The sequence below is a fragment of the Scleropages formosus genome, chromosome 6 (genome assembly GCF_900964775.1).
Source record: "Scleropages formosus chromosome 6, fSclFor1.1, whole genome shotgun sequence".
NCBI classification, from domain to species: Eukaryota; Metazoa; Chordata; class Actinopteri; order Osteoglossiformes; family Osteoglossidae; genus Scleropages; species Scleropages formosus.
Window position 1 is genome coordinate 5,069,850 of NC_041811.1, and position 144,179 is coordinate 5,214,028.

Consider the following 144,179-nt stretch of genomic DNA (forward strand, 5'->3'; position numbering starts at 1 on the left):
TAGTTACAGCAATGGCACCTTTATATATGGCACATGGCTACATCTGCCTGTGAATGTAATGAAATGTCATCTGCTCGATAGAGGGACTCGAGGAAGCAAGGTTGTGCAACAATGTTGACAAGTCTGAGACAAGTCTGTTGCTTGAACGGACAAGCCTTAACTTTTCACAACAGTGCCAAGGTGGGAGGAGGCCTTGAACATAACTGAATGAAAAGCAAAACTGAAATAATGTATGGGGGTCAAGGTTCCTACCTCGATTTCATTTATTTGCTTGACAAAGGTGTGACTCATAGACTTGTATTGTCTCTTGCAGGCAGGAGGATCATTTCTGAAAGTCAATGTCTTGTGTGACAGGGACATCATTTAGGTCTGTATATTTGATACTTTCACTCATCACACATCCAGTATCTGTGTTTTGCCACCCAGACAAGTCAGATTTCAAGCAAGTGTGCTCAAACTTTTGATGTGTAGTGTAAAAGTGAGTATCTGTATCTCTGTATCTGTCTGCATTCCACAAAACAAGTTTCAAGACGTGTATCGGATCAGCTAAGGCCATGTCTGCTGGCTGCGTATCATTACTTTTGCTCGTATGTAGTCCCACACTGCTGAGACCTACTTCATGGACCCCATTTCCCCCAAGAGCCATTAATAAGTAATGCTCTTCCTTTCAGCCCAATCCTGCAGGTTATCTGATGCAGATGGTTTATGGAGTTGATTCCCCAGTGCTTTCAGCCCTGGCTATTTCTGCAGTGTTTACTGCACTGGGTAGAAAAAGTGATTTGAAGATGCTCTGTCCACGGTGGTTAGTCTAGTGCCAGGCAAAAAGCTCAAGCTCGCTTCTTCAAAGGGGCATTTGAAAAGATACGGTATTCAATAAAGTAATATGTGACAGGCCAACAGGTGACGTAGTGATCAAGGGAGTGCTTAAAAGTAGGATTCTGAAATCTATAATGGTTTTAAAAGAAGACAATAATAATTAATAAAACATTACAGACATTTAATAGCATGTTGAAGAGGTCTGTGCAATACTGTTGGATGCTATGCATATATTCTACTAAAGGATATACATGTCATTCAAGGTACACAAGGAATAATTATATTTGGTGCATCAACCGCTATGCCATCTGCTGCCTTGTTTTTAATAATGCTGATCTAAAGTGGACTACTGTTTAAGGTATTTAGATATCACAAAGTAAACTTTTACAACTGCATTTACAAGAATACAGTTCCTGTGTTTATCTTAAATATAATAATAATAATAATAATAATAATAATAATAATAATAATAATAATATGTAATCACTTTTCATTTTTATCTTTTTAACTTTGAGCTACATTAAAATGAAATATAATTTAAAATGAGTAAAAATAAAAATACATTGCCTCCATACACCACTCATTTTTTAATACTTCATTGCAGGAATATGTGAACTGTTTACTGTCTTGCTATTGATGACCAAATATTTAGGAACACCAGACACAAACTGTAAACACTGAATAAGCAAACTGAATACAGATGGTCTCACATTCATATTCTGTTTGACTACTCTAAACTACTAAGGGTATAGAGCAATGCTATCAGCTTTGAGGGTAAACACAGCTGATGCTTACTTTCATCAGAAATGTTTGATTCTACCAGCCAACTTAACACCATTGTGAAGTTCACAGATGATACGACAATCATTGTTTTGATTACAAGCAATAATGAGACTGTATACAAGGACGAGGTATGAAACCTGACAGCCCGGTGCTCCGCCAACAACCTCATTCTTAACATCACGAAGGCAAAAGAGATTGCAGTGGACTTCAGGAAGAAAAGGAGAACTGACCTTAGTCCTGTGCTCATAAATGGCGAAGCTGTGGAGAGAGTCCCCAGTTTTAAATTCTTTGGGGTGAACATTACAGAGGACTTCTCTTCGGCCACACAAACCTCTACTGTCACTGAAAAGGCAGAACAACTCCTCTGTTTCTTGAGAAGACAGAGGAGAGTGAGAGTGCCCCAGGATCTTCTTGTGAATTTTTATCAATGTAGAGTGGAGAGTGTACTGATATACTGCATTACAGCATGGTGGTGCGCTAACTGCACAAAAGAAGACCAGAGGGCTCTGCAATGGGTCATCAGGATGGCTCAAAACATCATCGGCACACAGCTACCTGCAGTCAAAGACATTTATCTCTCCAGATGTCAGAGCAGGGCCTCCAGAATTATCAGGGACTTCTCTCACCCTGCACACCACCTCTTGAAACTGTTCCCCTCTGGAAGGTAATACAGAACAATTCACTCACACACCATAAGGATGAAAAACAGCTTCTTTCCTAGAGCTATGAAACAGCTGAATGCCTGATTTTTTACCCGCTGAAAACACACATAAATCATGCAACTATACACACACTTTATTGTCTCTTTTTTATTTGTAAGTCTTTTATTGTCTGGCCTACTGTTTTACTGGTCTACTCTTATTTTGTTTAAATTGTTTAATTTTCTATTTTTATTTTTTTTATTATTATTATTTTACAGAGGGGGCGCGGTGGTGCAGTGGGTTGGACTGCGGTCCTGCTCTCCGGTGGGTCTGGGGTAGTCGAGTCCGGCTTGGGGTGCCTTGCGGCGGACTGGCGTCCCGTCCTGGGTGTGTCCCCTCCCTCTCTGGCCTTACGCCCTGTGTTACCGGGTAGGCTCCGGTTCCCCGTGACCCCGTGTGGGACAGGCGGTTCTGAAAATGTGTGTGTTATTATTTTATGTGGTTGTCCTAAGAACTCAGAAAATACCACTATAATTTTGTTGTATTGCACAGCAGTACACACACACACACACACACACACACTTTCAGAACCGCTTGTCCCACACGGGGTCACAGGGAACCGGAGCCAACCCGGTAACACAGGCCGTAAGGCCGGAGGGGAAGGGGACACACCCAGGACAGGACGCCAGTCCACCACAAGGCACCCCAAGCGGGACTCAAACCCCAGACCCACTGGAGAGTAGGACTGAGGTCCAACCCACTGCGCCACCGCACGCACAGCAGTACAATGACAATAAAGTCTTTGATTCAACCAACCAATGTACAGATGGAGAGACAAACAAACAAACAGGAAGATGTTTGTATCTCAACCACTTCTAACATGAGGAGCCAGTGTACCCTATGTTTCAGAGAAGAAAAACAGAGCAGCTGAAGTTCAGTGAGTTGTAGATGTGTAGTACTTCTTCACATGGATTCCATGTGTGATACAGGAACTACAGCTGAAGTCAAACTTCAGGAGTTTTTATTTGGAAGTTCATGCTTGCTGCTAATGGAGCTTTTTCAAATAGGTATGAAGATGAAGTCCTGGAGGGGTTTTTCAACTTCAGCCAGAGTGATCATCTCCTCAATTCTTTCTTGTGAAGAGGAACTATTTTAGAAGGCCTGTTTGTTTTTTATTTTACAAAAAAACAAGGACCTGAAGAAGATCTCAGTGCTCAGAGTCGCCCTGAGGGCCTCCTGATGATGTAGCTCGGTCTTCATTAGATGTGATGGTGGGCATGACGGCCATGATTCATATTTATCTTCTGAGTGAAATGCACTGTGGTTATTTGTGCATGTCAAATGCTATACTTTTCAAGAGGGGAATCAAAGTAACATAATCATGTGTTTTAATAACACTTATTAAGCATTTGGGTACTGAAGACACCAGCTGGCTAAGTTTGGCAAACAGAATTTCCCCCCTTCATCCATTATGCAGGTCTTCAGCTGTGCAATTTTGTCTTTATTAACATTGTCTTTACTGTCCCAAATTTTTTAGAATGGGCACTATACAGTATATCTCATATAATTTCCTGACTCATCCATTATAAAAGAAAGAAACGGTGCTAAAACGGTATAAGCTGTTGCCTTACAATCTTTAGGTCATGGTTTGTTTTCTGCTCCTGCTATAGTACCCTTGATCAAGGTCCTTAGCCTGAAATGATACAGTAAGAATTGCCCAGCTACATGCAGTTCATTTAGATAGTATTCAGACCGCTTCACTTTTTTCCCATTCTTTTATGTTGCAGTCTTTATGTTGCAGCTAAAATTATTTACATAAATTTTTCCTTTATCAATCTACACTCAAAATTCCATAATGACAGTGAAAACAGGATTTTTGAAATTTTTGCTAAGTTATTAAAAATAAAACAACTGAAACATCACATTGGCATAAGTATTCTGAGCCACTGCTATGACATTTGAAAGGTAGCTTAGGTGCATCTGTCATGGTTTCGCTCCAAAGCAGGACGGACTCAAGCGCAGAGTTTTTCTGTAGTTGTTTATTAAAGCCATTCATCGTAATCCAAAAGAGAAGTCGAGGGACAGGCGAAGGTCGGGCAATCGGTGAACAGAGTACAAGGGACAAGGCAAGAAGCATGGTCGGAATATACATAAGCAATGGTCGAGGTAGGAAGGAGTAACAGGTAACACAATCACTAAGGAAAGAGAGGTTGCTGAACAAGGTTCCTCAGTCAGGTCTCCGTGGCATTCCTTTTTATCCCTGTTCCCATTAGGGAACAGCAGATGTCGCCGATGCGCTGGTTGATGGAGGCGTGACAGTACCCTCCCCCCGACGGGCTGCTCTGGACGCCCTCGGTGGGCGCCTCGTGGGGCAAGGGGCAGGACGGTCTTGGTGAAAGGATGTGATGAGGTCATGATCCAGAATGTCAGATGCGCCTACCCAGGGATTGGTATCCCTCCCAATCAACCAGGTACTGCAATTTGCCTTGCTGCCGGCACGAGTCCAGCAGGGCCCGGACCGTGTAAGTCCGGTCACCATCAATTGGTAACAGGGGGACCGAGCTGCGTCCACCGGAGGCTAGTGGAGGGACACTCCCACCGGCTTCAGGAGGGACACGTGGAAGGTCGGGTGAACCCTGAGGTCTGGAGGTAGCTGCAAATGATAGGTTACTGGGGTCACTCGGCGCAGTACCTTGAATGGGCCTATGTAGCGGGGCCAGAGCTTCTTTGAAGGGGTTTTTCATTCTAAGGTCCCGTGTGGAGAGCCATACCCGTTGCCCCGGCAAGAAGGAAAGAGTGCGCTGATGTCAATCTGCCTGATGTTTTTGCCGCTTGGTACAGTGGAGCAGGTGGTCCCTCACCGTACGCCAGGCTCTGTTACTCTCCTGGTGCCAGGACTCCACTGCCGGGAAAGGACTCTGTGGCGACTCCCTAGGAAACAGGGCAGGTTGATACCCCAAGACACACTGGGATGGCAAGATACCGGTGGACGAGTGGGAAGCTAAGTTGTGGGCGTATTCAGCCCATGACAAATAGCAAGACCATTGGTGGGGTTGTTGGGAACAGTAGGCTCGGAGGTACCTCACGATGTCTTGTTGAAGGCGCTCAACCTGCCAGTTGGCCTGTGGGTGGTAACCCAAAGTCAAGCTTACCGATACCCCGAGCTTCTTCCAAAAGGCCTTCCAGACTCAGGAGGTGAATTGCGGTCCTCTGTCTGAGACAATGTCTTCCAGAATTCCATATAGTCGGAAGACCTGATAAAATAAGATCTCCGCCACTTCCAGGGCGGTAGGTAATTTAGGGAGACGGACCAGGTGACAAACTCGAGAGAAACTGTCAATCATGGTCAGCACCACAGTCTTACCCTCTGAGGTGGGCAGGTCCACTAGGAAGTCAAGGGCGACATGGGTCCAGGGTCGAGTGGGTATGGGTAGTGGTTCCAACATACCCGCAGACTTTTCGGGCAGGGTCCGGGTCTGAGCACACGTGACACAGGCCTGTGCAAAGTTGCGGGCATCATCTGGCTGGGAAGGCCACCAGAACTGTCCCTGCAGGAGAGAAAAAGCGCGCCGAATACCTGGATGTCCTGCCTCAAGGGCTTTGTGAGCCCGCTTCATTCCGGCGGTATGAAGCTGGATGGGCACATACTCCTTCCTGGCTGGTTTCCCTGGGGGTTCAGGTTCTTGGGCCTGGGCATCTCGGATGTCCTGGAGCAGCTGCTACCTGATAGGGCCCACGATACATCCTCGGGGCAGAATTCTCTCAGGAGTAGTCGGCACTGGTTCAGGGTCATGGATACGGGATAGGGCGTCGGCTTTAGTATTCTTGGAACCTGGCCTGTAGGACACTGTGAAATTAAAACGAATGAAAAACAGCACCCATCGGGCCTGGTGGGAGTTCAGGCATTTGGCCTTCTCCAGATATTCTAAATTAATATGGTCAGTGAGTACAAGGAATGGGTGTACAGCCCCCTCCAGCCAATGTCGCCATTCTTCAAGCGCAAGTTTGATGGCTAAGAGTTCCCGGTTCCCAATGTCATACTTGCGCTCCATAAGCGTTATCTTTCTGGAGAAGAAGGCACAAGGGTACATCTTTGGAGGAGTGTCTTGCCTCTGGGACAGGACAGCACCTACGCTGACAGAGGAGGCGTCTACCTCCACCACGAATGGTAAGGAGGGGTCAGGGTGCTTCAGCACTGGGGCTGAGGTAAACCGGGTATTCAGCTCTTGAAAGGCCCTCTCCGCCTCCTCACCCCAGGGAAGCCGACACTCCTTTACAGGCCGTGAGAGCGGTGAGGGGAGCAGCCACAGTGCTGAAACCACGGATGAAGCGATGGTAAAAGTTAGAGAAGCCAAGGAAGCGCTGGAGAGCTCTTACTGTTGTGGGTCTAGGCCACGATGTCACAGCACTGACTTTGCCTGGGTCCATAGACATCCCATGCCGGCTCAGGATGTACCCCAGGAAGGAAATCTGTCGTTCATGGAATAGACACTTCTCCCCTTTCATGAACAGTCGGTGCTCTAAGAGACATTCTAAAACTGTGTGTACCTGGTGAACGTGGTCTTCTTGGGTCCAGGAGTAGACCAGAATGTCATCCAGATACATAATCACACAATGGTTGATGAAATCTCCCAGCACGTGGTTCAGGAAGGCTTGGAAGACCGAGGGGGCGTTTACCGGGCCAAATGGCATGACCCGGTATTCATAGTGGCCTAGGGTGGTGGAAAAAGCAATCTTTCATTCATCCCCCTCGCAGATCCGGATCAGGTTGTACGTGCTGCAGAGATCAAGCTTGATAAACCATGAAGACCCATGGATGCTTTCTAAAGTCGCAGTGATCAAGGGCAACGGGTGTGGATATCTTACAGTGATCGCATTTAAACCCCAATAGTCAATGCAAGGACGTAAGCCACTGTCTTCCTTACCAATAAAAAGAAACCTGCTGATGCAGGAGAGGTGGAGGGCTGGATGAGACCTGAAGCGAGGGCCTCAGTGATGTATTCCTGCATGACCCTCTGCTCCGGTAATGACAAGGGATACACACCGCCCCGGGGTGGTGTGGTGCCTGGCAAGAGGTCAATCACGCAGTCCCATGGTCGGTGAGGCGGTAGCTCAGCTGCTCCGGCCTTACTGAAGACCTCCTTCAGGTCTTTGTATTATAGGAGGATCTCTGGCAGGGGGAGTCCCTCGACCCCCTCTACGGAAGTTACTCAGCAAGGGGGAGTCAGGTACAAGGCACGACGCTTTTCTTCCCAGGCTACCAGTTCATTTGTGCTCCATCCGAAAATGGGGTTGTGTTGTGTCAACCAGGGATATTCTAGGATGATAGGAGTGTCTGATGCGCGTATTAGGAAGAAGGTGAGTACTTCTTGATGACACGCGCTCGTCTCATCTGAGTGTCAACTACCCCGGAACTGAGGGGTTGGCCGTCGAGGGCCTTGACTCTTAGGGTGACCTCACATGTTTTATGTGGAACATGGTGCACTCTCGCAAAGCCCCAATCCATGAAACAACCGGCGACTCCGGAATCTATCAGTGCATTGGTCTGAACCCGGTGATCCTCCCAGATGATGCAAACTGGACAGCGTACCTGACCCCTGTGATTCCCGGGCCTCACCTGTTGCTCCCAGGGTTTCCTTGGGGTGGTCTTACAGGACAAGAAGAGCGGAGGTGATCCGGAGAGCCACAATAGATGCACAGGTGCTGCTCCTGACGGTGCCTCCGGCTCTTACCCAACTGCATGGGCTGTGGATCTTCCTCCAGCCGAGGAGCAGGATGGACAACCAGTTCCTCCTGCAACCCTCGGTTCTGGCTGAGATTGTCGATCGCGATGGCCGTCTCCACTAAGCGATCGAAGGTCCAGTCCTCTCCTTGATATGTGAGCTCAGCCTGGATCCGTGGGTGAAGCCCGTTACTAAAACAAGTAAAAAGGGTTGCCAAGTTCCACCCGCTCCTCTCTGCGAGGGTACGGAACTCAAGGGCGTATTCAGCCACGGTCCGGCTCCCCTGGCTCAGATGCAGGAGACAGTCAGCGGCTGAGCGTCCAGCATGTGGGTGATCAAACACGGCCACAAATTTGTCCCAAAAGACAGCGTAGGTGGTCTTTTGGCGTGTTCGCCAGCTGGCAGCCGCCCATGCACGCGCTGGACCCACCAACAAGGACACGACGAGTGCGATTTTAGCATCCTCAGTCTGGTACATGCGGGGAGAGCAAGCAAACACCAATTCACACTGCATTAAGAATTCTTGACACTGATCCAGGGAGCCATCATACCTCTCCAGTAGGGCGATGATGGTGTCCGGTTCTGACCTCCCCGGATGCGCAGGTGGGGTGTGCCCCTGCATGACCACAGGCGCTGCCTCTGTGGTGGGCTGGAGAATCCCCACTGTTTGAAGGGCTTGATGTAATCGGAAAACTGTGCTCTTCAGCCTCTCCTGTGATTGGGCCTGCAAACGGAGAGGCGGGATCTGGGTAGCGGGTGAGGTCCGCATCTGGCGATATTCCGCTGAGTCCGGATAGGAGGCGAAACCTTCTGTCACGGTTTCATTCCAAAGGAGGACTCACTCAAACGCAGAGTTCTTCTGTAGTTGTTTATTAAAGCCGATAATCATAATCCAAAAGAGAACAAGGTTCCGCAGTCAGGTCTCCGTGGCGTTCCTTTTTATCCCTGTTCCCATGAGGGAACAGCAGGTGTCGCCGATGCGCTGGTTGATGGAGACGTGACAGCATCCTTTTTCTACTGATCATTTTTGAGATGTTTCTACACCTTGTTTGGAGTCCACCAGTAGTAAATTCAATTGATTTTACATTTATTTAGCAGACGCTTTTTCCAAAGTGACTTCCAATAAACTCTATGTAGTGTTATCAGCCCACACACCTTACAATACACATTTAGCTTGTGAACATGTCATGAAGTGTGAATATTTACACGTTACATGAACTTAAGAAATCATGGGCAAAATGAATTCGGAAGAGGTGAGTTTTAAGACCCTTTTTAAACGTGGACAGAGATTCAGCAGTTATTAGTGAGAGGGGAGAAGAGCCAGAACCAAGAACCTTCGTGCTTTACCTTTTGCGTGTGGGACTATCAAGTGGCTAGATGTGGAGAAACATAACAGTCTGGGTCAGGTGTAGTGGATGTTCAAGTCTTGTAGATAGCTAGTAGCAGTTCCATTGATATTTTTGTAGGCCATAGCCAGGGTTTTAAACTTGATCCAGGTAAGTATAGGACGCAAATGCAGAGAAAGGGGACATGTATCTTTGTTGGAGATGTATCGATGACAAAGCCATGTATGGGAATACTTCAGCAAGTCAAACACAGCTTGTGCAGCAGCATTTTGTATCAGCTGTAGATATTTGATGGCACTAGCTGGAAGACAAGACAGGAGAGAGCTAGTCCAGGTGGGATATCACTGCCTTCAAAACTGCCCACATTTCACCTTTGGTAAATAAACCCTCCCTCAGTCCTGACTCATTCCAAAACTACAGGCAAGTTTTTCTCCTCTCTTTCCTGTCAAAGACTCTAGAACGGACAAACTAACTAACTCTAAAATGAACCCTAACCCTAACGCTAAACCTGCAATCAGCTATCTAAATTACTCACGCAGAACCATCTTGTCAACGGATATCAGTATGAATTCAAAGTTAGTTACTCCACTGAACTTGCGATCCTGACAATGTCTGATGCTCTTCAGTCAGCTACAGCAACCTCCCTCTCCTTGGTCATCATCCTCCTCGACCTGTCTGCAGCATTTGACACTGTCAACCACTGGATTCTGCTCTCCTCTCTTGATCAACTTGGCATCAAAGGAACAGCACTAAAATGGTTTGAGTTCTGCTTTTCAGACAGATCCTATTAAGTGGTCTGGCAGATCTCCCGTTCTTCACCTCAGCGCCCTGTACTCTTCTCAGTCTACACCTCTTCTCTTGGCACTGCCATCGCCTCCAATGGATTCAAATATAACTGCTATGCCGATGATACCCAGGCACCACTCATCACCTGTGTAATACCATTTCAATGGTAAAGCATGATGGTGTGAGGTTATTAGCAGCAGGGACTGGGAGATTAGTTAGGGTCAAGGAAAAGCTGAATAGAAGAAAGTACAATGATATCCTTAATGAAAACCTGCTCCAGAGTGCTCTGGACCTCAGATTAGGCTAAAGGTTCACCTTCCAATAGGACAATGACCCTAAGAACAAAGTAAGGACAAAGTAGGATTGGCTGACCACTGACAGTCCTCATCCAACCTGACAGAGCTGGAAAGGATCTGCAGTGAAGAATGCCAGAAAATCCGCAAATCCAGGTGTGCAAAGCTTGTGTTATATCCAAGAAAACTCTAGGGTGTAATCATTGCCAAAGGTGCTTCAGCTAAGTACTGTCATGACCCATAGGGATAATACCCCTAGCGATGACAGGAGGTGCCACTTGGTTCCATTAGTCCAGACCAATACACCTGTTCACAAAAGGGTAATCAGTCACCTATAAAAGGAGCAAACTACTGAGACAAGATTGTGGATTCTTAGTCAGCATTCAAGTGTGATTTCCTTGCGGACCTTAGTTACTCACCTGTTTCCCAAGACTTGTTCCAGTCTCGAGTGTCCGTTCTGCCTACTGCACACCTTTGTCCTCCTGTCCAGGTCCAGCGTACCAGTCCGGCATTTTGTTACATCTCCATATTCAATTCCCACTCGCAGATCCAGGTTTCACGTTTCACTTTTGTGAGAATTCACTGTGTGTCTTTGTCACGTGTTCATCGTTTCACCACTACGTTGTACTCTCCAGTTTGTACTGCGCAGTTATAAATACAGTGTAATACATACTAATGCACATAATGTCATTATACATTATGGCCCTGTCAGGACCTTACAGCAATACGTCTCTGTCAGTGTCATGAAGGGATGCCACAAGCACTAAGTAAAGGATCTGAATACTTATGTCAATGTGATATTTTGGAGTTTTATTTACATTTACATTTACATTTATTCATTTAGCAGACGCTTTTGTCCAAAGTGACGTACATCTCAACAAAAGTACAATTTATGCATTACATTGAGAGAAGGAAACATAGGTGCAGACGTGAAAGTCTCAAGCAAACTTAATTTGTTCCCTACCACTTGCTACACAGAGGCATTTAAAAAAAAAAAAAAACTTCCGAAAAATTGTAAAAATCCTGTTGTCACTTTGTCATCATGGGGTATTGCGGGGGGGGTCAATGAATTTAAATGATTTTAGCATAAGTCTGAAACACAAAATGTGGAAAAAAGTGAAGGGATCTGAACACTTTCTGAATGCACTGTAAATGGTAAATCATCCTATTTAACATACTGCAGCATGGTAAGCTCACACACACACACACACACACACACACACACACACACAATGTCTACAACTGTCTTGTCCCAAGCAGGGTGACAGTAAAAAGGAGCCTAAACAGCAACACAGGGAGCAGGGCTGGAGGGGGAGGGGACACACCCAGAACACGGCAGGATGCCAGTCCGTTGCAAAGCACCCCAAGTAGGACTCAAACCCCAGACCTGCCAGAGAGCAGGCCCCACCACTCCCACTGTGCCACCAATCTGTAATAAATAGTAAGATGCTATAGTACGTTAGGGTGTAAAGGCAATAAATTAGGCAACTATAGACGTTTGCTCATGTTTTCCTCCTTTCCACTGCTCATGATACCCTGAGACTGCATTTATTAATTTATCAGATGTTTTTCTCCAAAGCAACATACATCTCACTAAAAAATACAAAGAGTGCATTACAATGAGACTCAGAACAAAAGATGGTCCTCCTTACACCATCCTACTTCCAGATCACCATCTTCCAGAAATGAAAAGAGCCTTTTTACATCATTTAAAAACATCCTTTCCATTTAGTCAAAGTTGCTCTCTTTGTGAATAAAAGTCCAGTTCTGATTTGGAAAACTCTTCCTTCACACCTGAAATTTTGTATTTAAATTCTACTAAACCCTGTTTCACTTCAGTGTGTTTCATGTCTGCACCAGCTGTGTCCATGTGCCTTTATTCCCTGTGAAAGTCAATTCACGTTTTTTTGCTGGGCTGTTTATTTGTTATTAAATCTGGATTTTTGAAAGCAAGCTGTTAATGAAACTAACATCTGATTGATGGTAAAGACAATGGAAGAGAATGGCTTGCAATTAAAAGTAAATACAATGACATGATGAAAAGGAAAATGATTTCTTTTATTTAGTTTTTAGTTTTTAATTTTTCTTTTCATTTATTAAACAAAACAGTTATTATTTATTATTTTTATTTATTAGACAAAGTGTTAAAATTTATCAGATCAATATGCAGCTGGGTGGCATGGTGGCACAGTGAGTAGTGCTGCTGTCTCACAGCCCATGGGTGGTATGAGAGAATGTGGGTTTGATCCCTGCTCAGTCTGTGTGGAGTTTGCATGTTCTCCCTGTGTCTGTGTGGGGTTTCTCCAGGTGCTCTGGTTTCCTCCCACAGTCCAAAGACATGCTGTTCAAGTTCCACCATAGTGTGTTACAGAGAAAGTGTGTTTCACTGATGTATGGATGAGTAAGTAATGTCTCTAGCGGTGTAAGTCACCTTCGTGAATAAGATGTGTGGGCTCGTAACACTACATAGTATCCATTTGTAAGTCGCCTTGGAGAAAAGCATCTACTAAGTAAATAAATGTAAACACTGAGAATCTTAATTCAATTTATTTTTATAGAGCTCTCTTCTCACACAGTGACACAGAACACTTTAACATAGGCATAAGGCAAGAGAAACAGATACAAACAAAGAAGACAGTCGACTAATGGCTACCATATTGTAACAGCGCTGAGGGGAGTAAATGTGTAAATAGTTGGCATTAGTGTTTATGTGTGTGTACATAGTTGTGCGTTGTTTCTGATTGGTTGTCGTCCTATTTATGTTCAGTGTTTGAGAGTGGGATTCTGGGGAGTCCCAGGGGGAACCCCTTAACCGTAGGGTGCAGCAGGGGGGCTGGGAGTGACCCAGGGGGATTCTGTAGTGTTCTGTGTCTTGTACTGTCTGAAGTGTCTTTGTTAAGGCTATTACTGGGGGCATGTATGCTTTCAATAAAGAGCATGTTTCTAGTAGCTCCATGGGGGGGATGCTACAATATTAAAGTATTTTTGTAGAGCTGTAAGTATGCTTACTGGCCACTGGGGAAAGGAACAAAAACTCCCAACTGAAGATTGAGGGAGAAAAAAAATCTCTGGGGGTCCATGGGGCTCACTCTTCTTGGACATTCTAGATAAGTAACAATTGTAAGCCAGTCTAAAAAGTAATAATGATTTTTAAAACCTGTAGGCTTCCGTGGTTGGTGTCAAGCACTCCATTCCACATCCAACCTTTGCAAGATGTCGCAGCTCCCTGATGATGCTTCCAACAGGAGAAGGGAAACGTTAGAACCAATGTCCCACGCAACGCGGTTTAATCCAGAAGTACAAAACTCTGAGTCAGTTAATAATGATATTGTTGCTGAATGGTGTCTTGGATCCCCAGCTCAGCCCGGAAAATCTCGTTCATCATGGCAGTTGGTCATCATCCTTAGTCAGCATGGGATTTGTCTGTCACCACTGGCCATCCTCCTCAGGTCTTATGTAGCAAGGTAGTGCTCAACAAGAAGAAAGAACAGAGTTAGTAATTTGTTACTTAAGTTAATTTATTATGAATTTTTATGAAGGTGATAAAAAACAACCAAGGCAAGTGGAATTACATTTCGAGGTGGAATGCTTGAGTGAACATGTAAGTCTTTAGTCAGGATTTGAAAACAGGAACAGACGGGGCATTTCTGACAGTAACTGGTAGACTATTCCACAGTTTAGGTGCTCTATAACAAAGGTAAGCTAGAGCAATGCCATGTACTGCCTTATAGGTCAAAAGTAGGATTTTATAGTCAACTCTAAATGTGACCGAGAGCCAATGTAATGATTTAAGTACCAGTGTTATATGGTCAAACTTCCTACTTCTAGTGAGAGTTCTTGCAGCAGCATTTTGCACCAACTGTAGCCTGGATACAGTCTGGTATGGACAACCCGACAATAAAGCTTTACAATAATCCAGCCTGCTTCAAACAAAAGCATGAACCAGTTTCTCAGAATCCCGCCTACATAGGAATTGCCACAATTTAGCTTTGTTTCTTAACTGAAGGAAGCACGTCTTAGTCAAAGCATTTACATGAGATACAAATGACAGCTCTCCATCCAGCAGGACACTCAAATCGTTGACACAATCTATACACATAAAGCTAATACCATTTGTTGTAAAGATTGACGTGATCATGTCGAGAGTTTTGGCATCACCATCCACCACAAATACCTCTGTTTTACTGGCATTTAGAGATAAAAAATTTTTACTCATCCGTAATTTCATACTGGTAAAACAATTAGCTAACTACACCACATGTGTTGGGTCATTAGGCTTAAACGATACATATAGCTTGTGTCATCGGCATACGAATGGAAATTCGCATTGTGTTTGCGAATAATGTCACTCAATGGTAACATATAGAGTGAGAACAGTAATGGCCCCAACATAGAGCCCTGTGGCACACCATACCGAACTTTAGTTGAGATGGAGGGGGTGCAGTCACTTATTTATGAGAGTACTGCATTCCTTCGGTGTTTTGACATATAATCCGAAATATATCTTTCTGTGTATTATCTTTATCACATGTATTGTATTAAGACATTGGTAACATATATAGTATAGATGGTTCCTACTATACATATTCCAGCTACACAGTTTTGCAGATTATTTGAGACTAAATCTTACTATAAGACTTTTTGATCCACAGGCATGTGACGTACACCACAGAGGGATGCATTTTGAATCAAAAGTTATAGAAAACAAAAGTAATTGTTTTTTTTTTTTTAATGAATTTTAATTATAGTTGGGAGATGTGCTCATTTCTAGCAATTAATTCCATTTATACAGCAGAGTAATTTATACTCTATCAGTTCAGGGCCAATACCTTGAGCCACAGTATGTTAAAATCAGGTTAAAAAAATTAGATTAGATTTATCTAAGGGGGAGGATGGTGGCACAGTGGATGTGGCTGGGTCCTGCTCTCTGGCGGGTGTGGTGTTCAAGTCTGGCTTGGGATGCCCTGTGACAGACTGGAATCCCATCCTGGGTGTGTTCCCTCCCCCTCCAGCCTTACACCCCGTGTTGCCGGGTTAGGCTCCGGCTCCGGTTCCCTGCAACCCTGTATGAGACAAGTGGTTCTGAAAGTGTGTGTGTGTGTGTGTGTGTGTGTGTGTGTGTGTGTGTGTGTGTGTGTGTGTTACAGCAGGTTTGGCTGGTGTCTGCTGCATGACAGGTCTGGTGTTCAAGCTCTGCTTAGAGTGCCTTGCGACAGACTGGCATCCTGGGTGTGTCCCTGTGCTCTGTGTTGCTGGGTAGGCTCTGACTTGCCGCAACCCTGCTCAGGAGAAGCAGCTGTTGCCACTGGTTGGTTAATTATGGTTTATTATTGTCACAGACTGAGCTGTGACAGGCAAGTTGGTTCCAAGGAATCAGCAAGATGCCGGCAAAGTACCATCAATGTAACACTGAACCTTGTTGCTGTTGCCTGTCACATGCATTTTATCTTGTATTGTTATATTGTTTGTTCTGGTTTTGTATTCCATTTAACACTGTTTGTTTGAACTAGATTGGGTGCCGGGAAAGGCCTACCGGTATCTGTCTGGTTGTCATTAACTAATATTTCTTTTATAAAGATATGGCAGGTATATGTACTGTTGTGGAGAGTGAATGTATTTATTGTTTTTAGAAGAACATTTCTGTAGACTTTTTCCTTATCATGTAGCTGTCTGGTGTTCTGTTGTGTTTGGTGCCTTGTGTTGTAAACCCGATGGAGTCAACTATTTGGGGTATATCTAGGGGGGAGTCCTTGGGCACAACCAACTAGGCAGGGGTGTTTTTACTGTGTAGTGTGAAATGTTTTTATAAGATATATGTAGGGATTTTTATAGTAAAAAATGTTTAGTATTGTTTGTATGTTTTAGTATTTATTTTAGATGTAATTTTTGGGGGAAATGTATTTTGAAATAAATTGAGGCTGTTATGGTATAATCAGAGGGCGGAGCTATTGCTATATAGGTTTGTATTAGGGCAGGCTAGTGAGGGAGATTGATACAAACTTATGTAGTTACTCTCGTGCAGTGAATAGGAGAGTTATGCATTAATGTTGATATAAGGGGTTAAGCCCATGGCTCATAGGCCTCATGTTCTTTATAACTTTATGTTTGTTTTGTACTTGGTTGAGGGTTTATGTGTTTTGAAGAATACTTTTTAGTAAAGGGAAATAAACCTTTTGGTCCACTATTTCAATTCTCCACTGCTGCTTCCATCCGTCGTCCATACCCTCACAATTATCATAAAAGGTGTTCTTTAAGAGAAAATTATATATGAAGTAGCAGACATGATTCCCATCCAAATGCCATTACTATGCTCCTGATACCATAGTATGCACACGCATCTACAAAATTTACTTTTATTATTATTATTATTATTTTAATTTTTCTAGAGCGCTCTTCTCACGCAGTGACACAGAGCACTTTAACACAGGCATAAAACAAGAAAAAAAGATACAAACAAAGAAGACGGTCAACTAATGGATACCATAATGAAGAACTTATTATAGCGCTATAAGCAAACCTAGTGGCCATGGAGGAAAGGAACAAAAACTTCCAATTGAAAGTCAAGGGAGAAAAACCTCTGGGGGTCCACGGGCCAGTGGTAGCCCACCCCTCCTGGGCATTCTAGAAAATAACAATTTTTAAGCCAGTGTTTAACAAGTAGGGGGTGCGGTGGCGCAGTGGGTTGGACCACAGTCCTGCTCTCCGGTGGGTCTGGGGTTCGAGTCCCGCTTGGGGTGCCTTGCGACGGACTGGCGTCCCGTCCTGGGTGTGTCCCCTCCCCCTCCGGCCTTACGCCCTGAGTTGCCGGGTTAGGCTCCGGTTCCCCGTGACCCCGTATGGGACAAGCGGTTCTGAAAATGTGTGTGTGTGTGTGTGTGTGTTTAACAAGTAATTATAATGTTGGTGAATGGCATCCTGGATCCTCGACATGGAACGTCTCGATCGTCAAGGCAGATGGACATCATCCTCTGTCAGCATGGGATTCGTCTGTCACCACTAGCTGGCCTCCTCAGGTCTTATGTAGTAAGGTAGTGCTCAACGAGAAGATAGGACAGAGTTAGTAATTTGTTACTTAAGTAAATTTAAAATGCGTTTTTGTAAAGGTGATAAAATAAATAACCAAGGCAGGTTGAATTACATTACAAGGTGGAATGCCTGAGTGAACACATAAGTCTTAAGTCGGGATTTGAAAACAGAAATAGACGGGGCATTTCTGACAGTAACTGGTAGACTATTCCACAGTTTAGGTGCTCTATAACTAAAGGCGCGACCTCCTGCTGAGGTCTTATTGATCACAGGTACTTTAAGGTAACCTGCATCTAATCAACGGAGATATCGTCCTGGGATATAAAGACTAATGATCTCACAAAGGTAAGCCAGAGCAATGCCATGTTTTGCCCTATAGGTCAAAAGAAGGATTTTATAATCAACTCTATAAGAGACCGGGAGCCAATGCAAGGATTTAAGTACCGGTGTTATATGGTCATACTTCCTAGTTCTAGTGACAATTCTCGCAGCAGCATTTTGTACCAACTGTAGCCTGGATACAGTCTGGTATGGACAACCCGACAATAAAGCATTACAGTAATACAGCCTGCTGGAATCAAAAGCATGAACCAGTTTCTTAGAATCCCGTGTACAAAGGAATCGCCACATTTTAGCTATGCTTCTTAATTGAAGGAAGCACGACTTAGTCAAAGCATTTACATGAGATACAAATGACAGCTTTCCATCCAGCAGGACACTCAAATCCTTGACACAATCGGTACGCTTGAAGCTAATACCATTTTTTGTAAAGATTGACGTGATTGTGTCGAGAGTTTTAGCATCACCACCCACCACAAGTACCTCTGTTTTACTGGCATTTAGCGATAAAAAATTATTACTCATCCATAATTTTATACTGGTAAAGCAATTAGTTAACGGCACCACATGTGATGGATCATCAGGCTTGAACGATACATAAAGCTGTGTGTCATCAGCATACGAATGGAAATTAACATTGTGCTTGCGAATAATATCACCCAGTGGTAACATATAAAGTGAGAAAAGTAATGGACCCAACACGGATCCCTGCGGCACACCGTACTGAACCATATTAGAGATGGACGGGGTGCTGTCATCGGATTTCAATACAAATTGTTTACGGTTTGCTAAATACGATTCAAACCACGTCAGAACAGTACCTCTTAGTCCAATCACGTTTCCAAGTCTACTCAGTAAGATCCTACGGTCAACAGTATCAAATGCAGCATTCAAGTCAAGTAACATAACAATAGAGATCTGACCAGCATCAGAAGAAATGAGAATATCATTAACAGAACGTGTAAGTGCCGTTTCAGTGCTGTGACCAGTGCGGAAACCAGACTGAAATTTTTCAAATATATTATGGTGATTAAGATATTTTACAATTTGGGGCGCTACGATTTTTTTCTAGAATTTTGGATAAAAATGGCAAATTGGAGATCGGTCTATAATTACATGGGTTATTACAGTCCAGATCCGATTTCTTTAGTAGGGGTCTAATAACGGCGATTTTAAGGGCTTTTGGAACACAGCCATTTAGTAACGACATATTAATAATATTAACAATAGGTTCTGCAAGCACGGAAACTGCAGCTTTCAGTAATTTAGTGGGGATTGGGTCTAAAGGAGAGGTAGTACTTTTCATAGAGCGAATTTGCATGGTAATTTCTTCTACAGTTATTACGTCGAAGTTACTGAGATAGTGCGGACAACTAATATCATCGTCAGAAGCGCTTATGTTTGCTAAAACCGAACTAGAAGGCACTATGGATTTGTGGATATTCACTAATTTATTTTTGAAAAACGACATAAATTCATCATTAGTAATGAATCTTACTTAAAGTAAGATGCAAAAATTAGAATAAGTAAAAAGTTATGAAAGACAATACTTATTAGGTACAATAATGATACAGCTAGATGAATAAATAATTCTTGTAAGAAGGGCATGATAAATCTGAACTTAGCAAATTAGTAGTTTTAATGAAATGTTACTGTTACGCCCCCAGGAACAAGCCGAGTGACCACACCTGCAGCTCGTTGACACGATCAGGTATAAAGGGAGCCCCGTAACAGCACAGGGGTGTTCTTGCAAATGCCTCCCTTTGTGGACTTGCAGTTTCAGTGTTTACGCCTTTCCCTTAGTCCCTGCTTCGTTCTCTGATTCTCCTGGCTCCTGAGATTAGCTTCACCCTCGTATCGACATATGCGTCTCGAAAGACCTTTACTCATCCCTGACCATCACTTTTGTCTGACCCAGCGAACTCTGTCTGAAATAAAGCTGACCCGCACTTGGGTCCATTCCCTTACCTCCTGTCTCCAGTGCTCTTGCCTGACAGATTCATCCTACGTTGTCCTCCTCCACCAAGGTTTGCTTTGTTTAGTAGTACCACAAAATGTGTATTTTAACCCATTTTTTTGTATATTTTTAATCTAAGGGCAGCCAGAATAAAAAGATGAAAGGCTGAATATATCTTTTCAAGCCTTTAATTGTCACATCAGCTCATATTAATGATTAAATAAGTCATCAGTTTTTTTGGGAAAAATGTCCTTGCTATATCTTGTGTTGTAATCTATAAGTTACATTTTTAATGCATCTAAGTGTCATACAGTGGGAAAAGTCCATACAAGGTTAAAATGATCACTGTATTAGCTTGATTCATGGGTGGCATAGTGGCACAGTGGCACAGTGAGTAGTGCTGCTGTCTCACAGTGCCTGCGTAGTGCAAGAGAACATGGGTTCAATCCCTACTCAGTCTGTGTGGAGTTTGCATGTTGTGCCTGTGTGGGTTTCTTCTTGCTGTTCAAGCTCCCCCATAGTGTGTGAGTGTCACAAAGTGAGTCTGGTCCACTGACGCATGGATGTGTAATCCCTCTAGTAGTGTAGTCACCTTAGTGAATAAGGTGTGTGGGCTCGTAACACTATGTAGTATCTGTTGAAAGTCACTTTAGACAAAAGTGTCTGCTAAGTGAATAAATGCAAATCTAATCTAGAAACTACACAACAGCATGCTAGAAAAAACCTGTAACTTTGCTCATTTTCAGAAAATGTGCTTTATATTTCTTGCTGCTCTGTGGGAGGGTCCTCAGTGTTTACTGATACAGCTAGATGAATGTGCACTGATGATGTCACCTCGACTGGCGATGAAACATTTGCAATCTAAATGCCAAGCTCGGTGAACTGCTGAACACTTCAATCAACAACCCGAGCTACGAAGACCACCAATCTTCTCGATAATTTCCAACAACCGTAACTGCTATGCTACCTGCTGCCATATCAACTTTTTACAACCACTAAGCTTTGTATTCAGTACAAACAAGTATCTTAGTCTGAAATTCACTGTTGTGTCACATCTGGTGAACTAAAATGGATTCTGCATTTTGTGTATTCTCTTGTAATGAGAATGTCCTGGGTTCAAATATTGAATATTTGGTAAAGGGCTATGATTAAACTCTCTTTACAGTGTGACCTGTTCCTGTAGGTCAAGAAGTTGTTATAGCTGTTCTCTTAAAACTGAAGGAACTCAGCTGAATTCCTACCTGGTGCTGCAATAACCATCAAGGTCCTTAGCCTGATTTTTTGCTCTAAAAATTATCCGGCTATATAAATGGGTAAATCAAGGTAGCTTAGTGTACAAATCAAACATTACAAGTCACCTTGGAGAAAAATATAAGATAAATAATGGTTAGTAATAATAGCATATGGATGCTTGTGAATTTTTAAAATTTTCTACAGATAGGTTCCAGTTCTGATATCGAGATTCAGAACAAACACAGGAAAGGTGAATAATTCTGACCACACATCACTGTGCAAGATGACCCCTGACCTTTCAAACTCTGGAGCATATATTGAATGTATTCCAAGCGGCGGACTAAAACTGTATGGTCCTGCTCCTTTTTCACGTCTTGTTCAGCTGAGTGTACTGCAACGCCTTTGAGGATTCGATCGAACTTTCATATTTCAGTACAACATAGATTCTCACCCCATGGTTTTCATGAGTTATGACAATTTATCGGCTAACAATGCTAATTCATTCCATTAAGTCACATCTTACTGTGAGGGGATCAAATGAGGATGATTTTTATGTAAACAATTACAGTTGGCTTGTGGATAAAAGATATGACTCCAAAAATTAAAAATTTAGCAACACAAATTACATTTTTTATCCATGAGACTGTATTTTATAATATTCGTGCAGGGGAGTGAATAATTTTGGGACTACTAATGTCACAATGAGAGACAAAAAGAAAGAGAAACCTCCTTAAACACTGCAAGACTATTAATATTACAAAAGCAGTTTATATAACTGATTTTTTTACATTTTCAATTTTTTTTTAATTCTAGAAGTTAATATTGAATCTGTAATTTCATTTTTGAGTTAGGTTTATCATCATCAATGCTGTGATTAGTGGAGGCAGCCATGTGACAGGAAATCCAAGAATATATGGAAGGCAAATAGCCTTGGCATGCTTTGGAGAGTAAAGGAAATAGTAAACATATCTGTTCTGGATGTAAAATTAGTGTGTTCATTGAAAAAAAGGTGGTTGTATTGAATAATAAGCCCACTGTATGAAAAAATGGTACATATTTTCATACACAGTTGAAGCAGTTTTCATGTATGGGACCCCATTATAATGAAGGAAGTCTGTTCTTAAACCCTCAGCTGAATTTTTTGAACAACTGAGAAGGTGCTCCTGCTGCGTGGCTAAAATGAGTTTTCCTTAACCATATGGTTATGTTACCTCAGGAGTAGAGCTATTTCTATGTGTGGTAACACTGTGTACCTACATGTATACTGCATTTAATAACACATTCTCAATGCTGTTGCCACTCTGTGAAAGACTATGAACTTGATCAAAGTGTATTTGTTTAGTTGAAATGACAGTTGCAGCCAAGGTTAATGATTAGTCCCAGGCTGCACATGGCGAATTTAAACCAGAGACATAAAAACTGTTGTTATTGGTCACGGTTGCACATTATTGTCCACCACTTTCTCGCTTCAGAGAGGGATGTGCCATCTGGTACCTCTGTGTGTTTGAGTCACACACCCATTATTCCAAAGTAACATTGCTTCCTTGACACTGGACAGTTCAGGACTAACTTGTGAGTGAATTCACCCCCTCCCTGCTAGTATGTCATCGTACATGAAGTGCTGCCATGAACCACCTGCTGGAGAAAAAACACGGCACATTAGGGAACTCTTACATTTGTTGCTTTACTTGGCTTTTTGGTGAGAAACAATAAGCCTCCTTTTTCTAGAAAAACAAAGTAATTTATTCTTTTTGTCATTTTTAGATTTTGTACACTATGCAACTTTAACTTGGATTTTGTAATAAAGTCAACTAAGCAGTGACTCATCTGTTTATACAGGTGGGTAATTTTTATGTATCACTTCAAGGGTATCTACCTTCATCAAATGTACAATATCAGGAGTGGGATTCAAAACTGTACACTTAGACTCCTAAGTGAAAGCTCTACTACACCACCTAATGCCCATTTTACAATTGTCAATTTCTCAGGTGCAACTAGAGGTTAAAGGTAAAAGACACCTTGTCATCTTGATGAATAAGGTGTGTGGGCTGATAAAACTACATAGAGTTCATTGGAAGTTGCTTTGGAGAAAAGTGTCTGCTAAATAAATAAATGTAAATGTAAATGTACAGAGAGGGTGTGGTGGTGCAGTGGGTTGGACCAGGTCCTGCTCTCCAGTGGGTCTGGGGTTTGAGTCCCGCTTAGGGTGCCTTGCGATGGACTGGCGTCCCGTCCCCCCTCCGGCCTTATGCCCTGTGTTGCCGGGTTAGGCTCCGGTTCCCCGTGACCCCGTATGGGACAAGCGGTTCAGAAAGTGTGTGTGTGTAAATGTAAAAAACTAAAGCTCCATTTGGTCTAGAGTAGCCATTAACCATTAGATCACCTGGTGGCAACTGTGAAATTCTTAAAAAAACGGGGGTTCAAAATGTCTCAGCTTTCGTTGGCAGAAGGGCTCAGTGTTGACTGGTCTTTTTCACAGAGGCAAAGATCCACACACACACACACACACACACACACACACACACACACACACACACACACACACACACACACACACACACACACAGAACCGCTTGTCCCTTACGGGGTCACGGGGAACCGGAGCCTACCCGGCAACACAGGGCGTAAGGCCGGAGGGGGAAGGGGACACACCCAGGACGGGACACCAGTCCGTCACAAGGCACCCCAAGCGGGACTCGAACCCCAGACCCACCGGAGAGTAGGACTGCGGTCCAACCCACTGCGCCACCGCACCCCTGGCAAAGATCCAGTAACCCTTTATTTTTAAAGCTTTTTTTCTGGTCAGCCACATCAGCTCTCTCCCTCTCTCCATCTTGAGGCGGCAGTTAGGGTCCACTGGCAGTCAGATGTAATGAATTACCTCGGGTCTTAATGTATAATTCAGGAGACTCAGAAGTTAATTGAGTGTTTAATACCCATTTAGAAGCTACTAGGATTACGAACTCAGTGGACTGACAGTTGTCCTAATTGTTGTGCGATACTGAACACATCTTATATCCATCTTTAAAAGACCACAACCCCAGAGGAATTTATTATTATTTGGTCACAATAATTTGATTTTTATTCTCCATTTCTCAGCCATCTTGCATGACTGTCAAAGTTACATTAATTTCATTAATTACAGAATGTTTTTTTATGTTCCTTCTAGAGGGAGAATGCTGACATCACTATGAGATCTAAGCATTATTCACATGGTATTCTCTCTCTCTTGTTTGACTGGCAGACAGTTCTTTCCAGTTATGACTTAATACACTACACTATTATTTTAAATGCAGGATGGCTCTGCTGTGTGAGACCTACCACCCCTGTGTTTATTGCTTCAGTAGTTGTTTGCTTTTCTTTCTGCATAGAGGCCTGTTCAAGTTACTGTGTGTTTACATGGTTTTTCCAACCTGGTGCATGTCCACACTGTGTTGCATAGTATCATATCTCCAGATGTTCACTCTTAGACTTGCATGCAGAGCTTTCTTGTCATATTGTTCTGCATTATGGTGGAAAAAAATAACAATGAAAAATAAAAAAATAAATAAATAAAAAAGAGGATTTCTTCAGCAAATGATCACCAATGTGGTGTCCTGCTGGCAAACTTAGACGTGCCAGCTGCCATCTGATCCTTATCAATCTTACTGCATTAACTATGAGCTGAAAAAAGCAGCCATTGAGAAAAGCAACCGTCTGAGAAACAGACGTGAAACAGATGCGGAATTCATCGCAAGACATTGTAATGAAGAAGCCAAAAAACAGATGGGACAAAAGCCATTTGTAATTTTTTCATATGCTGTGACATAGAAACAATGCATATATGAGTTTGCACAAGCAGGGCCAAACTGAACTGGTATTGATTTCAATAAGGACAGTGTGACCACATGCAATAAAAGCACCATGACGTAGAATGACAATGTTGACAAACTGCCAAGAACTGCGTATACACATACAGAGTTATGGAGCACCACGAAGAATGTGTAGAACAGTTCCAGGAAGACAGTGCCCCAGTCCCTCCAAATTGACTGACCATCAGACTAGAGAGATGTGATTGTAAAGGTGACAGTGAAGAGGTGGACCATAGCTTCTGGCAATGATACCATCGCTTTGGGGAGCTCAGTCAAAGGCCCCTTTCGCTTCAAAAATCAAAATGGAAAGAAAAAGGCTAAATTCCATCATCTTGTGCACTGGAGTCATCTTCCATCCCCCATCACATCAATCTGTGGACCCAGCAGAGGATGAGTGGGGACAGATAATCTCACTACAGCAGGGCTTCCTACAGGGCTCACTACAGCAGCACCACTTCACTTTTGCTGAAATGTCCTTCAGAAGAGCCTGACGTGCCATTTTGCACCACAGACTGATCTTAACTGTGACAAACACTTTTTGCCAAGTGTTAGTGCTAATGTTTCTCACATGTTATAATAAAGCACAACAGATTTCCCAAATTATGGAGACAATATTACCGGGTGCAGATGCCATGGGGATAACCGAAGGACAATGTGTGTTCCTGGATTACATTCAGTAGGAAGACTAAAAGGTGGGGCTTATCACAGTGAGAATAAACCAAGCCTTGTACTTCTCTGATGGGCCAAACCAGTCTTACTCCTGTTTGCAGTGCCTCTGAGAAAAAGGCCCTCAGGCTGAGAGAGGATGTGTATTGACTGTTTGTCTACTAAAAGAGTACAAAGGGCCAGAAAGAGAGCAGAGGATGAAATGAGGGCTGGAGGGAATACATTAATCTTCATCTTGCTACATATCAAATCGAGAGTTACCCTGGGGGCTGTATGGTCTCAAGAAACAATGATATGGGTGTGGAATTGACAGGAATTAGAGAATTATACCAACCCCAACTCTGAACAGCCCCACATCAGCAAGATTCTGACTCGTCCTTTTCAATCTTTACTGTGACAGGTCTTTCTGACACATTCTGATGCCTCACATGCGTTTGGGTTTTTCATCCCCTCCCCCCACACCATGGTTACTGACCATATGTTTACTCTGGCTGAGTTCTAATGACTGGCCTCAATCCAGGAAGTATTAGCAATGCACTTTGAAATATGGCACTGAGAGTATGTTGAAGTGCAATCCATCCAGTGGAGGAAGGTCTGTGGCTGAGATGGTACAAGGTGGGAAGAGATTCGACATCTGTGCGGACACTGAATTTTCAGTTTACTCTGCTCCACACACCTCCACTGCAGGTGAAATACTGAGACGTGTGATTTCTTGGACCCCGAATCAATTTCCACTGCTATCCGCATTACCGCTGCATTGCTAAACACTATCTACTAGTATGTCTTTATACCTGGAAAGCATAGCTTGAATATACATACAGTATGTTTTCTTTGAATGGATGTGATAAGTGTCTGAATTCTTTCAGTGGACTGGATCAAAAATTCACAGCAGAAAGGAGTGAAAACTGTATATCAGAGCATGGCGTTCGACAGAACCATGAATGTTCCATTATAATTTCATGTTTGGCATCTGAATGTAACAGGCTTGTCCTATAAGGTAACACAGAATCCTGCCCAACACTGCAGAGTAAGCGGGGCTTTTCAAAAGACAGAGCTTATTTTACAAACATAAGGTTTCTTTAAAAAAATCTGCTCCAGGCCTTGTTGAGGCTTCTGTCCGGGAAATGAAGTCCTTATTGATTTTTGCGGATGTCCTGTCGCATTCTGTGTGTCCGTGCAATGTTTGTTTTGTTTCAGGATGATGTCTTGAGACCCCAAGGAGTTAACGCTGGCCCATATGTGTAGAGGACTGTCAAGGATTTTGAGTAGGTGTTGGAGTATAGTGTAGCGTGTGGCTTTTAAACTGCAGTTCTTACATGGTTTAACTTCAGTGATGCAAGACATTTTACAGAAAAGTGTGTGCTGAATTAACATATGTATATGAAAATATACAGTTTGACTGATGCACAAGTACCCCACAAACCTCATCTGAACTACAACTGGATGGATTGCAGAAATTGTGAGCAGGTGAAACTGGGTATGGCAGGTCCTTCCAAATGATTCATGAGTAAATTGCCACATAGCCTATATCAAGGTCATAGGGTTGAATCCTTGCTTTGCAACACTGGCCATTGCTGGTAAAGAGGCCCATAGAACATAAAATGGGGAGATGTGAAGAGTGAGGTTCCACAGCAACACCAGTTGCCAAATGGATGCATATAGGACTGTGGTTGGAGCGTTCTTCTTCAGATGCTGGACCATCTGCTGTGACATAAAAGCACGCACACGCACACACTTTCAGAACCGCTTGTCCCATACGGGGTCACAGGGAACCGGAGCCTACCCGGTAAGACAGGGCATAAGGCCGGAGGGGGAAGGGACACACCCAGGACAGGACATCAGTCCGTCGCAAAGCACCCCAAGCGGGACTCAAACCTCAGATCCCCCGGAGAGCAGGGCTGTGGTCCAACCCACTCCGCCACCGCACCCCCTTGACACAAAAGCTTTCCAGAAAAATGTTCAACTCCTGTGGGTCAGGTGTAAACCTTAATTTCAACTTTTGATGTAACAGGTGTTAAAATATAATGTACGAAACTTTGGACTATGGCATCTGAAAAACCGATGATGATGATGATGATGATGATGAGAAAATTTTGATGTCTTTGTCACTCAGGCAGATGTTAGCAACAGAGATGACTCATGATGACACATTAGATGTTCCTCTGGTTTCTGCCATTGAGATGAAACAAGCCTGGTTGGAGGGGATAATCTTCAGGGCCCAGGCAAGCTGTTAACAGAGAGCAAGGCAGCAGCCAATCCAATGCTCATGATCAATAGCGGTACACAACGATACTACCATGACACAGTGGTGCTGAGCTATATGCATAAAAAAAGATTCTCATATTTTATCTACAGTTTTACTGCATAAGAATAGTAAATAGTTCTGATTCAGATTTATCAGTTGATCTATATTTGCCAGAGATTGGCCTGACTGACGAGTGGTACTTCCCTTGCTGTGGTGGTGCACATGGGGAGAGAACATGGAGCTGCCTGCTGAATTGGACAGGACAGTGTATACTTCAAGCATTTAATTAAAATAGATGTTCAGTAGCTGATCAGGGCCTGTTGTTATCCTTTTGAAGCAAGAATTGGGGTGCTTGCTCCCCTTTTATGCCTGACACAAAGACATTTTCTGCACAAATAAAAACTTTTTTTCTTGATGAACTACTGTAAACTGTTCACTAGAACCTACTGCAGTATCAGTGGAGGGAATTGGCATTATCATTAGACCTCAAGCAGAGCTGGGACATTTCAGTGCTCAAAGTGTCCTTTCAACAAACGCTAAACCCTGCAAATGCCAGTGGTCTCCAACAGCACCGATGAAGATAAAGGCAATACTGTCGTCACAATCAAATTAGAGTTGATTCTTATTCGTTATTTCATTCCACAGTTGTATTGCACATTATTGTTTGAGAGCTTTTCTGAAAAAATGAAAATTTTCAGTGCAGCCTAATAAATTAAGAGCAACTAAGAGCTTCTTCAAACCAACCTTGGAGGTGTGTGTGTCGAACTATACTGAAGATTAGAAATGAAAGTCAAAGAAAACAGCCTTATGTATACCCTTTCTTCAAAGCAACTTCAACATTATAATTCAACTGATTTGTACAGCTTGAAGAGATCAACCACCAGCCTCCAAAGAATAACTGTACTTTGTCTCCTTAGATTTGAACAAGTAACCTCATTGACCTCAGTCCACTTTTTTTTAACTGATGTGCTACAGTCTGCCAGACACACACAGAGCTTGCAAGAAATCAGTTTTTATAGACAAGTGTAGACAGCGGACAACTGTTGCCTCCTGGGGTCAATGATTAACAATAATTATCTGGCAGTCAAGAGACATGCCAAAGGCCAGGACTTGGCAGAGCTGTAATGAAATGTCTGGAAAAGGTCCTTAAATATACAATAGTGTCCACAAGAACAAAGACTAGAACTGTTCAATCAATAGTATTTTCAATAACACTATATGGATATGAGAGCTGGACACTGAGGAAGTAAAATAAAAAGAACATTGAACTACTTTGAACTGTGAGGCTGACGGACCCTTTAAGAACAAACATGGACAGCTAGAAACACAAACATGAGTTTCAGATCAGATCAACCTTGAACTCTCACTGGAGGCACATGATGAGACTGAGATGTCATACTGGAAATGCCATGAGAAGATTCGACTCTCAAAAAAACAGTAATGTTGAGAAAAGTGAAAAATGAAAAGAAGAGGATAACCAGCAACCAGAGAGATTAACTATATCACAGTAACAAAGGACACACACCTTTCACCTGCTCAATGGCACACAGCAACAAGCTGTAGGTCCAGTTAAGGATGGACCATTCATCTTGCTGCTGAGTCCTTGAGTCAATGCAAAAACAATAGCAGCAGATAGGTCAGACATACAAGATCTCACAGGGCTATGACTCCAGTACTTTGGATACACGGTCATTAATGTCTTGTAGTTGCTTGAATGTCCATAATTTGTAGTTAAAAACCTGAATTTTACCATCTTGTGTTGACTCCTACATTATGCATCAGGGATGCATTCCTGTTCAGAAAGTTAAAGTCATCAAACCAAATCTGATTTTACTGTGCTCTGGGGTATTGGTGGTTATACCCATCCTGAATGTTCCACAAACTCTACTTCAAAGATGATTAGATCTCCCAAGTGTAATTTCCTAACAACCTTCATAAACAGTGATTTAGGAATAATTATCTCTAATTAACAGGGCTGGATTATTCTGGATGAAAAATAAACATGTTGCAGGGTCTATACCTGTGAGCAATTATGTGGCAGAAGGCTGGTGACTGGTTGCAGTGGGACTCTCGGGGGAACTAGAAGCAGTGCAAGTCACTCAATGGAAAACAAAGGCTCTCTCTTGTTCCTTTAAGAGCCAAGGCTGCTGACAGGATGTTTTTATGTGTGTAAGATGTTCGGGTGGAAACAGACACACACACACACACACACACACACACACACACACACACACGCACAGAGCAATGAGGATGAAGATGCTGCTAGGCAGATGCAAATGTCCTTTAACTTGTCATTCCAGTTCTTCTCTACTAACTGGCTGAGGAGGTGTTACATAATAATGTTTCTCTATCTGTCTTTCTTCCTGGCCCTACAGGCAGATCAGCGGTTAAGGAGTTGTGAGGAAAAGGTTGCTGATTCCCAGGGGTGATGTGGCTCCTGAGACCTTTAGCAAACATCTCCACCTAGCACGCTTTGGTGAATATTCATGTGCATGGCTAGGGCAAAAACTGTACACCTGGACAGTCTGTATGGTGAAGTGTTAAACCACACAGGTGAGGTTTATCTGAATTTTAGGGCTCATTCACACTTTATGCTTTACTGAGTGTGCCATGTTTAAAAGGTCAAGAGAGTCATATATATCCAGCCTTCAAATAAAGGACAAATACAGTAATATTAATTTAACCTAAGCTCTGTCTGATAATGTTCCTAGTACTAAGTAGCACAGGTGATAAGGGGAATAGTGATTCATCAACAAAGTCTAGGGAAGAGTGTTAACTATAAGCAGTGAATAGTTTTTAATTAATAGTTTTTACCTGACCTTGACAATGAACATTTAACTAACAATTACTAGAGATGAGTGTTTAGCCTGCTATGGCTGTGAGAAAGGCTTAAATAAATGAATGAAGACTATTGAAGAAAAGTATACATCTAACCATGACTAGAGAATATAAGCTGAGTACTCATGGCTCTGCTCCACCACTCTTATGTCATCTCTTGAGGGGAGCTGTTTATGAAAACCACATTATCTCCTATTTCCTGCATGTATATTTTTTTGGCAGAATGTTGCATTATTTAATCACTATGTTTTTATGAAAAACAAAGACACAAATACCAGCTAGTACCAGTTACCCAGAACTTCACCTCTGCCACTCTCATAGTGCACAGAGTTCAGAAGTTAGAGCTCACAAAAAGGCTCAGCCCAAACTAGGGCAAGTGTATTGATATAACTTCAAAAGACGATTAATTGGGCAGCAGCTGGCATAGAGGTTAAAGCCACATCCTTCCACTTGAAGAAGCTGGAATTGGAATACTACCTTATGCTTTCTTACCTTTGAGAAAGGGACTTACCCTGAACTGATAAAGTAAAAAAAATCACCCAGATGAATAAAGGGTAAATCATTGTATGCTTAACAGTATATCTTGCTTAGTAGAAATGAAAAGTAGGGTAACCTACGTAAACCACTCAATGTCTAGTAGGTCTTAATACTTCACAGTATTTATGCCACAGTATTTATGGGACACCACTGTCTTCTGCACGTGTTGGCATTCTGCTATTTTTAATCATGCTTTGCAATATATGTTTTATTTACTTGTGTTCTTGTGAACTTGTGTTCTTCCCTTCATCCTCAATAAAAGTATCTCTTAAACGAATGAATCATAACGAAATCTGTGCCTCTACCTTATTTATTCAGTGTTATTTAATTACACAAAAGATTAGGAAGCAGTTGAGTAAAAGGTCAGACACCGAATTCCAGCTAGCTCGCTAGTAAGGCTGCTAGCTCAACCTTAAAGCCAAACATTGTAAAACAATAACTTGAAAAAACAACAGCTTCAGTCATTTTTTTGTCAAAGAATTGGAATGTTAATATAATAGACTTCTGCTCAAGTACATTTCTTGAGAAACTTCCAAAACCCCATCAGCGTTTTTTTTTTTTGGTTTGTTTTTTTTTTTTAAATTTTCCTGCCCATCAGTCGCTTGCTGTGAATGTCAGGGGTCGTTACATAAGAAAAAAGAGAACGAGAGGAGGAACAAGTAAGGCCACGCAATAGATTGCACACTACAGAACACATAGATAATTTACTTTCTCAGCAAATGGAGCTCAGCTCGCCTGTCCCTGGAGCTTTCTGTGATTTTTTTTCTCCTTTTTTTTAAACATATTCCAAGTCTCTGTAGACGAAAAACTAAAAAAAAAAAAAGAAAAAAAGATACATAATAACAGCCAAAGAGGAGAATTACTGGCACTGTTACCCTCCATTGCTGATTGATGAAAGTGACTCACATTCGTACCTTCATATTCTTTTTTTGAGCAAACTTTAGCCCCACCTCAGAGCTTTCTTCTGCTTAACGTGTTATATATTTATATTTTGAGCAAAGATTTTGTATATGTACACTGGATAAGGATTATCGTCATCTGCTCTCATTGACAGAATAGTATGCTATGAAGTTGGAAAGCAGCTGACTTCCTTTCCCAAACTGGAACTTTCTGGTTAATTTCTCACTCTTAATTTTTAAATTTGTCACTGCAGTCCTGGAACTGAAGGTCTGCAAGATAATACTTGGGATTTCATTCTACACTATGAAGCAAGAATAAAGATTTGTGCATGAAGCTCTTCCAAAATCACTTTACTCAGAGAATAAATCTTTTTAAAAAAGCATTAATCACTGGATGAACAGAATAGTCTTTGTTGAATTTCTAAAAAAGAAAAACAAAAAATATAAGCCAAGAAAAAATTTTGACTGAAAAGTAATAGTGTGTCATCTGGCAAAGTGTGGACTGGATCCATATGGAAAATGGACAGAGAACATGAAATCACTGAAGCCCTGCAGTGATTGGCTGGGAGGAGTGAGGAGGATGGGTCCTTTGGCCCTCCTCAGTACAGAGGGGTTTTTTATTGTGTGTGTTAGGCATTGCAATTTGAGAGAGAGGGAACACTGATCCCTGTCAGAAGGTGAAATTAAAGGCCGTAGCAGGCGATTACTAAGGAGACCAATCTCAGTGTCATTGGCACCATTATCCATTTGCATTTCAACTTTGGAACCTGGGAGCTGCTGAATTGCCTGTCTTTCCAGTGTTCTTCTCAGCTGTTGGAAGAGAGGTTGAGAACGAAACTTCTCCTCCTGTGTGGCATCCCTGTTTGTGGTTTGTGACACTAGATAAAGAAAGTTGTAGAGTGACAGCAGAGGTACGGAAGGGCTTCAATGGGAGCGCAATTTCTATGTCCTGCCCCCGATTACCAAGTCCATCAACAGCATACCGGTACAGTCACCTCAGAGAGCCAGTCTGACCATCAAGCAGGACAGAACGGTCATCCAAGGGTGGGTGCAAGTCTGATCCCCACTTGAATGATCGTCCCCAACATCCTGAGAGGTACCCGAACTTTCCGTGATGAGATCCAGTGGAGTCTGTGGAAAAGAGACAAGGCAGATTTTCACCTACAGTGAAGATTTAACAACAACCAACAGACAGATAAAGAGGATGATGGATGCCCACTTTGGACAAATGGCTCTTAGTCACCTAAATTATTGTATTTGAAACCTATTAACCACCAAGTGCTTGCCACTCGCAGTATGTGAAGGTTGTTTTATGTGAAATACTGTGCTTAGGGAGCAGTCACATCATGCAAACTTCAAACTCTTAAAAGACAGAAGTGCTAGGAAAAAGGAGAGGACAACCAGCAACAAGATGAATTGCCTAAATCTAAAAGACAGTGGACACACCCCTTTCAACAGTATGCACATAAATGAAGGACAGAACATAATGGAGGAACTTGATCCACGTGGTTACCAAAATTAACATTGATTCAATGACTCAGCAGTAAAATGAATGGTCCATCATGAACTGGACCAACAGCATTGAAAGGTCATAATAAATTTAATGAACTAATAAGCAAACTGTGATTTTGCAAACTGTGACAAATGCTCGCCATCCATTTTGGCAAACCACGATAAATCCTGGAGGATGACATCATCGTGATTTTAGCCACTCGCTAACGTGCTTTGGCACGACTTTGCTAATTCTTTCAGGATTAGTAAGTAAACTTCTCGATCAGCTGTAGGTTCATATTCTTAAAAATATTACCTAATCTACTTAGAATTTTAAATACCAACAAAGAATAATAGATTTAAGAGATCTTTTGTTGTTATAGCTTTGGTAATCATCTGGTTGTGTGTGAGAGTGTCAGAAAAAAAGAGAGGAGAGAACTAAGAAATAGTTGCCATGAAGAACATAGAACGTGGAGGAGGCTGGACCCAAGTGCAGGATCGCTTATTTAGAACTGTGGTGGTGCAGTGGTGCAGTGGGTTGGACTGGATCCTGTTCTCCGGTGGGTCTGGGGTTTGAGTCCTGCTTGGGGTGCCTTGTGACAGCCTGGCGTCCTGTCCTGGGTGTGTCCCCTCCCCCTCCAGCCTTATGCCCCGTGTTGCTGGGTTAGGCTCCGGCTCCCCGCGACCCCATATGGGACATGCGGTTCAGACTGTGTGTGTGTGTGTGTGTGTGTGTGTGTGTGTGTCTGTGTGTATTTTGTCTGACTTGTTTAGCAAACGCTTTTCTTCTAAACGACTTCCAGTGAACACTATGCAGTAGTATCACCCCTTACCTTATTCACCCAAGGCGACTTACAACGCTGAATATTACTTACAACGTTTTTCTTCTAAATTTAATATTAAACTTTTAAAGCTAAACATTGACACATTCTACAAAGTGGAATTTTTTTCCACAACCTTGACTACTTGAAGCTTAACAGCAGTGGACCTCTGAATGATATCCACCTATGCTTGTGATTCTGAGAATGCCATCTGAGTTGTATCAGAGCAACAGACTGGGACCAATGTCTTACAAAGATAAATGGTATGCCTTGTCAACAGACCAGTGTTATTCAGTGACGTCAAGGTAGAATTTTTGGTTGAATCCCCCTTCAGACGCCCTTCCTGTGTAAAGCTCACCTGGTGTGAGTCGGAGGATCTTTCATACGTACGGTTTGGGAGTCACTGCAACATCAGTATTGCGCTGGGATCATCTACAAATGGAACTCTTTCTTGAAGGTATGCTCATCTCAGTCTTACCATGGTTTTGATGTAAGAGACTTTGCAACATGAGGCCAGGAAACGGCCCCTGTTGGAGGCTTGGCACTCAGATACATTTAAAGTGCAACACATCCCTTTGTGCAAGTGCTCTACTCCTTGCCAAGGCTAAGTCACCATTTCATCACAGACAGCAGTAGCTTAAAGGCTCCAGTGGGTGAATCAATGTCATTCAGTCAAGATAGTCTTGTGGAATTTGAATGGTGCTTTTTATATCTGAAAAACAGAGTGCTTTTGTGTCTTTCAGGCTTTTCTAATGCAACAAATTGAATCCAGATTTTTTTTCACACCCCATTTATATTCATGAAGTGGCAGATGCCTTCAGAGAGGTTAGGATCTATTCCTGCTGTCTTTGATTACAGGATGAGCCTACACTACAATTCTGATCAGCAGTTAAAAGTAGGATATTTAACTGCTGTGAATGTATGAAATATTTTCCCGGCATATTATTTTTTAAATTAAATGTCACTTCACTAAATAAACACTTGAAATTAGAATGATTAAATGAGGTGCACTCTAATCATTTAGATTTATTTATTAAAATTTCTAAAAAGCGACTAAGCATGTCATTTATTTGTTTGATCCGCCTTTTATTTAGGTATTTATTCTTCTATCTGTCTATATACTGTGGTATTTCATGCTCATATTTGTCCCTTCCAAGGCGTGCAAGGGAGCTCATAATTTTTTCATTAAAAATTATGCCAGTAAAACTCATGTAGGAGAGAAAAGATCAAACACGCTTTTCACAAGTTGCACTGAATTAAAGCAACATGTTCAGATCTATTTTATGGATGCCACAATGTGACATCCATAATTGTAGGCAAATGCAGAAAGAGTATAATTCAAAAACCACCTCCAATCAAGTTAATGACTTCACCAAAGAGTTCCAATAGGGAAAAACCAGCAATTTCTTCTTCCCCCATGATGAGTTTCTCAGTTGAGGTATACCATGATGTATGGACTCCTCTCAATATTAGGTGCTTCTTCCAGTGTTTGAGGTAGACTTTTCCCTGCTGAGTCAATGAAAATGAGCTAATGAGGTCAAAGTCATGAGCCAATGAGGCACAAAATTTTCAGCAATGTATGATAACGTCTTCTTAATTTTGAATTTTTTTTGTTATTTTATTACAGTTATGAGAAATGCCTTCCTTTTTTAAAAATTTTTCAAAACTCATTCCTTTCTAACTCTCTTCTTCCACGATCTTGTAAGTGCCGATTAATGTGTACGTGTTTGTTATGCTTAACAATTTGAATAATTTGTTTAATAATACTCCTCCGTGAACCGCCACCTTATCGTGGTGGAGGGGTTTGAGTGCCTGAATGAGTCCAGGAGCTATGTTGTCTGGGGCTACATGCCCCTGGTAGGGTCTCCCATGGCAGACAGGTCCTGGATGACAGACGAGACAAAGCGCGGTTCAAAAACCCCTTATGACGAAAAAATCAAGGCGTCCGTTTACCCCGCCCGGTATGGGGTCACCGGGGCCCCACCCTGGAGCCAGGCCTGGGGGGGGGGCTCGCATGCGAGCGCCTGGTGGCCAGGTCTATGCCCACGGGGCCTGGCCGGGCTCAGCCCGAAGCCACAACGTGGAGCCGCTCTTCGGTGGGCTCACCACCTGCCGGAGAAACCGTAAGGGGCCGGTGCGTTGTGATTTGGGCGGTGGTCGGGGCCGAGTGCCCGGCCGACCCAAACCTCGGGCGCCAACTCTGGTTTTTGGGACTTGGAATGTCACCTCACTGGCGGGGAAGGAGCCTGAGCTGGTGCGGGAAGTTGAGAGATACCGTCTAGATATAGTCGGGCTCACTTCCACTCACAGCTTGGGTTCTGGAACCACTCTACTCGATTGAGGGTGGACTCTCCACTATTCTGGCGTTGCCCAAGGTGAGAGGCGGCGGGCTGGTGTGGGCTTATTAATAGCCCCCCAGTTCAGCCGCCATGTGTTGGAGTCTACCCCGGTGAATGAGAGGGTCATCTCCCTACGCCTTCGGGTCAGGGAACGGTCTCTCACTGTCGTTTGTGCTTATGCGCCTAGCGGCAGTGTAGAGTACCCGGCCTTTTTAGAGTCCCTGGGGGGCGTGCTGGAAAGCGCTCCCACTGGGGACTCTGTCGTTCTACTGGGGGACTTTAACGCCCACGTGGGCAGCGACGGTGATACCTGGAGGGGCGTGATTGGGAGGAACGGCCTCCCTGATCTGAACCCGAGCGGTGAGTTGTTATTGGATTTCTGTGCTAGTCGCGGTTTATCCATAACGAACACCATGTTCAGGCATAAGGGTGTCCACCAGTGCACTTGGCACCAGGACACCCTAGGTCGGAGGTCGATGATCGACTTTGTAGTCGTTTCTTCTGACCTTCGGCCATATGTCTTGGACACTCGGGTGAAGAGAGGGGCTGAGCTGTCAACTGATCACCACCTGGTGGTGAGTTGGATTCGATGGCGGGGGAAAAAGCTGGACAGACCTGGCAGGCCCAAACGCATAGTGAGGGTCTGTTGGGAACGTTTGGCGGAGGCCCCTGTCAGAGAGGTCTTCAACTCCCACCTCCGACAGAGCTTCAACCAGGTCCCGAGGGAGGTGGGGGACATTGAGTCTGAATGGACTATGTTCCGCTCCTCCATTGTCGGTGCGGCTGTTCGGAGCTGCGGCCATAAGGTCTCCGGTGCCTGTCGCGACGGCAATCCCCGAACACGGTGGTGGACACCGGAAGTAAGGGATGCCGTCAAGCTGAAGAAGGAGTTCTATCAGGCCTGGCTGGCTCATGGGACTCCTGAAGCAGCTGACGGGTACCGACGGGCCAAACGGAGCGCGGCTCTGGCAGTCGCCGCGGCAAAAACTCGGGCTTGGGAGGAGTTCGGTGAGGCCATGGAGGAAGACTTTCGGTCGGCCTCAAAGAGATTCTGGCAAACCGTCCGGCGACTCAGAGGGGGGAAGCGGTGTTCCACGAGCACTGTTTACAGTGGAAGTGGTGCGCTGCTGACCTCAGCTGAGGATGTTCTCGGGCGGTGGAAGGAGTACTTTGAGGATCTCCTCAATCCCTCCGACACGCCTTCCGTAGAGGAAGCTGAGGCTGGGGACTCGGAGGGGGACTCGTCCATTACCCTGGCTGAAGTTGCTGAGGTAGTCAAAAAACTCCTCGGTGGCAAGGCTCCGGGGGTGGATGAGATCCGCCCCGAGTTTCTCAAGTCTCTGGATGTTGTGGGGCTGTCCTGGCTGACACGCCTCTGCAGCATCGCGTGGAGTTCGGGAACGGTGCCTCTGGACTGGCAGACCGGGGTGGTGGTCCCTCTTTTTAAGAAGGGGGACCGGAGATTGTGTTCCAACTACAGGGGGATCACACTCCTTAGCCTCCCTGGGAAAGTCTATGCCAGGGTACTGGAAAGGAGAATCCGACCGATAGTCGAACCTCGGATTCAGGAGGAGCAATGCGGTTTTCGCCCTGGCCGTGGAACACTGGACCAGCTCTATACCCTCACTAGGGTGTTGGAGGGTTCGTGGGAGTTTGCCCAACCAGTCCATATGTGTTTTGTGGACCTGGAGAAGGCATTCGACCGTGTCCCTCGTGGCATCCTGTGGGGGGTGCTTCGGGATTATGGGGTTCGGGGCTCGTTGCTACGGGCTGTTCGTTCCCTGTATGACCGGAGCAGGAGCTTGGTTCGCATTGCCGGCAGTAAGTCAGACCTGTTCCCGGTGCATGTTGGACTCCGCCAGGGCTGCCCTTTGTCACCGATTCTGTTCATTATTTTTATGGACAGAATTTCTAGGCGCAGTCAGGGAACGGAGGGTGTCTGTTTTGGTGGCCGCGAGATCTCGTCTCTGCTTTTTGCGGACGATGTGGTCCTGTTGGCTTCATCAAGTCAAGACTTGCAGCGTGCACTGGGGAGGTTTGCAGCCGAGTGCGAAGCGGCGGGGATGAGAATCAGCACCTCCAAATCCGAGGCCATGGTTCTCAGTCGGAAAAAGGTGGATTGCTCCCTCCGGGTTAGGGGGGAGTTGCTCCCTCAAGTGGAGGAGTTTAAGTATCTTGGGGTCTTGTTCACGAGTGAGGGAAAAATGGAGCGGCAGGTCGACAGACGGATCGGTGCGGCGTCCGCAGTAATGCGGTCATTGTACCGGTCTGTTGTGGTGAAGAGGGAGCTGAGTCGTAAGGCGAAGCTCTCAATTTACCGGTCGATCTACGTTCCTACCCTCACCTATGGTCATGAACTCTGGATCATGACCGAAAGAATGAGATCGCGGATACAAGCGGCAGAAATGAGTTTCCTCCGCAGAGTGGCTGGGCGCACCCTTAGGGATAGGGTGAGGAGCTCAGTCACCCGGGAGGAGCTCGGAGTAGAGCCGCTGCTCCTCCGCACCGAGAGGAGCCAGTTGAGGTGGCTCGGGCATCTGTTCCGGATGCCTCCTGGACGCCTCCCTGGGGAGGTGCTCCGGGCTTGTCCCACTGGGAGGAGGCCTCGGGGCAGACCCAGGACACGTTGGAGAGACTATGTCTCCCGGCTGGCCTGGGAACGCCTTGGGGTTCCCCCAGAAGAACTGGAGGAGGTGTGCGGGGAGAGGGAGGTCTGGAGTACTCTGCTCGGACTGCTGCCCCCGCGACCCGGCCCCGGATAAAAGCGGAGGAAGATGGATGGATGGATGGATGTTTAATAATACCTTGCGATGGACTGGCGTCCCATCCTGGGTGTGTCCCCTCCCCCTCCGGCCTTACGCCCTGTGTTGCCAGGTAGGCTCCGGTTCCCCACGACCCCATATGGGACAAGCGGTTCTGAAAATGTGTGTGTGTGTGTGTTTAATAATAGTCGTACGTTGCTGTACGTCGCTTTGGACAAAAGCGTCTGCTAAATGAATAAATGTAAATGTAAATGTAATAGAAAAAGCTGTATGCAGTTACTCATTTAATGTATACAGGTTTGTGTTGTGGTATGTCACAAATGGAGTGAACTCAAGAATCATGTGCCTGGATCCAAATCCCCTCTTCTGTTTATGTAATGTACTTTTAGTATTCTTCTCTGACATGTAGGTTGCTTTGGAAAAAGCATCTGCAAAATAAATAAATGCTAATGTAAATGTAGTACATTTGTCTTTCGTATGTTCATATGTACTTACTGCAAAGTGCAAATAACATTTCAGACTTAATTTAGTCTTTGTTAATTTCCTTCTTTATTACATTTATTTACTGAGCAGACACTTTTCTCCAAAGCAACTTCCAACGAACACAATGTAGTGATATTATTCCACAACTTATTCATATTGATTTAATATGCTAGATACACTACTACAATGAATCACTCATCCATAAACCAGTGAAACACAGTTTCTGTCACTCACACACACACACACACACACACACACACACACTTCAGGTCACTTTTTTGGCGTCACCAATCCACCTGGACGGCATGTCTTTGGACAGAAACCGGAGCAGCTGCAAGTGTCATTTTATCATGCCATTATTACTTGTAAACTTAGAACTCTTATTTAACATAGAATGCCCAGGAGTGGTGGGCAGCCAGTAGTACTTGGAACCCCAGAGGTTTTTTTCTCTCTTGACTTTCAATTGGAAGTTTTTGTTCCTTTCCTCCATGGCCACTAGGTTTGCTTATAGCTCTATAAAAGCATTGAATTACGATAGTCTGTAGTGAACTGTCTTCTTTGTTTCTTTGTTCTGATGTTTTTTTTTTGTCCCCTTATGCCTGTGTTAAAGTACTCTGTGTCACTGCGTGAGAAGAGCACTCTATAAAAAAAATAAATTGAATTGAGTTGAATTGAATTTAATTGAACTGAATTGAATGTTGCGCTCGGGGATCCACCTAGCAGATTCAAATGCTGGTGCATGTTGGCTCAATTGGGCAGCTAAGAGAATAGTCAGGGACAGTCAAGGGTCTATCGATTGTCAGACGTCGTTCAGAGGAGTAGACAAGAACCAGAGTCAAGGTCATGGAGCAGAGAGTTGAAGAGCTAGGAAAGCAAAACCGAGGGAGCACAGGACAGGAAAGGAGAGGGGAACAATAACGGAAACAAGGAAGGAGGCTATCAGGTGAATTCTACAAGTTGCTTCTTCTCAAAATTAGGTTCCGCACCCAGGAGTGCGCAAGCTGCCCTTTTATCCCCTGCCTCCTTGAGTGGTTGCTGGTGAGGTTGTTAGGCACATCGTTTTGGGTGTGGCAGTACCCCATCTCTGATGAGTGGCACCTGCCGATCCACGCTGGGTCGGAGGACGTCCCCGAGGATGATCTGGGTGGTCCCTGTGAAAGTTGGCAATGAGCACAGGGTCCAGAATATCATGTGTTGACACCAGGCATTGCTCCTCTGGCCCATAGCCCTCCCAATCCACCAGGTACTGGATAACCCCGCGCTGTCACCACAAATCCAGCAGGGTCCGAATAGTATAAGCGGGTCTCCCGTCCACCTGCACCGGAGGGGGCTGAGTGGTGGTGTTGGAGGCTTGAAGGGTGGATGTAGCACAGGGCTTGAGCAGAGAGACGTGGAACATAGGGTTAACAGGCAGTCTTGGGGACAGCAGGAGTTTGTATGTGACTAGAGTTACCTGGTGGAGGACTTCGAAAGGGCCAATGTAGCGGGGACTGAGCTTTTTGGACGGAAGGCACAGCTTCAGGTCCTGGGTTGACAATTAGAACCACTCCCCGGGCATGAAGGACAAGGTGCACCAGTGTTGATCCGCCTGCCTTTTGTACCGCTGGGTGCTCTGCTGGAGATAGTCTCTGACAGTCTGCCAGGCGTTCCCAGATTCCTGGTACCATGCGTCAATGGCCAGTACGTCGTTGGACCTGGAGTGCCATGGAAACAGGGTGGGCTGGTAACCTAACATGCACTAAAAGGGAGGACATACCTGTGGAGGTGCGGGTTAGGGCATCGTGAGCGTATTTCACCCAGGGAAGATACCATGCCCACTGGTGCTGGTTCTGGGAGCAGTAGCTGCAACATACTGGCCAATGTCCGGCTGGAGCTGCTCCACCTGGCCATTGGCTTGGGGTGGTACCGGGAGGTAAGGCTAACCAACATCCCCAGTTTGTCCCAGAAGGCTTTCCACACTCGGGATGTGAACTGCAGGCCCCAGTCCAAAATGACCTCCTTAGCTAGGCAAAACAATCGGAACACCTGTTGGAATAGTGCTTCGGCCATCTCCAGGGCCGTGGGTAGTCTTGGAAGGGGTATCAAATGGCAAGTTTTGGAGAATAAGTCAATTAAAGTGAGAATGGTGGTCTTATCTTTGGATGGAGGAAGGTCAACTAGGAAGCCCATGTGGGACCATGGACGAGAGGGCACTGGTAGTGGTTCCAGTAACCCGGCGGGTTTCTGGGTCGGGTCTTGCTTTGGGAGCACATTGTACAGGCTGCTACATACTCTTGCACGTCCTCTCACATTGAGGGCCACCAGAACCACCTCTGTAGGAGGGAGAGTGTCCGGAGCAGGAGAGTCATGTGCCCACTGTAGGAGAGAGATCCTCATCCCCACTGGTACATAATCTTTGCCTTCAGGTTTGTCGGCGGGGCCTGGTTCAGCTGCTTGTGGGGCTTGTAGGTCCTGGAAGAGCTGCCATCAGACCAGGGCCACCGCACAGTTCTTGGGCAGGATCGACTCAGTGCTTTCGAGGGATGGGTCTGGGTCATGTAGGAATCTGCTTTCATGTTCTTGGAATCGAGCCTGTAGGACACTGTAAACTAAAACTGGGTGAAGAATGGAGCCCATCATGCCCAGCAGGGGTTGAGTCGTTGGGCCGACTGGAGATATTCCAGGTTACGATGGTTGGTCAAAACAAGGAAGGGATGCGTGGCCCCTTCAAGCCAATGTTGCCACTACTCCAGGGACAGTTTGATAACCAGCAACTTCCAGTTGCTTATATTGTAATTTCTCTGGGCCAGTGACAGTTTGCACGAGAAGTAGGAACAGGGGTGGAGCTTCGGAGGATCACCCTGTCTCTAAGACATTACCACTCCAACTCCCATGACAGAGGCATCTACTTCCACAACAAAGGGCAGAGTGGGGTCCAGGTGATGCAGCATGGGCGCTGAGGTGAACCTGTCCTTCAGCTCCTGGAAGGCATGCTGGGCTTTACCAGTCCAGGCCAGACAGGGTCCCTTACCTGCCGTGAGAGCTGTGAGATGAGCAGTAATGCAGTTAAACCTCCAGATGAACCTCCGATAAAAGTCGGTGAATTCCAGAAAGCTCCAGCACAGCCCATTCCTTCTTGGGGTCCATGGCCACTCCCTCTTTACTTACGATGTACTCTAGGAAGGACACCTAGGGCTGGTGAAATAGACACTTCTCCTTTTTGACATAAATGTGGTGCTGTAGAAGCCGTTGTAAAACAGTCCATATATGTCGCACATGTAGTTCCCAGGTCTTAGAGAAGATCAGAATATTGTCAAGACACACTAACTAGGTCCCCTAGGATGTGGGGTTCACAAAGGCCTGGATCCGGATTAGGCTATATGCACTCCGGAGGTCAAGTTTAGTGAATAACTTGTACCTGTTCTAAGGCAGATGTGATTAGAGGCAGAGGGTGAGGGTATCTGACCGTGATAGTGTTTAAACTCCGTTAGTCAATGCAGGGGTGTAGGCCCGCATCCTTTTTTCCTATGAAAACAAACCCTGCCAAGACCAGGGATGTAGATGGTCATATGACACCTGCGTTCAGTGCCTCAGTGATGTAATCCCTCATGGATTCTGTTTAGGAACAGACAGGGGATATACCTAGCCATGGGGCAGTAAAGTGCCAGGCAGAAGATCTATGGTGCAGTCCCATGGTCAGTGATGGGGGAAGGCCGCCACTCAGGTTGTACTGAACACCTTAGCGAGTTCCCAGTACTCGGGAGAATCGCCACCGTAAATCCCCCTATCGGGCTTTCTACCGAGGTGGCCCTGCAGGGAAGGAGCAGGCACGATTGCACGCATCGCTCACCCCCAGACATTGCTGTACTCCAGAATGGCTGGCTGTTTTATGGACATGGGTGCCGAGGCCGAAGACCATGTGCGGGATTCAGTTTGGTGAGGTACACTAACCTTGTCTTCCTGATGGACCTCACATGGTGGTTAAATAGGACAAGAAGCACACAAGTGACCCGGAGCACCACAATAAAGGCACAGCTTGTCCTGCAGGTGGCACATTCTCTCATCGGGAGTCAGCTGAGCTTGACCAATTTGGATACCCTCTTTCAACGTCTGAAACTGGTGCGGGCAGCCACGGCTGAGGGGTCCGTTCCCAGGCCAGGGTGTCAATGGTGATGGCAGTTTCAATAAAGTGGTCCAAGGTCCAGTCCTCTCCATAATATGTGAGCTTTGTTTGGATTCGGGGTTGGAGCCTGTTCCGGAAACTGGCCAGAAGGGAGGCAGAGTTCCAGCCGCTCTGCTCAGTCAGCGTCCAGAATTCCAGCAAGTATTCAGCCACCAAGCAGTTACCCTGCTGAATGCACATGAGGCGTTCAGTGGTGGAACTGGTGGAAAACACAAGCTCGCACTGCATGAGGAATCCTTGACAATTATCCAGTGACTTGTTGTACCTTTCGGGTGTTACCAGTCGAGGGTCTCCAGGCAAATTGCTGGGCAGAGGTGTCGGAACGAGGTCTGTACTTGGTTCCGATGTGACGGGGACATCGGCTGCCTGAAGAACTCCACTAGCCCAGAGCACAGTTACCTGTCCCTGTACGGTGTCCTCTATCCACTGCAGGGATTGTTGATGGGACCCAAGCACGGCATAGTGAAGCCGGTCAAGCACTGCTAAGTCCGCATTAGAGGCAGAACCTTCTGTCATGTTGTGCTCTGGGATCCAGCTGGCAGACTCAAACACTGGTGCGTGTTGGCTCAGTGGGGCAGGCAAGAGAACAGTTGAGGACAAGCAAGGGTTGATCGATCGTCGTATGTTGTTCCGAGGTGTAGACAAGAACCAGAGTCGAGATCACGGAGCCAAGAGTCAAAGAGCCGAGAAACCAAAACCGAGGGAGCACAGGACAGTAAAAGAGAGGGCATCAGTACGGGAAACAGGGAAGGAGGTGAGTTCTATGAGTTGTTTCTTCTCAAAATTAGGTTCTACACCCAGGAGCACCCAAGCTGCCGTTTTATCCCCTGCCTCCTTGAGTGGTCGTAGGCGCGGTTGTTAGACGCATGGTTGTGGGGGTGACAAGAAGAAATCCATGCAGAAATGGGGAGAACATGTAAACTGCACACAGACTGGGGGAAAAGAATGCAGGGACCAAACCCACATCCTCTTGAACCCTCCAGTCACTTTGAGACAGTGATGCTACTTGCTGTTCGTCTGTGCCGTGGCAGACGTTTAATTTCATATCATCCCAATATTTTGATTACTATTTCTTTAGACTGTTTTAAAGTGTTTGGAGAGTGTTTATGGAAATATTTTGATATGTCTGTAAATTCCTGGAATGTATAATTTTTTCCCTATTTAAAATCAAGGAAAGGATTTCCTGGTTTACAGACTGTTGTGGGAATTAATTAGATCCGTATAATGAGGATATCTATATTTCTCTTCTTCAGTGGATCCATGTTCATGATGTACCTAGTGAACATCTAGTGACTTTTTGCAACCACTTGGCTGTACTCGGTGCATAAGATGTTGACTAGGTATTGTTAATGCAATTCAGAAGATGCACACAAACATAAACAGACTCCTTCCACTGACATGATGGATGGAGGAGACCATAAGGAGCTGTTTCCTTGCCTCACTTTCTAAAGCAAGCAGCACAACTGCCTATTTGAGCAGTTGTGCTGCTTGCTTTAGAAAGTGAGGCAAGGAAACAGCTTCTTATGGTTTCCTTTTCCAACAAATCATGAAGAGTAGAGTTATAAAGGCACTCATGTGGAGATAGGCCATCTCCCTTGTTGAGCAGTCACCTAAATAAGAGCTTTGTGACTGACATCAGCCTCTGAGTAAACATATGTGTCACTAACTCCTGTACTAGATGCCCAGTAGAAAGTATGTGCCCCTCAAAGGGGAGTTAAGAAACCTTCACTTTCAACCTCCAATTGTTTTGCTCAACCTTTTGATGTGGACGATGAAAGCCCACTACATACCGCCATGTCTGGAGGTCAGTAACCCAGCACTGAATGTTAATTCAACAGTGTGATACTTTGCTGTCTGCAACCCTGGATGCCCCACTCTTTTTGTTGCCCCCACTATCCCCTACTGAAAGAAGCATAGTAAATATGGCACTGTACTGTATGTTGCATTACACCGCTGTCGTGAATATATTTCTATCATGGTGCTGAGTGCCAGGTTTCTCAGATCACTGATGAACATTCTGCTTTGAGTGCATGGGAGCGTTCTCTCCGGGTGCCAAAACAGCGTCACTGTCATGCTGCACCTTTTCCACACCATCAGGCTGAAGGAAGCCTGGTGCGAACATGAAAGGACACCTGTCTGCTCTTTCTCTCTGAATCTGCAGCTGCTCCATGCAGCCATTCCTGCAGACTTGCTCCCCACCCCCATACTAGGCCCCATCCCCCAGGGGTGTTACAGCAGGAGTTGCCATTCAGGTAACAGGCGCAGGTTTAACAATTAATCCTGCCTCCTCTGCTTGGCTTCTGCAGAATTCTTAACAGAGGAAGTATGGATCTCTGTTCTGTATTTATATTCTGGTAACACAAGAAAATGAGAAATAACCCAAAAGTGAGGTGCAGATGATCTGAACCTACCTACTTCCAAGAAAAGGGGCATTTGCACATTTATGCACAGTTATCTGTCCTATTCTATTTTTAGTGCTTTAAAAGCTGTAAATAGTTTCCCACCCCAGAGTAAACCCTGCTACTACATATGTCTGCATCCATTGAGGTGATCAAAACATCTGAGGGCTACATGCTGCAGGTTTTAGTATGTATTTCAATTGAGGGCATGGTTACAACTCTAAAGCCACAGGAGGAGGTGTTTTATTTGGAGCCTGGCTTTGTTGGGACAATGGAACTCAAGGGGGTATTAAATGAGCACACCCTATGGCCTTCAGGCAGAGGACATGCCCACTCCAAAGCTGGAGTACCTCAAGGCTGGCGCAGTCTGAGAAAAGACAGCCATTGGCATCAGGTCCAAAGAGGGCAGGGGTTGATGCAGAGATGATTGTTGGTCCAATGAAAGTCCTTGGTGAAGGAGTGGCTGGCAGAGGCACGGGGACCAGGCTGGGATCAGAGCCATACTCAAAGGCTTGAATGGCATTTCCTACATTGAGAAGAAAAACAGATACAACTGTGGATTTTGTTGTGACAGCAAACCTGACAATGAGGTGATGGGAACTACAAAGTTTTGTTTTCTTGTAAGGGTTAGTGTCGTTTGTCTATATTGGTGTAGGTAAATACAAGCTTCTCACTGACAAAGGCATAATATTAAAACACTTTTCTCTACAGTTCAGCAGTAATATCTATGGTTCACCAAAGTTCAGCTGATTAAATTCCTTGTAAAAAATATATATTTTATGCAAATATATATTTCATTTAATACATTCTTTACAAAGCGATATAAACCTGAGTAAGAATGTCACAGCAATAAAGGAGTCTAGAGAGAAACAAAAATTGAGAGATAAATGTTGAGATTGTGGGAAAACACTGAAAGAGATTCCTTGAGTGGCCGTCTGGAGGCCATACCCATTTCCAAGCTCATAGCCCCACCCACAGCCACACCAAGTGACAGCACTGCCATTCCCTAGGCAGTGCACACTTACTTAAGCAGGTGTTTTCCCGGAAGTCTCTAAGAAAGGCCATGCATTCCTCTTCCTGATTGCCACTGCCCCGACACGTGCACCACGGTGAGATGGTGAAGTTGGTGTGACTCGCATCCACATAGTTAGGTGTCATGTCAGTCCCTGCAGGATACCAGTACACAGAGAATGGAAGAGCAGTTAGTGAGTGCATCAAGGCTCTGTTTCAGAGAACCATACATTTCTACCAGATATGTCAAACAGAAGGCACTACAGCAGTCTCACTGTGTGGGTCTGCTTACCAATGACGCCGACATACGAAGCCAAACATGCCTGGTGGTTATCATTGGGGCAGCTGGTGATAGAATGGACAGTCATTTCACAGTTCATGTGGAAATCTGCCAGCCTTGACCTGTTTAGGGAGAAAACATATGACTGTGCAGTGACTGCAGTTTGAAAGACATGGTCTTGGCAAGTCAAAAGTATAGAGTTCACTGCCACATGGCTTATCATTATACCATTACTGACCACCATAGACCTGATTATTTTCTTCAAGGCTGCTGAAAATACAAGGTTTACTGCAATACTTATAATGATTTATCCATTTATGCAGCGGGGTAATTTTCATTGTACCACTTCAGGGTAATCACCTTAATGAAGGGTACTAGTGGGGTAAAGCCCACATCCTTCTACAAAGTGATGCAGCAAATGACTAAATTACCTTCTGTCAAACAAAACCATAAAAAGCATGTTACCCTTCATAGTGGGTTATATATGATTTCATGCCTTCATTAACATTTTAATAAAACCTTTTCAGTCATAAAAATATTTAGCAGAACTTTAGTCAGTCAATATGTGTGAATTTTACATGGTCTGTGGTTAAAAATTACAACAGACCATTCAACTGGAACATCACAGAAACCATTACATTTAGCAGATGCTTTTTTTCAAAGCAACTTCCAATGAACTCTATTTAGTGTTACTAGCCCACATACCTTATTCACCAAAGTGACTTACACTACATACAATGGATCACTCATCCATATAGCAGTGGAACACAATATTTCTGTCATTCACACACTATGGGTGGACCTAAACAGCGTGTCTTTGGACTGCAGGAGGAAACCCACACACACACGTGGAGAATATGCAAACTCTGTCACACAGAGTGAGCAAGGACCAAACCCATGTCTTCTCACACCACCCAGGGTACTGTGAGACAGCAGTACTATTCACTGTGCCACCTGTGCTGTTTTAAATATTTAGTTTAATTTAAAAGAAATTAAATATTTAACCATTTTCTCAAAGAGCTTTTCAGAAGAACTTCCAATAAAGGAAATGGGTGTAAAATAGAGAGGTTTGTAGTATGAAAGGAAGATATTGTTTATAGACTTGTGACTCAGTCAAAGCAGACGCTCAACTGAGTCACCATTCCCCTGTCTGTCCACTCGTCTTATCGAGCTGCAAGTATGCCTTCGGTTAATTAAATGGTGAAGCACAGTGTACTTAATTAACCAAATTAATCATGTTACGTGTTGTGAAGTGAGGAGCAAGAGAGCGCAAAAATGCAACCTGGAGTGGAAGTAAATAAGGGCTGAAAATGTTCTGTGAGCCTATTCACGTGAGACAGTTAATTTGCTGTGTTAAACGGAGCTAGATGAAGGGGCAAGTCGACCCACTCGGAGGCACCTCCCAGAGCAATAGGAATGCAAATACACACTGTTTCCTATCATACACTCTTACCCATTACACACAGTGTCAAAAACTGAATCCCATTTCACACAGTCTTTTCTATTATGCAGACTCTTACCTGTTATACACACCATTTCCTGTTACAGACTGTTTCTCTTTATATATCTTCAGCTGCCAGGTGCCTTACTCTTCCAGCTCTGCTGAACTTTATCACTGTTTTTGTAACTGTCCTGCTCATATCTCTTGTTCAGCACTCTGCACTGCTCTACTGAGAAGAGTGCTCTGTAAAAATAAACTCAATTGAACTGAAATGAATATGCACCATTTCCCGTTAAACAGACTGTTTCCTGTTATACAGAGTGTTCCCCATGATAAAGACTTTTTCTCACAGAGCTCACAGATTTCTGCTATATGCACTATTTGCCATAACAAATCAAGTTCTGCTTTGTTAAAAACAGTCTGGGCAGTTCCACAGTGTGCTCTCATCTGTCTTCAGGGTTTATTCATTCATCATGGGTCCTGGGGCAAGAGACTAAGTTTCATCATTCATTGGGATTATTCAGCTTGGTTTATCCATCAGAATTCATTTGTTTTCCTTCCTGAGAGAAGAGATTAAGTTGTTCTGTTCATCTGAAGTCATTTAAGTTCTTCAAGCAGGTGGCTAACTCATTTCATTGATTCATCTGGGATCATTCATGAGGACCATCTTTCTTGATACATTTATTAAGACCAACATTCTTATTTTGTTCATTAAGACCATCTTTTTTGGTTCATTCATTTAGGTTCATTCATTAAGACCAGCCTTCTGGGTTCTTTGCATTCTTTTATTGGGACCATTTTGCTGGGTTATTTTTTCTTGGTTCCTCAAGCTAGAGACTAATTCCCTTTGTTCATCTGCAGTCATTCATCTGGGTCGATTTCTCAGACAATTGACTTACTTTTTTTTCCATGTTTTATACAATACTGTTTATGAAATGGCATCTGAGATTCCCATGTTAATGCCTATTAGAGTATGATAAAAATTTGTGGCAGTGTGTAGAGACGCTACACAGAAATCATAGCATTTTTGTTAAAGTATGGGTGGCCAGGTTCAGACTACTCTGGAAATCAGAATGAATGTCAGAAATGGTCCACTTTGCAGTCCCTGCAGTTTGATTATGACCCATTATTGCTATGTTTCCTTTGTTGCGAACTGCTGAGTTTGACCTGGATGGCAAAGTGCATGTCACTCATAACGGCTCTTAGCAGTCCCACTTCAGAGTGCTGGTCTCGAGGAGAGGCTGAGTTTATAGACATTTACATTTATTTAGCAGATGCTTTTCTCCAAGTGACTTTCAATGAACTCTGTGTAGCGTTATCAGCCCACACACCTTATTCACCAAGGTGACTTACACTGCTAGACACACTACTTACAATGGGTCACTCATCTATAGATCAGTGGAACACACTCTCTCTCTCACTCACACACTGTGGTGGAACCTGAACAGCATGTCTTTGGACTGCAAGAGAAAAATGGAGCAGCTGGAGAAACCCCAGATAGACACAGGGAGAACATACAAACTTCGCACAGACTAAGCAGGGATCAAACCCATGTCCTCTTGCACCACCCAGGTGTTGTGAGACAGCACCGCTATTCACCATGCCACCCTAGACATAGAATTCAATGCCTGTGAATGCCTTATGCTCCATTTTCAATGTGACTGTTTCTGAGTGTATCTATATTTAATGCCTTTTGTTAAATAGTGACCTGTGAAGCCTGATTAAATAGGTAATTCAGCACACAGATGTACACCAAAGGGTAAATCAGGGGCAGTAGGTGGCATAGTGGTTCAAGTCTTTGAACTCAAAGGACCTGGTTTTGAATCCCACCTCTTGTTGCAGTATCCTTGATCAACGTTCTTACCCTGAAGCGATACAGTAGGAATTACCCTGCTGTATAAATGGGAAATTATTGTGACTTAGAGAGAAGCATGATAGGTGAATAAATGTAAATTATGAGCTTTGCCCAATGAGCAGCATGTGCTATATTGGTTATAGCATTATAATAGGAAAATTCTGGGTTTCAATCCATATTCCTGCTATAGTATCCTTATTCAAAGTATTTTTCCAGAACTGATACTTCAGGAATACTCTGCTCTATAAATGGTAAATCCCTACAAATTTAATCATCTAACACTGTTATGCATGTAGCCCCCACGCAGTTTGTTCCCATGTGTGGTTGGATGTTTGGGGTGGAAAATGGTTATATAAATATGCAGGGGGTTATGGTTTTGTAACGTGATATTTTTTGTTGTTCCTGTATTGTGCGTTTTCTTTGGTGTTTGTTGGTGGGAGAGGTGTCATTTAGGGACTGCCCAATCAGTGCTGATGGGGAAAGTGCTTGCGACCTTGTGGGGCAGGATGTTCCGGGAGAGAAGGGGAAGAAGACGGAGTAGGAAGAGAGTTGGAACACCGCGTGGGGAGAAAGGGGAGTTTTTTGAGACCGGGCGAGGAGAACGAGCCGGTTTGGGTTCGTTCTCGCTCGGGTGTTTGGGGAGAAAAAAACGGCGTGAGCAAGACAACCAGCCGGCGTGCAGTCAGTTAGGTTTGAGGAGTTTAATGGAAAGAGGGGGAACGGCGCACGTGTGGGAGACACCGCGTTGCACCAAGTTTTTTTTTTTCGGAGTTGTGGGGCAGTGGAAGTGTTAGGGTTTGGCCAGCACGACTGGACCCGGAGAGAGTGTCGCCAGGACTCGCCATCATTGCTCCACCCTCGCTGAAGAGAGGGTGGATGTGAGGACAGGTCGCTGTCGGTTTCCTGCACCGCATGAAAACCGTGAGTAACGGTGGGAATTTCCCTCGGTGGTGGACAAGGAGCTCCAGACTAAAGCGCACCAACGAGATGACGGTACCAGAGACTGAGTCACAAAAAAAAAAAAAAGAGAAAAAAACCCGGGCACAAAAAAAGTGTTTGTTTTCTTTGTTGGTGTGAATAATGCTTACTCGTGTGGGGGTGCGGTGGCGCAGTGAGTTGGACCACAGTCCTGCTCTCTGGTGGGTCTGGGGTTCGAGTCCCGCTTGGGGTGCCTTGCGACGGACTGGCGTCCCGTCCTGGGTGTGTCCCCTCCCCCTCCGGCCTTGCGCCCTGTGTTACCGGGTAGGACGCTAACTGGGCCTCTCCTCACCCTAGCGAGAGTCATACCCCGCAACTGGGGAAGCAACAGTACATGCATCCCAAGGTTGTGTTGTAGACACCACCGATTCACCTCCCATGCTAGTAATATTAAAAAACCATCAGAATTGAGTGGGTGGGCTACATGCATTTTGGACAAGGGTTTAAAATAAATAAAGATTAACCATAACAAAGGAACTCAGGACACAGTGATTGTGAGGATGAGAGTTATCATTCTGGAGGCTGGCAATACACTATTTTTCTATATTGCACTTATAGAGTGGTTAAGGTAACGGTCATGTCTGTAGGCTACTCTTTGTTTGAGTGCGGGTGACCTGCACTCCATTCCCTTTGATGAAGAAGCTGGCCAGTTCCATTTACATTTATTCATTTAGCGGACGCTTTTCTCAAAAGTGACGTACATCTCATAGAAAATACAATTTGTGCATTACCTTAGGAGAAACAGACATAGCTGCAGATTTCTGACTCTTAAGTGCAGTTAGTTTTTTTGGCCATATGCACCGATGTTCATCAAACAAGTAGCTGCATAAAACTTTACCAGAATTTTGCCAATTCCTAATCACCTTCTTAGTATTTTTTTTTGAGATACATACAAACATTTACATCACATTTACAGAAGTATCTGCCCTGGTGCATTCACTTTCAACAGAATCAACATGGCAGGGAAGTGGAAGTCTGTAGTCAGATCTGTTCCATATTTATTGGCTGCGCTAACGCTGCCCACGGGTCTTGCAGAAAGGGTCCTGGGGTTGGTTCATCACTAGAATGGTTATGTGGTGACAACTCAAGGGGAGGAACAGGAAGAAGTGTCTGGTGAAGCAGCTGATGTGGTAGGAGAAGTGGGTAAGAAGAGATGTGACACATGAATATGAAAATGAGCCAAATCTTGTTTGAAAGGGAGTAGATGCCTCTAACCGCTAATATGACGACAGCCATGAGAGAAAGCGAGGCACTGTGGGGGATGCTCATCGGCGGCTGTGTAATGGTGCTGGTCCTTGGTTCAGTGAGTAGATTTTACCAAGTCTGACACGGCTGCTTCACTCTTGGCTTGGCCACTGTCCTGGCTGGGCTGGGATCCCACATGGATACACTTTAGCAACCCAGTGAAGATTGTCTTGTTGGTCTTGGTGTGGTTCCAAAAAAACAAAAAACACTTCCTTGACACTTTTTCTCCAAAATGCCTTATAGCAATGTACCTATTTATATACCCAGGCAATGTTTACTGTGCAAATTTAAGGTAAGTACAGCAGGTGGGACCTAAACCTATGACTTCTGGATCTAAAGACAGCAGCACTCACTACAAAGCCAGTTGCTGCTCCCCCATAATGCATCTGTTCTCCCTGTTCCTTCCTCTCCTGCAACCTATGCACATGTCTTGCAGAATTCTCTGTATTAATTAAATGATTTGTAAATCACCCTTACTGCACCCCCACCTCTTCCCACCCCAAACCGAACCCCCAGGGAGCTCTTATTTAGCATACAGTTATCTAATTAAAAACTCACCTGAAAAGTAAAACACTGCACCAAAACTCTGCACATTTTTTACTAATCAAGTCATGGTAACTTGTCCTTTGGATGTAAGGTATCAGCATGAAATGTCAGACCACAAGATCTTATCATTTTTCCACTACAACAAGATGGGCAACAGGATGGTTATGGAATTACAACATTACAGTAAAGGTGAGGTGTTTCAATCTCTTTTTGTTGTACCTTTGAGGACACTTTCTGCTAGATGTTACATCAGCACAGATCCAGTTTTTGAAATTTGTAAAAAATATTGTGAAGGCTGAAACCACTAAAAAAAAAAAAAAAAAAAAGATTTCCTGGGTAAGGCCAGATGGATATAAGCCAGAGGGGTTTCACTGTGGTTGACACGGCACCTGTCTGGAAGTGTCTGTTTATCGCATGGGCTTGGACCCTGATGCACCAAAATGTAAACGGGTTCACGAAGTGTAACATCTGCTACTAACTCGGATGGGTTCCATTAAGGTTTCACCATCTGTGCAGAGGAGCTGCCAGTAATGTAATAATCACAGCATCATGGTCATATTAACACTGTCTGATATTCACCTTTACGGTCATTGCCATCCAAAGGAACTTACTCTCAAACCTGTCTATAGCTGGATATTTACTGTAGCATACAGCTGCACACAACATGTGGTGTAGGGGTTAGGCCCACTGGCTTTTAATTGAAGAACCTAGGTTTGAATCTCCTACTGCAGTACTCTTGATCAATGTGGGTAAATCAGGGAAAGCATCTTAGGGCACAAACCTGTCCTTGTCAGCTAAAATAATAATATTTCTTTGGAGCAGCTCAGACTTGAGTCCTTTTCTCAAGCTAGTCAGATCTGAGCCACTGGCTGATGGTTCCAAATTCAAATCCATACCAACATTATTCTGTTGAATTCCTGTCATAAATTTCAAGTTGAGCTGAGATAGATGCTTTGGATAGACAAGTCTTCAAGTAAATAAGACAAGTGCAGAAGCATCTACTGGAGAATTGAAGGACCGCAGCGCATGAGAGCAGTTTATACTCTGACAGGACAGCTTTCCGGAAGGTATCTGGTTCTGTTTGAACCCTTCAGCTACAAAGGCAAGTCCCCTGCCTATCCAGCTAAGTTTAGTTCTTTCAGAAATTCCTCTACCACCTGCTTACCTCCAGCAGGAAAAAACAAACTACTGGTTCACAGATAAGATCAGACAGCCAAGTCAAATTACTTTATGTCTTTATTAATATAACATTCAAGCACTTGACACAGCAAACATCACTGCCACCCCACAGCGACTGAGCTATTTGGGTGTAGGTTTGAAACCTGCTCTGTCTTTGTGGCGTTTACATATTGTTAGTGTGTTTGCTCTAGTTTCCTCCCACAGTCTAAAATCATGTAGCTTGGATAGATTGGTGATGCTAAATCACCGGTAAGAAGGTGGGGGGTGCAGCGGGGTTGGCTGGGTCCTGCTCTCTGGTGGGTCTGGGGTTCAAGTCCCGCTTGGAGTGCCTTGTGATGGACTGGCATCCTGCCCTGGGTGTGTCCCCAACCCCCCCAAGCCTTGCACCCTGTGTTGCCGGGTTAGGCTCCAGCTTGCCGCAACCCCGCTTGGGACAAGTGATTTCAGTTAATGTGTGTGTGTATGTGTGAGTGAGTGAGTGAGTGAGTGAGTTTATGCACATGTGGCTACCCTGAAACGGATTGGTGTTCCATCCAAGGTATACTTCCCTCAACCTTGCACCAAGTATAAGGCCAGGACAAGCAGTTAACAAAAATAGATGGATGGATGCATTACTGAAGCAGCTCTGGTACCCTGACATTTACACATTAATTTTACAAATGCTTTTTTTCCAAAGAGACTTACCATAATAATTAACTAATATTTAATGGACACCTTTATTCAGTGTGACTTACAATGTTAGTTACACTACAGTAAACACTCATTTACCTACCTACACAGCAGAGCAATGTAACACACAGACACAGAAACACATACACAATAAGGGCAAATTAGAATCCACCGGAGACACATGTCTTTAGACTGGGAGTGGAAACTTTACTACATTACTGTATTTAGCAGACATTTTCTGCAAAGTGACTTCCAATGAACTCTATGTAGTGTTATCATCCCACACACCTTATTCACCAAGGTGACTTACTCTGCTAGATACACTACTTACAATGGGTCACTCATCCATACATCAGTGGAACACACTCTCTCTGTCACTTGCACACTATGGGTGAACCCAAATGAATACATGTGAAACCCAGATGAATACTAGGAGAACATAAAAAGTCCACACTGAGACTAAATGGGGATGAAACCCACATCCAACCACACACCACAGGTGTTGTGAGAAACCAATACTATTTACTATACCACTATGCTGCCCTTAAAGCTCAATGCTGTAAAAAAAAAAGTCTGTTCCTAAGGCATGAACCTACAACCTGCAACTCCTTGATGCTTTCTGTCTGCCAAGCTGGGCTGTTTTCAAAAGGGAAGAAATGACAAGAGAGTCCTGAATAGGAATTTTGAAAACAAGAGCTGTGGTGGTTGAGCGACATCATGCTCTCCCTCCTGACAGATGCTCCAGTCTTTCAAGAACACACACAGGTCTTAAATCGTCCCGGCTGGTGTGGCGCTTCATCTTCAGAACGAGACAGCCACCGGACTGACAGTGTGTTTATGCTCAATGAAACAGCAGCTGGTGACTTTGATAGAAAAAGCAATGCTAAAGACGAAACGAGATGAGCTGAGCCGGTGGCGGATTAGATTTCAAAGAAGATGCTGTGTTAAGCGAAATGCAACGTTTGTGGAAGCGGCCTGCGGGCCAACGTTTCTGCTTCTGAATCTTCTTATATCCATATCCTTATAACATCCCAATCCTTATAACCATTGATTTCATCATGGGGGGACATGTTGGCTAATTATCGCAAGAGGGATTTTCCATGCTGTTTATAGGAGTAACCCCTGTAGTGTTTGTCTTTGCTCTTACACATAAAAAGACATGAAATCACATCTTGAGTGAACTGCCAGCTCCTCACAGAACAAACCTGTTGCACAGCATGCATAACTGAAGAACACAGGTGCTCCGAGGCCTCACTTAACCTGGAGCTAAGACATCCCACGGTGTCGGCTTGGTTGCTGCATACTTTACCCATAGATGTGGGAGTCTAGCCTTGTTTAGAGTTAAAAAAATGATGCAGCCTCAGCACAATGCCTCTCTGATGTGGTGGGCTGGAAAGGGCCTTGAAAGGGGGGTGCATCTAGGCAACAGCCCTTACAAAGATGTATCTTCTCGTACTGCTGCACTGAAATGAAGCACTGAACCTCTCGTTTGCCACAGCACAGAGACAAGGCCAAGAGAAATCTCGGAACTTGCAGGAATACAGCATCGTAATTTAGCATTTTACACTCCGGTTCTGCCAAATGTATTAGCTTCTCCCATGTCCCATGAGCTTCCTGGCTCTGATCCTAATGGAGATGCCTATAGGTTCATAAGCCGTAACTGCCCCTACTGTGTGGGGTGGAGGTGGAGCTCAAGAAAGCCAAGCCTTCACTAATGTCACAACCTGTCATTGATAACCCATAGCTAACCCAAGATAACCCAGAATTAATTAATGAACCCACGGTGCTTCACACATCCACAGTTATGGCTGGACAGTATTAAAACATTCACACAATTAGCATAGTGCAGCTTAATGTATTTACACATCAAATCTAAGTTCAATGGGGCAACAAACACATCTTGCAAGAATTCAGTGATTCACACACCTTTACTACCTCCAGTTAAATTTCTTTGAGATTTACCAGGTCTTAATGCAGTCTTAGCACCCCAAACCCTAAACTAATTTGGTTTTGTTTATTTACGCTTAATGAACTCCTGCAATTGGAACATCATTGTCACGCCCTTATCTGCCAGTCCCTCAGTGACACCTGCGGTTGATCAAAGGGAGCCAGCATACAAAAAGGGCAACTTGGAAGCTCATCAGTGTGGAACCTCACAAAGAGACACCACAGCACTTTGTTCTTGTTTGCTTCCATGTTCCTCTTATTATTGCATCCCTGGTTATCGACTCTTCGCATTGTCTTGTTCATGATGATTCTTGTTATACTCCTCTGGACAACGTTCACTCCTCAACTGATCTTCACCTGTTCTTTGACCACTCTTTTGACTGACCTGCATTAAAAGCCTTACAAGCACTGCACTTGAGTCTGTTGCTCAAATGCCACCGGTCACTGTGACAGAAGGTTTTGCCTTCATCGTGGGCTCAGCGGAGCTTGGCTGCTTGTGCAATGCAGTAGCAGCGCAAGGCACGCTACTGGGAGACTACAAGCAGTCCCTTACACAGATTGAAGGGACGCTCAGTGAACTGGTTTTGGCATTCCAGTCCTTTGGGCTCCTCTGGTCTACAAAGGAGAACCCCCTGAGGACAACGTGCTCTCTGGCACTCCGAGTGTCCCACTACCGGACACAAGCATCACCATCCCCAAGAGGTGCGACAGATTGCCAGATCATTGCCAGGGGTTCCTTATGCAGCGTGAACTGGTGTTTTCCTGCTCTCCCCAAATGTATCGGACAGACGAAGCCAAAATTGTGCACCCGGTTGCCCTTCTCACCGGACCGGCGCATCGCTGGATGACAGCGGGCTGGTGCAGCCGCGTTAAGTCCACTTACGGTGACTTCAATAAGAAATTCGAAGCTGTCTTTAATCACCCCCTGTTGGTGCGTGCTGCCAGCAACTGCCTGTTGTGTATTCAGCAGGGTAATCATACCGTGGCCAAGTATGCATTGGAGTTTTGGACACTGGTTGAACAAAAGGGATGGAATGCCACACCTCTCCTGGCCTGCTTCTGCAACAGGCTCCAGCCCCAGCTCCAGAACAACCTGGTGTATCGTGGTGAGGAGTGGACTGTTGACCACTTTGTGGACATGGTAATAGCCGTGGACAACCTCCCCCATGAGCGTTCCTCGAGGCACTGGACAGCTTCCCCAGCCTCCCAGGAGGAGCTGGAGCTGATGCAGATTGGACAGGGCTGGTTGGGCCCTGAGGAGAGATGACGCCACCTGCAAGACCACTTCTGCCTTCACTGCAGCGCCCCGGGTCACTTCTGCTCTGCCTGCCCAGTGCATCCCGGCCGAGAAAGTCCCTCAAGATCCCAGGTTAGTCCCTTGTGCTGTCCAGGGCAGCTAACAGTACCACTGCTCATAGCCTGGAGGGGGAACCGAGTGCAAACCCCTGGTATGGTAGACTCGGGGGTAGCTGGGTGTTTTATGGACACCGCGTTCGCCCAGGTGAATGGTATTCCTGAGTAGCATTGTGACATAACGTTATGGGTAAGCACAGTGAACGAGCAGCCCTTGGGCTCAGGTGTCGTAGACTCGTGTACTGAAGCCATCCATTTAACGGTCGGAGCATGCCACCATGAGGATATGGTATTTTTTCTCATTCGAGCCCAGGAAACTCCAGTAGTTCTAGGTTGATCCTGGTTGGTACACTGTGACCCAGTGTTACGTAGGAGGGAGTTGGTGTCATGGGGAAACCAGTGTGTGCGTTCATGCTTACACCTTCTGTGCCGGGCCACCTCGGTAAAGGGGGTGATTGGAGAGGTTTTCAGCAAGACCTGAGCAGCAGAGCTTCCTTGTCATCGGCTATGGGATTGTCAATCGACCTCTTACCTGGGACCCCTCCTCCCAGAGGGTGCGTGTACCCTTTGCCCTGCTGGAACAGAAAGTGATGTGGGATTACATCACGAAGACTCTGCAGGTAGGGATTATCAGGCCATCCACATCACCAGCCTCTGCGGGTTTCTTTTTCACAGGTAAGAAGGACAAGGGCTTGCATCTGTGCATCAATTATTGGGGGTTGAACGTTATCACCGCCCGGCACCCACACCCGTTGCCATTGATCACTGCATCCTTAGAAAGAATCCATGGGGCAACGGTATTCATCAAACTGGATTTGACCAACTACTCTGATCTACAACCTCATTTGCATCCGCCAGGGGGACGAATGAAAGACCGCCCCCACCTCAGTCCATCCTAGGGTCTGGTGGACTCTCTCCCTCTTGCAGTGGCGCTTCTGGTGGTTCTCCATGCTGCATAATGTTAGAGATTATATTGAAGATTGTGTCACAAGCTTCTAGGCAAGGATCCTGATGTTGAAGCCCTCGGAACTGCTGGAACCACTGCCTATACCCTCCCGTCCTTGATCCCATGTGGCAGTGGATTTCCTGGTCAACCTCCCCATGTTAGACAGTAAGACCATAATACTCACCTTGGTGGACCGCTTCTCCAAGGCTCGCTGCCTGATTCCACTCCCCAAGCTGCCAACCACCTTGAAGATGGCCAAGGTCCTTTTCCACCAGGTGTTCCAGCTGTACGGCTTACCCGAGGACATCGTCTCGGACCGGGGCCCTCAGTTCACATCGAGGCTGTGGAGGGCCTTCTGGGCCAGGGTAGGGGTCAAGGTAAGCCTCACATCAGGCTACCACCCTCACGCTAATGGCCAAGCCGAGTTCCTGAAGTAGGACATCTCCCAGTACCTGTGCTCCTACTGCGCCCAGAAGCAGCATCAGTGGGCCCGGTACCTGCCTTGGGCTGAATATATGCTCTGTCCCATACTGCCACCTTGTTTCTGTGGCAGACCTCTCCTAGCTCGGTTCCGGCGGTGAACAACTGGCACCAGGAGAGCGATGAGATGTGGCAGTTGGTCTGCGACCACCTTAGAGTGACCATAGCCCAGTACAAACAGCAGGCGGACCAACATTGGTGGACCCTAGCGTTTGTGCTCGGGCAACATGTCTGGCTCTCCACCTGGGACCTTCGGTTACACCTGCCCTCAAAGAAACTCACCCCCCGGTACATTGGCCCATACAAGGTACACTGCCGAGTGACCCTGTCACCAACAAGTTCCAGCTGCCTCCGGGAATGCAGGTGCACCCCACCTTCCATGTGTCCCTCCTCAAACCGTGCAGGACCACTCCCCTTCAGCCATCCACCAAGAGTGCTCCCCCGCCCTCCGGTGCAGGCCGATGAGGAGCCAGCCTACATAGTGCAGGCCTTGCTGAACTCTTGATGCCGGAGAAGGGCGCTGCAGTACCTGGTCGACTGGGAGGGCTACGGCCTGGAAGAACAGTCCTGGGTGAGCGCTCGTAACATTCTAGACCCTGATCTGATTGCCGCCTTTCATAGGGACAGGCCGGAACCTCACCCCTGGGGACACCCTCCTTCCTGGTGTAGCGTGGCTGGAGCCGCTTGTGAGAGGGGGGGTCCTGTCACACCCTCATCTGCCAGTCTCTCAGAGACAGCTGCTGCTGATCAAGGAAATCCAGCATAAAAGGGCATGCCGAAAGCTTGTCAGTGTGGAACCTCACAAAGAGACACCGCAGCGCATAGTTCCTGTTTGCTTCCTTGGTCCCCTTGTTATTGCTTCTCTGGTTATCAACTCTTTGCCTTGCCTTGTTGGTGACAGTTCTTGTTATACTCCTCTGGACAATGTTAGCACCTCGACTGACCTTCGCCTGTTCTTTGACCACTCTGTTGCCTGACCCACATTAAAAGCCTTAAGAGCACTGAGTCTGTTGCTCAAATTCTGCTGGTCACCATGACAAACATGAATTCATACTTATTCATGCTCAATTTTGATTAGTTGTTTAATTCCTGGAAATCATGCACACATACCATACATGACAGACCACAAAGGTGAAATCCAAAAATCAGGAGTCATTCTGAAGTGCTAGAGCTTTGTGGAAAAAAAAATTAAAAATTATAAAATTGGCAGTGCAGGTAACGTGAAAGTGTTTACAATTAAGACAGGAAGTTTGATATACCTGGATGTCAATTTAATGGTTTATTTAACTTTTTCCTTGAATTAAAACGGAAAGATTCCCTGAAGGTTTTAAATATGTTTGTTTGTGTTTGCGTTATAACAATTATAAAATTTCCTCCTCAGTTCATTAACTCATTACATTTATTTTTTTTTTTTTGGCTGATTTGGCTGAATGTGCACAGAAATCGCTTACCTGCAGAGGGGATCAGATCGACAGGTCCTGCGTAGTTCCAGGCAGTTGGGCTTCCCACGCTCCTCGTACGAGCATGCGGGCACGATGGTCTGCCGTCTGCGCTCAGCGCACGCTTGATCACGGCACGGGCAGAAGAGCAGGCGGTAGCTGTGCTCCGATGGCACGCGGTCAAGGAACTGGCGCAGTGCCTTGTGGCAGCGCTTGCGGTTGCAGGGCTCAGCACCTATTGGCAGACGTCCAGTCCCACTCCCTGTCCCGCCACCAAACACGCCTTTCGAGCACACAGAGATGTAGAGTGAACGCATCTTCTTGCAGGTGTCGTTCAGGTTGCAGGCCTTGGCTGCATCCAGACAGGGGTTGCATGGCTTCGATGAGTCTGCACACGGGTTGCTTTTCACAGCAGCTGAATCCATTCCTACCATGAGGGGGCAATAGAGATCACACAGTGTTCAAGAACTATTTACATATATATTTATGCAGGATACATAATTTCATGTACAGTTAACCTTTGACTAAAGCCCCCCATTTATTGGGGTCATGCAACTTACCACTCATTCTAATGTATTGTATTTTTGATTTTTTTAAAAATCATTTTGATATGATAGGAAGCTTAGTAAGGAAAACAGGCACAGAGAGAAAAATTACCGCTAATCTTAATGAGAGGGCTGAGGCTGGTGCAAAGAATATTATAAATTCTTCCAATTCCGTGTTTCCAAAATTATTATTTTTTTTTAAAGTTAGAATGTCATAAATTAGAGCATAAATGGTGTTCAACTAAGCTGCACGTTTATAAAGTAGCCTGGTCCGATTGTCTGAAAAATACAGAAAAGCACTTTTTAATGCCAGATCCAAATACTATGCAAAGTTAATTCAAAATCCTTTAAAATATTTAAATTTGCTAATTATTTGGCCAGTTAATCACCACCTTTTTCTTTCTTTCTTTCTTTCTTTCTTTCTCCCTCACCTATGGTCATGAACTCTGGATCATGACCGAAAGAATGAGATCGCGGATACAAGCGGCAGAAATGAGTTTCCTCCGCAGAGTGGCTGGGCGCACCCTTAGGGATAGGGTGAGGAGCTCAGTCACCCGGGAGGAGCTCGGAGTAGAGCCGCTGCTCCTCCGCATCGAGAGGAGCCAGTTGAGGTGGCTCGGGCATCTGTTCCGGATGCCTCCTGGACGCCTCCCTGGGGAGGTGTTCCGGGCATGTCCCACTGGGAGGAGGCCTCGGGGCAGACCCAGGACACATTGGAGAGACTATGTCTCCCGGCTGGCCTGGGAACGCCTTGGGGTTCCCCCAGAGGAACTGGAGGAGGTGTGCGGGGAGAGGGAAGTCTGGAGGACTCTGCTCGGACTGCTGCCCCCGCGACCCGGCCCCGGATAAAGCGGAGGAAGATGGATGGATGGATGTCTCCTTAGACTCCTATTCAGTACTGACTGATCACAAATTCATCCCATGTGTAACATTTATCAACTTATTACTGACCAAAAAATACACCAGGCACGAGCTGTAAACACTGTGAAAGTGAGATCAACTAAGGCAGTTTCAGACTCCAATTCTGTTTAGATGCACTTGACTGGTAGGCACCGGTCACATTTCAGAGAAATTTTAGAAAATAATATTATTTAGAATATATAGTGTAACTTATTATTAGTATTATTAATATAATTATTAGTATTAGTAATACATAGTATTAACTTATTAGTGTAACATATTATTTAGAAAATATAGTGTGTGAGTGACACAAAGAGAGTGTGTTCCACTGATGTATGGATGACTGACCCAGTCTAAGTAGTGTATCTAGCACTGTAAGTCACCTTGGTAAATAAGGTGTGTGGGCTAGTAACAGTACATAGTATCCATTGTAAGTGGCTTTGGAGAAAAGCATCTGCTAAGTGAATAAATGTAAATGTAAAACAAATAAATCAAGAAAATCACTGAAAATGAAAGAAAACCGAAATGCTTGCTTTTCCGAAAATTTTTGACTTTAGTGTTTATAAAAAAAGGAGCCACTGTAGGATCTTCAGTATCTCCTGCAATAATACACACGAGCGCAAGTGCTTAGGCTTAATATGTAACTTTCTATGTAATTAATTTACGTGCTAAATGTGTTTAAAAGCTTATAAAACTGACTGAAATCAAGTGTGATAGGGCACAGACAGAGAGAAAGATGGGGTCTTTAAAAACAGGAACAAGGCTGGGTGGCTAGTATGTCGGCTTAATGTTTTGGAAACATCAACACTGGGTGTTTCAAATGTGCATTAAACCATTAACACCAACAGGAGGTTTACACACTGGTGGGAAATTCCATGCATTACAGAACGCTGAGACTCCTGTCAAAAAAAAATGTTTGCATGTTTATAAGTTTTCTTGTATGCAAACTTGAAGGTGTTTTTTTGTTGGATCACTGCATCCTTCCCTGTACCTGTATGACTCACAAACTGGATTGTGCAGAAGTAAATCCAAACAGCACTATTTCAGGAGCAAAGTGCCTTGGGATGCAGCTGGATGGACACAGCGCAGGAAGGTGCCATAACACTGTTGTTACTGTGGCACCTGTGTTCTTCACATAGGCTTATCTTAGCTGACCTTGGCCCGTACTGCTGCATTCCTAGCCTGGGAATTCTAGGGAAGCTCCAAGAGTTAATTTAAACTGCAGGCAGCTCAAGACAGATGGTGTGAAGTGATATGGGGAGTGCTCCTGAACCAAGGAAGAATTAGATTTTAGGCTAGGAGGTGGTGTAATTACAGATGCCGGAGCTGGTGCGCCACTGAATGACTGATGTATAGTTGTGCATACCTGCTGTGCGTTGAGTTTCAACTATCTGCCTTTAAACTGAACCAATTTAAGCAATTCGTTGGAACTCAACTCTCAGGCTAAACATAATTTTGCACTTATTTCCACAATGTAGGAGAAAGAAATACCGGGGTAAAGTTAGCTGCACTTCAAGACACTTCTTCCACCAGCTACCTATGGTCTTTCAGTCTGGTGATTCTGCAGTCAGTTTTTTGACTGTGGTGTCAGCTGAGTTACTTTGAACAGAGTCTGATGACTTTGATGTCAGTCTGATCAGTCTGGGGACAGACTGGTTGCTTAGGATACAGTAGAGTCACTCTGAGGTAAATCTTGTCACTCTGGGAACAATAGGTCAGCTACTAGCACAGTGGTTAGATTCCACTTCCATCTGCAATACCCTTGAGCAAGGTACTTCCCCTAAATTCCTCCAGTAAAACTATCCAGCTGTAGAATTGTATAAGTAGCTGTAAGAAGCTTAACATTGTAAGCCACTTTAGAGAAATGCGGCAGCTAAATAAATAAATGCAAATATGGTGACTACAGTGTCAGTCTTGTGGAGTAGAATATAAATGCATGGATAGTACAGATAACAGTCTGCTATCTAGGAACTTAGTGAAGTCACTCTGTCAATCTGTTAGTCCTTGTATCAGTCCGATGACTCCAATATCTGTCTAGTGACTCTGGGGACAGTCTGGTCACTATATGATGAATTTTGTCAGGTTTCTCTGAAATTTGTTTTGCTTCATAGCAGCTATATCCTTCAGGACATTGACATATTACACACACACATTTTTGGAACCGCTTGTCCCATACGGGGTCATGGGGAACCAGAGCCTACCCGGCAACACAGGGCGTAAGGCCGGAGGGGGAGGGGACACACCCAGGATGGGACGCCAGTCCGCCGCAAGGCACCCTAAGCAGGGCTCGAACCCCAGACCCACTGGAGAGTAGGACCTGGTCCAACCCACTGCGCCACCACACCCCCCGACATATTACAGAACAGGGTAACACAAAAGGATGTTAGAAAAACAAAAAAGAATAAATAAGAAGAAGACATGAGACAATTAAAAAAAATGATGAGTAAAAGAATAAATAAGTAGCCAAATAAACTTAAAATCATAAGAACACTAAGGACAGCACGTTGTCACTCGGATGTCAATCTGGTCACTCTGGGGACAGTCTAATTACTGTCTTAGACTGGTGACTGATGTCAGTGTGGTGACTCTGAGTACAGTCTAGTAGTTCTGGGTACAGCCTGGTGACTCTGATGTCACTCTGAACAGTATGGTGACTCTAGTGTCTGGCTGGAGACTCCAGTGTTAGTCAGTTGTTTCTGGGAGAATCTGGCAACTGTACTGTTAGCATGGTGACTCTGGGACCAGTACCTTGACTCTGGGGACAGTAGGGTCCTGGAGAGGCACAGTATTGACAGGTTTTCTTTGACTCCTTAAGCTCCTCTACTTCAGTACCCAAAAAGCACATCGGGGTAGTGGAGTAGTCACAGATTTTGGTTCATGATGAGTTGGTTTTTACTTTTTTTTGTTTCGATTCAGTGTTTTTTCTACCTCTTCTAGTTAATCCTTTCAGTTCCTCTCCCTTCTGCTGCATCCAATATAACCAATGCAAACTTATTTTACTGTATAACAGTAACAACCTTGAAATATGTCCCCGCCCTAACAGAAACAATCTCATTTTTCCTTTTTTCTGGAGAAAAAGAAATTTTTGTAGACATGCTGCCATGATGCATTTAACTTAATATGGATAAGTAAGGCAATTTGTGCTGAATTATGTGGACGTGCTAATGTATAAGCCATACAGCCTCGTTTGACATGCTCAGTAGGCCAGACAGAGTCGTAAATTTCATTGCAGAGCAGAAATGTTCTTGCAGGATTGAGGAGGCCTCAGAAATGATGCACTGTAGCCAGTGAAAATATGAGCACCATTTACTTATTTAAAAAAAAAAAAATCTTTTCTAGTAAATGTGGAAATTCTTTCAGCCCTTCAGTATGGTTAAATTAAATGTGCACTTATAACTAATTTAAACAAGGATCTGCCTTTGCCTTCACTTTAAAATACCATAAGACAATGTAAGGAATAAATGTGCCGAATAGAGGAGGACCACAGGTTGCCAGCTGTTTTCAGTACTACAATGAAGCACTGCGATCAGGGCTGATTTACTGCAGTATGTATGTTGGGATTCAATTCTGCAATAAGCCCATAGATTTACTGCCGCTGTTCAGTTTTACAGCAGCACTGAAAGTCGAGTTCAAATGGGTCTGTGTGACAGCCTTCATGTATTAGGAGATACCTCAATGTGTGAATTTTGCTTCCGTGGGATTCAAATGTAAAATATATTGGTTACTAATTTGTGGCATTAACTAATACACTAATACCTTTGTCTGAGGTAACCTATAATGTTAAGTTTGGACACTAACCTAATTAAATTTTTACCCATTTAAATAGTACAGTAATTTTACTGTATCAATTCAAGGTAAATGCCTTAATGCAGCAGCAAGGATTTGAGACCCGATCCATATAAGGCGACAGCATTAACCAGTACAGAACTTGATAGATATATACAACACCTGAAAAAGACATACTTTGAGCATGCAGACAATGCTGAATATGTATACTTGTTTTAGCCAAAATAACCCCGCCTGTATTTCCCACAACATTAAGGGTTCAAGCCAGGAGATATCATCAGAGAATGGAGAATGAGGAGAATGTCTCCTGTAATGAGAATGAACGAGTCAAACTTTTGATCTAATCTAGCTGGCATATGCTAATGATGATGTCTTCAGTTCCATGCCCAATGGTACAGAGTCAGGTGCTTCTTTTGTATCGAAACAACTCATTACCACACACTGTTACACCACAGAGAAAAGCTGCAAGAGAAGAAGGCAGCCCTCCCAGGTGGAAAGAGGGATTCTGTCAGTAGGTGCATGCAGTAGCCAATTACCTCCACAGCCCTGCTCCTGTATGAGACACAGGAGTTCTCTTAGCAAACTCAATCCTTTCCCTCAGCTCCACCACAGACTCGGCACATCTGATGGGTGTCCCTCTGGGGTTCATCGGACTGACTGAAGTCAAGAGCATGGAGTGTGCTTTCGTGATGCTGAAAGGCTACCCACTTTTTCACATGGTAGCCACAACTTGCCTCACTTGGCCCTCGCTGCACTGCATTTGAAAAGATTGCACAGACATCAACGATTCCCCTGCAATGGCACATTTCAAATTACACAGACATCCTGTGAAATAGGAGGGTTGCAGGAGACACACAATAGAGTGCACTCCTGTCTTGTTTTTAGGTGGGGAATTGTGGTCAAAGCTATGCGGCAGTGATGGTTGCACTGCAGTCACAAAGTGGGACTAATTGCAGCTCATTGGTCACCCTGCCAACATGTGGCCTGCAGGTGTTCAAACATCTCCATTCCACCTTCACAGGAAAGGAAAATGGCAGCCTACACCCACTGACTTAGCTCGGCTTCATCAAAAAGCAGAAGTTGAAAACTAAAAATGGCAAATAAAATACATTCATTGCATTGTGTTTTATACAGTAGATAGTTTCCAATGAGGGGGGGCACGGTGGCGCAGTGGGTTGGACCGGGTCCTGCTCTCCAGTGGGTCTGGGGTTCGAGTCCCACTTGGGGTGCCTTGCGGCGGACTGGCGTCCCATCCTGGGTGTGTCCCCTCCTCCTCCAGCCTTACGCCCTGTGTTGCTGGGTAGGCTCCGGTTCCCTGCAACCCCATATGGGACAAACGGTTCTGACGGTGTGTGTGTGTGTGTGTGTGTGTGTGTGTGTGTGTGTGTGTGTGTGTGGTTTCCAATGAGTGTTGCCGGGTAGGCTCTGGTTCCCCACAACCCCGTATGGGACAAACGGTTCTGACGGTGTGTGTGTGTGTGTGTGTGTGTGGTTTCCAATGAGTGTTGTCGGGTAGGCTCCGGTTCCCCGTGACCCCGTATGGGACAAGCAGTTCTGAAAATGTGTGTGTGTGTGTGTGTGTGTGTGTGTGGTTTCCAATGAGTGTTGCCGGGTAGGCTCTGGTTCCCCACAACCCCGTATGGGACAAACGGTTCTGACGGTGTGTGTGTGTGTGTGTGTGTGGTTTCCAATGAGTGTTGTCGGGTAGGCTCCGGTTCCCCGTGACCCCGTATGGGACAAGCAGTTCTGAAAATGTGTGTGTGTGTGTGTGTGTGTGTGTGTGGTTTCCAATGACAAAATTATCTGGATTTTAGATATAGACACAAAAAAGATAGATGATAAAGAATGGGGAATAAAATTTTAATTTATAGGTAAAATCAATTATTTTAATATTAAATTTATACATTTAGCTGATGCTTTTTTCCAAAGTGACTTACAAATAATTACTCATTCAGACACCTGGGTCATTTTACTGGAGCAATTTAGGGTAAGTACTTCAGTCCTCCTTGAACCGCCACCTTAACATGGTGGAGGGGTTTGAGTGCCTGAATGATTTCAGGAGCTAGGTTGCCTTTCTGAACTGCTTGTCCAATACAGGGTCATGGGGAACCGGAGCCTAACCCAGCAACTCAGGGCGTAAGGCTGGAGGGGGAGGGGACACACCCAGGACAGGACGCCAGTCTGTCGCAAGGCACCCCAAGCAGGACTCGAACCCCAGACCCACCGGAGAGCAGGACCCGGTCCAACCCACTGCACTACTGCACCCCCCTAGTATAAAACACTTAAGAAATAATAGCATAATAATACAAATAAATAAATAAATAAATAAATCATAAAGTCACCGCAAAACACCCCTATGAAAAATGGAAACAAAAAAACATTTACCCTGCCCGGAATAGGGTCACCAGGACCTACCCCTGGAGCCAGGCCTGAGGGTAGTGTTCCTAGGCGAGCGCCTGGTGGTCGGGCAGCCCACGTAACCCGGCCGGGCTCAGCCCAAAAAGGCATTGTGAGGGGGCCATGTGTGCCCACCACCTGAAAAGTCCATCATGGGGGTCGGGTGCAATGTGTACTAGGCAGCGGGAAGGGGCGGGGTGGTGCATGGCGTCGCAGCCCCTCGCGACAGAAAATGGCTCTTGGTATGTGGAATGTTACCTCACTGGGGGGGAAGGAGCCGGAACTGGTGCGGGAGGTTGAGAAATACCAAGTAGATATAGTTGGGCTCACCTCCACTCACAGTGTTGGCTCTGGAACCAAACTTCTAGATAGGCGGTGGTCCCTCTCCTACTCAGGAGTTGCATAGGGTGAGAGGCGCCGGGCGGGTGTGGGGATACTCACAAGCCCCCGGCTGGCTGCCATACAGTTGGAGTTTGCCCCTGTGGACAAGAGGGTCGCTTCAATGCGACTTAGGGTCGCAGAGAGGAAAACTTTTACTGTTGTGTGTGCTTATGCATCAAACAGCAGTTCAGAGTATTCAGCCTTCTTGGAGAGGGTGGGTGGGGTTCTGGACAGGGCTCCACCTACAGACTCCATAGTCCTGCTGGGGGACTTCAACGCTCATGTCAGCAATGACTGGGAAATCTGGCAGGGGGGTGATAGGAAACAACGGCCTGCCCAATCTAAACCAGAATGGTGAAATGTTATTGGACTTCTGTGCTAGCCACGGTTTGTCCATAACAAACACCATGTTCAAACACAAGGATGCTCATAAGTGTACTTGGTACCAGAGCTCCTTGGGCCACAGGTCAAGTTGTTTCATCTGACTTGAGGCCACATGTTCTGGGCACTCGGGTGAAGAGGGGTGCTGAGCTGTTAACCGATCACCATCTGGTGGTAAGTTGGATCAAATGGCGGGGAAAACTGATGGACAGACCCAGTAGGCCCAGACGTTTAACGAGGGTGTGCTGGGAACAACTGTCGGAGGACCTTGTCCAGAATGATTTTAACTTTCACCTCCGGGAGAGCTTCTCCCATGTCCCGGAGGAGGTAGGGGTCATGGAGTCTGAATGGACCCTGTTCAAAACCTCCATTGTGAAGGCAGAGAGGCACAGCTGTGGCTAAAAGCTTGTTGGTGCCAGCCAGGGCGGCAACCAGAGAACCCGCTGGTGGACACCGGTGGTGAGGGAAGCCATTAAGCTGAAGAAGGAGGCCTTTAGGGCCTGGTTGGCTCTGGGGACTCCTGACTCAGCAAACAGGTACCGGCAGGTGAAAAAGGCAGCAGCGGCTGCGGTTGCAGAAGCAAAATCCAGGGCATGGGAGGAGTCTGGAGACGCTATGGAAAACAACTATCGGTCGGCTTCAAAGAGGTTTTGGAGAACCATCCGGCAGCTCAGAAGGTATCGGAGGAGCTTTGCTCAGACTGTATTCAGCAGGAGTGGAGAAACTCTGATGAGGACATTGTCGGGAGGTGGAAGGAGCACTTTGAAGAACTCTCAAACCCATATGATATGCCTCCCTTACAGGATTCAGGGCCTGAGGCTTTCGGGCTGTCAGAGTCCATTTCCCTGGTGGAAGTCAGTGAGGTAGTTGGTAAGCTCCACAGTGGCAAAACACCAGGTGTGGATGTGATCTGCCCGGAACTGCTTAAGGCCCTGGATGTTGCAAGGCTGTCATGGTTGACACGCCTCTGCCATGTTGCATGGACCTCGAGGACAGTGCCTTTGGATTGCCAAACTGGGGTGGTGGTCCCTATTTTCAAGAAAGGGGACCAGAGAGTGTGTACCAGCTATTGGGGGATCACACTTCTCAGCCTCCCTGGGAAAGTCTATGCCGTGGTGCTGGAGAAGAGGCTCCAGCCAATAGTTGAACCTCAGATTGAAGAGGAACTATGCGGATTCCACCCTGGCCATGGAACAGTGGACCAGCTTTTTACCCTCTCACAGATAATTGAAGGGGCATGGGAGTTTGCTAATCCAGCCTACATGTGTTTTGTGGACTTGGAGAAGGCCTATGAGCATGTTCCCTGGGAAATTCTGTGGGAGGTGCTTAGGGAGTATGGGGTACCGGGGCCACTACTGCGGGCCATTCGGTCTCTGTACATACAGAGTGAAAGCTGTGTCTGCATACTCGGCATTAAGTCAAGCCTGTTCAATGTGGGTGTTGGACTCTGCCAAGGTTGTGCCTTGTCTCAACTCCTGTTTGTGGTTTTCATAGACAGGATATCAAAGCACAGTTGAGGCCAGGAGAGCATTCTGTGTGGGAGCTGGAAGGTGACGTCTCTGCTCTTTGCAGATGATGTTGTCCTTTTGGCACCGTCACAGGGTTGCCTCCAACACGCACTGAAATAGTTTGCAGTCGAGTGTGAAGCGGCTGGGATGAGGATCAGCACCTCAAAGTCTGAGTCCATGGTTCTCTCACGGAAAAGGATGGCATGCCCCCTCCAGGTAAGGGGAGAGAATTTGCCCCAGGTAGAGGAGTTCAAGTATCTTGGGGTCTTGTTCATGAGTGAGGGGAGAAGGGAGAGTGAGATCGGCCGCAGACTGGGAGCAGCGGCAGCAGTAATGCGGTCGCTGTACTGGACTGTAGTGGTGAAGGGGGAGCTGAGCCATAAGGCGAAGCTCTCCATTTACTGGTCGATCTACATCCCTACCCTCACCTATGGTCATGAACTTTGGATAATGACCGAAAGAATAAGATCTCGGATACAAGCGGCCGAAATCAGTTTTCTCTGCAGCGTGTTGGGACTCACTCTCCGTGACAGGGTGAGGAGTTCGGACATCCGGGAGGAACTCAGAGTAGAGCCACTACTCCTCCACATTGAGAGGAGCCATTTGAGGTGGTTCGGGCATCTGATAAGGATGCCTCCTGGGCACCTCCCTTTGGAGGTATACCGGGCACAGGTAACTGGGACGAGGCCCCAAGGTCGGCCCAGGACCCACCGGAGGGATTATATCTCACAGTTGGCCTGGGAATGGCTGGGGATCCCCCAGGTTGAGCTGGAGGACATTGTAGGGGACAGGGGCGGCTGGGCCTCTCTGCTCTCCCTGCTGCCACCGTGACCCTATTAGGACAAGCGGGATGGAAGATGGATAAAGTCACTGTGACCTTACTTAGGTGGTTATTCAGATTAGATCTATGGATAATGATAAAATAAAAAAAAGTAGAATACAGTACACACACACACACACATTTTCAGAACCACTTGTCCCATACAGGGTCACGGGGAACTGGAGCCTACCCGGTAACACAGGGCGCAAGGCCGGAGGGGGAGGGGACACACCCAGGACGGGACACCAGTCCGTCGCAAGGCACCCCAAGCAGGACTCGAACCCCAGACCCACCGGAGAGCAGGACTGTGGTTCAACCCACTGCGCCACCGCACCCCCTAGAATACAGTATACAATATTTATTTAAGTTGCCCAGAAATATTTTAACTACCTGTCTGAACCATGCTATAAGTAGGATTGGGCCGGAGAGGAATAAACGGTATTAATTTTCTAGACATGTTATAGAGAAACTGCTGATACCAGGACAGCTGACTAAGGTATGGGTAAGCCTGTATATGAAAAGAGCACCCTGCTGTTTAAATGACTGTAAGTATTTATACTGTAAGGTAATAGTGTAAGTCACACACACACATTTTCTGAACCGCTTGTCCCATACGGGGTCGCGGAGCCTACCCAGCAACACAGGACGTAATGCCGGAGGGGACACACCCAGGACGGGACGTCAGTCCGCCGCAAGGCACCCCAAGCGGGACTCGAACCCCAGACCCACCAGAGAGCAGGACCCGGTCCAACCCGCTGTGCCATCGCGCCCCCTCTTAGTGTAAGTCACTTTGGAGAAAAGTATCAGGTAAATGAAAACGGTGAATGTAAAATGAATGTAAACAACTTTATACTTCAATGATTAAAAACAGACTGAAAACGAAACTTATTTTGAATTCTGAAGTTCGTTACGGAAACAAATATTTTATTTCCTGTGTAGACTGACAGTTTGATGATGTTACCTACAAAGCTGCAAGGTTTCAAAGACGTGCAGTGATGCGCCACACGATGTTTACATATATGAGGTGGCACATCTTTAATTTTCTAATAAAACTTTTTCTAAGTTTACAGTTTTTCTTCCAATTTTAGTAAATTTAAAAAAAATAATCTTGTATCCCTATTTCAGTATCCCTGGCTCTCTTTTCACTGAGTAAATGGTAGGCTTTAATATACCTGATGATATAGCATGGCTGTGTCATTCCATACTCAGGAGATGGACACAGCAGACTTAGATGCAGGTACTTTATTTAAGAGGAAATCCAAAAGAATCATCGGGGTTCACTCGATTCACAATTATTGTCCAAAGGGGCATTCAAGAATCACAGTTGAAGAACAGGAGGGAAGAGTAAGGGAAAGACGCAGGTGAGTATAGCATAGGGTGCGAGGCACTGGTTGTGGTTGCTCATAGGAGGTTCCGCGATCTGCTCCAGTCTGGTTATTTCCTTTATATTCATGTGCCTTTATTTCCCACAGGCGCTCTCATTGGAAGCACAAATGATTAGTATGAGATGGACCTACTTTGGACCCACCATGAGAAAATTTGGAGGAAAAAGAAGAAGAGCATGAGCAGTGATTAGATGGATGGTCTTAAACACAGTAGTAATCTGTACACCACATTCAACACTATGGGCATAAGTTGAGTGAAGAACCTCAATCCTTTCCCGCAGGACCTCTATATTCTCTTTACTCTGTATGTATTTTAATGTTATCATTAACTAGTCTTTATGTTTTGTAAAATACTGAAATGTCAATTTTTACTCAACAAAGTATTGTAAGTCATATTGTTTAATCCTGTGTCAAAGAGCAAATAATTAGGAATACATTTCTTTTACCATGATAAAACTATACAACATATCTGTTTCGGTACATAGAGCCCATAATTGCATTGTTAGCAGCTCCTACCATAACAGTCCCCACTTGACTACAGACATAAATGCCGACGCTTAAAGGCCATCATCCAACCACAGTCGTAAAAAAGAACCCATAAAGGCCATATTTCAACTGCAGACATAAACACTGACCCTTAAAAGCCAGAATTTAATCACAGACATAATCACAGACCCTTATATAGTTTGATACAGACATAATCACGGACCCTTAAAGGCCATCATCCAACCACAGATGTAAAAAAACAACCCTTAAAGGCCATAATTCAACCTTAGACATAAATACTGACCGTTAAAAGACATAATTCAACCATAAACATTAACCCCAACCTTAAAAGCTATAATTCAGTCACAGACATAATCAGACCCTTAAAGACAATAATTCAACAATAGACGTAAAAACTGTCACTTAAAGGCCATAATTCAACCATAAGCAGTGGCTAGGTGACGATGGTTGTTATAAGTTGTGTAGTGGTGTTGTAATCTAGAGACACATTTTGTCTGGTTGTAAGGTTAGTTTGGTGTAGGTGCACTATACTGGCCAACAAAACCAAGTGCTTAGCTTGTTCAGCGTGGGTTTTTGTTGTGGTGAACTCATTGCCCATTGGTGGTATAAGGGAGAAAGTAACATGAAAGTTGGTGGCTTATGTGGGCAAAGAGTTCCAGATGCTACAAGCTACTGTGGTTACTATGTTGCGAGTGGATCATATACTTTATAGGGTTAACAGTGTTCAAGTATGTGGATTTGGTGGAGGAGGCAAGGGACCGATCACATGAGACCAGTAGAGGTAGGTATTAGGGGGTTTGTAGCTAAATCAGCTATATCAGTTATGGTGGAATTCGGTGTTACGATGCTCGCTATAGTTAGCACTAAAAGAGCTGTCTGAGGCTGCTAAGAAGGCTAATTAGTGGTTATGGTTGAGAAGCAAGCAGGGTAGTTGGGGATGCAAGTCGGAGGGTAGTTAGTAATGTTTTGGTAAGGAAGGTAGGAGGTGGCTTGCAGTGGTGGGCAGCTTTGTGGTAGTACATATATATTTTTCTATATTGTGATGGTTTGAGTTATGGTAATGGTTTGTGCAACTAGTGCATCTGCTATGGGTGGAGGGCATCTGATGAGTGGGATGAAGGTGGGTCTGGGATGATAGATTTCACCGTTGAACCTGAGGTTTTGTGGGCCTAACTCTATGAAACACCAACAAAAAGAGGTGTCCACTTGTTAACCTCAAAAAAATACCCATATTGGCACCCTATGAGTCCATGTGGTCACTGGGGAGAAGATTAAGCTACTTAGTCCTGAGTCGTAGAGATGTATGACGACATTGTCTGATGTTTTCTCTAGGGCTAGTGATGAGATTGGGGGAACTGAGGGTAGTATAAGCCATTGATAAAAGCACACTGAATGTATATTATTCTGTATATGCTGTGGTGACACCGCACCACATCCACACCGCACCGAAATCAACAGCACCTGAAGACGATCAAGCGCCTGATTACGATTAGAACACTCAGCTTTAAAAGACCCTCCTCAGCTCCTTTACACTGGCAGAATCTCAATGAGACAACTGTCATTCTTAGCGTTCATGTCGCGATCTCCTTTGGTCCTAGTTCCTGTTCTTCGTTCACCAGTTACTGACCATTCGCCTCGTCTCCTGACTACATCCACCGATCTTCGCTCCCACTCTGACCACAAATCAATCAACTCTTTGCCCGGCTCCGACACCGAGAACTCGCCTGACCTCAAGGTTTCTGACAAACAATCCTGTATTTGGGTCCAGCCGTTCCCACGTCCTAGGTTCCATGTGACATGCTGAATGTCCATTGGCCTAAACACAAACCCTTAAAGGTTATAATTGCACCACAGACTTAATCACTGACTCTTAAAGGGCATCATGCAGCCACAGATGTAAACACCAACCTGCCTTAAAGGCCATAAGTCATCCATGGAAACAGAAATCTGATTGTATTTGCTAAGCCATCAACCTCAGCACATGGATGTATGGCTGGGGTAGCACATACCCCTGGAGGGTGGGGGAAGTCATTTGTTTCTCAAGTAAAGGGAATGTAGATACCACTCTCTAAAGCAGCTCTAATTGAGTTTTCCCAGAGGGCACTCAGGACAATGTCTAAACTAATTGGAACCAATTAAACTCGGAGATAAACTCTTTCTTTCCCCTAATAGCTGAATAGCACAGTGACGACCACATTGCATTCATCAAAACTTTGAATCATACAATGTACAGTTCCTGAAGTAAAACTTATGTTCAACAAAGCCTATAGTGCTCCTCATTTATACAGCTGAATATCTTACCTGGAATAGCTCAGATTGAGCTGTGTGTGAGAGCTGGGCCCTTTCCAGGACTTAAATTGAAAACCATTAGGAACCACAGCTCTTTCTTTCTACTGCAGATTTCATATGTTAAAATTATTTGCATCAGCATGGATTGACAGACCAACAACACACACTGTCTGAAATCACTTGTCCCAAGTGGAGTCCCAGCAAACTGAAGCCTAAGCCAGCAACACAGGGCCGGGGGGGGGGGCACACACCCTGGACAGGACACCAGTCTGCCACAAGGCACCCTAAGCAGGACTTGAGCCCCACACCTATCAAAGAGCAGGACCTGACCAAACCCTCTGCACCACTGTACAATCCCCCCCCCCCCACTGATAAACCACCCAGTTGACATAATTTAAAAGAAATAATTTATCTGATGATGCTATCCAGAAATTAAGGCATTTTTCAACACTGGATCAACACAGGAGGCAAATGTTTGAACTGACATAAAACCACACTGAAAAGTCTTTGTTGGGAGGTGAGACGCAAGTTTTCATCTCAGTCAAATCTTCATCAGAGCTGAAGCTATTGTTTCAAACTGAAGTAATGTTTAAAGAACCCCATTGCGCACCTTGCATTCAGCAACCCAGCTATCACATTAAGGTCACAGCGAAATAATAAGATTGCTAATTACCTCATAGCTGGAATTAATGAGTCTCCCTGAACAAGACATTTAGATCATAGGATTTGCTGATTTCTTCACAGCAAGCTGTTTCTGCTTCATGGGTCTATACTAAGCATGGGTGAGGGCATGGTGATGCCCTACATGTGAAAAGAATGGGCAGGGCTGATGGAACGTGGAGATCGTTGAAGGCAGTGAACCACTGGCCCACACGTGCGAACAAAGCAGTGCACATTTCAATCCAGACTTAGGCCAGCTATGTTATGATAATTATAAAATATATTTTGTAAGACTCAGTCTGAATTGGTTTTAATACTAAATAATAATCGGCTCCACGTTATATATAATGCATTCAAACATTCTGTGACATATAAGACCTAATAAGATTTTTCATCTAAAGAGAATCGAGGGACCTGCAACCTTAATATCTTCAGCGAAGTATTTATCAGGTCTGTTTTGTGAAATCACCCCATTCACCATCTTGTTTAGGGAAAAGAAAAATATTATTACATATGATTATAGAAACATAAGGTACTGTATCTCTAGGAAAATCAGTGAGCACATATGTAGCATTGGCATAGGCTTTGAACCACCACACTCCTGCACTGGACAAGCAATTACTGAAAAGGGATGGATGGATGGATGGATGGATGGATGGATGGATGGATGGATGGATGGATGGATGGATGGATGGATGGATGGAGCGTTACATAATGGTGTATAACGCCAACCTAGACTTAGGTTGAAGTGAAAGGAAGCTGATCTTACTGCATTCAGAACGGGTGCATTTAAACAGGTCCTGAATAAGGTACAGATTCAAAGGCAAATGAAGAGGGGACACATTAGGCTTGCTTCATTACATGGATAGACACTCCTTTCCTTTTGTTTTACTTGTGTTTTTTATAAGGTCTTGGTGTCAAAAATCTGAGCAGGTCTGATTCCAGGATAGTGATATGACTGTAGATCTCTAATAACAAAAGTCTGATTTTTGGCCAGATACAAATGACCTCAGGGAACCAGAACGATCAGTTGGCCCGGAAATAGCTCATCTGACACAGGGGTTGCAGACCCGGAGCCCGGGAGGGTGATTGCTGCTGCTCTGTAGAGAGCCACTTCAACGTGTCATGCTGGAATTGCAAAACCTTCCATGGATCAGTGCATCTTTTAATGAAATGTAATGACGTGCTGAGCTCAATGATTGATAAAGTCTTGAGGTGCAGGATTATCAAAAAAAAGTTCTGGAAGAACTCACAGAAAACACATCTGAGTTCTGCAACTGAGGTCACAAACACATATTGGCACCAATCTATCATTATATTAGAGTTTGTCTTAGAATTTTAACGTTATATACTAAGCTACTAAGATACTAAGTATCCTGGTGAAAGGTACTGCAGGGTGGGATTCAGCTCTGGGTCTTATGATCACAAGGCAATGATTATAATTCAATTAATTTTTATAGAGCGCTCTTCTCATACAGTGACACAACCCGCATAACCGTTACACCACCTGTTGTGCCCAGGCACATGTCCTTTTACTGCAACTTCCCTTCAGCACAATGATGCATGTCAGCTTCCAGACATGAACAGAGCCAGTAACTCTGCGAGGACATGGTCTGGTTGACACCTTATCTGGGCAAAATAATTCATACTTTACCTTTCCTTTGGGGTTTGACAGTATACATGTATGCGGTGTCTCATTAGAAGGCCATTCAGTGAGCACTGTTCTGTTCCATATTGTATCGTATTTGACCAGTGTATGATGTGATGAAGAAGGTATACATATTGAAGACTTCAATGCACACTGAAATTCATGCATCATGTATTGAAACCCATGAGCATTTCATTGTCGACAGTTATCAATGTGACTGATAAAATGTAAACGATGTCTTTGTATAAAACTGCTTCTCTCACAAAAAGATTCAAATATTTAACAGTCTAGACTGCAATAGTCCATTACATGTAGTGGTGTGGAAGGAGGATCTGTAATTCATGGACATGAATGATGAGATTTATGTTAACCAGAGGAAGAGGCTGCAGAACAGACTGCAAAGTCCTTTCATTGTAGCACTGTTTGTTAAATTGGGCCACAAAATCATCCCTTGGTTGACACTCATAAAGAGAAACGCAAACTGGTACATGGAGGTAAGGAAAATAGCTTCTTGCAAGAAAACGCTGGATAGCTCTTGTTCCACCAAATCAGTGTGGAGGAACTGATACTCCATCACCTGAACATGTGTTCCTCGAACAGTCATGTCGATCAACATTTCTGAAATTTTATTTATTCCCCCATTTTTTTTTTTACATTAAGAGGCAAGAGGAAAAAAAGAAATCAAACATCTTAAATATGTCAGCAAAACATTCCTTTGAGTTGTCCATCTCCACTGTGGTCTGCAGCTTTTCAGCAGTTCTCTCCAGCATTTGTCAGCACAACATGAATCTGACAGAATTTGCATGTTTACTGTACTTATTAATTTTTAATCTGCAGCGAGGCTGCCAGGTTGGTCTCTGAACTCACCAAAAAAAATGTCATGCAAAACAAGCCTTCAGCTAATTCCCATAGTCCACTGCTGTTCAGTAATTACTTCCCCCTAAGATCTCCTTGTTGGCCCTGGGTCAAAAGTGTGATGACTGAAATCCTCTGTAGGAGTTTTCTGTGCCCTGGCTGTGCCTGCATTCTCCACTCCGCAGCTCCTGGTGGGCAGTTGCATGTAGCTGCTAAGAATGATCACCAGTTTTTCATCACGTATCAGTCTTACCACCTGCACTGTGCTTTACCAAATAGCATGTTAAAGTCTTTTTGTCTGTAGGAAATTGGTGGCACTTCTCTGGGCAGCAAATATATATTGCCTGTGTCTAAGGCCATTTAGATTGGGAAATGGCGAGAAAAAACTTGACTCAAATCATGGAAAGTATGTAGGAATGGACAGGTCCTTATGTTTATACTGTGACTGTCCACCTAGTATGACACAAACACATAAAACCGACAGCAACACCCCTGAAGTGCAAAAAAGCCCAGCTTTGCTCCCTGTGAATGCTGCTTGACACTTTAATTTAATGCTATCCATAAAAACAGGGGTGTATTTCTTAGCACTGATTGCAAGCCAAGCTGTATAAAAACAACAGAAAACCTGAGAAACCTGTGAAACCTGAGAAAAGAAATATGCACTGTTATTGTTGTACAGGAAAACCTCACTACCTAAATGTTTTATAAATGAATGTGTGGATAATAATAATAAAAACCAATGTGTAAAATAGTCATGATTTCACTTTTTTTCCCAGTGAATCAGTATTCTTGTACACATTCACTGCAGCGTGATGCATTTATAGCTACTGTGAAAAAACAGTTGTTCACAACCCTTTTTCATTCATTTATTCTTTAGCTGATGCTTCTCACCATAGCAACTTAATTTCATAATTTTATTTTAACTTAATTTCATATAGCTAGATAATTTTTACTGGAGCAATTTAAGGAAGGTACCTTGTTCGCTGGTACTATAGCAGAAGGTAGGAATGGAACCTGGGTCCTTCAGGTCCAAGGGCTGCAGTGCTCCGCAACACCTGCTGCTGCCATTCTTTGCATTCATATAGCTACAATTTTTGAGTGAGTTGAACTCTTCTCTTTAGGATTATGGGTAAACAGGATAGTTTTTGCATTGGCTATAGCTGCTGCAGCCCTGGGACACAAAACTGAAATGCAAAGTGTTTCTCCTAGATGAAACAAAGATGGCCCATTGGCTCCAAGCAGCTTCTGGTGGAGTACCATCACAGTGCGTCAACTTGTCCCCCAGCTACAAACTCCACGCAAAATATAAGTGACTGAAATTTTGAGTGACTACGGAACATCAACTGGCATGCAACAACTGCCACAAGGAAGCTGCCAGCAGCAGTACACTTCATCATTTAATGTGCCATGCCCTCAAACCCCCCTACTGAGGAAACCTCCACCCCCAGGGTCACCTCATAAATTCATTTATAAAACATTTGTAGAGCAAGGAACATAGCGAAAGGAGGACTCCTCCAACGGTGGGAGCTAATTTGAGAAGACACTTTTTGACTTTGAGGAGAAGTGGTATCCTGTGATGTGGATAGTTGTGCAGTTTGATCTGCTGCCATACACAGAGCTGCTTGCTCATCGCTGCAGGAATGTGTCAATGATTATGCCAGTGCCATACACAATAAAGATCAGCATTTCTATGTCACAACAAGAACACCTACAATTCAGAGAACACTACTGCCCTCATATATTGCAATGTGCTTGAAAGACTGTATGACTTCTGACTGTGTAAAAGCATGATTTGTGTTCTGAAGTCTACAGTTGAGTTCATGTTTTGTAACAGCTCTGCAGTCCGAAGAGATTCAAATATACTTTCCACTTGAAGTGTCTGTAACGATTGGCTGTTAAAGTGAGCACTCTGCCAAAGGGCTGAATTAATAGTCTGAAATCAGCATTGATGCTGCATTGCTCTAGTGCTGTTTATGAAACTACCAGATCCTCAACAACTAGAAGTACCCCTCTAGCAAGGAGTTAAAATTTAATTTTCAAATGCAACAAAACAGGATAGAAAACAAAGGTACAGAGTTTCAGGATGTGCCTGTGTCTGCTTGTTTGTGCGTGAATATGTATATGAGTATGCATCTGTATGTATTTGTGTGCATAGCTATGTGGGTGTATGTCTATGTGGGTTTCTATCTGTGTTTAATAGAGGATAATTCTAAAACTGATACTGATTCCCATGCTGCACTGAGACAGTTTTAATGTGAGTATAAGAATGTGTGGATAACCTAATCATTTTGTAATAAATACTTTTTAACTTTTTTGTACGGTGTATTTCATTGAACAGGATGATAATATTTTCACTTCTATATCTAGTTTCAGGGGCGCAGTGGTGCAGTGGGTTGGACCAGGTCCTGCTATGCGGTGGGTCTAGGGTTCGAGTCCTCCTTGGGGTGCCTTGTGATGGACTGGTGTCCCCTCCAGCCTTTTGCCCTGTGTTGCTGGGTTAGGCTCCAGCTCCCAGCAACCCCGTATGGGACAAGCGGTTTTAGATGGTGTGTGTGTATGTGTATATCTGTATAGTTTTTGTATACTGTTTAGAACTATTGAATGGAGAAATTATCAAGCAGTAACTTGGGGTAGGAGGGGGGGCGCAGTGGCGCAGTGGGTTGGACCGCAGTCCTGCTCTCCGGTGGGGCTGCGGTTCGAGTCCCGCTTGGGGTGCCTTGCGGTGGACTGGCGTCCCGTCCTGGGTGTGTCCCCTCCCCCTCCAGCCTTACGCCCTGAGTTGCCGGGTTGGGCTCCGGTTCCCCGTGACCCCGTATGGGACAAGCGGTTCTGAAAATGTGTGTGTGTGTGTGTGTGTGTGTAACTTGGGGTATCAGTAGTATGAGCTTCTTTCATGGGCTGTGAACTGGTGAAAAGGGGTTTTTAATTGTAGAAGGAAATACAAAGTCAAACTGCTCCTCTTACCTGAGATGATAGAAGCCAGTCGGAAGTCATCCGAAACACGAAACGTCATGGGTTCATAGGGAGATGTTTCGTAAAACTGCTCGCCTGCAGATGCATGAAAAACAAGCAATATCAAATGTGAGGAAAAACAGAAACTGACCTCATCCACAACAGCTGGCTGAGGCTGGAAAGCAAAAAAACATGTAGATAAGGAGAAAATCACAAGATCACAAAGAGGCCAGCAGACTAGAGGGGAAAGGATGTTTTAACAAGGAATAGTTATGAACATGGCAAAATAATTATGTAAAAAAGTGAAAAAAAAGCAACACCCAGACCCAAACTGACATAACTGATACTACAATTTCATAAAACCTCAAATGTATGCAGTGTAATCATAGCATAAACAACAACTCTTTATTCCACATACTGAGGCTTCAGATTTTGCCAAACGCTGAAAAAATTCTGAATCACCCAACACTGGTTTTCAGAAAAATCCCATTGTTTTGCATTGTCATACAGTGACCAGTTTGTGACATCTGGATATTGACGATCTGCTGTTTTAACCCAAAGGAACCTGTAAACAAAGCTAGTGCAGGAAACATCTGTTTCTAATAGCTGTGATTTATGTATTTATTTACTCAGCTGATGCTCTTGCTTGAAGCAAGTTGCACAACTTCTATCAATTTATGCAACCCTGTTGTTTACTGAAGAAGTTTTGGTGCATCATACAAAGCCAAATTGCATAACAGGTAATGACAGGGGACATGGAAACAAATGGAAGGGCAATGTCTCCACATGTAGAGCCCCCACAGCTGAGAATCCAGCTGTATACAACATCTGTCAGTTTTGCTTAAATGTAGTAAATGTCCTCTTGCAGTAATAGCAAGACATCATGAAGTGTTCAGCCCCTTAGGAGAAGAATAAACCACTTCCACCTTCAGTTGATTGCACACTTGCAGTGATGAAATGCTCCCTTGAGGGATGATGGTAAGCTGGGCTGCAAGAAGAAATTTTCAGCACTAGTCTGCTTGGGAAGGTGATATTTACTTTTGATTGCAACCAGACAGAAGATCAACCGGAGCCTTAGCAACGATAAACTAGAAGTAGCTGAGGGTTGTGACAGTGAGGAGGTCCAAACCATCACATCAGGTCAGGAGAACAAGTTGAAAGGTTGATGTATGGAAAAAGTAAAGTTCTGCCCAGTTCTGACAAACAGAGTCTGGACATAGAGAACTTCATCCCTATGACAGGGTGCGGACACATCTCAGCTTTAGATCAGATGCTTTATGGAACGGAATTGCTCAGTGTCACTGGTCTCTACTTGTTCAAAAATACCAAGGGTTGGTCAGATCTGTCCTAACATGTCACAGTGTCTCAGATCTTCACAGCAGGGCTTGACGATCACTGAATGTTGAGTGTTGAAGAACATGTCAGTCATACATGACATTTGTAATCAGTCCGCTGATATCAATCGTTAAAGTTTGTCATTGGAGCGGATCTGAGCCCTCGCTCTGGTCTTAAAAAAAGGAAAAGAAAAATCTTAATAGACCTCAATGTATTGGAGCACAAGATGGTCATTTTATTTGACAGTGTGGAAGGGTCACAAAATGGCCTTGTGGTTAAAAAGGGCTAAATAAATGCTGCTTAACAACAAAAATTTGCCTTAAGAGATTTAGTAAACACAACTAAACTGAGTGATTATCAAAGTCAAGTAAGCAGTTAAAGTTGTTGTCAAAGAAGTACTTGATGTATGAGCAATGGAACTCCAAAGAACAATGTGAACACTGCAACTATTCATCAGCTTCCAGCTGCTGAAGCAGAAGTGTTCATTTCAAGCGGGAGATCGGATGCATTCAGCAGTTTTAATGCATGTTTCTGAGCTGTCGGTTTGAGTAAGCAATTGAGTCGAGGTCGCTGCCAGGCATGAATGCAGGTGCGCAGCTCTGAGGAGAAGGTGTGGGAGCTAAGTGATTAAAGTCACTGGTTAGCTTGTCTGAGGGTGCAAAGACCTTTTCAGCTGTACTTCACTACGACTGATAGAGTCACCTCAACATGTTTCAAGACTTACTCTGTGACAGAGAAGAGAGGGCATATCTGCAGTTTGGCAGAACTGTACAAAAAACTGAGTCCCAATATAGAAGAAGAAGACAAACACCAGACAGGAGGACAAAATAAAACCTCCACACGGACTGAGCAGGGTCTGAACTTATGCCAGTTAATTTGCCTTTCAGATTCACAACATGGGAAATGTATATTAGACAACAGTAAGTAGAGGGATGCAGTTTACTTTTTACTAAGCCTTTGACAACAAAAACAACGTCTTTTCCATTTTTGTGATTTTTGTTTTAAATATAACCCCTTGAATCTGGGGGGGGCGGGAGTGCAGCAGGTTTGCCCGGGTCCTGCTCTCTGGTGTGTCTGGGGCTCGAGTCCTGTTTGGGGTGCCTTGCAACGGACTGGTGTCCCATCCTGGGTGTATCCCTCCCCCTCCAGCCTCCTGGGACAAGCGGCATCAGCTAGTGTGTGTGTGTGTTTGTGTGTGTGTGTGTGTGTGTGTGTGTGTGTGAATCTAATCCTGTAATTTGTGCACTATATCAGTTCATTTGGACAATGAAAAAATCATGAATATCGTCCTGGTCTGCAATAACAAGGTTGAAACTACATATATTATCCTTGAGTGCTGAAGAGTAAAGGATAATGATGAAAAAACTGGCAATCATAAGCGATCACACAAGTTTCTCTTATCTGGGCCAAACATACAGTATTTTCCAGCTTTTTATGTTTTCTTTTCACCTTCTTTCTGTACCAGGGATCTTCTGGTTTCCCATCTCATTCTTTGCCCGTGTGCCTGTACAGTGATGCTTTCTGACAAGCGGGCACTGTCTGTCAGCCAACCATACCCATGAATAAGTCATTACTGTCCTCTGTGTGCCTAGACCAAAGGGTCTGCCCCAGGACTTGGCATCTTATTGTCCCAAACTCTGTGCCAGGTCATCTGAAAAGCTGACACCAACTCACATTGGTTCATTGTACAGAAATTAAACAGCTTGTCCCACCCTTTCTAAATCTGCTTAATTACCTCAGTAATAATGTTTTAGTCTGCTCTCTTAATTAATCTCAAGGACTGCTGTGTCTCAAAGGGGCATTGCATTAGTAGTTTTGTCAGATGCTTGTCCAGGTTTTGCACCCATACATACTGTTCGTTGTGATCAGAAGAAACATCTTTCCTTACTTTTCTTTATCGTCTCACCATCACTGCTTTCCACCGTCATTTGCAAAATTGCCTGTCATAAAATCATGAAGCATTTGTATGGGCTTTAGGACAGCTTCTGCTGGAGAACCACTGGGGAAGTCATAGCCACAATCTCCAAAGCTTTGAATTTATATGTTTAATTTCCATTAGCGACCCATCACTCAGCGGTGTCTCCTTTTTAATTAAGATGCTGCAAGGCTGGGGGATTAGATTTTAAAAATGCACAGTTTTTTCCCCTTCTATCAATTAAGGACAGTGTAATGTGCCAGCTTGGGTGTGGTGTACCATGGGAAATATGGATATTTGACAAACACGTGAGTGGTGGGCATAGATGTGCTTTGCTGCACTGACTGGCTGGATTGTTCAGACTGTCATTGGACCTACCAGTGTGGACTCCCAGGGTGATACCAGTGATCATAACCTCATTTTCAGCTAATAACCCACTAGTGGTACCCCTATGGACCTTGCGTAGGCCTCTGAATCTCGCCTCTCTGCCCCCCTCCCATGACTGTGGGCTGGCTAAGTGCCACCGCAGGGTTTGTTTTATATCAACACCGTCTATTTGGTGTGTCGCTGATTGAGAGCCCTGAACAGTGCTGTACTGAAATGCGGGCATACAAGGCAATGCATCAATAATGCATCAAATCAGTGGTGTGAGGCAGTGAGCCGGTTGAGCACGCCAGATTAGAGAGGGATAAATCAGGCAATGATCCCTGTTAACCCAGAAGAAGAGACAAGCTGTCTCGACTTGTAGGACCTCCTGATGCCAGGACTGGCGTAGAGAACACATAGAGGAAACAAAGATTGCTGAACATTGTCAGTCACTCACTTTAATAAAAACTGAAACTCAAAAATGTGTCTTGCTAACTGTAAGCAATAAGAAGTACCTTATAATATTTATTAAGCATTCAAATCTGTTACCTAACAGAAGCTGCTTCTTTTCATTGTTTCATTATACACTAAGCAATATATGACATGGCATAAAATCTTCTCTGCACAAATAATGCTGATTGACTCCGAGATGCACTATGACTTATGTAACTGAAATATGTTTTTTTTTTTTTTAAATTTGGTGAGGTTGAGGTTGGAGCTGTCACCATACAATGAGAAAGCCCCCACTCATGTTACAGTCCCCTCTATTAAGATATCTCCCCTCAGGTAAGATACGTACCATGAATTGATTCAGTAAAAAAAAAAAAAAAAAAATTATCTTTGCTGTATTAACTGGTAATTAATGATATGTAGCATAGGCTGGCACAGTGGGGCAGGGGTAGCATCTGAGCTCCTGCACTGTAGAGTTCAAAGGTGGCTCAGCCTATGTTGTTTGCATGTACCGTTTGTGTGAATTTCCACAGTTCAATAACGTGTCCAGAAGAAAACAGCAAACCATTTCCCTACCCTCCCTTATTGTGAATACTACACTTGAGTGACCACCCTGAGTCAAATTTGGCTCAACAGTACATACCCTTGCTTAGAATACAAACCTCATAGCATAAGCTGCTTTGAATAAACAGATAATGATGATAAATAATTATGTACAGCTGGGTACTATACCTCTACTCCAAGCTAAACTCTTCCTACCCTGTTAATTAGCATGCCCATTCCTTAATAAATGAAACCATTTTAATGCTGATCATTTTGAAAAGACTAAGTTTGACGGCACGGTGGTTTCTGTGTCTTGTCACATCAGCAGCTGGGTCCTTCCCGTCCATCCAGGGCCCATTGACACGTCTATATATTTTAAGCATGACATCTGCATTTCCTCGCTACCTTGCTCTGTCCTGTGTTTCACTGCTGTATAAATCAAATTGAAATCTCTGCCCCTCATCGTATCCCTTTTCCAACCTAATTGGGATGCTGGAGGAATCGAGAGGAAGGAATGTGCTACATAATTAATCACCGTCTTCTCTCGGCGCTTGCTAATTTCTCCTTGGATGTTGCACACCCTCCACCAAAGGAAGGAGGCAGGGTTTCTATCTGGACCACTTGCAAGTGCAACATAATGAGCCACTGTGGGTAGTGGGTCTTTAGGGATTCAAATTAAGATCAGAAGGCTGTGGGTTTAAATCCTTTGAGGTGCAGTGTACAAATGCATGGTATAAATATCCAGCCTTATAAATTTCTAAGCAACGCCTGCTGTCATGAACACATGGATTTTCTTCCTCGAAAATGGATAAATTATTGAATAATCCAGAGGTGTAAAACTCTGGAAGATTCTTTAAGGCCATAGGACATGCTGGTTTTCATTCTAATGAATCACTTAATTGCTTAAACGAATTCAGACACGGCAGGTGAAATGTGAATTATGTATTGTCAAGAACATGTAGAAAAGAAGACATGGGTGACGGAAATTGGTGAGAAGTCTGCAGGCTTGGCATTACGCTTACATTTATTCATTTAGCAAACACACACACACACACATTTTCAGAACCGCTTGTCCCATACGGGGTCACGGAGCCTACCCGGCAACACAGGGCGTAAGGCCAGAGGGGGAGGGGACACACCCAGGACGGGACGCCAGTCCGTCGCAAGGCACCCCAAGCGGGACTCGAACCCCAGACCCACCGGAGAGCAGGACTGTGGTCCAACCCACTGCGCCACCGCACCCCCTCATTTAGCAAACACTTTTCTCCAAAGTGATGTACATCTAATAGAAAATGCAGCTTGTGCATTACATTAGGGGAAAGAGAGCCATAGTTGCAAATGTATAGTATAGTCACTTTGTTTCTTTCCACCATATGCACCAATGTTCACCACATGAGTAGCTGCATAAAACTATCAGAATATTGACAATTCCTGATCACCTTCCTAGTATTTATTTTTTTAAGATACATAGAAAGATTTACATTACATTACAAGAGTAGCTGTGTAAAAATTTATTCAGGGATGATCTTAAAATTATAACACAAACATTTATATCTTACATGAATTTAAAAGATAATGGGGGAAGTGAGTCTGGAAGAGGTGAGTTTTGAGACCCTTTTAAATGTGGACAGAGATTTAGCAGTTCTGAGTGAGAGGGGGAGGTTGTTCCACCACAATGGAGCCAGAAGCAAGAGTCTCTGTGCGTAGAACCACCAAGGAGGCAGAAGAACATGAGCAAAGTGGTCTAGTTGCAGTGCAGCGGTTGATCAAGTCTTGTAAATAGCTAGGAGCAGTTCTATTGATGCATTTGTAGACCATAACAAGGGTCTTATATTTGATTCAGGCAGCTATAGGAAGCCAATCCAGAAAAACGAGTAGAGAAGATACAAGGGAACACTTCAGCAAGTTAAACACAACACAAGCAACAGCGTACTGTATCAGTTGCAGAGGTTTGATGGCAGTAGCAGGAAGGCCAGAGGAGAGTAACACCAGTACTGAAATCGTTGCATTGGCTCCCGGTCACATTTACAATTTATTATAAAATCCTACTTTTGACCTATAAGGCAGTACATAGCATTGCCCCAGCTTACCTTTGTGGGATCTCTGATTCTTATATCCCAGGACGATATCTTTGTTCATTGGATGCAGGTTACCTTAAAGCACCTGTGATCAATAAGACCTCAGTAGGAGATCGTGCCTTTAGTTATAAAGCACCTAAACTGTGGAATACTGTACCAGTTACTGTCAGAATGCCCCATCTGTCTCTGTCCCTGTCTTCAAATCCAGACTGAAGACTTACATGTTTACTCAGGCGTTCCACCTCAAAATGTAATTCTACTTGGCTGTGTTTGTTTTTCCCCACCTCTATACCAATACAAACTAAATTTACTTGTTTAAGTTACAAATTACTAACTATTTCCAACCCTGACAAGGCTGGTTGGCAGTCACAGATGCACCCCCATGCCAACTGAAGATGATGACCAACTGCTATGATGGACGAGACGTACCATGCTGAGCTGGGAATTCAAGATGCCATACATCAGCAATATCATTATTACTTGTAAACTGGCTTAGAATTGTCACTTAATCTAGAATGCCCAGGAGCAGTGGGCAGTCACAGGCCCTTGGACCCTCTCCCTTGATTTTCAGTTGGGAGCTTTTGTTCTTTTCCTCCATGGCCAGTAGGCATACTTATAGCTCTATAAAAGCATTATATTATGATAGTTGGTAGTCAACTGTCTATGTTTCTTTATCTGATGTGTTTGGTTTTTCTAGCGTTAAGCCTGTGTTAAAGCACTCTGTGTCACTGCATGAGAAGAGCACTCTATAAAAATAAATTGAATTGAATTGAGAGAGTTGCAATGGGGGGTGTAACATGCCGAGGCGGCCGGGGAAGGGGGTCGGAGACAGGGACAAGGGAGCCACAGCTGGGACTAATTACTACCACTATTTCTTCCCCTGGACTCAACAATGAAGGAGAGCACGAGCAAGGAAACCCCGATCCCAACCTCGAGCCCGTGCACAACGCCGACGAGACCAAGTCGAATCCCCTTTCCCCTCCTGCCTCCTCACTGACAATGGTGTAAATAAAATACGCCAACAGGTAAGCACTGCACCTACTGTCTAGCTTTGTCTGTTGCAGGGTGCACAGTGGTGCAGTGGATTTGACTGGGTCCTGCTCTCTGGTGGGTCTGGGGTTCAAGTCCCGCTTGGGGTGCCTTGTAATGAACTGGTGTCCCATCCTGGGTATGTCCCCTCTCCCTTCAGCCTTATCCCCTGTGTTGCTGGGTTAGGCTCTGGCTCCCTGTGACCCCTGCATGGGACAAGCAATTCCAGACAATTTATGTGAGTTGCAATAGTCCAGATGGGATGTCACCATGGCCTAGACAAGTAGTTGCACAGAGTCTGCTGCGAGGTAAGGATGGGTCATATGGATGTTTTGCAGGATGTGCCTGTAGATCCAGGTTGTGGCTTTGATGTGCTGAGAGAAAGAGAGACTTGAGTCAATCATCACTCCCAGACTCTTAGCTGAGGAGGTAGGCAAAATGAGTGAGTTGTCCAGTTTGATCAAGAGATCATGATAGGAAGACAGGCTAGCTGGGAGGTGTAGAATCTCTGTTTTGGACAGATGTAGGTCATGATCAGACATTCATGCAGAGATGTCCAACAGGCAGGCAGTGATGCACACGGAAATGTCTAATGCTCCAGGTGGAAAGGAAAGGAAGAGCTGGGTATCATCATCGTAGCAGTGGTATTTGAATCCATAGGAGGTGATGATAGGGCTGAGGGAGGAGATGTAGACTGAGAAAAGCAGAGGACCCAGTACCAAGCCCTGTGGGGCACCAATTGAGAAAGGCAAAGGAGAAGAACGGGAGCCCTGCCAGACCACTTGATAGGATCTGTCAGATAGGTAGAACTCAAACCATCTTAGTGGCGTTCCTTTGATCCCAAGCTGACTAAGAGAGGAGAGTAGAATCTGGTGGTTGACAGTGTTGAATGCTGCGGACAGGTCAAGGAGGATGAGGACCGAGGAGAGGGAGGCTGCTCTAGCTCGAGCATCAGACACGGCCAGGAGCGCTGTCTCCGTGGAGTGACCAACTTTGAATCCCGACGGGTATCCATCGTGGAGATGGTTCTGGGTGAGGAATTCAGGTAGTTAATCACGGGCTGCCCGTTCTAGAGTTTTAGACAGATAGGAGAGGAGTGAAACTGGCCTGTAGTTCTGGACTGAGTTAGGATCCAGAGAGTGTTTCTTTCCCAGAGGTGAAATGAGAGCAGTTTGAAGACAGATGGGGAGGAGCCAGAGGAAAGCGAAGAGTTGATGATCTTCGAAATGAAGGTGGAGAGTTGCAGGGAGATGGTCTGTAGGAGTGATGATGGGATTGGATCTAGCGAGCAGGTGGTGGTTCTGTGTGATATCAGGAGGTCGGAGATTTCAGATTCTAAGAGTGGCTTGAATTTGGAGAGCGTGACTTTGCAGGGAAGTCCAACACGAACAGAGCAGTGTGATGCTGAGAACTTGTCCATGATTGAATTGACTTTGTCTCAGCAAAGCAAAGTCATCAGCAGTGAGAGAAGGAGAAGGAGGAGGTGGCGGTAGACACAGTAGGGATGAGAAGGTGGCAAAGAGTCTGTGCGGTTCTTTTAGTTGCAGGCTATTTTTTGTTGTGGAAGAAGGTTTTTTCAGCTGAGGAGACAGCAGAGTGAAAAGTAGACAAGAGTTGTTTGTAGATGTCTAGGTCTGTGCGAGTCTGATTTTCGCTATCATCATTCTGCAGCCCAGAGTTTAGTTCTGTTGGTTTCTAATGTATCAGTAAGCCATGGGATGGAACTGGGGCGTGCTGGTCTGGAAGTTAGAGGACAGAGAGGGTCAAGAGAGGAAGATAGGGCAGACAGGAAAATGTTACCATTGTCTGCTGATAAGAATTGTGCAGCAGATGGGAGAGCAGGCGAGAGAGATTTTAAATTACGGCGGAAGGTGAGAATGGGTGTAGAAAAAGGAGAGGGATTAGTGGTGAGGCATGGGTGGAAGGAGATGCAGAAATGATTGGAGACATGCAGCGGAGTAACAGAGAGGACAGAACAGCCACAGTTATGGGAGAAGAGAAGGCCACCTTTGTGATTAGCAGAGGACTGGGACAGGGAGAAGTCAAAGGACTCCTTTGACCTCTCCTTGTCCCAGTCCTCTGCTAAATGTCACCTGCATTAATGTCCTTGACATGCAAGTTTATGTCACCCAGGAGAACCAACGGAGCGTTGACCCCTGGGAGATAATGAGAAGATGTCGAGGTCATCCAGGCAGCAGCCGAGAGGGCCAGGGGAGTGGTACAGAACAACCACAACAACAGTGATTGGGGCAGTGATAGAAACAACATGCAATTCAAAGGAAGACAGGTCATGCAGGTGGAAAGGGAGAACAGAAAATTCCCACTGGGAAAAGATGAGCAGGTCAGTGCCTCTACCTCTGCCCGAGGAACGAGGGGTGTGGGAGAAAGAGTAGTTAATGGAGTGGGCTGTGGGTGTGGCTGTGTTGTCTGGGGTGATCCAGGTTTCACTTAGGGCCAGGAGGTCCAGTGAGAGGTGAGAGGCACAGGCTGGTATGAAGTCAGCCTTTCTCACAGCAGACTAGTAGTTCCAGAGTCCCATGGAGAGGCTAAAGAAGGATAGAGGGTTTGACAGACGAGGATAAACTAAGTAATTCTAGCAGCGGAAGCGTCTGAGTCTCTAATAGTGGTGGTTGTGTTGCACAGTTCGGTTGCCATAGACACCTTTGATGTTCAACATGTTTGACGCATGATCCCTCGCAGAATACAATGGCAGAATTCAAGGAGTGGCAGAGGCCTCCCTCAGTGGACTGCTGTAGGTAGACTCCCTTGTCTTTGCACCCCAAGTCGTCACACCAAGAGGCTGGTGCTATGGGTCACCAGTTGCTATTTAAATCAGGCTAATTCAACTCAGCTGAGAGTCCTAATTGAAACTACTCCAACAATGGTAACCAAAACAAACAGATGTAATTAACTGATTCAACTTTGTCTCACCCACTCTACAATATGGGATACACTATTTTTAGTTTTGTGTGCACCCTAACAAACTGCAAATTCAGTTAAATAGATCAATAAATAGATAAATAGCATGTTTAGATATTGTTAAAGTCATTTTCATGCTCCGTATACATTTTTATCCAGTGTAGCTCATACATGAAGTTGTGCTCAACAATTTTAAAAGTTTTTGTAGAGCACTTTGGAGAATTTCTACAAAAAGATGAAAAAAGCCAACACCAGAGAAATCTGAAAATTATTCCCTTAACCTCCAGCCAGAAGCAGTGGACCGTAACTCCCAGAATATAATTGCATTTACATCCTGACGCACAAGCAAATCTTCATACTGGGGCAATTCTGAATGTAACGAGGGAGAGTATATTGAAATGTAAGATAAATTCAATCTGGGCTGAGTCAGAAAGATGCTATCACAGTTGTGTAATTCCTGTGCTCATATCGAAAGTGGAGTCCACAGATCTTAATGCCAAACAGGAATGGGATGGAGGAGATTACATTATTCTTTTCGGATGACTTAACATCCTACTCAGGTTAAATAGCTTGTACAGGAGCTTCTGAAGGAGCTGATGAGACCTGAACTTACAAACAAGTGGTGATGTACTGCTACCCTCACCAGGGCTGACAAGCTGTAGCAGCATCATTACTAGTAACAGATTTTTATCTGATATCAAAGCAATTTCTTTGTTTTGTATACTTACTTACTCACTCACACTGATCTACCCTTTATACAGCCAGGTAATTTTCACTGTATCACTTCAGCAAAGTACATTGGTCAAGGATACTAGAACAGGAAATGGGATTCAAACCCAGGTCCTTTGACTGCAAAGCAACAAGTCTAACCAGTAAACCACCTGTTGTGCTTACACGTAAAGTGCTTTAACTCGTGGTCCCGGCAAACCTTACTGCAAAGTGACAACCTCTGCCTGCATGTCACTTGATGATGCTGAAGACTTTTATTGGCCTGTCAAAGAACTGACCTGAGGCCTTAGCCCACATTTCTCCATGGCTCGTCTAAAGCTATGGGAAGCCCACGTCAGCTAGATTTACAGCGAGTCGGCAGAAAATGTCAGGCCATGTGATACAGGCTTCGCGCCACAATTAAATCTGTAATGGTTTCTCTCTAAAACCCAGAGTGAGAATAGCTGTAATCACACCTTGGGCTGTAATTGTCTCCTTCTAACTGAGCAACCTGCCTGCCTGGCAGAGAATAAATGTGCTCTCTCTCTGCATACTGTATTTACTCCGGTATAGGTCATCTCCGCACCCAAGTGCCTCATCCAGCAAAACTTCAAACAGCTACCTCATGGAAACTGCACTGTACTGGCTTTAAAGTTTAAAGCAGGTTGTATAATTATCATATACAAAAGAGTTACAATAATAATAAAACTTTTTTGGTCAAGTGCTGACCTGTCCAGAGGGAACAGGTGGAGACTACGAGGAGACGACTGAAAAAAGAAACCTTACCACGAGCATCCATTCTTCCTTTCAGAGCCTCAGTGCATATATAGCTGAACATAGCAACTTTTAATGGCACAGGGTTGGTCCACAGTGAATTACAATCGTTGTTCCACAAAAGATAAAACATGACACAAGTAAACAGTACAATGGGCAAAGAATGAGAGAAAGGGCCAGAATAAGAGTATCTTTCTTACATTGGCATGCTAAAGGGAAAATCCTTTAGATGACAAGGTATTGTTTGTTCTTACATTATTATAGCTGTGCTATTTTCAGCTATTAGCATTAATTTAATGCATAATAATTTGATCTCTCTCTTCTAACAGCATTGGGAGAGTGCTTGTGCATTGGCCTAGGGGTGAAAGGTCACTAAGCTGAATCTGACTCCGTTTTTGTCACAGAGCACCAAGCTGGAGACAGTTGCCAACATGCTATGGTTTGCCAGAGGAGGTAGAGGGCCACAATTCAGGGTAAGTGCCTGCAGCTAGCCAGTGCAAGCCCCCCAGACGTGACCTAAACACATGAGCGCCATGTATCCAGCACACTTGGATCGTCGCCTGGATAAGAGTTAAGCTTACCGACTTTTGCACTGGAGGTATAATAGTTTGATTTTTTATTGACACTGCAATTTGGAGGGAAATGCAGAAAGAAGAAAGGCATTCAGCATTTTGAATTTGAAGGGGGAGAGAGAAACTTCTTGTATGCATCAAAAATTCATTGCACATATTGGTGGGTTTCTTGTTGTTCCTCATCTCTTACTCTTATGCAGGGGGTAAAATTTTTTCAGATTTGAGGGTCATTTCATGTTATGCTAACAAGCAGCCAGTCGTGTCTATGTGGGACATTTGGTCATTCAAAGTATTTAAGAAGTCTGAATTTGACTGAAAACTGACACATGCTTTTCCAAGTCTTGGTTCTAGAATCTCTTCTAGAAGCAATCAAAAATGACAGCAAAAGTGCAAGCGGCACAATTTAGATTCTGACATTTGGAAAAAGAAGTAAATAAAGTAAATAAATTTATGGAAAACTGATCTTGCTGAGGGGGTGTGGTGGCACAGTGGGTTTGACCAGGTCCTGCTCTCTGGTGGGTTAGGGGTTTGAGTCCCACTTGGGGTGCCTTGCAACGGACTGGTGTCTTGTCCTGGGTGTGTCCCCCTCCAGCCTTGCACCCTGTGTTGCCAGGTTAGGCTCCGGTTCGCTGTGACCCTGTTCAGGACGAATAGTTTCAGGCAGTGCGTGTGTGATCTTACTAACACCTCCTGTGTAAAATCAGATGACATTATTTGTACCACACAGCTCCTGGTCCAGACCATGCTGATATCCTGTATGGATTACTACAACTCCCTCTTTTCTGGTCTTCTAGCCTCTGCTATCCAACTTCTCCAGTTGATCCATAAAACTGCTGTATGAGTTTTATTTGACTTGCCAAAGCATTCCCATGTATCACCCCTCCTCGTCTCTTTTCACTGATTTCCTGGACCTGTGCAATGGATCTGCTTCCTGATACCTGCAGGACATGATAACTCTTAATATCACGGCAACACATCTGACTGATTGGTCCAAAATTAAAACGTTGCAGTTTCTCAGCATTGACCTTGATGTGGTAGAAGAAGTTTCTTTTGCTCCAGCATTCAAGAAAGGTCACAAAATCTCTCTCTTTCAGAGCCACTTCTCTACTGGTCTCCTGAAAGCTACATAAATTAATCCAACACCATCTGCTATGATTATCTATGTATTTGCTATTTGAATGTCAGTTCTAAAGGCAGCTACAGGAGGAACATAAACCAGCAACAGGGTGGTATCGGACAAGCTGTGTATTAATAATACTGAGCCTGTGTGTAAAACTTTTAACCTGTTGTTAAGACACTTGTGTTTTCTTTTAATTGTACACCACTTTGCAGAAAAGCATCTGCTAAACTAATAAGTGTAAGCACACAACAAAATGTATGTATATTTTGAAGTTAACACAATACTGACACCATAGTGTAACCTCATTTCCCTTTTCTGTGAGCAAGTTAACTGAAAAGTTCATTTTCCTTTGAAGGAATGGTTAACCAATCACTTTTCTCAGGGCTCACTTGGCCAGAATTCATCACAATTTACATGTAAAATGGACTTGACATGTTGCAAAGTGAAAGTTTAACCTCCATTAAGCCTCTATTAAATTTAAATGTATGCTCTAGCACAATTTTGCGGTTAATAGACCCATGGGGACTCGCTGAGGTGGCCTCAATACCGTAAAAATACAGGTCCTACCTCAGCTTTTATGCAGCTTTCAAAAAGCACTAATCTGCTACTCAGGGGATATTAGGAGCTATGTAGAAGCATATGGTTTAGGAGGACACTAGGTAAGCACAATGTTTATCTGTTGATGATGTCTTCAGCTCTGTCCACCTTGGGGACTTCTGATGGTTTTGACCTTCTGAGCAACCTTGTTCCTTCTGTTGGAGTCTATAGTCTTAATAATTGCAACTGCGTACTGTCAAACCCAGGACATGCTAATATTTTTTGAAAATGGTTGGGTTTATAGGTGATTATTATGAACTATGAGTTACTCCTTCTAAGGACTTTGTGGAAGTAGATTTTTAGTTTATTCTATTCATTGCGTCGCTTGGTTGCAGGAAAACAATTGTTTGACAGGTGGAGAAGCGACAGTCACTTCAGGGCCAGGTTGTCAAGTGGGTCAGAAGACCAGCTCGACCCAGTCTGGCCTCGATGGGTTTGCTGGGTACACTGGTGTTCACCTGGTGCTGGGACTCAGCTGTGAGTCACAGCCCTTGGGCAGACATATACACACACACACACCACACACACACACACACACACACACACACACACACACACACACACACAAGCAGACAGCTACTCTTGCTCTGACAGCAGACCCTAGCCCGAGGCACTCCTGTGCAGCACTATACAACATTCCCCTGATGGCACCCCTTGCAGACAGCCCGCTGGGCATATGTTGGTGCCTCTGGCCACATGCTGTCTCACTGGCTGTGAACAGCCATCTGACTTTGTGGTGACAAAGCCTGGGCTGGGAATGTGGGAGAAAGCGATCAATACCCTTTGCATCCCTCAAGCATTGGCAATATCTCCAGCTGCCAGTCCTTCTGCGCTCTTTGCACTTTCCTTATTTGTGCCTGGAGCACAAAGTGGTGCCATTCAAGGTTCAATCACAGGGCTCATGTCACATAATGGGAAAGCTGAGCTTTAAGTACTGTCCAGGCACTGAGGGAAAATGCAGGCTGCCTGCTGTTGATGTTGCCTGAGGCATGGAGCAGAGCTCCTTCTTGAGGTTCCCCCCCCCGGCACCTAGGTCTGAATACGGACACCTGAATATCTGAATGTCATCACCAAGAGGAAAAGATCAACCCCAAATGACAACATGAAACTGTACCACCCACACAGACAACAGATGGTGATATTGCGCTGCACTACATTGACATCAAAACCGCTGCCTGTGGTGTTCATGATTTAATAATGAGCTTTATGTGTCCACGAGATTACTAGGATGCAACATGGACTATAAAACAATAAAACAAATAAACGGACCTCCCATCGTCAGTTTGCTGAGCACTTTCCGTTGGGCACGCGCACCCGTCCCTTCGCTACCGTGATCTTTGTAAGGCGCTATTAATGGCTGCTCACTCTGCCTTTGTTGCTCGTCACAGATAACTTGCTTTTCCAGCACTCGGCTTAGCGGGTGGGGGGGGTTTCTTTTGCTACAGCAAAGAGCCTTAGCAGAGAATTGGGAACAAAGAGATGGCGGGAAAATGCTTTAATGAGGCCGCCGCTACAGTCCAAAAAAGTGGAGCAGGGGAAGCGTGACTGATCAGGGCAGGGGGGAACCAGAGCTGGGGCCTGCGGGAAGGTGAGGCATCACAGGGAGCCGGAAAGATCCCCAGTCTTCAGCTCTTTGGAGAGTTTCTGGGACGTGCACCTGCATATGTGACAGGTTATAAAAAAGAGCAATGACCAGCAGGTTGTGTCCAGGTTGGTGGAGGGAAGCACTTTGGGGTCAACAGATGTTATAACGGCTGACTGCAGGTTCCGGTCAAAGGTCACACTTGACCAGTAGGGGGAGCTGCTAACAAACTTTTGTTATGCAGAAGCTGGACTGCTTTGGTAACCACAACAGTGGCAATTTTTAATTTACTTTACACTCCCCGCTCCCTTAAGCTCACTCCCATGCAGACAGTCACTGAGTCTCTCAGTCACACACACATACACACACATACACACACTACCTTCAGTTAGCCCCATGTGGATGCTCCAGTAACTCTGTAGACACTGCAGCTCCCTCTTCATACCACGCTTGCAGCGGCAGTCATACAGCGGGCTGTCCTGCAGCACCTCCAGCGCTGCCTGGCACTCACGGTTTGCCAGCATGGTGCTGCGGTCACGACCCACCAGGCACTGCCGCATGATGCGGAAGCGCGAGCTGCACTGGGGGCTCTGGTTGCACATGTCGCTGGCCTTCACGCAGTCCACTGGGGTCCGCCAGCCCGGAGTGCCAGTCCCCGACAGGGCGGAGGCCACAGCCAGGGAGCGAGCCACTTCCTCTAGGAGGGGGAAAGGTGGGGGGGGGGACATATTAGCTTCAGCACTTTTCCTTTTGGCACAAAATGCTTTCTCATCTCTTTTAAGGGAGTGTGCTGCTTCCACGGTGCTTCTGCTTTTGTGACACATGTGATTAATGATCCAGGGTGTTTGGCGAACTGTACCGATAGGTTGCAGGTTCAACCATCAGATGTTTATCCTCAACACACAGCATTCGGTATAAATAGGCTCAGTAAACATCAACCAGAGTAACAGGAGAGGAGAAAAAAATTTAGCTGTTCCTCTGCAAGCATCTCCTGATCAAACAGACAATGTAGTATTATCTACTGGTATTTTACATCTCACTTGCCCGTCCCCAGCTCTCAGCCACGGTGGCATGCGGCACACTAGCCACTTTGCCAAAACACAGAACATTAAGTACAAACCACACGGCACATTGGCAAAACAACCTTGACAGAGCTGGCAGTAATTACACAGTGCTTTAGTTAATTTGTCAATGGCCATAGGTGTTCAAGTACGGCTTAGCCCTCCTTTTCTTAGATAAATAATATGATTTATTTGTTTTTTTTTGGGGGACGGGGGGTGTGGTGGCGCAGTGGGTTGGACCACAGTCCTGCTCTCCGGTGGGTCTGGGGTTCGAGTCCCACTTGGGGTGCCTTGTGACAGACTGGCGTCCTGTCGTGGGTGTGTCCCCTCCCCCTCATGCCCTGTGTTACCGGGTAGGCTCTGGTTCCCCGCGACCCCGTATGGGACAAGCGGTTCTGAAAGTGTGTTTGTGTGTGTTTTTGGGGGAGGCATGGTGGTGCAGTGGGTTTGGCCTGTGCCTGCTCTCTGGGGTTCAAGTCATGCTTGGAGCTCCCTGCAACGAACTGGCATCCCATCCTGACTCGCCGTGACCCCGCTCAGGACAAGCGGTTTCAGTCAGTGCATGTGTGCATGTTTTTGTTTTGGGTGGGGGCTTATAGAGCAATCTCAAGGGTAGGAGTACAGTCATGAGGAAATGGAAATGAATGGAAAATTTGGGATTGACTCAAGTTTAGGTGCTGAGGACAGGGGAAGGTGGATGAAGAAAATGAGTTGATTTTAACAGGGTTATTTGTCCACCAGCCCCGTCTGAAAGATGCTGGGCAAATTGATCAATGAATGGGAGTCACTCGTTTCCTGTAGTTATCAAAGCTTTGAAACATGATTTTGTTGAAATGCCAAAGTCAGACTAAGGACACTGAGAGAATGCAGACGGACTTAAAGGTTACGACAGTTGCCTTGCAAAGGACCTGAACTCAACTCCCTTCACCTGCTTGCTCAATGTCCTTAGCCATAATTGATACAGTATAAGCTATCCTGCTGTGTAAATGGACAATCCATTATAGGCAACTTATTTATATTATACAAAACTAGATTTATAAGTAGCCTTGGGCAAAGATTCTTTATGAAGCAACTTGACATTTATGCTTTCAAGAACAACTCCAACCTCTGCATTTTCAAACATGCAAACTTTTTGTTCACAAATCCAGCTCTTTAGCAGGATCAACTTGCTGCCTTTGATACATTAATCTAATCTAAACTTTGGCCATGTTGCTCTTGTCGAGAGCATCAGATAGATAAATAAAACAAACTTGCAAAATTAATATTGCTGCTAGGTTGAATAGCAGCACCTCTTCTGGGACTTGAACCTAACAGCTTGTGGTATGCCCCAAGTCTCATTAGTGAGAGACAGGCCTGTAGGGAGCAGACAGCGGGAATGCTGCCCAACAGAGAGGGGGGGCAGGTTGTCTGGCGATCAGGCCCAGCTAACATGGAAACGATGCTTCAATGCCTGCATAAATGCTGTGGTGATACACATTACAGCAGATGGATTCTGGCCCCAAGAGGCTCAACACCACAACTTTGCCAGAAGTGATAAGCGTCATATATGCTCATGGATGTGATAGCTCATTTGCACAGGAAAAACCAGGCGTAGATCTGCCCAGATGATCTCTACAGCGTTTCTCAAAACAAAGCCTTTGCAATGGTTGTTATAGCTTCAACCACTTGGTGGGCAGATGCTTTGATCTCAACCTGTTCAGGAGGAGCACAATTATTACACTCTATGCAGCATCCATACAGCTGAACGCACACACACACACCATCTGAACCGCTTGTCCCATATGGGGTCACGGTTAGCCGGAGCCTAACTCAGCAACACAGGGCAAAAGGCTGGAGGGGGAGGGGACACACCCAGGACGGGACACAAGTCTGTCGCAAGACACCCCAAGCAAGACTCAAACCCCAGACGCACCAGAGAGCAGGACCCGCTCCAACCCACTGTGCCACCGTGCCTACCCAGCTGACTGCATATTTTAGTAATTTAGACATAATGCAATGATGAATGGGTGTATGGGAACTGAAATCACTAACTTTCATTTTTGAGTAAAACCCCTAAACTACTTAAACTACCTGCAGCCACAGAGGTTAAAGAGACAAAATCCACAGTCCAACAAGTGCTTAAAGGAACAGAGGGGGGCTCTTGAAGAACACCAAACCTATGACCTCTTTTGGTAAGAAGATTATTTTTTGCCATAATGCATCTTTATTGAAAACTTATCATATTATGATTAAGCTAATATAAAGAGATGGCCAGAAGTACTAGAGATGCTTCAGCTACAACATGTCAACCATAAGCATGTTTTCAGTAAATTATTTACCCAAAACAAGGTGGGAATGATCTTGAAAATGTCCTTGAGTCCAGTGAAGGGATCAATCCTAGAAGAAGATGAAATCAGACTGTAGCAGTATTCCTGCTGATACTGAAACCATTGCTAATGTTCCTTCCAGCCCCCCTTTCCCTGCAATACACCATACTTAGTCCTCATCTCTGCTCCACTGACCCCCATTGGCAAAGCCACTGCCGACATTTCCCTTGATGCCTTTTGCCACAACCTCTGAGGTGGAACCTACCACCCTCAATGCTGCCGCGCTTGAGGATGATGCTTTTGCTGTGGCGGTCCCTTTCCTAGGACTCTTAAACTCCTCCTCTAGGTCCAGGAGGATCTTCTTCTTCTTGAGGAAGGGAGGTTTTCTGAAAGAAGGCAAATATTGTATCTAGGAGAAGCCCTGCTGACCACATTCCATTGTGGGAGGAGTGTAGCAAGCAAGAGCCTATGCCACACCTGCTCTCCTAGACTGACAGCCAGATCTCTGAGAAAACTTGTTATGGAAACAAGTACTAGGTGCGGTCAGTAAAGTTCAATTAAAAATCTTTTAAAGAATCTGAGAAAAAATTAGAAAAGCAGCAAGAAGAAAGAGAAGTTTTTGAATTATGATTTTTGAGGTGGTGCTGGCACAGAGGTGGGATTGGCCCAGATTTCAACTAGGAACTCCATTTTTATTTAATCATTTGTCTGACACCTTTGTGGAAGAAAATGTTCTGTTTGTGCAAAGAAGGTTTCTGTTGTGAGATGCTCTTAATGATTTACCTATTAACACATCTGGGTAATATTTACTACATCAGTTCAGGATAAGCACCTTGATCAAGGGTACTACAGCAGAAGCTGGGATTTGAAGCTACATCTTTAACTCCAAGGCAACAGATGTAACCACTCTGGCATTTGCTGCTTGTACCCTTTATTTATAGGCCATGGTGCTGCTCTTTGCGTTATCATTAAAACCATGTCAGTAAATCTTAAAACCACTAAGAGTATAATTCTTTCAGCTACTTCACTGTGTAAGATTAAGGCAGTGTATAAAATGATTTTTGAAAAAAGTGAAAATACATAATTTAGTAAACAGAAACACCATAAAACTGGAGCTATCCTGTGACTCCTCATATAGGGCTTTAAGGTAGGCCAGTTCTCAGCAGGACCAAACCCAGGCCCCTTCTCGACATGGCCCACCTTATGAGATGGTGTAGAGCATGGACTTCTCACTTGAAGGTTGTTGATTACAGTCCCTGAATGGGCTCCACCAAAAAACCCTGGAATACATCTAGATCTACATCTTCACTCCCCCTGAGATGCTCATTCACATCCTATTGTTACATCAGCTAATTGGCATCACACCTCCCAGAGCCCATTCGCATGTCATTTATTGCAATCATGTCTTTATTTCACACAAAACTCATTTTGAAGGGGAAATTCAATTGTGGAGGGCACTTAACAACATAGGATTGGATTAAATACAAATAAAATTCCAGCACCTATAACATTATTGTGTGTGCAGCCCTGTATGGTCTGCTTGGAATGAAAGAAATTGATTCTGGAGCCAGACCAAACACAATTAATTATCTCCCCGCTTCCCCTCAATCGACCAATCAGTCATGGAATTACAATTATGTGGAGAGTCAAGGTGAAACACAGCTTGTCCATGCAGGAATACAGAAATCAATTGTAAAAATGACTGCTCATGCTACTACAGTATAGGTGTATCCCAAAATCTACGTAGCTATATATACGTTGAAAAAAACATATATAAAACATCTCAATTGCATTTAATAAGTTGTCAAAAAAACATATTTATCATTTACATAAGGTACCAATTGCTGAGACCTGTGTAAATGTAATTAATGGGTTTAATTACAGCAGCAGTGTATTGTGTACACCTATAAACTGCGACAGATTTGCATGTATTAAACATATTCACTTATGGTCTGTTTGAATATATTTAATATGTTTGCTTATACACTAATGTACGAATATGTTTGCATATATTAAATATTTGCATGTACACTAATACACTGATATGTTTGCATATACACTGACGTACGAATATATTTGCAAATATTAAATAGGTTTGCATAATATTAATATAGGCATTCGATGATCGTTTCCTTCCAAACCATTGACTGGACGTCAGCGCCACCAACAGGCCTCTCTGATATAGCTGATCTTAACGTTGCTTAACGAAGGGTTTTTTTTTTTTTGGGGAGGAACATGTTGGAACTTTTTACAAGTGGAGACATGAGCCTGGGGTCTCTGAGGAAGTGACGTCTAGGGTTCCACTGACTGGTGAAGAACTGGAGCTAAAGAGCTTTATTATTTAAACAAAGAGTGTGGTATTAATGTTATTTTATTTCGCCATTATGCATAATATTACATTTTACACATTTTTAAGTGTGTGGATATACAGGGTTGTCTGCATTGCTGACCACCATGGACTCAGGAGGACAGGGTTCAGAATATCTTTCTTTGCACTCACACTTTCCATACATAGCGTGCGTATGTGTATGTTTATGTGTAATTGCATCAGCCTGAACACAACATTATTAATATTATTTCATATTCGAAGTCCATGTACAGCTTGCACTTATACATTTATAATTGCGCGTGCCGCGTCCGGGGGGTCTGAATGCCCACACAGGTCATACAGCAGGGGCTCCAGGCTGTGCCGAAGCAGTGGGTATCACAGGCACTGTAAGAACTCAATTTACCCCCCCGGAAACTGAGTTGAGGGTCCGATTTCTGCGCAATTTGTAGACCGAGTTCAATCCTGACCATTCCGCGCTCTCGACACATGATCATCACCCGCTACAACACAGATCCCCACAGATTTGTGGAGCAAAAAGACACATTTATTTCATACATTGCAAGTTGTGCAGAGTGGAAATGTGGTGATCGGTGTTTTTTTTTTTTTTTTTTTTTTTTTTTTTTTTTTTTTACGCAGGGGAACAAATGGACAAAAAGGGAAAGGATGTGAGGCATCACGATATTTAAAATACAGAAACTGTCCCTAGGACACTGGAATCCTCGCTGAGCAAATAAGATCTAAAGAACAAAAGTTATGAAATACCAGAACGCGACAAATACCTGAATTATATAATAATTTAATGCAAAATTTCTGTTTTAGGGCAGCCTTCAGACAAAATTTTTTTTTTAACAAATTCATTCAAAACACTCACCTAATAAAAGCAGGACGCCGAACACGTTCGTAAAAAGCATGATAAATCCAGTGGTGTAAAAATCCAGATATCCCAGCATCACACTCAGCCCAGGTGTCAGTGTCCTCTGTCCGGGTCTCCCCCTGTAATAATCCTCTCGGACAACTTCTTCGATCCTCCAGGTGCACGGGTTCCGATCGGGGATCCGAAAGGACGGTCTGGGTTCGCAGCGCAGCGCGCGTGCACCTACACGCACGTCCCCGCACGCATAGTCTCAGCAAACACCATCTCCGCGCACCGTCTGCACCATTCCCGTTCACGCTCGGGACAGTCTGCCGGCTTCTGCGGGACCTCTCCTCTCCTCCTGCTCCTGCTGCCCCTCGGCATCCACCAGCGCCAGTCCGTTTCCTTGACAATCCAGGTGCGAAAATCCGACTGGAGCGAAGTTCGCGCGCCCGAGCTACGCAGAAAAACGGGTCTTTTAAATCAGTTTCATTAGGGTGACTGGAAAAAAACACCACCGAAGCGAAGAACTCCGTTAAATGACGGAATGTGTAAAAACCAGATCCAACTCACACAAACGCGCGGTGTTCAGGAAACAACAGTCCCAATGTTTGTGTGTGTTATGGGATGAAAGCTTGGTCAATGTCCGCGCACTCGTATCGTTCCACCCTTCGATGGCCCTCAGTCTGCTCTGGAGGGGCACGTTGGTCTGTTTAAGTTACCGAGCCCACTGATCATGCTCCGGGGTAGAGAGAGAGAGAAAATGTGTGTGTGTGTGTGTGTGTCCGTCCCTTTTGCATGGCATGCGCGCGCGTGTTCGTATTTCCACGCCGCGTGCTCTTCTCTAGAGTCTCTAGTAAGTAGTGTTATTTTTCGCCCTCACAAAAAGAGTGAACAGATGCTCTGAGGAGGCAACAGTGTGGGATGAAGCTCTTCAACTGCATTTCATATTTATATTATTACACTTCGTATCTAATTATTACTATATCTTAGAGTTTCCTATTCTTATTTTGAGTTGTTTTGCTGATCTAATAATAAGTAATTGAATTTGGGTACATTTGTTCAGGATGTTTCGCACACATCACAGTGAATTACATGCAGTAGTACCAGGATTCAATATCCATCCATCCATCCAATTTCAATAGCCACTTTTCCTGACTAGGGTAGCAGTGAACTGGAGCCGATCCTGGAAGCATCAGGCACAAGGCTGAGTCGGGGTATACCCTGAATGGGACACCAGTCTAATGCAAGGTAGCCACAAATATTCACAGTCACCCATTCACATAATATGGGCAATTCAGTGTCACCAATTCACCTAAACTGTATGTCTTTGGAGGGGGTGCGGTGGCGCAGTGGGTTGGACCGCAGTCCTGCTGGCTGGTGGGTCTGGGGTTCGAGTCCCGCTTGGGGTACCTTGCGACGGACTGGCGTCCCGTCCTGGGTGTGTCCCCTTCCCCCTCTGGCCTTACGCCCTGTGTTGCCGGGTAGGCTCCGGTTCCCCGTGACCCCGTAAGGGACAAGCGGTTCTGAAAATGTGTGTGTGTGTGTGTGTGTGTGTATGTCTTTGGACTGTGGGAGGAGACCAGAGTGCCCAGAAGAAACCCAGGCAGACATGGAAAGAACATTCAAACTCCACCCAGACTGAGTGGGGCTTGAACCCACATTCTGTTGCACCACCCATCTGCTGGGAGGTGGTAGCACTACTTGCTGCACCATCATGCAGGAGGTAACATTAAAGAAAGAGCAAAATACAGTATTACATGTACCTGTATCCCCCCCCGCCCCCAAACTTCTTAGTTCTGGAAAGTGAATTTTCTCTGTTCAAAAAGGTTCTTGTTGTTGTCCATCATTTCATTACATGTATTGCAGGTGTACTGTCACTTTAAGTGACTTCTGCTGTCTCACTTTAGTGGAAAGGGATAATTTCTGCTACTTTGAATTTCATATATACAATATATTAACATCTTTTATAATCATAAAAAGCATTTTTTACATAAAAATATAAAAAACACATTTTTGTATTTTATAAGGTTAAGTTACAGTTAAAATGCATCCCCGTGCCATATCTAGGAGAAAAAATTCCTTATAATGAGATAAATAAGGAGCAATTTATCAGCAAAACAATGCACACCAGAGACCATCTGTACCTTCAGCTCATTTGGAAAAAAATTTTGCACTTGAAACTTTATCATGTGGACAGTAGGACCTGGCAAGTTAATTACCTTTCATAGTAAATGTGTTCCCCTCCGTGAACCCCCACCTTACTGTGGTGGAGGGGTTTGAGTGCCTGAATGAGTCCAGGAGCTATGTTGTCTGGGGCTATATGCCCCTGGTAGGGTCTCCCATGGCAGACAGATCCTGGATGATAGACGAGACAAAGCGCGGTTCAAAAACCCCTTAAAAAAAAAATCAAGGCTTTCGTTTACCCCGCCCGGTATGGGGTCACTGGGGCCCCACCCTGGAGCCAGGCCTGGGGGGGGGGCTCGCATGCGAGCGCCTGGTGGCCAGGTCTATGCCCACGGGGCCTAGCCAGGCTCAGCCCGAAGCCATGACGTGGAGCCGCTCTTTGGTGGGCTCACCACCTGCCGGAGAAACCGTAAGGGGCCGGTGCATTGTGATTTTGGCGGTGGTCGGGGCCGAGTGCCCGGCCGACCCAAACCTCGGGTGCTAACTCTGGTTTTTGGGACTTGGAATGTCACCTCACTGGCGGGGAAGGAGCCTGAGCTGGTGCGGGAAGTTGAGAGATACCGTCTAGATATAGTCGGGCTCACTTCCACCCACAGCTTGGGTTCTGGAACCACTCTACTCGATCGAGGGTGGACTCTCCACTATTCTGGCGTTGGCCAAGGTGAGAGGCGGCGGGCGGGTGTGGGCTTATTAATAGCCCCCCAGTTCAGCCGCCATGTGTTGGAGTCTACCCCGGTGAATGAGAGGGTCGTCTCCCTAGGCCTTCGGGTCAGGGGATGGTCTCTTACTGTCATTTGTGCTTATGCGCCTAGCGGCAGTGTAGAGTACCCGGCCTTTTTAGAGTCCCTGGGGGGCGTGATGGAAAGCGCTCCCACTGGGGACTCTGTCGTTCTACTGGGGGACTTTAACGCCCACGTGGGCAGCGACAGTGATACCTGGGGGGGCGTGATTGGGAGGAACGGCCTCCCTGATCTGAACCCGAGCGGTGAGTTGTTATTGGATTTCTGTGCTAGTCGCGGTTTATCCATAACGAACACCATGTTCATGCATAAGGGTGTCCATCAGTGCACTTGGCACCAGGACACCCTAGGTCGGAGGTCGATGATCGACTTTGTAGTCGTTTCTTCTGACCTTCGGCCATATGTCTTGGACACTCGGGTGAAGAGAGGGGCTGAGCTGTCAACTGATCACCACCTGGTGGTGAGTTGGATTCGATGGTGGGGGAAAAAGCTGGACAGACCTGGCAGGCCCAAACGCATAGTGAGGGTCTGTTGGGAACGTTTGGCGGAGGCCCCTGTCAGAGAGGTCTTCAACTCCCACCTCCGACAGAGTTTCAACCAGGTCCCGAGGGAGGTGGGGGACATTGAGTCTGAATGGATTATATTCCACGCCTCCATTGTCGGGGCGGCGGTTCGGAGCTGCGGCCATAAGGTCTCCGGCGCCTGTCGCAGCGGCAATCCCCGAACACGGTGGTGGACACCGGAAGTAAGGGATGCCGTCAAGCTGAAGAAGGAGTTCTATCGGGCCTGGCTGGCTCATGGGACTCCTGAAGCAGCTGACGGGTACTGGCGGGCCAGACGGAACGCGGCTCTGGCAGTCGCCGCGGCAAAAACTCGGGCTTGGGAGGAGTTCGGTGAGGCCATGGAGGAAGACTTTTGGTCGGCCTCAAAGAGATTCTGGCAAACCGTCCGGCGACTCAGAGGGGGTAAGCGGTGTTCCACGAACACTGTTTACAGTGAAAGTGGTGCGCTGCTGACCTCAGCTGAGGATGTCCTCGGGCGGTGGAAGGAGTACTTTGAGGATCTCCTCAATCCCTCCGACACGCCTTCCGTAGAGGAAGCTGAGGCTCGGGACTTGGAGGGGGACTCGTCCATTACCCTGGCTGAAGTTGCTGAGGTAGTCAAAAAACTCTTCGGTGGCAAGGCTTCGGGGGTGGATGAGATCCGCCCCGAGTTTCTCAAGTCTCTGGATGTTGTGGGGCTGTCTTGGCTGACACGCCTCTGCAGCATCGCGTGGAGTTCGGGAACGGTGCCTCTAGACTGGCAGACTGGGGTGGTGGTCCCTCTTTTTAAGAAGGGGGACCGGAAATTGTGTTCCAACTACAGGGGAATCACACTCCTTAGCCTCCCTGGGAAAGTCTATGCCAGGGTACTGGAAAGGAGAATCCGACCAATAGTCGAACCTCAGATTCAGGAGGAGCAATGCGGTTTTCGCCCTGGCCGTGGAACACTGGACCAGCTCTATACCTTCACTCGGGTGCTGGAGGGTTCGTGGGAGTTTGCCCAACCAGTCCATATGTGTTTTGTGGACCTGGAGAAGGCATTCGACCGTGTCCCTCGTGGCATCCTATGGGGGGTACTTCGGGATTATGGGGTTCGGGGCTCGTTGCTATGGGCTGTTCGTTCCCTGTATGACCGGAGCAGGAGCTTGGTTCGCATTGCCGGCAGTAAGTCAGACCTGTTCCCGGTGCATGTTGGACTCCGCCAGGGCTGCCCTTTGTCACCGATTCTGTTCATTATCTTCATGGACACAATTTCTAGGCGCAGCCAGGGAACGGAGGGTGTCTGTTTTGGTGGCCGTGAGATCTCGTCTCTGCTTTTTGCGGACGATGTGGTCCTGTTGGCTTCATCGAATCAAGACTTACAGTGTGCACTGGAGAGGTTTGCAGCTGAGTGCGAAGCGGCGGGGATGAGAATCAGCACCTCCAAATCCGAGGCCATCGTTCTCAGTCGGAAAAAGGTGGATTGCCCCCTCCGGGTTAGGGGGGAGTTGCTCCCTCAAGTGGAGGAGTTTAAGTATCTCGGGGTCTTGTTCACGAGTGAGGGAAAAATGGAGCGGCAGGTTGACAGACGGATCGGTGCGGCGTCCGCAGTAATGCGGTCATTGTACCGGTCTGTTGTGGTGAAGAGGGAGCTGAGTCGTAAGGCGAAGCTCTCAATTTACCAGTCGATCTACGTTCCTACCCTCACCTATGGTCATGAACTCTGGATCATGACCGAAAGAGTGAGATCGTGGATACAAGTGGCAGAAATGAGTTTCCTCCGCAGAGTGGCTGGGCGCACCCTTTGGGATAGGGTGAGGAGCTCAGTCACCCGGGAGGAGCTCGGAGTAGAACCGCTGCTCCTCCGCATCGAGAGGAGCCAGTTGAGGTGGCTCGGGCATCTGTTCCGGATGCCTCCTGGAAGCCTCCCTGGGGAGGTGTTCCGGGCTTGTCCCACTGGGAGGAGGCCTCGGGGCAGACCCAGGACATGTTGGAGAGACTATGTCTCCCGGCTGGCCTGGGAACGCCTTGGGGTTCCCCCAGAGGAACTGGAGGAGGTGTGCGGGGAGAGGGAAGTCTGGAGGACTCTGCTCGGACTGCTGCCCCCGCGAACCGGCCCCGGATAAGCGGAGGAAGTAAATGTGTTGTGATGAGTGCAGGGAGGGCATCCATTTCAGGGTCAAAGATATGAACATGAGCATGACCTCACAACCTGCCTCACACCACACAGCCTTAGTGTCATGCCCTACCCACAAGGACAATGGCAACACCTGGTACCAATCAATCCGGCCAGGTATAAAGGCAGTGCCGTCCTGGTACCGGGTGCAGAATCTTGCAAATGCCTCCCTGTGTGGCTTTATGACATTCAGCAATCTTCTCCCTGTACTGAGTTTCGTGTTTCTGACTCTCCTGGTTTCTGGCCCCTGCTTGCTCTCTGGGTTACTGAGTTTTGTTTCTCCCTGGAAATGACATCTGTGCCTCGAAAACCCACGCCTGTCCACGACCTCTGTTTTTGCCTGTCCCTACGAACAAACCTGCCCTTGGATCCAGTCCCTTACCTCAGGTCTCCTGGCCTCAGTACTGACAGAAGATTCCGCCTGCTCATGGACCCAGAAGAGTGGGAGCATCTGCAAAAGGCGGTCTTGGAACAGGGGGGCCTGTTAGGGTTCCATGACCAAACCCAGGGGCAGATCTTGGAAATCCTGCAGGGGCTGGTGCAGGTGCAGCGGAACCCAGGACTCACCAAGGGGACCGAAATGATGGCTACCATGTCTGCAGGGGAAGCCCCTGTCGCCGCCTCCGCAGCATCACTTGCGTCATCAGCTGCCTCCCCAAGCATACCAGCAACAGGATGCCATAAAGGTACGACGGCTCACCTGAAAAATGCTGGGGAGTTCTTCTCCAATGTGAGCTCATGCTTACTAGCCAATCAAATGTATATCAGACCAAATAACGTATGTTATTTCATTGTTAACCAGCCCTGCACTGGAATAGGCGACGGTGATCTGACACAAGGAGGAGCACACCACGTATGCACGCTTCCAGGAGCGCTTCCAGACAGCGTTTGACCACCCCCTCTCTCAGCACATGCTGCCAGCGACTGCCTGATGACGATTCAGCAGGGCAGTCTAACTGTGGCAGCCTATTTGTTTGAAACTGGACACTGGTTGAGCAGAGTGGCTGGAACCAAGCCGCCCTGCTGTTCTCATTCCGTCGTGTGTTGCACCCCTGGATCCAAGCCGAGCTGGAGTATAGGGGGGAGGACTGGACCTCTTTGTCAAAATGGCCGTTGTCATTGACAATCTTGAGCTGGACCGACTGCTGCCCCCCGAGCCAAACACCAGGGTCCCCACAGCGGCCCAGGAAGTCCTGGAACTTGTACACTTGGGCCAAGGATGCCTGACCCCTGGAAGAGAGGCAGTGAAGGATCTGAGGCTGTCTGTGCTTACACTGCGGTGGCACGGGTCACGTTTGGGTAGACTGCCCCAACAGACGACCCCTCAGGAACCCTCGCGCGGGAGTGGAGGTGAGTGTGCTGCGTTGTGCCGACATCCAATTGACAGTACCGATCGAGGTGACCTGGGGGCCCACCCGGGTACAGATGCATACGTTGGTAGACATAGGGGCCACCAGCTGTTTATTGGACAATTCCTTTGCACAGCGGTGGGGCATCCCGGCACAGGAGTGCGCAATCACATTACAAATTAATGCTCTTGACGGGTAGCCGTTAGGCTCGGGTGTGGTCAAGAGCCAGACCGAGTCCTTTGGAGTAACAGTCAGGGTGTGCCACACAGAAAACCTCATGTTTTTTTTTAATCAGGGCCCCCAGCATGCCTATCATTCTGGGGTACACCTGGTTAGCCAAACACGACCTGGTTTTCTCTTGGAGTACGGGGGAATTGGTGGCATGGGGGCGCCAATGCCAGAACACCTGTTTAGCCCTTCCCTGCTGGGCCACCTCAGTGGAGAGCCCAGAAATCACCACGGGTTTCATGATCCCTATCGAATATTAGGATTTGGCCGAGGTCTTCAGTAAAAGCAAAGCGACCACGCTGCCCCCGCACGGGCCTTGGGATTGTGTAATTGACTTGTTGCCGGGTACTTCTCCCCCTAGGGGACGCATTTATCCGTTGTCATTGCCAGAGCAACAGGCATTGCAGAAGTACGTGACCAAGGCGTTGGCCTCAGAGATCATTCGGCCATCCACCTCCCCGGCAGCTGCGGGGTTCTTCTTTATTGCAAAAAAAGACAGGGGGCTGTGCCCCTGCATTGATTATCGAGGCCTAAACACGATCACAGTGAAGTACCCGCACCCCCTGCCACTGATCACAGCAGCGCTGGACCAAGTCCACGGGGCTCGGGTGTTTACTAAGCTGGACCTGCACAGCACCTATAACCTGATCTGGATAAGGGAGGGGAATGAATGGAAAACCGCTTTTCGCACCTCCCTTGGACACTACGAGTACAAGGTCATGCCTTTCAGTCTGTGCAGTGCCCCATCCAAGCGTTTGCGAACCACGTCCTGGGGGATCTGGTGAATAATGGGATGCTGGTGTACCTCGAGGACATCCTGATTTACTTCCACATCAAAGCCCAACACATTTAACAGGTGTGCCAGGCACTGCAGCGGTTGCTAGAAAACCGGCTCTATGTCAGGGGTGAGAAGTGTTTATTCTACCAGGAACAGGTAACCTTCCTGGGGTTCATCCTGAAGGCAGATGGTGTGGAGATGGACCCAAAAAAGGTCCAAGTGGTATTGGAATGGCCCCAACCCACATCTGTTAAATCCTTGCAGCGGTTTTTGGGTTTCATGAACTTTTATCGCAGGTTTATCAGGGGTTTCAACTCAGTGGCTGCCCCCCAACGGGTCTGCTGTGGAGAAAAGGAACGATGCTGAGCTAGATGGAGGAAGTGGTACGAGCCTTCCAGACACTCGGTTCACGATGGCGCCGATCCTACGACACCCAGACCCTGCACTCCTGTTCGACGTGGAGGTGGATGCATCAGAGGTAGGGGTTGGAGCAGTCCTTTTTCAACAACAGGGCAGCCCTCCAAAGCGCGCCTTTTTTTGCGTTAACTAATGCCAGAGGAGCGGAGCTATGACATAGGCAACCAGGAACTGTTGGCCATAAAGGTGGCACTAGAAGAATGGTGGCACTGGTTGGAGGGGGCCAATCATCCCTTTCTTGTCCTCGCTGATCACCAGAACTTCGAATACCTGCAACAGGCAAGGTGTGTAAATCCTTGCCAAGCACGCTGGGCGTTGTTTTTTACTTGGTTTTAGTTCACAGTGTCATACAGGCCAGGTTCTAAGAACACCAAGGCAGATACCCTGTCCCAAGTGTATGACAAAGACCCAGGCTCGAAGCTGCCCGAACCGATCTTACCAGAATGAATGGGGGGTGCCCCAATCAGATGGAAATTGCAAAAAGAGCTCTGGGCAGCCCAAGAAGGGGACCCCGGGCCAGCGGAAAAGCTGGAAGGTAAAGACTATGTTTCAGTCAGTCTCCGACCATTTCTCTTACAGTGGGCACGCGACTCCCCAGCGAGAGGGCACCTGGGCCACCGACAGACCTTCAGCCTGATCCAAGGGTGATACTGGTGGCCATCCATCCGGGAGGATGTGCAGGAGTATGTTGAAGCCTGTGAAACGTGTGCACAGGCCTGGACCCGAAACCAGAAGCCCGCTGGACTGCTAGAACCCCTACCTGTCCCGGCACGGCCCTGGTCTCACATCTCTGTCAACTTCATGGTGGGGCTCCCTGTGTCCCAAGGTAACACCGTCATTCTCACCATCCTGGATCGATTCTTAAAATCAGTTGGTTCCCCTACCATGACTCCCATTGACCTTGGAGACGGTGGAAGCCCTGTTTCAACATGTCTTCTGTATCTACGGCCTCCCGGAGGACAAAGTGTCTGATAGAGGCCCACGGTTAACATCCCGTTTGTGGAAAGCTTTCTGGCACAAACTGGGAGTGTTGGTAAGTCTGACATCAGGTTACCACCCACAGGCCAACGGACAGGTGGAACAACTACACCAGGAACTGGGTAGGTCCCTGTGTAGCTACTGTGGCCAGAGACAACAGCAATGGGCTTGTATTTTACCCTGGGCGAAATACGTATTATATGAATACATATTATACACCTGTATCAGGTGTATAACACACTCACAATTCCCTTCCCTCCCTCATACCTCCACCGGACTCACCCCATTCCAGTGTGTCCTAGGATACCAGCCTCCCCTGTTCCCCTGGCACCCAGAGAGCACCGACGTCCCAGCCGTCGAGGCCTGGTACCAAACCGGTGCAGACACGTGGCGAGCAGTGTCCGCCCGTCTGCACAGCAATGTGCTGTGGTACAAACGGCAGGCTGACTGGCACCGTCGCTCCGTCACTTTCCAACCGGGTCAGTGGGTTTGGTTGTCCACCAGGGACTTGAAATTGCGACTCCCGTCCCAGAAATTTCGTCCCAGATACATCGGCCCCTACAGGATTGTCTGTTGGATCAACCCGGTCACTTACCGGTTGTGCCTGCCACCGACTCTCAGGGTATGTCCTTCATGCCATGTCTCCCTTCTCAAGTCGTATGAAGTGTTGCCTCCAGACCCCTCGGAGCTTGGAGCCTCCCCCACTGGTGCAAGTGGAGGTGGCCCCAACGTATGCGGGTAGAGAGCTCCTGGACTTCCATTGCCGGAGGGGCCACATGCAGTACCTGGTGGACTGGGAGGGGTATGGCCTGGAGGAGCGCTCTTGGGTATCAGCAGCGGACATCTTGGACCTGCTCTGATATCGGCCTTCTACCGGGACCATCCGGACCGCCTGGCGCCCCGGCCCAGGGTGCAGAATCTTGCAAACGTCTCCCTATGTGGCTTTGGGACATTCAGCGTTCTTCTCCCTGTACCGAGTTCCTTGTTTCATGATTCTGACTCTCCTAGTTTATGACCCTTGCTTGCTCTCCCAGTTACTGAGTTTTGCGTTGCCCTGGAAATGATGTCCACCTCTCGAAGACCCATGCCTGTCCACAACCTCTGCTTTTGCCTTTCCCTACAAACGCACCTGCACTTGGGTCCAGTCCCTTACCTCCGGTCTCCTGGCCTCGGCGCTGACACGTATAGCCTATCGACCCTTCACTGCATTTCCACCCCTTTCGCCCCCATTCCACTGAAGGACACTAATACAGTATTTTAACTGCCACTCAGTCTTCCCTACTTGCTTACACCTTTATCTACAGAAGGCCAAATTGTGTCAAGATGTCCGCAGACGGTTAATTAATATGCATCACACCAGGAGCCCTTGACATTGCCGAGGTGTGTTGTTTTTGAGGGAACAACTATTTGGTTCCACTCAGCAAATCCCCCCACCCGACCCCCAGTTCTGTGTGCTGCTGCACAGCAGCAATCGATGGGGTATTGAAAGCTCACATCTGCTAATGAACTCGGAGAGGACATGAGGTCACATGCATGGCAAGCATATTACACATGGTGTTTATGTTACTGCATATTTATGACATAGAAATTTCAATTATGTTCAGTTAGTTTTTGCACAGGCCTCCAGTGATGAGAAAAATACCATCATTAGAAATTTTCACAGTGTATCCACATGAAGTAATCTCAATATCTAAAAATAAAAAAAATGTTAATAGACTGGAAATAATAAATGTTTGTTTTTAATTTTCTGTGCTATTCTGTGTGTACACTTGAGATACAGCACAATAACAGAAACAAATGGAGAACAAGCAGAAAATAGTGAAAATTTGTATTTATTTATTTACACAAATTTTTTTGCAGATAAAATGTTCTACTCGGTACATTTTCTCAAATTTGCCAGCTTTGGTAAATAATGTGTGTGATAATTGTGTGAATAATTAGCAGATGTGCTTATTCATAATTAGGCTCTGTTGATGTTGGAAACAAGGACGTCCAAGGGTTGAACTGTGCTGGATTAGTACTCTCAGATGAGAGACAATTTACCTATGAAAAATGAGCATGCAGGCCTTTGTCTGTCAATTTGAAATCAAACTTTTTACTGGAAAATTTTCATAGATCGGTTATGAATCTGCAACCTTTCCTTGGACCTAATGTTGAAAAAGAGCCCCCAGTGAAATTTATTAATGAATTTATATCACTTTTTTCCAAGGTGACTTACAAAGTGACATTTACAGTATACACTAAGCCACTTATACTGACCTACCAATTAATACAGCAGAGTAAATTTTACTGTATCTTCTCAGGATAAGTACCTTGACCAAGGGTCAACAGCAGTGATGAGAATTTTAACCCTGGTCCTTTAGCTGCAAGGTGATGACTCTAACCACTATGCCTGTGTTGGAAACTATTAACATGTTCCAAAAAGTCCCTCCCAGTGAGCACTGGGATTCAAAGCCACACCTTCAAAGAGTCTGGAGTTTAAACTCAGCACCCTCGTCTGCTTGACTACCCTACTCCATACAGAACATAAGAATGGAGTAAAACTGAGCAAAAAAAGTGATGATGAAATGCTCCACAAAACTTATTTACAGATGCTAATATGGATGTTTTAATCAAGCTGCTACTTGATGGTATTCTGCTTTTGCCTAAAGACACGCTTAACTCTGCTGATTTTTTTATTGAAATTATTATTCTTTGATTTGTGGTAATATACACTTTTAAAATCCTCTTTCTTTAAAATTTAAAAATCAGGCATCTGTTAACAGGTTTATGGCTTATTTGGAGAGTTACATGAGCTACTATTTATAATCTTTATTATGACACATTTGTCCAAGGAATTTATACGAGATACTATGCTGCACATTTTTTACTGTATCAGTTCAGGTTAATTACCTTAATGTAGGGGCCTTCATCACGAAGAGGATTTAAATCAACAATCTTCAAACACTAATACTTGATTCTTCTTGGCTCCAGTAAGTACACAAATTGTGCCCAAATAGAAATTTGAAAGCTTTTTTACTGACTGTAATGTTAGGAAAAAAAATACCTTATCTAATCTCTTATCTGGCTGATGCCCATTTATAGCAGTTCCATAAAATACTGTAACACTGTAAAATCAAAAATCTTTGTTCTCTTTGTCTGTTAGTATCTCTGGTTGCACTAGTTGCAATAAACATGTATACATTCACATGCAGGGGGAGCAGTGGCACAGTTGGTTGGACCGGATCCTGCTCTCCGGTGGGTCTAGGGTTTGAGTTCCGCTTGGGGTGCCTTGCGACGGACTGGCGTCCCGTCCTGGGTGTGTTCCCTCCCCCTCCAGCCTTACACCCTGTGTTGCCAGGTTAGGCTCTGGCTCCCTGCGACCCCGAATGGGTCAAGTGGTTCAGATATTCACATGCTGCTCAATGGAAGTGTGTTTCCTTACATACATCCTGGCATGACCGAGTGTCCAACAGCTCCACAAAACTTTCACCTGCTATACCTTTGAGGTCTGCTCATCACAAATGGATCAGGATGGTAAAAGTCAGACCAAAAGTGTGGGACACTTTCAAATTTATATGTCTTGAATGCTGTATATTAATGTTGTCTACATTTTATTCATTGATGATGATGCTCATCTCCAAAATGACCTATAGTGGTTACATAGCTGGGAAGTCTTACATGCAACAATTAAAGTAATGAAGTACCCTACTCAAGGTCGTTCTAACAGGAGGTAGAATTTGAACATGTGACCTGCAAGTCCAGAAAGTCCAACCTGCCTGTGTTTTAAGTGGAAATTTTCACCTGAAGGAATTCAGGTTAAACAGAATTGCTGCTGGTTTACAAGTCCAGGACCTAAAAGTAGACCTTAGTGGGCTGGACCACATGCTGTCTTCTTCTCACTCTGAGTTGGTTAAAAATTCAATGCAGTTTACATATTTTATTGTCAAAGGTATTTGACCTATTTGTGCCTGAAATTTGGGTGCAAAAAAACATTTCAGATTAATTTCCCACAGACTCATCAGACTGCATAGCTCTTTAACTGCCAAACCACCTGTTTCTGCGGTGATGCCAAAGTCCCCATGTGTCACAGTGTGGAACCGTGACAAGTGCAAATATTGGGGTTCCTGCGTGTGCCAAGTACACATGCGTCTCAGTTTTGCAAGAGACAGACTTTGCTGAACAATTATGGGCATTTAGTGACTTGTGTGTAGCCTAGCAGAAGGTACCATATGTATCTTTGGAGAGGTCACCTCCTTGAGCCTTGGACATGGTGGGCCTTCCCACCATCTCCTTTCCCATCTGTTGATGTCAGCTGCATATCATATTAAGTGCAATAACCTCAACACTGCCAATGACAGGAGCTCCACTTCCATTATGGTAGCACGCACTTTGTTTCAGCGAATTTAAAAGGAACAGTTTTTGTTCCAGAAGCACCGCTGATCGCAGTTCTTGGTGAGAACTGATTCCGGTTCTCTGACATCACAGCATTTTTCTAACCAGCCAAGCTCAACACAGCTTCTCGTGTCCAAGTGGCTCTGTGGTTCATGAAGTCTGTTGTGCGATTAACTGTTTGTCCAGTTTTAGTCACTGCATCACTTAGGGGTCACAGAGGGTGCGAGGCAGGGACCTCACACACTTTCATGAGGGCACACAGATTCTTTCACTCAGTAACCAATTGGTTGAGAGCCAACAGACCATCTGAATGACTTGTCTCTGGAATGTGGGGTGAAACTGGAGAACCCAGAGGAACCAATGTGAACCTGAGACCACGTACACACAGCATTTCTGCTCAGCATCCTTCAATAAATTTGTGTGCAAGTTTCCAGAAATGCAAGTCACGTAAATTAAACACTTTTCTAGAAAAGGAGCATGCGTTACAGTCAAGGTGCACATTTTCATAGCTGTAAACTTTTTCCAGTTTATTTTTGTATTATGTTTTCATCATTAATGCATTTTCTAAAATTTCTTTATGTAGCAGAGCAAATCTTACTGTTGTTTACCCTCCAAACTGATTAGCAGCATTAAAGGGCAGTCAAACAGAACAGGAGTGTAGGACTGTCTTAATTCACCTTAATTCCACAATGTTTACAGTTTGTGTCTGGGGTTGCTGAGTGTCAGCAATCAAAAATGAGATGAGGAATGTTGCACAAATCTGTCATCAGTGGGAATCAAGTAAGAATTTGCAGAGCCTATATATTTTATTTTCATTCATTCTGTTGATATAATTTTTAAATTGATTCATTTCAGTCCCTTCTGGTGGTGACACATACACAGACATGTGTTGCTCTACGTCCAGCTGTAGACAAAAATGGTGATGTTCTCAAAGCAGAGTGAATATATACAATCCAGTTGATACAGTCTGTAAAATGCAAATAAAAACAAAAAGCAGTGAATTGTAAATCCTCTTTTACTCATATTTAATTAAAAACAGTGCAAAGTCAAGATATTTAATGTATTACCTCATAAACTTAAAGTAAATTTGCAAATATAACCTTATTCTGATTTTAGGACTCTGGGGTAAACCAACCCCCGTAGGGAGGCTCAAGGACTGTCATGGACTTTCTCATTCCTGGCATCTGATGAATGTGCTCACTTCCTGCTTCCAGACAGGTTATTTTCACTCTTTGAGCATCCATGACCACAAGCAAAAACTTCTCCACATGATGCTCACTGGCTGTGTGACTTGGTAGAGGTGCCTTTCCAAACTTATTGTCACAAGGGCTCTGCATGTGGCGCTTAAATCATCTCACGAAATATTCAATGCACTGCTCCCCAGAACGGTGGAAAAAGCAAACTTTGACAGGCATATAATGAAAACAGCATGGCCTCTTTCTCTTCCTTCATAATGGGCCTCTCAAATTATCCACAGCACTGTTAAGAAGCATTTAGAATTGGTTATCTTCTATAATGGTATCTACAAGACGATTTTGTTACGCATCTCCTTTATTTGTTTCTCACCAGGGTGGCTTTCAGAAGGTGTGCTGCATGGCAATTATATCATGTACAGCTCAATTACTCTTTCTATTTTTGTTTACTGCTCTGCCACATACACTGCCTGTTGGTTTTTTTAGTAATTTAAAACGGATTATTATATGTGTGAGGTAGGCTTAATCACAATTTTTGGCTCTCCTCTGAGACAGCAACCCAAACGCTTTATTAGCCTGCTACGACATACTTTGCTGTGGGCCCGCTCAATGTGCAGCTCACACAGTGTTTTCCAAGCTATTCCTTCTACAAATTTAAGTTTATAAAGCATCATTTCAACTTTCCAGATTTAAAAATAATACCAGTGAAAAACAGTGGATAACTAACAACAAAACCGTCCACCACCTTACACCCCCTAGTATTCAAGGTAATGGTTGCACATTGCAGTTTTCTCTTTTTTTCAATTCCTCCATTTAGACATTAGTTTTGCCAGGTTGACCGCAAAAAACTTCTGGTGTCATTAAAATACTTCAGCTGAAGAAAGCATATAGCAAGGTTGAGTTTAATCAAAGCTATTCCAAGATTCCCATCCATAGACAGATGTGTAGCAGTTGTTTTATATACATTTCATGAGAAGATGTCCTCATTCTGAGAAACTTTCTTTCAGCTTTTCAAACTGTTAAGAACCTGAGCATTTACTGAAGTAATTTAAGTGTAAATGCCTTGTTTAGTTATGCGAGCAGGGTGCGTCTTGGGATTCAGGCCTTCCCCGGCCCCTGGCTGCCCCGCTCCTGCCCTGACATGTCCTTCTGCTCTCTTGGTCTGCCCACCTCTGTCATGGAAGGCTCCCCCCTTTGTCCCTTTAGCCCCTTCTTTATCTTTTTCCTTTCCGGGAGTGCAGGGACCACAGCGCTGTCAGTGTGGGGAACAGGGCCACCTCCAACGGGAGTGTCCCGTCATGGATGTCGGCTGAGGCTGCCAATGATGCTGCCGGCATGGTCACTCCCGGTCCAGCTCCTCGATACTGAGTCCAGGTATGGTTCCGAGGGGGTATCTGCTGGGCTTTGTTGGACTCCGGGTGCCAACAAACGATAGTCTATCAAAGCCTAGTACTGCCAGGGGCATGGCTTACACACTGCACGGTGAAGGTTCGATGTGTTCAAGGGATGTGCACCATTATCCCAGCACAAAATTACGTTCCGGGTGGGGTGCTGAACACATAGTGTGGGGGCTGCAGTCACACCGTGACCTTCCTTTCCGCTATACTGGGGACCGATTGGTAAGGCTTCAACAGGGCTCTCGTGCAAGCGGAAGCAAAGGGAAATGGCACAGGCGCGGCGGTCCAGTGCTTCCCAGCCACAGTGGGAGCTGGCAATCCGGAGGTTGGGGAGGGATGAGCACAAACAGTGAGCGTTACTGGAGTTGTAGAGTCGCTTCACAACGGCACGGATATTATGACACCCAGACCCCACACTGCTGTTCGTGGTGGAGGTGGACACCTCAGAGGTTGGAGTCGGGGTCGTGCTGTTCCAAAGACAAGGCGACCCAACAAAACTGTACCCCTGTGCATATTTCTCACAAAAGCTGTCTCCAGCCGAGCAGAACTATGACATTGGAAATCGAGAGCTCTTTGCCATTTAATTAACTACGGAGGAATGGAAGCACTGGTTAGAATGGGCCTCACACCCCTTCCTGGTACTAACTGACCACTGTAACCTAGAGTATCTTCAGAAAGCACATCGGCTGAACCCACGCCAGACCTGATGGGCCTTTTTCTTTACCAGATTCTATTTCACTGTGTCATATCGGCCGGGCTGTAAGAACACGAAGGCCAGCACCCTGTCATGGCTGTTTGCCAGTGATGCCCCAACCAAAAGCCCCGAACCGATCCTACCCAAGAACTGTGTTGTAGTCCCGGTACACTGGAACTTCTTTCAGAAGCTCCAGGACGCACAAGCAGCTGAGCCCAGTCCACCTGTGGTAACATAAGGTAAGAGTATGTGCCTGTGAAAATGCAACTATCACTCCTGCAGTGGGCCCATGACTCTCCCACAGCCAGTCACCCTAGCATGAGCCAAACACTGTCCCTCCTCCAAGAGAGGTTCTGGTGGCCCTCTATGCAGAAGGACGTCCAGGAGTACGTGGAGGCCTGCACAATCTGCTCCGAAGCTATAACTCCAACACAGAGACCCGCTGGCTTGCTGGAACCACTGTCAGTGCACTCATGGCCTTAATATCATGTAGCAGTGGACTTCCTGATAGACCTCGTCTCTTTGGATGGTAAGACTGTGATCCTAACCTTGATTGACTGATTTTCCGAAACCTGCCACCTGATCCCTTTACCATGGTTGCACACGACCCTGGAGATGGCGGAAGCACTGTTCCAACAGTTCTTCCGCCTATATGGTCTGTCTGAGGACATGTGTCTGACTGTGGGCCCCAGTTTACCTGGCAACTGTGGAAGGCGTTCTGGACAAAGCTGAGGGTCTCGGTGAGCCTCACTTCTGGCTACCACCCCCAGTCCAACAGCCAGATGGAGCGACTACAGCTTCACCCATCAACAGCACCAATGGACCCAGTACCTGCCCTGGGCCGAGTATGCCAACAACGCCTTGACTCACTCCTTCACAGGTATGTCACCGTTGTGATGTGTTTTAGGATACCAACCTGCGCTGTTCCCTTGGTGCCCTGGCCCAAGCAACGTACCCACAGTCAACGCCTGGCACCAGGCCAGTGGGAAGACATGGCATGCTATCAAGGTTCATCTCCAGTGTAGCGCCCTCCGCTACAAGCAGCAGGCAGACGCCACCGCCTCACCTTCCAGCCAGAGCAGAGAATGGCACCTGGGACCTGAGATTATGCCTCCTGTCCAGGAAGCTCAGTCCCTTCACCAGGTCATGCTCGTCTCCTATAGGCTCCGGTTGCCCCTAAACTTGCGGGTCCACCCCACCTTCTACGTTTCCTTGCTCAAACCCTACAGGTCCTCTGTTCTCCAGACCCCCGGTGATGTCAGGAAGAGCCCGTCAGCTGAGTTTGCAGTGGTTCATGGGGACCCGCTCTGTGCTGCTCGAGTCCTGCTTGGGGTGCCTTGCGACAGACTGGCGTCTCATCCTGGGTGTGCCCCTCCCCCTCCAGTCTTGTGCCCTGAGTTTCCGGGTTAGGCTCTGGTTTGCCGTGACCCTGCTTAGGACAAGCGGTTTCAGACTCTGTGTGTGTGTGTGTGTGTGTGTGTGTGTGTGTGTGTGTGTGTGTGTGTGTGTGTGTGTGTGTGTAAAAATATTTAAAACTATTGTGGGGGGTGTGGTGGCGCAGTGGGTTGGACCGGGTCCTGCTCTCTGGTGGGTCTGGGGTTCAACTCCTGTTTGGGGTGCCTTGCAACGGACTGGCATCCCATCCTGGGTGTGTCCCCTCCCTCTCCAGCCTTTCACCCTCTGTTGCTGGGTTAGGCTCCGGCTCCCTGCGACCCCGTATGGGACCAGTGGTTTCAGATGATGGTGTGTGTGTGTGTGTGTGTGTGTGTGTGTATAAAACTATTAGTACAGTGTCCCCTTGCTTACAACCAGAAAGGGGATGTTAGTCTGTAACTTTTTTTGTTTGTAAATCCAAAGTCACTTTTACCACAAGGTCACTATCAATAAAAGCTAAATAATACCTATGCACCTTCATTTCCTCACTGGTTAGGTTCTGTAAAAGTCTTAGATGTAGTAATAGTAATTATTTTTGAAGACTTTAGAGTTTAATTTTTTAAAATTATTTTAAAGTGTATTAGAGTTAAATCTAAGTTAAAATGATTGAAAATAAAAATGTAGTCTTCACAGATTCCTGTACAGTTCCCCTGACCATTCAGTAAAAATGTGCAACATTCATATTTTTGCTAACCACTGACACTAAAAACAACAGACACAGACTGTAAACACTGGAAAAAAATTGTATTGAGGTAGGTCCACTCCCCAACTCTGGTTAGGTGCTCTTTTATCGATCTAGGTGCTCTCCACCCCTTTGAAAACAAAAATTTCATGAAATATAAATTTGAAGGCAATAAAAATTGAAATTGAAACACATTAAATGCCCTTGAAAATACATAATTTGTTTGATGACGAGGCTGTTGAACACTAATGATAAAGAATTGCAGAATGTGTGAACTGATATTCAGTATTGCTAGATATTACTTTTTACAAAAAATTGTTAAAAAGTTCCTTCTAAAATAAGAATAGTAATGAATGTGATATTGTTTTAAATTGTTTCATAAGGAATAAACAAAGATCGTTGATCCAGTATGTTTTTAAAGTGGATTTTTTTTTTAAGTGTGTGTGTTCTGCACACATTGTGACAGCACTGACAGAGCACACTGCACCATTTTGCTCTACTGCTTTAAACATAAACTGTATTTTATTAGTCTTCATAAAAGAATTTGTCTTTTATTACTGAGTGTACAGTGACAGAGCTGTCAACCAAGTACACGCTGTGCGCAGAGTTTCACCCCCTGCTGCAGGAGGATGACAGCCAGTCAGTCAATGGAACGGATGAGCCTGACACCTTTCTGAGGCTATATTAGCACCATTAGGACAAATGACAATAAATTCAGTGATAACCAAGTGGGCTCTGCGAGTGTGAATTAGCAGAAGTCACTCAAAGTTCCATGTAATTGACCTGTGAAAATAAGTCAACGTAAAGAGCAGCAATTTGCAGATGTTTGCACGTGAATGTTTTAATTTGTGCTGGAGAGTGTGCTTGTGTCTGTTTTGGTGCACATATACAGTATGCGTGTGTGCTTGACAATACAGAATCCCCAGAATGTAGAGGCTTTTGTCAGACAACTGATTCCAGCTGAAGCAAATCTTATCAGGGCACCCGGGGGCAGGTATGACAAACTCCCCACCACCTGAGGAGCATAGCTGCTTGTCACACTCAAAGACAAAAACAACCCAAACTAGCTCTGTTTAGGGCATCACTGTTCCTCTGCTATTCGTCATGATTGCCTAAACAACAGCATTTATTGCTTGAGTACCCACAATGCTCTGCAGTGACACAAGGAAACCAGGATGGAGGAATGGGAAGAGTAGTGACGTAAAGCAGGGGTGGCTGGAGTGACCTGCTGCACGTTTTGTGTGGTTATGCCTCTTGACGGGGGTAAATAAACTGCAAGAATCATTAGGGTGTCTATAAATATTGCATCTCCTTGAGTTGCTGACCAATGCCTCCAGTGGTCAAGCCTGTGCAGTGCTAGGCTGTGTAACCACAAGCAGAAAATTATCAGAGGGGTTAGAGTTAAAGTTTTAGGGCTGGGGCTAGTGTTAAGGTTAGGGTTAATTTTTTATTTGGAAACTTTTCTCTTTATTAAATAAGAAATAGAAAATACTTAGTCACATAAAAATGGATGCAAAATTGACATTCAGATCAGAGCATTGCATTTAAGCAGCAAATTCAAAATGTATGGAAACACAACATGTTGCCATATTTTCTTTGTAAATTCTCAATCTGAAAGAACATTGTGTCAGTTGACAGTCATATCCGTAGTTCTTGTGAGCAGTTGCTTGTGCTGTAATAAATTAAAGTAACCCTACTGGATGGAAGCATGAAGTCTCCTACTGGTAGAGGAAAACATCAAACGCCAAAAGGTCTAAGGGATTCCCTGTTGATCAACCTCACAATAAAGTATCCCTGGTTTATTATATATGTTATTGTTCACATGCACATGATTCTGGTGTTAGTAACACAAGAGCAGTCCTGCTGCACATGAATGGATGGATGGATGGATGGATGGATGACAACATTATTTTCATGAAGCTACAGCAACACACATAAAAAACACAGTGACTGATCAACAACATAGGCATAACACCAAACAAAATATGTGCACCATACTTGAATGATCTAGCTGGTGGAAGCTATTCTGATCTTCAGAGACCTCAGATTTGTGTCCCACTTTGTCACAAGGCTGCCTAGGGCAAAATAGCATACTCCTGGGCACAGAGGTATTTGGGTTCCTAATGGCCAGAGGTTCAACATCAAGAAGGAATATGTCTGCTAGGAACAAAACGTGACCAGACCATGTGATTCTGCAAGTCAAGTATCACGTAAAAAGTCAAACTAATACAGTGTGAACACTGAATTCCCAGACCTGGTTTTTGCAAAAGCACAGAAGGAGGAGAGAGCTCTATTGTCCTTAGGGAATTTCTGTTCCACACAACCATAAGGGCATTTACAGGTGGTTTTGGAAATTACTTTTAAAAGGTTTTATACAACCAGCTCGTTCCCGCTAGTAAAATGGGTGTCATGCTGTGCTGACTGTGATGATCTCACTCCTCTCGTCAGAAGCACTCTCTGATGCTGTGGAAAAATGTTTGCTTGGGTAAACAAAGGTTTTATTAATTCTCCATCTCAGGTACTTGTGTACCAAAACTAAGTTGCCTGGGATTAATTTTCAGTTGCATGTGTCCTTTTATGTTCATTTACCTATTTCATCCAGACTTGATAATCCTAAATTTGAGTATGATGCACATGTGATGAAACCCTGTGAAATCCAGAAAGTCAAAATGTGGGATCCCATCACCATGGAGGCCTTACTGCCCAACACTTTCTGGCAAGGTATGAACAACTATTGCACTCCTGCTAGGACTTTGCTGAAACACCATTAGTGATAGCCTTCATATGGCTCTCTTAACTTTATTACTTATAATTAGCCATTATCCAGCTAACTCTTTCTAGAGGGCAAAAAAGATATGTATATGTAGTGAACTTACAGTATTTTACCAATTCATACAGCAGGGTAATTTTTAATATATCAATTCAGGGTAAGTAGTATGCTTAAGGGTACTGGAGCAGGAGCAGAGATACAATCACGGCTCCTTAGAGTACAAGGAGGCAGCTTTACCCACCACGCCACCTGCTGCTTGAATTTTTGAATCTGCTTCCTTTGCATCTGCAGTTTCCTTTGACGAATTAATGAAAAAGAAGTTACCTGAAGGCATCTAGACCAAAATAGGAAATGCGATTGAAATACAAGCAGCGCGCTCTGAAAGAAATGAGGCTCAAGAAGATTCCATGTTTATGATTCTTAGTCAAAACACCAAAAAATACTGCAAGGTGAGAGTGTAACAGCAAGAAAATATTGAAAACATCTAAGTTTTTTGCTTTTCTCAGAGCTATCAAAAGTAAATATCATGAACCCGAGGTTCAATATTACCACCCTAATTGTCTGTTTCTGGAATGCTCCATAATGAGACCGCTGCTAAGAAACACTACACGATGAAAGAGCTGATTGGCGGACTGTTGGCATACAGCAGCAATAATAATAACAAGTGGATCGCGTCTTGCTTCGAAAAATCGGCTGCACGGGGGAAGCTGCTTGACGTTTGCCGTAGTAGACTGTAAATGAATACGCTTGATCATGCAGTCCTGAGCTGTGTGGAGACAAAAAAGCCCCGAAAAAGACTATCCACACCCCCCTTCCCCCAATTAAAATCATTTTCACTCTGCACCATCTCAAGAGTCAGCAAAGGGATTTATACCTTCGGTGCTGCTCGTTTTGCGAGACGTGAGGTGAAAATATGCAGCTGTGAAAGGCACAGGAAGACCATGGAGGAGGGCTGCTCACCACTGCAGTGCTGGTGAAGAAGACTGTTGCAGTTGATGTTTGCTCATGTGAAGGATATGGGTATCAAACCTTGGTCCCGTGTCATGGCTGCTACTCAGATCAAATGCTTAATTTTAAAGAGGGGTCTACTTGCATGACTGGGTTCAGCCGGGGTAATGATTTTTGGCCATGTTCATGCCCATCCGGTTCCAAAGATTTCCTCAGACACTCCTCAGAACTTTATGACACAGGCTATGTCTGGGGTGGGGCTCAGTACTGGAGGATGGGGTTGTAATTCCTAAGCACTTGTCAAACATGCTAAGCAGCACATTGATCCCTGTTTCCTTCTGTTTGTTCTCAGCTTTCTGCTTTCTGTAAAACAACATGGAAGGTGATACCTACCGCGCAGCTCTGTTGGAACCTGAGGATTGAATTTTGGATGAAAAGCCTAGCCCCGATTTTGTGTGGATTTTGCAGAAGGAGCTCAGTGTGCTCAGTGAGTGCGTGTGTGTGTGTTTGTGTGTGTGTGTGTGTGTGTGTGTGTCTGTGTGTGTGTGCATTTCTTTCCTTCCAGTGTGGGATTTGATTGATTGCAGCCTCACATGGTATTGGATTTCTGGAAGCAATTTTTGTTTCTCCAGAAGTTTCATAATGCACCTCTCCTCCAGGAGATGTGTTGTTTTCTGCTCACCAGATTTGGAGATATCCAGCGGACGCAGCGGAAAGTTGGCCTCCTACTTGAAAATATGGTCAGTTATAAATGGCGTGCTCCCAGGAGTCAGTTTCTCATGGAGGATTTTGAAGATCTGGGTCTATTTCATGTTAGGTTTTCTTAGATAGAATTTAACTAATAATAATAATAATAATAATCTAGTAATTTTTCATTTTAAACAGTGTGATGTTTTAAGCAACAGGGCAGTAGGTGACATAGTTGTTAGAGCCATTGCTTTGCAGGGAGAAAGTCCCAGGTTTGACACTGTGCTGCTAAGGGCTTTGCCTGAATTAACACAGTAAAAATTACTCTGCTGTACACATGAGTAAAAAACTAAAGTGTCAATTGATTAGTGATTGTAAGGGTGCAACAGTAGTAATGTCTTTTCTCTTCCTTGATGTATCTCAGTGTGGGTCCTCTGAAGGCATGTTCAACCACTTTTTACATGTGCATGGGCAGAGCAGGCAGAGAAAGAAAAGGTGGTGGTGTTATGGAGGCAGAGCGTCCAGGGTGAGGTAGAGCGTTCAGGGCGAGGTAGAGCATCCAGAGCAAGGCAGAGCATGGAGTCAAACACCGGTAGCTGAGACAGCGTCTTTGGAAAGAATGGAGTCCCTGTTCGACATAAGTTCTATCCTGAATTTATCGTCTGATGGCACACCAGTGTGTTCTGTATCATGTAACATAGCATAACAATACTGCTTAGTTGCACCTGCTGACATTGTAGAACATTTCATTTGCTCGAAATGTGTGACAAATAATGACTTGGTGCGGAAGGTCCTCGATTTAGAAGAACGCATTAAGAATTTGATTTCTATACGAGAAACGAGGAGTTGGCTGGACTCAGTGTGTCCCGATGCCTCCGTAGTGTTGAACTCGGCATCGACACTCTCAGGACCCAGTACAGCTTATGAGAATCCGGGTACCCTGGAGTGCTCTCACGGCGACTGGGTTACTGTTCGGAGTAAGAAGTCGAATGAAGCGAAGCCTAAGCCATAGGTTCCTGCTTCGGGTTCTCCCGTCCAAACCCAAAATAGATTTTCGGCTGTAAGCATTTCACCTAATAATAATAATAATAATAATAATAATAATGTGCTCATTTTGGGGGATTCGGCTATCCGAAATGTTAAGGTTTGGGGGCCTGGGAATCAAAGTGCAGAGGTAAAGTGTTTCCCACATGCACGTGTGTCCGACATGGCTTGTGTCAGTTCTCTGGCCGATAATGCCATGTCGACTACTAGGTGGTGCATGTTGGTGGTAATGATATTCGTTTTCAACAGTGTGAGGTATTAAAGAGCCGCTTTATTTATATGTGTAATAAGGCCAGAAGGAAATGTCGTAATTTAATAGTGTCTGGTCCTTTACCTAGACTCTTAATGGGGCATAGTGTACAGTAGACCTTTAACACGTGGTTAGAGACGTGGTGCCGCTCTAATCTATATCATTTGTTAAAAACTGGGATGGTTTCTGGGAAAGGCCCAGGTTTCTCACTCGTGATGGTGTACACCTCAACTGGAGGGGTTTGTATGTTCTGTCCCAGAACTTGGCCTACAAGTTGCAGTACTGACTCAGCCATGGGTCATCTCCTTTAGCAGCTGTGAGTATTGATGGGTCTGTTACTCGTTCTGATATCAGTGGTCATTTATCATGTGATGGGGTTTCATGGGATATAATTATTTCCATAAATCTCGTTCTGTACGTTGTGAAGGTGGAGTCGGCTTTCTTTTCAGTAATAGATTAGAAATAACACCGAGAAATCATGATAATATCAGCTTATTTGAAGTTCTTCAACTAGATTTCAAGTCAAAACCCAAGATAATTATATTTCTTATCTACTGTCCACCTGGATCGTACTCCTGTTTTCTCAAAGAATTTAGCAACTTCATAACCGATTTAGTCATTAATCATAACAAAATTATCCTGATGGGTAATTTCAATATTCATGTAGACGTGTCGTCGGATAATCTCGCTAATAGTTTTACGTCTCTCTTAAACTCCATCAGTTTTATTCAAGTTGTTACCGGTCCTTCTCACTCCTGTAACCATACGCTTAATCTCGTCATAACCTACGGCGTAGATGTCCATCATGTTAATATTATCCCTTTAAACGAGGCCATTTCTGATCATCATTTGTTATCCTTTGATCTATGCCTGCCGGTGCTATCTGACAATAGTAAGACCAAAATCGTGCGGCATATTGATGAAAATGCTATTGCTAAAATTGTTGATCATATTAGTAGCTCGGATTTTGGAACGAGTGTAGATATTGATCACATGTCTTTAGATTATAATTCGGTGGCAAAATTCGCCCTAGACTCTGCGGCTCCACCAAAAACTAAACTTATTTGAACTGTAAAAAACTTGCTGTGGTTCAACGAATCAACTCGTGCAATAAAGTTAGAACGTCGTAAATTAGAGCTTACATGGCATTCAACAAAACTAAACATTTTTTATGTAGCCTGGTCTGATTGTCTAAAAAAAACTATAAAAATACTTTTTCATGCCAGATCTGACTACTACATAAAGTTAATTGATGAAAATCACAAGAACCCTCGCTTCCTGTTTAATACCATCGCTTACTTAACTGGTAAACACAAAGATAAACAATGTATTTCTGCTACCATTACTAATGATGAATTTATGTCGTTTTTCAATAATAAATTAAAGACTATCCGCAAATCCATAGTGCCCTCTAGTTCGGTTTTAACTAGCATAACATTCTGTCTGTCATTCTGTCTGTGCTGTGGAAGTTTCATTCACCAAGACAAATTCCTTGTACGTGTAAACATACTTGGCAATAAAGCTCATTCATTCATTCATTCATTCATTCATTCATAAGCGCTTCTGACGATAAGATTAGTTATCTGCACCTTCTCAGTAGCTCCAGCATAATAACTGTAGAGGAAATTACCATGCTAATTCGCTCTATGAAAGGTACAACCTGTCCTTTAGACCCAATCCCCACTAAATTACTGAAAACCGCAGTTTCCGTGCTTGTGGAACCTATTGTTAATATTGTTAACACGTCGTTACTAAATGGCTGTGTTCCAAAAGCTGTTAAAATCGCCATCATTAGGCCCCTACTAAAGAAATCGGATCTGGATTGCAGTAACCCATGTAATTATAGACCTATTTCCAATCTGCCGTTTTTATCCAAAATTCTAGAAAAAATCGTAGCTTCCCAAATAGTAAAATATCTTAATCATCATAATATATTTGAACAATTTCAGTCTGGTTTCCACACTGGTCACAGCACTGAAACGGCGCTCACATGTGTTCTTAATGATATTCTCATCTCTTCTGATGCTGGTCAGATCTCTGTTCTTATGTTACAGGACTTGAGTGTTGCATTTGATACTGTAGACCATAGTATCCTACTGAGTAGACTTGGAAACCTGGTTGGACTAAGAGGTACCGTTCTGAAGTGGTTTGAATCGTATTTTGCTAACCATGAACAATTTGCATTGAAATCTGATGACTGCACCCTGTCCATTTCAACTATGATTCAGTATGGTGTGCCACAGGGCTCTGTGTTGGGACCATTACTGTTCTCACTTTATATGTTACCACTGGGTGACATTATTCGCAAACACAATGTGAATTTCCATTCGTATGCCAATGACATACAGCCTTATGTATCGTTAAAGCCTGATGATCCATCACATGTGGTGTCGTTAGCTAATTGTTTTACCAGTATAAAATTATGGATGAGTAAAAATTTTTTATCTCTAAATGCCAGTAAAACAGAGATACTTGTGGTGGGCGGTGATGCCAAAACTCTCAACAATTACGCCAGTCTTTACAACAAATGGTATTAGCTTCAAGCATACGGATTGTGTCAAGGATTTGGGTGTCCTGCTGGATGGAAAGCTATCATTTGTATCGCATGTAAATACTTTGACTAAGTCATGCTTCCTTTGGTTAAGAAACATAGCTAAATTGTGGCGATTCCTATGTAGACGGGATTCTGAGAAACTGGTTCATGCTTCTGTTTCCAGCAGGCTGGATTACTGTAATGCTTTATTGTCGGGTTGTCCATACCAGACTGTATCCAGGCTACAGTTGGTACAAAATGCTGCTGCGAGAATTGTCACTAGAATTAGGAAGTTTGACCATATAACACCTGTACTTAAATCGTTGCATTGGCTACCAGTCGCTTATAGAGTTGTTTATAAAATCCTGCTTTTGACCTGCTGTAAGGCAGTACATGACATTGCTCCGGCTTACCTTTGTGAGATCATTGATTCTTATATCCCAGGACGATATCTCTGTTCATTAGATGCAGGTTACCTTAAAGTACCTGTGATCAATAAGACCTCAGTAGGAGGTCGCGCCTTTAGTTATAGAGCACCTAAACTGTGGAATAGTCTACCAGTTACTATCAGAAATGCCCCGTCTGTATCAGTCTTCACATCCCGACTAAAGACTTTTATGTTCACTAAGGCATTCCATCTCGAAATGTAATTCCACCTGCCTTGGTTGTTTTTTATCACCTTCATAAAAATGCATATTAAATTTACTTAAGTAACAAATTACTCACTCTGTTCTATCTTCTTGTTGAGCACTACCTCACTACATAAGACCTGAGGAGGCCAGCCAGTGATGACAGACAAATCCCATGCTAACACAGGATGATGTCCATCTCCCATGATGAACGAGACATTTCATGCTGAGCTGGGGGTCCAAGATGCCATTTAGCAACATAATCATTATTACTTGTTACACACTGGCTTACAACTGTTACTTTCTAGAATGCCCAGGAGGAGTGGGCAACCACTGGCCCATGGACCCCCCGAGATTTTTTTCTTCCTCAAACTTCAGTTGGGAGTTTTTGTTCCTTTCTCTGGTGGCCAGTAGGCATACTTGTAACTCTATAAAAGTACTTCATTATGGTAGCCATTAGTTGACTGTCTTCCTTGTTTGTATATGTTTTTCTTGCCTTATGCCTGTGTTAAAGCGCTCTGTGTCACTGCGTAAGAAGAGCGATCTATAAAAAAAATTGAATTGAACTGAACCACTGTGAAAAGGAACACACTCTCTGGCTGGTGTGAGCAGGTTCAGGAGGAAGTTAAATAAGCATGGTGCGCTGTAAAAAAATGCAGTAATTACGGTGCATTGTTACACTCCAGTGAAATAAAGGCTGATGATGTATAGAACATTTAGGATCAACAATAAGAAACCTAAACGTTGGTATTTTTTCATCGCCAATAGTTTAGTGAACATTCTGTATTGCTAGCAGGTTCAGTACATTTTTCATTACCCCTTGCTTGAGCCAATTCTGTGATGTTATCTTATTTAGATTAGATGTAAAGTCTGGGGTTTTATTGGTTTGGCTGTGAAGCAGCTGATGAAAAACAGGCAGGGTCTGATTTACTGATCAGGCCTTTCAGCCATCTTTCTGCTATTCTTTGGCTTGCAGGCCTTGCAGTGCTGTGTCCATGCCAGTGTTTTCCCTCTTGTCTCTTGATATGGGACTTATCAGGGCAAGATCTGTAAGATCTGCATGCAAACCGGTATGGTAGTTAAGCTTATGTAAAGCCTTGGAATGGAAAAGTTAGGCTTAATTGCATTACATCAGGGGGTTCAAGTCCCGCTTGGGGTGCCTTGTGATGGACTGGCATCCCATCCTGGGTGTGTCCCCTCCCCCTCCAGCCTTACGCCCTGTGTTACTGGGTAGGCTCCGGTTCTCCGCGACCCCGTATGGGACAAGCGGTTCAGAAAAAAATATGAGGGGGTGCGGTGGCGCAGTGGGTTGGACTGCAGTCCTGCTCTCCGGTGGGTCTGGGGTTCAAGTCCCACTTGGGGTGCCTTGCGGCGGACTGGCGTCCCGTCCTGGGTGTGTCCCCTTCCCCCTCTGGCCTTACGCCCTGTGTTGCCGGGTAGGCTCCGGTTCCCCGTGACCCCGTAAGGGACAAGCGGTTCTGAAAATGTGTGTGTGTGTACATTACATCATTTACATTTAGATTTGCAAGCTTAGAAGACTGCTGTATAGAAAAAGACTTGCAAAGTTTTCTGTATGTTCATACAGCTGATGCTCAGCTTCATTTATGCCTCTGCTCTTTTATATAGCTGAAGCTTCATTTGCTTTACCCCTTAGTGTATTTACACAGCTGGTTCTCAGCTTTCTTTAGCTCTCTATGCATTTATTCATACCCAGCTTACTTGACTTCACTGTGCATTTTTATCACTATAGTACTGCTTTCATAATATGTCTGAACCTAACTTGTACAGTAATAATAATAAGTGAGTAAATAATTTTGGAGAAAAGTATCATATAAATATTATCTCTTTGCCTGGTGACATGTTTATGCTGAGTTGTACATTACTTTGTACGAAAGCATTTGCTAAATGAATAAATGCAAATGTATTATTATTATTGTTATTAAAAAGTTACAGGACAACAATCATGTCATATATGCAATTGCAGTGGGGTTTGTTTAATATCTAGCACATCATTTTGGGAGAAATCACACACACACACACACATTTTCAGAACCGCTTGTCCCATACGGGGTCACGGGGAACCGGAGCCTACCCGGGAACACAGGGGCGTAAGGCCGGAGGGGGAGGGGACACACCCAGGACGGGACGCCAGTCCGTCGCAAGGCACCCCAAGCGGGACTTGAACCCCAGACCCACCGGACAGCAGGACTGTGGTCCAACCCACTGCGCCACCGCGCCACCGCACCCCCTTGGGAGAAATCAGAACCTACCATATACTGGTGACAGAAGGATTTTCCTACCGAGTCTGCGTCACAGGTGACGTTCATTGTTTTTCATTTCCCGGCAGAAAGGCATCTGTTTTTGAGACTCTAACTCTCACATGAGCAATTCAAGCAAGCAAACACTCCTCTGACATTTATACATATGCCTGTCTCTTGTAGCCTAGATGTCAACATGGAATGAAGTGAGTTTTGCAGAAAAATATGAAAGAAACAAGCAAACATCAAAAACATAGGAAGAAAAGAAAATAAACAATGTTTTATGAGTTGTTTTTCAAAAGGTCTGTTTTTGTGGCAAATTATGTATACTGACACTTTAACTCCTACTGCTGTTGTTGTCATGGGTCTGGCCTTGCATAATACAACCCCCAACAAAAAACTGCCATGCCTTCTTGAGGCACGTGGAATTTTTCTCTGTGCTCGGTAAAGGCCTTGATGATTACCATACCTCTGATGTTCCACTAACATGTGATCAAAGTCCTTCTCTGGGGACAAGACATACAAACACAATCAATGCCCTTTGAGTTACTTCAGCCTGTAACTCAATATCATGTAAATATTCATCTTCTTAAGCCGTGTTTCTGTTTCTCTACATGCATTCTCTGTTGTATGGTTTAATAACTGATCATAAAAAGTATTTGAAAAGAGCTACCCAGCCCATTTTAATAATTACACTAAGAGGTATACACACTGGCTCCACAACTTGTCAAAAAGAGTAGACTGGAGATTTGCGTGTGGACCCAATTGTGGGATTGTTTATTGCAAAGATGGAAGGAGCAAAGCGGAACTTGTAGTCAGGGACAAGGGTGGTTCACAATTTGAGGTGCAGACATGATTCAAGAGGAGAATCCAAAGACGTGGTCGATGCTGTAGGAGACAGGAACAGGGACAATGAGACAGACAAGGGAACAAGAGGAAGGTACACAGAGAAGGCAGGTAAGGCACTGTAAAAATGTTGTGAATGCAGGAGGGACAGTTGTCTCAAAGAGATTCTGCAACCAGGGACCAGTAGACTGGTGCTCCTTATACCCAGCTGCGCTGATTATGACCAGGTGCTTGTGGTTGCGCTGTGGGCGTGGGCGTATCAGTAGTGCCCTGGGACCCCCGGAAGGGGGCGCGCAAGGGGACAAGGAGCCGTCTGGTTCAGAGAGTCCCTGTGAAAGTCATCAGTCAGGGAAGGGTCGAGGTTGTCATGAGCAGGGACCCAGCACCTTTCCTCAGACTTGTACCCTTCCCAGTCTACCAGGTACTGTAGACCACCGCATCGGCATTTGGAAGCCAGGAGTGCATGCATTGTATACACCAGGGACCCATCGACCTGCAACAGGGGCAGCCACGCAGCCCCCTGCGAAGCATGCATAAGGGAGGTACAGTAGGGCTTGAGATGAGGCACATGAAAACTGGGGGAATTGCCCATGTGTCGGAGCAGCTGCAACATGTAGGTTCCAGAGTGATAAGGTGGCAGGACGGGACTGTGGAGGTTGAAGGGACCTATGAACCAGGGGCTGAGTTTCTTGGAAGGAAGCCGGGGCTTGACATGTCCAGGCTGGAACAGGAGGGTGCAATGGTGTTGGTCCGCTTGTTGTTTGTACCACTGGGTACTCTGGCGGAGATGGTCCTGCACGTTCCGCCACACTTCTTTGCTGTTTTGGGACCATTTGTCGATGGCGAGCACGTCACTGGGACCAGGGTGCCACAGGAACAGGGGAGGTTAGTAGTCCATGCTGCAATGAAAGGAGGACAGTCCTGTAGGTGTGTGGGACAGAGAGCTGTGTGCATATTCTGCCCAAGGCAGGAAACGTGACCACTGATGCTGATGTTGGCTGCAGTAGCTCCTGAGGAACCGACCCAAGTTCTGGTTTAAACTCTCCACCTGGCCCTTGGTCTGGGAATGATATCCTAAGGTAAGGCTGACTGAACCTCCCAGGTTACTCCAAAAGGTCTTCCACATTCGGGATGAGAACTGAAATCCCCGGTCTGACACTATGTCCTCCGGCAGGCTGTATAGGCAAAAGACCCAGTGGAACAATGGCTCTGCCATCTCCAGAGCCGTAGGGAGTCGTGGCAAGGGTACCAGGCAGCACGCTTTGGAAAAGCGATCAATCAGAACCAGGACAATGGTATTACCTTCAGCAGGGGGGCAGGTCGCTCAGGAAATCAACTGTCACGTAAGACCACAGCCTGGAGGGCACTGGGAGTGACTCCAGTAACCTGATGGGCTTCTGGGTCAGAGCTTTGGCCTGGGCACTGACTCCACAGGCCTCCACATATTCCTGAATTTCCTCTCAGATGGAGGGCTACCAGAACTTGCCTTGCAACAGGGAAAGAGTCCTTCGGCTGCCTAGGTGCCCTGCAGAGGGTGAGTCATGCACCCATTGGAGCAAAGGGGCCCTCAACCGTACTGGGAAATATTCCTTCCCAGATAGCCTGTCGGCTGGACCTCGCTCCCCCTGCTGGGCCGCCTTGAGGTCCTGCAGGAGCTGCCACTGGACAGGAGCGATGAAGCAGGTGGCAGGCAAAACCAGGTCAGGGGGGGGCTGTGTTCAGGTCCTTATTGTGGATCCGGGATAAGATGTCTGCCTTGGTGTTCTTCGTTCCAGGCCAGTACGACACTGAACGGCAAGTGGGTGAAAACATTGCCCAGTGTGCTTGGCGTGGGTTAAGTTGGCAAGCTGTGTGCAAGTATTATAAGTTCCTATGATTGGTGAGAGGGTGAGTGGCCCCATTCAGCTAATGCCGCCACTCCTCTAAGGCTAGTTTAATGGGCAGTAGCTCTCAATTACCTATATCATTGTTACGCTCGGCAGGTGACAGCTTACATGAAAAGTAAGCACAGAAGAGTTTCAGAGGGGTCCCTTGTCTTTGGGAGAGCACTGCTCCGACTCCGACTAATGAGGTGTCCACTTCCACCACGAATGGTAACATGGTGTTGGGATGTCGAACGATACGCACTTCAGAGGCCCAGTTTGGTAAATATTCTCACACCATGGACCTGCTCCAGTGCCACCATGATGAGGGGCAAGGGATGTGGATATTTGACAGTGATATCGTTGAGACCATAACAATTAATGCAAGGATGCAATCCTCCATCATTTTTTCCAATAAAAAAGAACCTGGCTGAGGTTGAGGGTTAGATAATGCTACAGGCCAGGGCCTCTGCTACATAGTCTCCCATAGCCCTCTGCTCAGGAAGAGATTAAGGATAGCCCTTGCCCCTGGGTGGAGAGGTTCCTGGTAGATCTATCGCACAATCCCATAGCCAGTGTGGGGGAAGGGCAGACGGTCTGCTTTTAATGAAAACCTCCATGAGGTCATGATACTCCCCTGGCCACTTCTGGGCTCTCTATGGAAGTGGCTCTACACGGAAGGGATACACAGATCTTGGGGCATTGCAGTCCCCAAGCTAGAAGCTCCCCAGTGGTCCATGAAAACACTGAGTCGTGTCGAGCCAGCCAGATGTATCCCAAAATGAGGGAGGTGGTCAGAGGAGTCAATGAAGAAAAAAGCGATGGCCTCCTGGTGAAAAACCCCTACTTGCAGCCAAAGCGGCTCTGTCTGTGATTTCACCACCCCTGACCCAAATGGTTGCCTGTCAAGTGCACTGACCCGAGGCAACCATTTGGGTGTTCCTCCAGATGGGAATGCTCTGAGCTTCAGCAAAGGTGAAATCCATAAAGCTACTAGCAACCCTGGAATTCATGAAAGCCTGTGCTGACAATCGGTTCGCTCCCCCAAGTCAAAGTTACTGGTACCAACTGCTCCGTGGCAGGCCGTGGGGAGGTCACTCACCTGTTATCCATGGTGCAGGTCTTTTGGAAGCGGTCGAATGGGGCAGGTAGCTAGGAGGTGTTCGGGGCTGCTGCAGTACATGCACAGCCCTCCTTGATGCTGGCACTGCCTCTTCTCAGGGGTTAACTGTCCGTACCAAACCTGCATGGGTTCCATGGGGTTGACAAGACACCAATAGAGCTTGCCTGGTCCGTTGCATTCGCTCACGAGCCAGATTGTTGATCAGGATCGTGTTCTCCACAAATTGATCTAAGGACCAATTCTTTCCCTGGCAGGCGAGCTCGACTTGGATCCAGGGATTCAAACCACTGCAGAAGCTTGCCAGGAGGGCCCCTTGGTTCCACTTATTCTCAGCTGCCAATGTACAAAACTCCTGGGAATATGGCACCACCGACTGCTTGCTCTGCTGGATCTTCATCAGGTGATCACTGACGATCTGTCTGGAGGGTGAGTGGTCAAAGACAGCCACAAACTGTCTGTTCAAGTGTTTGTAGGTGGTGGGGGTGTGCTTTTTCCAGATGGCTGTAGCCCATTTGAGCTCAGGTCTGGTCAGCAGGGACACCAGGTAGGTCACCTTGCTTTCCTCTGTGTTGTACACATAGGGCAAGCTGGCAAGATTAACTCACATTGCATGAGAAAGCCCTGGCATTTTTCAGGAGCACCATTGTATCGTAAGGGTGTGACCAGTCTGGGGTCTGTTGCAGGGATGACTGGGGCAACTGTGGATGACATAAGCTGTAGTGTGGAAGTGGCCACTTTTGCGGTCGTTCTTTGCTGGAAAACCGGCAGAAGTCTGTTCATTTTAGCCAAAACAGTCATCTGAAGCCTCTTGATCACTGCTAGGTCCATTTGTAGAGGTGGAATCTTCTGTTGCAATGAGCAGACTGGAGACCCGGGTGTGGACCCAATTGTCAGGGACAAGCATGGTTCAATCCGAGATGCAAACGTGGTTTGAGAGGTGAATCCGAAGACATGATTGATGAAGCGAAGCGAAAGTTGATGCTGTAAAAGACAGGAACAGGGACAAGAAGACTCACAAGGGAACAAGGAGGGAAATACACAGAGAAGGCTAAGTAAGGCACTGTGTACGCAGTGACCGCAGGAGGGACAGTTGTCTCAAATAGATTCCGCACCTGGGGAGCGGTGGACTGGTGCTCTCTATACCCAGTTGTGCTGATTGTGACCAGGTGCTTGTGGTTGTGCTGCGGGCATGGGAGTGACACAACTGAATACTGGGAAGTCTATTTGTAACTTTATTTGTTTGCAAATTCGAAGTAACTTTTACCACTAAGTCACAATCTGGAAAAACTTTTTGGGTTGAATGTTATAAAAATCATGAAGGCATCTATAAAATAAAAATACTTTGCTGGAGTTTTTTATTTCATTAATTTTAGTAACTTCCTTTTCAGGGCCGACAGTTGATTGATTTAGAATGCATATGCAACCTTCCTCATCTTGTTACTCATCACCAGCACCCAGGAAAACTAGCAATGAGCTGTAAACAATGTGTAAGTGCGTTGAAATAAGGCAGCTGTGCACTCTTATTCTGTTTGGTTGCTTATTACATCCTAATGGCATGCCATCACGATGTAATAAGCAACCAAACAGACTCAGCACCATGCATAACCTAACCACTGGCCAGTGTAATTTCTATGAGTGTGATTTTACTCAAAATGATAATTTGAACCCCACAAATTGGTCATGCTTTCCCTCTGTATGATGTACTTGTAGAACCCCAACATTTCGTCTTACTGGTGTGTGATATACGGAAGTCAAACAGTGAAAATAAGACAAGGTACAAATGTCAGGGCCTTCTCATCTGACAACAGTTCAACAAAGTTCAACGAAGCCCTTTACAATGTGTGCCCTACTTTTTATTTCATATATATTGGCTTGACAGTGACCAATAACAGCAGTATTTAATGGTGGGTTGGGGTTCAGGTTGGGGAGTGTTGATCAGAGACTGAAGGGGACAGAGCTATGGGTTGCCAGCTCCTGCAGAAGAAAATAAGGGACACTTTTGGGTTCTTTATAGGAAAATAAAGGACAGTATAAGGGACACTCGGAATTTCTTTGTAGCTAATGTATATGTGTAAAGAAGAAGTTTCTGCTTGACTGAATTAAATGCTAAAATGAATCTGAGACACATTTAATTTGCTTTTAGCTCACTGATAAACATGTCAGTTGTAAAAAAATAATTCAATTTTAATGTCATGCTAAAAGGGTCACACCATTATACACATATCATTATAGCATCTGCCTAGACGATTTATAACATTTGTTACACAACTGATGAGGAACAGACTCACAGTCCTTTTGAGTGATTTATTTTTTTTTTTACTATAATGAACAGACACAAATTCAACAAAAACTGAAATTTGCAGGGGGGACGTGGTCCTGCTCTCCCGTAGGTCTGGGGTTCAAGTCCCACTTGGGGTGCCTTGCGACGGACTGGCGTCCTGTCCTGGGTGTGTCCCCTCCCCCTCCAGCCTTACGCCCTGAGTTGCCGGGTTAGGCTCCAGTTCCCCGCGACCCCATATGGGATAAGCGGTTTAGAAAGTGTGTGTGTGTGTGTGTGTGTGTGTGTGTGTAGGTGTGTGAAATTCGCATCAGCGAAAAGCACATTCTTTGATAAGCTTAAGTTATCTTTAAGCACAGCATTTCACAAATTTTTATGAACAGATAGAGGTTGCAGGTGAAAAAGCTAGTTATCCTCAGTCAAGTCAAACCATTTCTTCACATAAATGATGGCAGTGCCAGGGAGGGGTCTGAACAGTGTTTGCATCAGATGTAGGAAGATGCTGGAGCTTCTGTATATTATGTTTAATACTTGCGACGGACTGGCGTCTCGTCCTGGGTGTGTCCCCTCCCCCTTCAGCCTTACGCCCTGAGTTGCCGGGTTAGGCTCTGGCTCTCCGCGACCCCGTATGGGACAAGCGGTTCAGACAACGTGTGTTCAGACAATATTTATTTATAGCGTACACCTATAAAATCTAAAATAAATGTCAAGCGTAGTTTTATACTGGAAATGTATTTTAGCCAATGGATCATACATTTTGTAATATATTTTGAAAAGTAAAAGTTTAAAGAAAATGTGTCTGTGTAATACAATATAAAAAGCAATTGCCTACCATATCAGCATTGGTGGTGGGTGCCACAAAAAAACTGGAAATTGCTTCTTGGGTCTTCTGCATTCGGTCATTCCGTTGATGATTTTCTGTGGATGCATGTTGTTTTACGTCGTATACTCCACCGTGGTTGAGAGAAAAATCTCTCTTACAAAGTTTACAGTTTATCATAAATCTCCCTGACTTTGCTAAGCCATCGGTTCGCTGTCTGCCATTCTTTTTTTATACTTCTGTAATTGTTTTTGTTTATGGAGTGGACTATTACTAGCCATGATGACATCTAGTAATCTAATTAGTAGCTACGTGACCCTCTCATGGGGGGGTTCCTCTTGACCCCCCCCACTGTCAAATGTAGCATCCAGGGAACGTAGCAACGCCCAATGACATTCAGACTCACACAGGCAACCCAGCTCTGTTGCACATCCATTTTTGTGATTTGTTCTCCTAATTTTTTATCACTTTTATGTGAACTGTGAACTTTATGTATGCAATAAATACAAGTAATACATACTTTTAAATGTATCTGGGTGCGAAAGGTTAAAATACGAGACAAACCGCATTCCGTATGCTTTTAATACAGAACCCAACTCTTATTCCTTAAATACAGAAAAAATTCCATATTATACGGGACACTTGGTAACCCTAGACAGAGCCCATAGACACTACTGGCCCTGGCACACATGTATGCATCAAGGAAAGATCAATAATACCCAATGACTGTGTGTATAATGATCTCCAGTGTAACAGCTGCTGGGTCAGAGATCACACTGGCGGGTTTAGGGTAAGAGAAAGGGCTGCTTTGTGGTTGTTAGAGGGCAAATAGCTTTTAACAGCCTTTTCATGGGCTTCAGACTTTTGGAAATAAATGAGCAAAACTTCTACGTGTGTGGAGCCATAGTGTTACTGAAGCTCTGAGTTGGGAAAACCATTCGTTTTTCTTTTTCACACATTATTATTATTATTATTATTATTATTATTATTATTATTATTATTATTATTATTTTATCTTTTATTTTTTATAGAGCGCTCTTCTCACGCAGTGACACAGAGCGCTTTAACACAGGCATACAGCAAGAAAAATTGATACAAACAAAGAAGACAGTCGACTAATGGCTACCATAATGAAGAACTTATTATAGAGCTATAAATATACCTAATACATTAATGACAGTATTGATGATCTACCCATTTTCTCCAACATGTCACACCATGTTCTAGGCTGTGGTTTGCTGCGAATGATGTTTCCAAGTGAACAGACAGTCCCTCTTTGGCTGAACACCCCACGGTAATTTCTCCTGATTGCCAAACATTAGCAACAGTCACTAAACGTGCAATCTGATTGAGATTTGTTGCTTTTATAAAGCTGTAAATCACTGTGCGCTTCTCTCTTCTGATGTACAGGGTGGGCCATAACTCATGTTTATTTCTCCTTTTTATTAATGTTCTGGTATTGTTGCTCTTTCCTGCAGCTTGGAGTGGTAATTAAGCTAAACCTGCTATTATTTTCATCAGTCAGCTGTCAGTCATATAAAGCAAACGGTCTTGATCAGAGTAGCTGTAGCACACATCAAAGGTGCTTATAAAGTTGCTGAAAACAATTACCACGCGTATGTGTATT

At 45.1% G+C, this 144,179-nt stretch overlaps 1 protein-coding gene across 2 annotated transcripts; it reads right to left on the reverse strand.

Moving 5' to 3' along the window:
• Positions 1-31,380: 31,380 nt before the first annotated feature.
• On the reverse strand, positions 31,381-106,135 carry gfra2b (GDNF family receptor alpha 2b). Of its 2 annotated transcripts, none has more exons than XM_018732929.2 (8): positions 105,375-106,135; positions 99,190-99,504; positions 82,832-82,915; positions 61,818-62,232; positions 47,740-47,792; positions 47,462-47,602; positions 46,787-46,962; positions 31,381-33,110 (listed from the first exon to the last, which is right to left on the reverse strand). In XM_018732929.2, exons 1-8 carry the CDS (start codon positions 105,451-105,453, stop codon positions 32,976-32,978), a joined length of 1,398 nt encoding a protein of 465 aa, XP_018588445.1. In that variant the 5' UTR covers positions 105,454-106,135; the 3' UTR covers positions 31,381-32,975. The 2 variants fall into 2 exon arrangements, with proteins under 2 accessions (XP_018588445.1, XP_018588444.1); XM_018732928.2 differs by having other exon boundaries at positions 47,740-47,849.
• Positions 106,136-144,179: the final 38,044 nt, after the last annotated feature.

Bases quoted from the DNA above. Each gene is read 5' to 3' on its own strand.
- gfra2b (XM_018732928.2), bottom strand. From the start codon at position 105,453: ATGCTGGGATATCTGGATTTTTACACCACTGGATTTATCATGCTTTTT. The intron at 46,963-47,461 runs GTAAGTGTGCAC...TTCTCAATGTAG, and splicing joins CCGGGAAAACACCTGCTTAA to GAAATGCCATTCAAGCCTTT. The intron at 33,111-46,786 runs GTACTCCAGCTT...TCTTTTCCACAG, and splicing joins CAGACTGCGCCAGCCTTGAG to ACTCCACTGGATCTCATCAC.